At 43.6% G+C, this 144179-nt stretch overlaps 1 protein-coding gene across 5 annotated transcripts; it reads right to left on the reverse strand.

The window, feature by feature from the left end:
* Positions 1 to 5375: 5375 nt before the first annotated feature.
* Positions 5376 to 84479, reverse strand: ZFP64 (ZFP64 zinc finger protein). Of its 5 annotated transcripts, XM_021685906.2 has the most exons (9): positions 84309 to 84467; positions 80654 to 80893; positions 68107 to 68268; positions 66838 to 66900; positions 63271 to 63522; positions 17630 to 17779; positions 17331 to 17393; positions 8891 to 9142; positions 5376 to 6085 (listed from the first exon to the last, which is right to left on the reverse strand). In XM_021685906.2, the coding sequence occupies exons 1-9, from the start codon at positions 84352 to 84354 to the stop codon at positions 5376 to 5378; spliced, it is 1938 nt and encodes a 645-aa protein (XP_021541581.1). In that variant the 5' UTR covers positions 84355 to 84467. The 5 variants fall into 5 exon arrangements, with proteins under 5 accessions (XP_021541581.1, XP_021541582.1, XP_021541580.1 ...); XM_021685905.1 differs by lacking the exons at positions 5376 to 6085; positions 8891 to 9142; positions 17331 to 17393; positions 17630 to 17779 and adding an exon at positions 56889 to 58340 and having other exon boundaries at positions 84309 to 84479; XM_044918592.1 differs by lacking the exons at positions 5376 to 6085; positions 8891 to 9142; positions 17331 to 17393; positions 17630 to 17779 and adding an exon at positions 56889 to 58340 and having other exon boundaries at positions 80654 to 80887.
* Positions 84480 to 144179: the final 59700 nt, after the last annotated feature.

Below are 144179 nucleotides of genomic sequence, written 5' to 3' on the forward strand. Positions count from 1 at the left end.
TTCAATATAATTGTTTCCCTTGCAAACAGATGCATTGTTTTCTTCTTTTAAACATCACTCAGGGGGCCTGGGCGGCTCGGTCAGTTAAGCGTCTGCCTTCGGCTCAGGTCATGATCCCAGGGTCCTGGGATCGAGCCCCACTTCGGGCTCCATGCTCAGCAGGGAGTCTGCTTCTCCCTCTCCCTGCTCTTGGGTTCTCGCTTGCTCTCTCCCCCTCCCGCAAATAAATAAAATCTTTAAACATCACTCAGAAGGGAGTCATAGATTTCACTGGACTGAAAGAGGTCCAGGCCTCAAAAAAATGAACTCAGGCCTTAAGGCAGATCTCCCAAGCCGGCAGTATTGGGTATTAGAAGGACTTCCACCGGCAAGCCTCACACACGGGTTCAAATCCTAACACTCTCGACTTCAGACACTACAATTATGTAGTGTATGTTGAGAGAAAGTCATGTCGGTCCTTCCTGCAATACTTGCCCCAGCATGTGGTCGGACAGCCTAGGGACACTTCTGCAATCATCCGCTACCCATAACTGAAGTGTTTTTTTTTTTTCCCAATCCCACCATAGACCTCCCCATTCTTGCAGAAAGAGCTTATCCTTTTTCTGCCTTAACATTTGGAACTCAAATGGTTCCACCTGATTCCCTCACCTCTGCCAGGGGAAGACACCCCATACTTGAGTGGAGACCCAAACTGCAGATACCATGTGGGAATGTGAGCCCGGTACACCTGGGCTTGGCTATCCTGCACTAGCTGTATTATTAACCTTTCTGAAGATAGGTTCCCTTATTAGGACAAATGCAAATGCCATTCCTCGTGAGGTCTGAATGGAATGGTGCAGAGGAATGCTTGAACACCGTGGTTCCCCGTGCCTGTTCCTCCCACGCAGAGCCCTGGCTGGCCAACCACGGTTACGACAGCTTCTGGACCAGCAACACAGGCAGGTTTCCTTCATAGGCAGATTCTTTTTCTTCCTTCACAGGACCAGCTACATAATTTGCAGGGTCTGATGCCAAATGAAAACACAGGGCTCTTTGTTTAAAGATTAATTTCAGGATGGCAAGAGCAGAGCACGCAATTAAGTGTAGGGCCCTTTGTGACAGCAAGGTGGCAGGTCCATGAGGACAGCCCTGCTCCTTCAGTGGGAGCATCTGTCCCCCTATTGCACATCAGAATCACCTGCAGAATTCCAGAAAATACCACCCCCCCTCCCAGGGCGGTCTCTCAAGATAGGTTCCATATACCTAAGAGCTTCCCAGGTGACTGTGGCCACTGTTAAGCTCACTGGACTAGGGGGACAGAAAACCGTGGACAAATGCCACGGACCAATATCCATCAAGAGCAGGCAAAGACAGCCCCAGTAAAACCCTGATAAAAGCGAAGTGTTCATGTATAGAACACCCCGGGTGTTCAGGATCTGAGCCAGGTGTTTCCTAGGAAAGTCGTCTCCAACTTTTAGGAGGCTGCACTGTTGCTCAGGGGCAGAGAACACTCATGACCTAGCGTCTCTTTCCAGGTTTTAACTTGGCAAAGGCTACTCCAGAGCCACCATGTCCCAGCTCCCTTCACCATAGCAATGCCGTAGGACGAGCCAGGTAGCCAGGGGAGGTGAGCAAGAGTTTACGTACAACTTCCTGGCCGTGTTAAGGGGAAGGGGCATGGCCTTTTCCACCTGGTTGGAGCTTAAGGCGGCACCATCTTGGACCACATGTGGAAGATCCAGAGTGGGGGAGAAGACAGAAGCCATGTTCCCCAACATCAGAAGGTCACAGGACTAGTTCTTGGTTATTTTCTAATCTGCCTCCCCCCTCCCCCAACTGAAGAAACAAGAAACGGGCAAACAGGTAAGCCAACCTTAGTTTCGTTTTACACCAGTTGATTTTAGCATTAAGCCAAATGCCTGAAGCGGCACATTTAGAGGAGCAAACAGAGAATCCGAGTCTCTGGTTGGATGCTGGACAGATAGTACTGCCAGAGGCTGGGGCTTCCTCACATCCTGCCTCCTCAACCCCATTAACTTACGTCAAAAGGCTTCTTCGGGATTGTCCACATCACCCTGCTCAATTTACTACTTTAATAAAATTTTTGTCTGAGACCCAGCCTAGCATTTTGTTCACATGGACTCTGGAGCTACCCTGCCAGGGGCTGAAACCTAAGTCTGTTCTAGAAGTTTCTTCACCTTTATGCTTCCGGTTTTTGCATTTGGACCAGAGGCAGGGATCAGGGTGGGGTGGGTGAGGCAGTCCCCTCAGGTGCCAAAAGAAAGTGGTACCCCAAATCTCACTGATCAAGGTCAATATTTTAATGCAATTTTACATGAGACTAGGATCTAATTCTGCCCCTGCATAACTGGCCTCAATTCCCAGGCCAACTTTTAATACTGCTTCACAACAACAAAGTGGCTGACCTGGGGGCCATAGTTTGCCAATTCAAGTATTTCTTGGTTATGGAGTTTTTGGAGCCCTAGGCAAAGGCCTCCCTTCCCTTGCCCTAGTCCCAGCTCTGGACGGCACTGGGAGAAATCAGTGAACACAGATAAAGTTCTTAGCACAATGTCTGGCTCAGAGTAGGGACTCATGTTGCCATGGCAACAGAAACAGGTTTTTTTTTTTTTTAAAGATTTTATTTATTTATTTGAGAGAGAGAATGAGATAGAGAGAGCATGAGAGGGGGGAGGGTCAGCGGGAGAAGCAGACTCCCTGCCGAGCAGGGAGCCCGATGCGGGACTCGATCCAGGGACTCCAGGATCATGACCTGAGCCGAAGGCAGTCGCCTAACCAACTGAGCCACCCAGGCGCCCCAGGATCATCCTTTTTAAGAAAAACTAAATGGGACAAAAAGATCCACGTACTATATAGTGCTTAGAAGGCAGCAAGAAACCATAAGCAGAAAAGAACACGAGGTCATCTTGATTTCTGGACTCTTTCCTGGAGATTTTATAGCCAATCTGAATAAGGATCAGAAGGACCCCATTTTTCCCAATGCCTAAACTTGAACTCATCTGTTGCATGAAGTAGCCCCCTCCTTGAAGGGACCCCAGGACATTTAGCATTCTCAGTATCTCTTTCCCATGTTTTTAACCCATGATCATTTACCCCATTGCTTGTACTCATCAATAGTCCAGCTCAGGGGTCAGCAAACTAGGCCTTCCAAATCATGGCCTTTTTTTTGTAAAGTTTTATCGGCACACGGCTATGCCCATTTGCTTACCTATTATTTCCGGCTACTTTAGTGACAATGGCAGAGTTGAGTAATTGTGCTAAAACAGCAGAGATGAACAGAGTTGAATAGACAAAGGCCAGCAAAGCCCAGAATATTTACTATCTGGCCCTTGATTGAAAAAGTCCATCAACTTCTGGTCTGGGCGAAGTCAGACCGCAAACATACTCCGTTTCCCCTTTCAGACCCATATTGATCTTTCAAACAGAGGCACAGAAACTTGGCTGTTCTGGTCTGCACCAGGTCAGCAGCCCCTTAGCCATCACGGCTCTTTCCAACAGTTCTGTCCTTATCTATATATTTGAAGTCTCATCCTAGAAGGGTTTACTCTTGTACTTCCTCAATTGTTTTATAAAGTTTTATTGGAACACAGACACGTTCATTCTTTCTCTTATAGCCTATGGCTGCTTTTGTGCTAAAGCCAGAGTTTCCTCACAAGAGAGACCTTACGGCCCTACAATGCCTCCAATATTTACAATGTGGTCTGGCACTCTTCGCGAACCTCTGCTCTATGGGGAATCCAAATTCACGGGTTATACCCAGGGTGGACCTCAGACCCCTGAAGTCCATACAACTGGGGGAAAAAAATACCTTTTAAAAAGGCCTTCCTGTTTATCTGAAGAGCTGTGATATGAAAAGTTCAAGGAACGTTTATATGATTTCGATCTACGGGCTCCCACTTGAAAGGTCAACAGCCCTCTTGCTACTAGAACAGAAACACAGATAAGACTCATGACAAACAGAGGTGACAACAGAATCTGTACAATGCATGGGCATTCAGTCACCAGACACTCTCCTGGACAATCGAAAAGCAAAGCAATCCAAAGCAAGCAAAGCAAAGATTAATTCTATCATGGGTCTCAGACATCATTTTCTCCTTACAACAAAGAGATCCAACAGCGTATCATTCACCTGCTGCCACACTTAAATCAGGTATGTTCAAACAGAATTCATAATGAAATAAGCTACAGATCTTCCATAAGTGAACTATTTATTCCCTTGTGTATAATCTATAAGTCTTCACGTCCTTTTTCTCCTAGTTTACAAAAAACGATGGATCTATTTAATCGGTTTTAAAAGCACCGATGTTTAACTTGAGGAGGGCACATAAGAATTTGTATTAAACAAAAACTGTACTTGAAGATGCCAAACAACGAAACAACTCTGGATAAGTTATAGATCCATTGGCATTCCAGAGCCTCCTAAGATTTGGCCAAAGTAAAATGTCCATCTACAAGAAGTCTGGATTTTCATTTGTTGGTTCCGCGAACACCAAGTGCTTATTGGGATGAAAGACCCTAAGCTCCGCCTGCCGCATGCATCACATGTCCCAGAACCAAGCCCGGGGCCCAAGTCTTTTCTCTAAGAAGTATGTAAATGCAGTTTCACAATGCACACGTGCGGGCTCAGCCAGTGTTAGCTTGATCTCTGGCGCCACCTACAGGTCAAGCTGCATTTCACGTCACTGCAGCATTAACACCTCGAGAAATCTGTGTGCGCCCCGAACGCATTACCGAATGGGGTGGGGATGGAGAACCCCACACCCTAACCAGTCTAATGGAAGAATGTAAAGAAAAACGGAGCGTCCCTCTTACGTCATTCTACAGCTGAGTCTGCCTTTTTATTATAAGACAATGATAAAAGGAACCACACGGATGCATAAGGCAAACACTCATAACCACCACCCAGGTTAAGAAATAGAACTTTCCCAGATGCCCCAGGTCCTCCACGTAACGCACCCCCGCCACCATCTTAGCCTTCCCCACTATACACATCAGTTTAGTTCTCCACGTGGTCTGAACAGTTTCATAATTCCATTGGAGGTGGATCAGTTTTAGGATCGGAATCCATCACGAAACTATCCCTGTGGGATAAAGCGGTGCGCAGTGGACCCCCCCCCCCCAACCTTGGAACGACTGGGTCGACTTGCGGAGCCGATGTTTGGAGGAAAGACAGCAACGTGGAGGGGTGTCTCCACGCTGTTGCTTTGGCGTCGGTTCTCACGCCAGTGACCCGCAGCCATGGCCTTGAGGGCCTATAAAGTTGGAGCATCCGTCCCCAGAGCTGGTGACAAGTCTGGCTTGGCGGCCTCCACTCGGAGGGCGGGACCGCAGCATCTGTCTGGCGTTCGGACAGCCGACCACCGTCTGTGGCTCAACTAGATGAACTGGCTGGGCTCCAGGGACGTCTCCAGCTGCCCTGCGGAGACCAGGGTGCCCAGCTGCCCCGGGGCACTGCTTTCGGGCGGGAAGGTGACCAAGTCTGAGTTCTTGCTCTCGCTCTGGTCGTTGTGCTGCTTCTTGTGGCATCTCAGAGAGTCGTCCCTGACGAAGGAGGCACCGCAGGTCTCGCAGCGGAAGGCCCGCTGGGTCACTATTTTGGCCACGTGCTGGGAGCTGCTCCCTCGGGGCCCTTCCTTGCCGTGCGGGGCCTGGTTCTCCGTTTTGGCCTCGTCCCTGTGCACCTTGTCAATGTGCTTGGCCAGGCTGCTGGGCCGCTTGGTGTCGAAGCTGCAGAAGTCACACTTGAACGGGCGGTCGGTGCAGTGCACTCGGCTGTGCACGCGCAGGGCCGCAGTGCTGGAGCACGAGTAGCTGCACTCGGGACACTTCTCGGGGTGGTCGGCCTGGTGCAGCCGGCTGTGCTCCAGGAGGTCGGCCCGGTCCCGGCCCTGGAAGGAGCAGTGCAGGCACTTGAACGTGTGCTTGATGCGGATGTGCGACTTGAGATTTGCCTTCATCGTGCAGCGGACGTCACAGAACTCGCACTTGAAAGGCTTCTCTCCCGAGTGCACGATCATGTGCCTTTTCAAGTCCGAGCTGATTTTGAACTTGGCGCTACAGAGCCAGCACTGGAAGGGGGTGTCCCCTAGCAACGGAAGGTGTGTTTCCATTAGAGCAAGCAGGCAAAAGAACTCCCCCCCTACCCCCTCCGAACATGCGTCAGAACACGTGGTGCAGAGAGAGTTGGGTCTTTGAACTCCAACGATGGGTAACTCCCTGACACGGCCACTTACCATGTGCCTTAACTTCTTTTATCCTCACAACAATCTTATGAGTGGGTACTATTGCCCCCATTGAACAGATGGGATAATGGAGGCTTCGAGGTCAAATAGCAGGGATTTGAACTCAGGCACCAGGGCGTCCAAGTCCACACTCTTCATGAGGCCACTTTACTTTCCAATCTAGCTCTCATTTAATCTAACACCCCAAAACTGGGCATGGGAGAGGTGCAATTTATGTTACAACTGTGCCAAATCAAACTAGGACTTATTGCTGACTCTGATGTTTCAGCTGTATTACATCGATCGATTGGCTTGTATTACTAAAGTCTCATAGTTACACAACGAGACTGAATTTTATTTATAAAATTAATACAGGAATATGGCAGCAGGGGACAAATTCCTGAAAATCCATAGCCTCCTTTGTACTCTGGAGGCACTGCTAAGGATTTTTAGTGCTTCTGGAGGTTGCTACTTTAACGATTATCATCAGTTGAACATAAGCAGAGATGAGGATCTCACTTACCCTACACGTCCACCCTACCCCCCCCCCCCCCAGCCTCTCCTCCATTGTTGGGTGTGTATTTTACCCCTCTGGCATTATCTTCTATATTAGGTAATAGCATCCTAACTTTTAGTCCATCAGCTTGAGAGGTTTCTTGAGGATTCCCTTGTCTTTACCATACTACCTCTTCCTACTTGTCAGGATTTTCACATTTAAGTTCAAGAACATTTGCATTCTGGCCAGTGAATTCCCATGCTTTAACTAGTTGTTTTCAGTGTTCGAATCAAACTGTAATTTATGACTGGGTATATGTCATTCACCGGGGCCAAAGACTGCACCAGAATTCCGCTCACCTCCTTAGAGGGTCACTGTCACACCTGGGCCATTGGATAATGTTGTTAGCATTAAGGTCACACTGATTCTCTTTTCTTACATGCTCATTTTGGGTCACAGTTTAGCTTAATTCTTGACTGGACTATGCATTCAGGAAAAAAGAATCTTGCCATAATCTCAAAAGTAACCCAGTCCCTTAATTATGGAATATTTTAGATAAAATTTCTTGTGGATTTTGAGTTTCTGATTTACTGAATTTTCTTTTAAACCTTCAACATAGGAATCATCCTGATACTTCCCTTTACTGCAACCTCTGTTTGCTATATTCAAATATACATCAAATATGCCAAATTTTGTTTTCTCCCTGGAGAAGACTTTATCTTCCAGTAATTTCCACTAGCATGATGGCTGGTAGTTTGATTTCTTGCCTAATTTTGTCTACTTTCTACCTGTATACTTCAGATAGTTTAGCTGGGTATAGAATTCTTCATTCAAAATCACTTCCCAACTTTGAGGGCATTATTCCACTATCCCCCTAGAAGCTACTACTACTGAGAAGTTTTTCTAGGTTTGACTCTGCCCATCCACTCTGTACTGCTTGGCATCTTGTGAATCCTTTCGACTCTCATGGCTCCTTAGAATTGGGAAATTCTTTCTCATTTGATTTTCTCACTTCTATTTTTTTTTTCCTAGACCTAGTCAGTAACCAAACTTCCAATTTCTTATTCTTTCTCAGTTATCCAAATCAGTTTTTTTTTTCTTTCTTCTAATGTCTGGGAAATTTCTTTGCCTTTGTAGTCAACAATTCCAGTTTTAATTCTTACTTTGTTCTCACTACATTTTCATAGAACTCTTCTTGGATGCAACATTTCTGCTAGTGGGTAGATACCAATTAGAATTGAAGAATTCTTGTCTGTGACCCAAGTACTCTGTTAACTCCAGGATTTGTTAGATTTGGGGCATTTTAGATCACTCATCTCCTGCCAATGATTCATAATCCATAGTTGACATTTAGTTTAGGAAGAACAGATTGGTTTAAGGATTAGATATAGGTGGTCATTGGTTTTACCTGCTACTGGGCAGTATGGACCATGTTGCCAATAGGCTTTAGCTTCTCCTCTGAGCTCTGTGGCCTTGGCAGTCTACATGCCAGTTCCAAGTCCAGAGCTCTCAGGGCAGTAAAACATTGGTTAGAAAGACTGGGAGGCAGCCATAGAGTTGGGAGCCATTTGTCTGCTGGACGAGTTTTTTTTTTTTTTTTTTAAACTTAGTTTCAGATGTCAGCATATTCTATCTGCTCGCCATCTTCCATGAATTCATTGAAAAGCCTCATTTTCTGAGCCTTCTTATGAGCCTCTCAATCCCCACTTTTCTGTGCCATGATGAACTGGTTGATTCTATCTATTGTTATTCAATGGGGTCTCACAAAGGGAAGATAAAGCTCTTTGCCAAGTCTAATTTCCAGCACTAGAAGTCTGTGATTTGCAGTTCCAGTCAACTAATTTTGCAACGCATCTGAATTCAGCCATGCGATCAGTTTATGTGAAATGACTGAAACACCTAGTTTATACGCCAGACTTTTGAGAGACATCCCTTGCTTCCCTGCTGTAGCGGGTACTCATCCCCAGCTGTGGCCTATGTAATGGAGTTGGAAAAAACCCAGCTGTCAGACTTCCACGTTTTACTGAAAATTGCCATCTAAGTGAAAAACCACAGAGATTCCAATTCCTTTACTTTTGACCACCAAGTCCTCTTGGTTGCTTGTGTTTTGGCGAGGTGAAGGTTAAGAAACTGGACGACAGGTAAGGCACAGGTCTCTGGGCCAGGGACCTACCTGTGTGGGACCGCAGGTGGACGGTGAGCTGGCTCGAGTTGCGGCTGGCGTACGGGCAGAGCTGACATTTGTAGGGCCGCTCGTCCGAGTGGATCCGCAGGTGCTTCTTGAGGCTGCTGCTGTCCACAGCGGCGTAGTCACAGAGGTGACACTTGTGGGGCTTTACGCTGGTGTGGCAGCGCATGTGCATGGTCAGGTTGTCCTTCCGGCTGAAGCACTTGTCGCAGAACTCACACTTGTGGGGTTTGTCTCCTTCAAACACATAAGGAAGATTTGAGGGTTTAAGGGTTTCTCTATTAAGGTGACCGCAGAGAGATCTCACCAAGACGGTAGCCTGGGCCTAGGGGTCTGCCTCTTCCTTCTGTCCCAGCGCTCAGACAGGAAGACACTGAAGTACGTAGTTCAGCATGCTGGGAAATGAGAAGGTGTGCTAGGCGTGGATGGCTCACAAATTTTAAAGAACCCTAAGGAACCGGCAAGATCAGATTGAAGGAGAAAAATCATAGACCAAACTCTGTTTGGGAAAAAGGGAGTGGTCATAGAAGTATTCAAGATCAGGTGTAGGGACCTTGGAACAGCTTTCATGGCTCATATTGAATGGTCTGCTGGCCTCCTCCTTTACTTGTGCCAAACCATAGCAGCAATGGTGTGTCTACCCCAGGCTGTTAGAAAATGAGGGCGCTTACACCACAGAAACAGCGCAAAGGCCTCAAGTAGTTAGAAATAATCTGGAGAACAGAACCCCACGGCCAGAGCGTTTCCTCCAGTGTTCCATCCCTCCCCTACAACCACTCCAGACTGATCATTTACAAATAAAAAAATCTACCCAATAACCAAATGCTTCGGGGAAAGCCAGAACCCAGGAAGACACACCCATCTCAAGAAGTTGAGGTTCTAAGAGCAAATAGTTTTCATTTCCGTAATAATTCCGATTCTCCCAGGTCTCTCAAGACGCCAAGTTCACGAGTGGAAAAGATGTTAAAAAAAAGCACTTCGAAGATGGAGCTCCAGAATCTCCCAGAAGGCTGCCCGAAAGGACAAGAGGGAAAGTGCAAGACATGAAAGCCAGTTCTAGATGGTCCAGGACGAAACAAATAGTTATTTCTCAACACTAACGACAGTCCCAGGTCTTAATATGGCTTATCTGGAGGCAGGGTGATAGTTTCAGAAGCCCAAGGAGCTCTTACAGCTTTCAGACAGAAATGCTCAGATCAGCATGTAACTCCTCAGACAATGGGAGCAGTGTCTGCAAAGTTCTATGGAAATTATTTAAATAGAGTCCTATACTTGAACTAGCATTCAGTAGGAAGAGAAAATAAGGCCAGATGATGACTCAGAGTATCACACTTGAACTGTGTACCTAAGAAAAAAGGAAGTGGATAAGATGTGGGTTCTAATAAAATGGAAAGTATTGCTTCCAAACCACGAGAGAACCATACAAAAAGGCAAAAGAACACAAGTCAAACTACATATAAGTAAAAACAGGTTAAGTTTCCCTGTTAAAAGTTTTAACACATTTTAAAAATCAGCTTAATGCTCCTAAGGTACATAAGTATTTTAGGAAAATGCTAGAAGATAGGAGTATCAAATATTGGGCAAAACAGAAATCTTGGTGAAAGCCGCTAAAAAAAAATTCATACTGAAAAGATAAAACCAAATAGATGTGACTCAAACTTATGAATCTGACATGGTTTCCCAGAAGGTTTTTCAAAAGTCAGGGCATATTTTAAAACAATTTTTAAGAATCAAAATCCGATTACAAACTCCCTAGAGACGGGCAGGGAAAGCTCTGTCAAAACCTATAGCCTAGCCCTGTTTTCAGGATGTTTGTAGACAAGTTCATTTTTAACAAACGGCTGGAAGTGAACTATGCAATTCTATGAACTAGAAGAAATCAAGATATACAGCAGTTAATCCATACAAACAAAAATGGTCAAGAAGGGAGGTTTGCTCAAGATACCAATACCCCAGGGTCTTCAAGCTCAGCATCACTGCCTTTTTGGCCAAGTAATCCTTTGCTGTAGGCTGTCCTAAGCAGCATCTCTCACCACTTCCCACTAGATGCCAGCAGCACCTCCATCCCTAGTTTTAAGGGTCAAAAAGGTCTTCTGATTGTCCAATGTCCCCAGGGCTGGGGGGGCGGCGGGGGGGGGGGGGGTTGGCGCGAGACTACCTGGTTGAGAACCATCCCAACACACTGGAAAAGAGAAAGGGGACTGCAGATTAAGTCCATCATGGCTTAAGTAGAACTTTACCCTAATAAATTAAGACTTGATAAAACGGATAATGATTTAGGAATATTTCAAATTACAAAGCCTGAACCAGGAGAAAACTGATCAATGACAGAGTTGCTAGGTGAGAGATGAACCCCAAGGTGAACTATGTACCGTTTGACTATTCACTAGTGGTGCCCTGCCCAGGAGAATTCCACCTCCTAGTTCGTGATCACAGGCTTGGGACTGTGACTCGTTCTGCCCAAAGAAATAGGATCGAAACGGAGGGATCACTCTCAGGCAAATGCTTTTAAGAGCCAGGGTGGTTCACCACATGTTTCTCTTAGATGACCTGTAACGTTACAGATCAGGGTTTTGTTTTTTGTTTTAAAGATTTATTTTTATTTGACAGAGTGAGTGTGTGGGTGCAAAAGCAGGGGGAGTGGCAGGCAGGAGAGGGAGAAGCAGGCTTCCCACTGAGCAGGGAGCCCGATGTGGGGTTTGATCTCAGGATCCTAGGATCATGACCTGAGCCCAAGGCAGACACTTAACCAGTTGAACCACCCAGGCACACCCACCCTTTTTTTATAGAAGATTTTGAGACTGTGTGAGCATGGGGGGTGGGGGGTTGGGGAGAAGGGCAGAGGGAGAAGCAGGCTCCTGGGTGAGCAGGATCCCTCATGCTGGCCCGATCCCAGAATCCTACGATCATGACCTGAGCCAAAGGCAGATGCTTAACCGACTGAGCCACCCAAGCACCAGCCTCCGCCAGATCAGGGGGTTAAAATAGGGCTTGTGGATAAGATTTAGGAGGTCCAAGACCTTGTATGAGAAACTACTACATTTTTATTTCTACTACCTGTAACTGGAATTTAGCATTTCTACCCATTATGCAATCAACAACCCAATAATGGTACCAGAGACCCTGGTCAATAGACAGGAGCCATGCTCATACCATATTATGCTTGTTGCATTTCTGAAGGATTATTTATGCTCATCACGACTTCACAATTAAGAGGAGGATCTGGTAGCTGGTCTGCTAACAAACTCAAGGTTTTCTTAGTGTTCCTGCACATACTAATCATCTGGGGGCTGAGGAGGGGCTCATTAAAATGGGTTTCCCCCCCAAGCTTTGGGACGTAATTGACGTGACATTAAGGTATACAGTGTGATGATTCGATACAAGTGTATATTGAAAAAGGATTACCACCCTAAGGTTAACACCTTCACCTCAGAAAATTACCGTTTCTTTGTGGTGAGACCATTTAAAGTCTACTCAATATATTAAGAGTTGCTAACTGAACAGTCGCCACGCTGTACATTAGCTTCCTAGAACTCCATCTTAGAACTGGAAGTTGGTACCCTTTAACCAACATTTCCCATTTCTCAAGTTAAACTTACAGAGTAAAATGTAGTTTGTGTCAGCGTGCCCAGGTTGGTCTGGAGATTCAGGGTTTCTAACAAGCTCCCAGCTGAGGCTGACACACCTGGTCTTTACCACACTTAAGAGGGGGGGCTATGTATTAAAATACCACACGTTTAACACTGATCAAACAGGTACAGAAATACTGAAATTTAATTTAAAAACCTTCTGGGAAGGGTCCATAAGCTTCACAAAATTGCCAGGTGTCCATGACAGGAAAAAAAAAAAAGGTCAAGACTGCCTTTATCTGGCATGTTCCAGACAGAGGCCAGGCCGCTCCACGGGCCGATTCCCAGACAGAAGACAGCACAAGGCACAGAGGGGTGACTGACTCTGGGGGACACTGGGAGGGACATGAGCGGTCTTCATTTGTCCTGGAGATGGACACTGTCCTCACAACCTAATCTACACTCTCTCCATCCACTGAGAAAGTCCGAAGCGGAGAGCATTGTGGGCATGTTCTATCAAGTCTTCCAGGAACAGTGTTTCCACTGTTTCTAGCACAGGGAAAGAAAAAATGCCCCCACTCATTTCATGACCAATTAATCCTGATTCCAGTACTAAAAGAATAGGATAAAAATAGAAATATTGTAAGTCAATCTCCTTTACTAAGCTAAACGCTACATGAGCATCTTAAAACATTTACAATTCAACTATTATTTCTGATTAAAAATTTTTATCCAGGATAAACTGGCATTTGGGGTATAAAGAGGAAATGTAACTTTAGAATGAAGTTAAAAACCCCAAAATCCAGGCCTTTTTCTCCAGGAGGTCTCTAATGTGAGCACACCCAGCTTTCTAGTTCACTCTCCCGTGGATAAGCCTGCAGCAAGCCCCAGTCCCGGCACAGAGGCCCTTCTCTGAGCCGCTGTGTCCGCTGCGCCTCCCTCCCCTGCATTAGCCTGTCCCGTCAAACTCCACCTCCACGGTTCTCAGAGTGCAGTGCCTGGGGGTCCCCGAGTCTCTTCCGGTCGAGTCTGCAGCCAGAAGTATCTTCATCCTACTACGAAGATGGGACTTTTCCTTTTTCATGGTTGACCTTCACTCTGCTGTGGGGGCACCTGGGCAGAACTGCAGGTACCTGAGCACGGATTGCCAGCCGCCAGCCACCCCCCGCCCTCCCCGCTGGAAGGTGATTCCTCCCAGCCGTGCCCTCCCAGGGAACCCAGTGCCAGTTTCACTTAGGAACAGCCTTCCCAGCAGCAAAACCCAATATATTAAATCTCTCCTTGCTGACAACTTTTTAAACACCGTGTAATGAAATGGGAAGTATGCAGACCAAAGTACACGCTCTTGAGAACAGGCTCTTGCTGGGAGGTAGGAGGGGGCTGCGTTGTGAGGTGCAGACGTCAGTTTCACTCGAAAGAACAGACCCACTGTGGTTTTTTCAAATTTGGGATTTGACGAGTATGTTCTTCAGAATGAACTACATGAGCCTGTCATTTCAAGAAAGATGATCAACAATGCTGCAGTGGTAACATCCCAGCTCTAAACTCAAAGTTGGGATTTCGGAACATCTATCCCCTACCCTGGGCATGCGGCTTCCTGGTTCTTAGATTTTTCTGATGAGATTGGGAATATTAACAAGTGATTTTTTTCCTATTATAAAATGGGTCAATGTTTGGAAGGATTATGAAAGTTGATAAACCAGTATTTTCCAAGTGGCCAATGCAGGATAGGTGTTTAAAAAAAAAATCAAGCATGAGTAAGACATTCAAAAAGTAAACAGAACAATGGATTTTATCAGTTTGAGAAGTTTATGGGTACGGCTCCAGGTTCTATACAGCAACTGATCCTTAAGAAACCCTTGGGGCACCTGGGTGGCTCAGTTTGTGAAGCATCCGATTCTTGGTTTCAGCTTAGGTTGTTCTCTCATGGGTCATGGGAAGGAGTCCTGCATCGGGCTCTGTGCTCACTGGGGAGTCTGCTTGAAGGTTCTCTCCCTTTGCCCCTCCCCCCACTTGCACGCTCTTTCTCTAAATCTTTAACACAGTTAAACTTCCCTCTGATGTGTTTCAGTAGAATATTAAAGATTATCGGAAAAGGCTATCAACAAAATATTCCATTTCCAACCACATATGAGGCACCAGATTTTCTTCAGATACTTCAAAACACGGCAACGGACTAGATGCAGGTGCGAGAATCCAGCTGACTTGAGATTTACGAGGGTATAGATAATACCACTGGTCACATTTTTTGGGGAAAAGTTATTGCTTATAAAAGTGTCAGTATAAGGAGCTTACAGGTTGTTTTTTTTTGTTTGTTTGTTTGTTTTTTTAAGTAATCTCTCCACCCAGTGTGGGGCTCAAACTCACAATCCTGAGATTAAGAGTTGCACGCTCTACCACCCAAGCCAGCCGGCCACCCTGGCTTACTTTTAAGTGGATAAATATTTTAAAGTTTGGTTTTAATTTTTAGTGCAGTAACTATAAAAACACAAACTTGGGGTGGGGGAAAGCTTCAATTCTTAGATGTAAAAAGATCACAACAGTGTTTTGAGAACCACTGTTGAATCCATTAGGCAAAGGTCCAGCCTAAGCCTTAAAAGATCACCTGCACATAGCACCCTCCCCGCCTCTCACAGCTTGGTCAGGGATGCCCTTCAGCCCACACGTCCATTTTCTTTTAAGTAGAACTTTTCTCTATAAGCTGGGCACGTGGCCAGAGTCAAGACTTTTCTCCCAGCCTTCATTTCCACAGCCTGGAGTGACCCATGTGACTACGTTCTGGCCCAACAGGAATGAACCCAAGTGACAGGTAACTTCTAATATATACCTTAAATGGGTGTGTGTGTGTGTGTGTGGCGGGGGGGGTGTCAGCCAGCTTAGACCATGCCAACATGGGCTACACACTCGGGATGTTAAAGCAACAACCTAAGAGCCCGAATCCCCGAAACCATGGGGCTGTCTACCATACCTAACTTGGACTGTCATAAGACAGAAATAGCTTGGTTTTAAGCCACCATTAGTTGGGTCTCACTATTAATCACAAGGGACCCTACTTCTGGGTCATGCCCTGAGAGATGCTGTAAGTCCCCCAGACTCCTCTCTTTCACCAGTTAAGATATTCAGAGAACTAGAGCATTTGCTTTGAACACAGAAATAGCCTAAGAATCTGCTAGAGAAGCCATCTATCTTGCCCCTGCTTCTGTTATCAAGGAGTCTGTCTGAACCCCACCAAGGACAGGGCCTTGCCTACTTTCTGTAATCCCCATCATGCTCTGTATTATTCCAATAAAACATTATTAATCCACCCCTGACTATCTTTCTAGGTCTACCTTGGCACTATTCACATTTGGGGGTCTGGGAATTTTTTGTCGCAGGGCCTGACCTGTGGTCCTAGGAATTTGGGGGCACTTCTGGCCCCATCCACTAGGTGGCAGTAGCACTGCCCCAGCTGTGAGCGACCAACTGGCTTTGAAGCTGCCTTAGCCAGTCCTTTTGGTGGGGTCTCCTTTGTTCAGATGGCTTCTGCAATCTGCATGCTCCTGCTGACCTCATCCTGGCAGCCCGGTCTCTCAAGGAGGATCAACATTCCCTTCACTAATAGGCCTTTCATGACCTACCCCTTCCTGGCAAAAAGGACCCTTCATTCTCTTATTTGCACAGCACGATACCCATTTCTAGCTGAGACCACTAATTGCCCAGAAAGTGGTCCTCCTATTGGAGCTCCCGAGTTTAGTGGTTTCTGGAAACCACTTCCCAGCCCCCCTTGATGCCCGAGGTGGGTCATATCCCACCAGTCACCAGGGATGTTGCTGGGGGGTGGGGCAGGGCATGGCCCAAGGGAGGGATGCTGTGAGACCCTCCCCCGCTTCTGCTTGCCACTAGTTAACAGAGCAGTTGCCTTGTACCTGGAGATGAAGCTATAGGTTAAGGATGACAGAGCCATTCAACCAGCTGTGGAGTACTCCTTTAGTTGTATTTGAAACTTGATTATGTTTAAGCCACTTGGTTTGGTTTCTGTAAGAGCCAACAGACCAATATCTTAATTTTTATTTTATTATTTTTTTAAAGATTTTATTTGACAGAGAGCACAAGCAGGGGGAGCTGCAGGAAGAGGGGGAAGCAGGCTCCCGCTGAGCAGAGAGCCTGACGTGGGGCTCGATCCCAGGACCCTGGGATCATGACCTGAGCCAAAGGCAGATGCTTAACCGACTGAGCTACCCAGGTGCCCCCCCCACTTTTTTTTTACAGATTTTATTTTAGAGGGGAAGAGCATGTGTGCATGAGGTGGAGGAGCGAGCGAGAGAGCGAGCATGCTCAAATGGGGGTAGGGGGCTAAGGGAGAGGGAGAAGCAGACTCCCCATTGGGCAGGGAGCCCAACCCGGAGCTTGATCCCAGGACCCTGGGATCATGACCTGAGTCAAGGCAGACGCTTAACCGACGGAGCCACCCAGACGGCCACGACCTTATCTGAGGTTTACTAGGGCCACAAGGCCTCTTTGTAGCCCGTCCTCACCAACCTCTCCAACTAGCTCACCTCTTCCAAGCCTTTGCACCTGCTGTTCCCTCTGCTGGAATGTTCCTGGTCTTGTCTGGTTACTTAGCCACCTTTTATAGTTTAAGGCAAGAATCTTCTTCAGAAAGCCTTTCAGAAATAGCCTCGATCCCATCTACGACCGGTTCTCCCAGGACAGGCCCCCCCCCCCCATGACTTTTTAGGTCCCAGCCCACCCCACCAGACCATTTCATGAGGCAGAGACCGTTTCTGTCCTGCCCACCACTACGTGTCAGCACTTAAATTCTTATCCATTTCCTTCTTTTCAACATTAAAGTTTCGCACAAACAAACGGACACCTACCCGTGTGGATTCTCAGATGGCGGTCCAAATCTTTCATGCCATGAACAGTTTTGAAGTGGCAACCTAGAAGAAAAAAAAATCCAGCTTTTCTTAAAATAGCGCCTCAAAAAGGAAGCTCCTATAAACCTGAAGTTCTGGGAAGCCTGGCCGAGCTCAGACGCCACAGGATGCTTAGAACGCACGGAATGTGCCTGCGCGGTGTCTGCGCGGGGCGGGGCCAGGACTCAGCAGGTGAAACAGGCAGAGCTTGCCCGCCAGCGCCCGGTACAGAGACGGGGCTCCGCGCGTTCAAGTTTCACCTGGATAGCAACAGTTGAAGGTCCTTTCTCCAAGCGTCACCGTTTGTTCCTTGGACGCTGAGGGAAGCGCCAAGGCAGGGGCTTTCTGGGCATCACTGCTGTCCGTGGAGGGACACGTTGGTTTGGGAACATTATCTTCTAATTCTGAAGCTGAAATGGAGACAAAAAAGAAGTGTTAATTTCTCGAAAACCACAACCATGGTAAGTCTTACAATATAAGCAGGATTGTTTTACCTCCCTTCATCACCTCTCCCAAAACAAAAAAAACAAGAAACAAAACAAAAACATTAAAAATGGAAAGCCACGTACACTTTGGCCTTACAGAAGTCCTTTCTTGAACTACCAACTTCCAGAAAATACAGGGGACAAGGGACGTGGAAACAGGACAGACTCAACTGGCAAGACCCAGGCTGCAAAACTTTGTAATGGGGGCTTCTCAAATGACCTACTGAAAACTTAGTTTGTAAAAGATTTTCCGATCCATCACAGGCTATTTTTATAAAATATAATGCAAATTACAAATGAAATACGAAAAAAAAAAAAAAAGACCCAACATTAGAGATGAAAGAAGGCTGGTCCAGCAATGTCAAGCTATTTTTCAAAGCTTACTCGATTTCTGAATTTGTTTTGTCTCCATTCAGTAGGACACAGACCATATTTCAAGCACCAATGGTCTCCTGGACAAAATGCCACTGTTTCAGCAAATCACTTAAAGATGAAGGGGAAAAAACCAGACTCAAAGATACGACTTGCGGTATCAGGAGGTTACTTGGATCCCGATTTAAACATATCGTAAGCCATTTAAGACCATGACAAGCATGAACGCTAAAGTTTTTTTTTGGGGGGGGGGGTGTGAAGATGAAATTAAGAGTTTTTAAAGCGCATTCTCATAATTTAGGGATGGATATTTACAAGTTGTATAGATATCGGATGCTCCGAAATACTTCAGGGCAGGGGAATAGCTGGACAGAAGAAACAAGCCTGGCCCTGTGTCATTAATTGTCGAAGCCCAGCTCCAGGTACATGGGAGTTCGTGGCATCATGTTCTGTTATTAGGGTAGAACCATGTGAAACTGATGTTTTTGTGGGCCAAAATGGTCAGATAGTTTCATGTGGTCCAATCTAATGTGGAGGTTTAAACATTTCTGTAACAAAACCCAAGCGTTCCCAGAAGATTATAAAGTGATTTCTCTCCAAACAGATTTAAATCCAAGGAATAAAGAGGTGCTGTCAATGCCTGAAGTCTTAAAAAGATACTGATAAATTATGGGCCAAAGGCTGGGACTGTTTTCGCTCCAGGTAGAGAAGGTGGATTCCGTTTTCAGTGAGAGGTTTGTCAGGGTAAACCTCTTACCATGAGAAGCGAATGAACACATTGGTGTGGGCTTTAGCTCTTAAGCACAGTGCTTGCTTAGCTACTTGCTAACTGAAACTGAGCCTCCGTTTACTCCTTTGAAAAAGGATCACCGACCTGCCGCAGAGCTGCAGGGTTAAGAGAACAATGTAAATTCTCAGTACATCACCCAGCCTGTGCTTGTAAACACAATTCAGGAATAAAGGATCGCAGAGGTCCCATCTGAATAGTGGTGGTGCTCAAAGCCCCTTAACAGGGTCTGAACAAGTGACCGAATCTTGTGGCTCTCCACTAAGGGTAATTTTGCCCCCAGGGGTTATCTGGGAATGCTTGGGGATTTTTTTTTTTTTTTTTTTTAGATTTATTTGACAGAGACACAGCGAGAGAGGGAACACAAGCAGGGGGAGTGGGAGAGGGAGAAGCAGGCTTCCCGCGGAGCAAGGAGCCCGATGCGGGGCTCGATCCCAGGACCCTGGGATCATGATCCAAGCTGAAGGCGGACGTTTAATGACTGAGCCACCCAGGCACCCCTCTGGATAGTTTTTAAAGCCTCATTCTTTTTAAGGTACTCTTTTTTTTTGAGAGAGAGGGGACGAGAGGGCGAGCAGTGAGAAGGGCAGAGGGAGAGAATCTTAAGCAGACTCAGGGCTGAGCACGGAGCCCAATGTGATCCTCGATCTCACAATCCTGAGATCATGACCTGAGCCGAAATCAAGAGTCGGACGGACGCTCAACCGACTGAGCCACCCAGGCACTTTTTTTTTTTTTTTTTTTTTAAGATTTTTATTTATTTGACAGAGACACAGCGAGAGAGGAAACACAAGCAGGGGGAGTGGGAAAGGGAGAAGCAGGCTTCCCGCCGAGCAGGGAGCCCGATGTGGGGCTCAATCCCAGGACCCCGGGATCACGACCTGAGCAGAAGGCAGACGCTTAACGACTGAGCCACCCAGGCGCCCCTTTGGGGATATTTTTGATGGTCATATGTGCACACACAGGTGACTGTGGCATCTAGCGGGTAGAGGCCAGGGATGTTGCTAAACATCCTACAACGTACAGGAGAGCCCCCACACCTGTATCTGAGTCACATGAATTGTGGGTTTTAAATGTAGCTTCCCAGGGCTCACCCCAGATAACCTGGGGTGAGGGTGGTTACGGGTAAATCCCAGGAACTTGCACTTTTGAAGCCCTGCCCAGCGATTCCATCATATACTCCAAGCCCTTGCTACTTGAAGGGTGATCCCCAGAGCTCTAACATCAGCATAACATGGAAGCTTGTTAGAAATGCAGAACCTCAGGTCCCAGCCGACAGAATCAATCTGCACTTTAACAAGATCCCCAGGTGATTCCTGTGCACATTAAAAATAGGAGTAGCCCACCACTAAGACACTGCTTCTCAAACAGGTGCATTAGCATTACCTGGAGGGCTTGTTAAGGCTCAGGTGGCTTGGGCTCCACCTTTAGAAATTGATTCAGTGGATCTGGGGTAGAGCTGGTCATTTTTCATTTCTAACAAGTTCCAGATGATGATGATCTAGCAACCACACTTTTGAAACCTTCTCTGTGAGAAGGGAAACTGGTTCAGAGATGCTGAAGGTTGCAGGGCTAGAAGTGTTCAGCTGATCAGAACCCCCACTGGCCAGATCTGAATGAAGCCCATCATTATGCTCCTCAGAGGAAAACCCAAAACCCTGCACTACTTAGCAATTCGTATTAAAGAAAACCATCAAACTCTTAAGGATTTTTAATCCCAGAGAAACCAAGAAAGATTGAAAAGTGAAATCTAAGTGAGAGGTTGTAAGGCACAGTGGTTTGGGGAGCTGACTGCAAAGCCCGGGCTAAGTTTCAAATTTCAGTTCTATCATTTATTAGCTGTGTGACCCCAGAGAAGTTACTCAACTTCCCTGTTCCTCAATTTCTACATCTAAAATGGGGATCATGGCTCTTCTCTCCTAGGTTTAGGTGAAGATTAAATCCTTTAGTATACGTAAGAGGACCTGGTACATAACACTATATAAACATGGATTTTGTTCATTGATGGGTACACGTGAGCCACCAGATTCTGCAAGGGAGGGAAATGCATTGTGCCATGAAAACTTGGAAACAGGCAGAAGAAATTGCTGTGTTAAAGCCAAAAAAAAAAAAAAAAAAAGGCTATCCAGGGGCACCTGGGTAGCTCAGTTGGTTAAGCATCTGCCTTCAGCTCAGGTCATGATCTCCCTGCTCAGGGAGGAATCTGCTTCTTCCTCTCCCTCTGCCGCCCCCCCCCCCCAAGTCTTAAAACAGAACTATCTAATACTAGAAAGGGTCACCCAGGTAGAATGTGGAGTGGCATGAAGGGCCTCCCAAGGAGACTTCCTTACTTTTAAACATCCAGGAAACCAAGCCAGTCTGGAAGCCCACTCTCTCCTGAAAATGGTACAGCTGGGACAGAGACCCTTCTAGTCTGAAAGTGGGGGTGAGCCACATGATAGAACCCAATTTAGTACAGTGGGCATTTTAACCCTATGAAAAACCACTGTTCCTTTTATAAGGTTACCCTCAGGTGTTTTGTTTTGTTTTTTTTTTTAAACTGGTCATGACTGAAGTCTACCAATTGACCGGCTCCATTTTATTTCTTCCAAAACCTATTTGAGTTGCAAAGCCATTTGCAAATTAATAGTGGCCCACCTCTGCTAACTGTGGGATGGGGGAAGCCTAAACGAACCTCAAAAAGAAGGTGGGCCTTTGTTCAGCTGGACAGACCCAAAATGCAGGAGGAAAAACCACATCAGTTGGAAGGTTGCTTTTTCTCTACAGAGTGGCTGACACTTAATTCTGATTGTGCCCTGCTCCCACAGGGGGCACCCCGAGTACCTCACAATGCAGAACACCCTAAGCCTTCTAAACAGAGGGCGTCTCCAAAGGAGGCATATTCACAGCAGCTATGCAAGAACAAAAGGAGCCCAGGGCCCTCACGCAACAGCCAGGGGTCATTCAGGTTACTGTCTTTTATAGTTGCTTTCCGCCCAAGATTCAACACCCCCAATAACACTCTCCAGTTCCTCCTTTATGAAGGATCAGCAGGGGCCCTGCGGTTCCCCCCCCCCCCCCCGGGAGACCCTCCCGTTGCAACCTGTGTCCATTATAGTCTTTGGGCACAAAGGCTGTTATGGTCTTTCGGTTAAAAGGTAGTTCCATCCAGCCCAATTTTAGTTTTAGGTACTATTATTTCCAAAGTAGCTTCGTTACACTTCTCCCCTCCACTACCCTCCTTGGGCGGGTGGTCATCAAAGCCCAGCGGACCGACCTGGCACTGCTGGAAGTCTGAGGCTTATTCGCAGAGACCCCCGAGATCCCCCAGCTCCCTTTCTGGGCCGAAGGAACGCAGGGGAGAGGGAGAAAAAAGTTCACTGGGAACTAGGAGGTTATCAGTTAACTGCGGCGGTGGAGTGGGAGGGGGGTGGAGAGGAGATCGAGTGGGATTTAGGTTATCTTAATCTGAGGGCAAGATAATCAGAAGGGAAGCGCCTTAGAGATGCAGATTCCCCAACCCCACCTCGCCCCAGAGATTCCAATGGGGGCGGTGCCTAAGGGTAGACTGAGGAATTTAGCGAGTTAGCAAAGCTGCCCACCTGCAGGCTCGTCAGAAACGGAGGCTCCACTGACCACAGGGTGAGAAATACTGCCCTGAGGACTTAGGGTAGTCCGGGGCCTCTGCGCGTCACCCGGACCCCCTCCACCAGCCACTTGGCGGCCAAGTCAGCCCGCAAAGTCCGACCGTGGCAGTGGTTTGCTCGACACACCCTTCCCTCCAAAGCCTCATTTAAAGTAAAGGGGTCCTAAAGTAAAAGGCAAAGTCCTTACTGGAGTCCCTAGGGCACCCATCATCTGTCCGACCTCATGTGCGGCCCCCCCCCCCCCCCCCCATGCTGCCGCCTTGCTGACGTCCCCGGCCTCTGCACTTGCTGTTCCTTCTGCTTGGAATGCTCTCCCCCCAGGCATCTCCAAGCCTCTCACAACCTTCGGGTTTTTACTCGATGATACCCACCTCCGCGAGGCCCTCCCTGGACAACGCATTTGAAATGCCCCCTCCCCCTCACATCTCTCCTTTCCCAGCTTCGTGAGGTCTGCTTCCGCCGCTCACCCCTAACGCACCTTACACCTCCCCATTCTGTCTCGAGGGCCGTCTTTCTCGACCCCACTCAGCCATAAACTGGAGAAGGACTAGAATCCTGTCCGCTTGTTCATCGCCGTTGCCCTCGCCATCACCTAGCTCCAGAGCCAGGCGGAAACTCAGACATCCCCCCTAGTCCCAGACGCGGGTCTCTCAGAACGCCCACCCTCCAGGCGCGCCACCCCAGGCCAGCACCAAGGAGGTCGGGGACCCGGGTGCCGGCGCGCCCCGAAGAGGGCCCTCCGAAGGGGTCTCGGAGCATCTTCCCAGCGTGTTTGGGAGAGGAACCGCGATTTACTAGCGCTTGCGGCAGCCGCATAGTTTACCCGCAGAGAGGGAATTTACAAATAGGTGTAACTTACAAAGGCGTAGGGCCGGGGCGCTGAGGTCCCAGCCCCAGCCCTCGCGTTGGAGGCTTCACCCCGCCCTTCCACGCCCGGAGCCCCGCACCCGCGCGGGTCCCGGGACAGTCCGAGAAACTGCCGGCAGCCCCCAGACGGGGCGTCCAGCAGCGCTACTCACCCGGACCCCCCGCCGTCCCCGGGCCAGCCTCGGCGAACTCGCAGCGCGCGGGCGGCGGCTCCTTGGAGTTGAGGTGCTGAGGCTTGGCCTGCTTGCGCCGCGACATGGCGAGAGGAGCGCGGCCCCCGGCGAGTCGCGGCGAGTGGCCTGCCTCCCACAACCGCTTCCCGGAGTTCGGAAATTACCCCCCCGCTTCCCCGGCTGGAGCGCGCATGTCCTGGCAATCCTGCTCCTCAACCGAGCAGGACGATTTATCAAGAACCCTGACAGCTGATTGGCCCGGAGCCAAGACCTCGGGGTTCGGGGGAAAGCGTAGTCCGCGCCCCTGCAGCCCACACCACCTGAGAGCTCGTTAGAATGCAGACTCTCGGGCTCCACCCCAGACCCGCTGAATCAGAATCTGCATTTTAACAAGCTCCCCAGGTGATTCGCATGCACATTCAAGTTTGAGAAACCGTGTCTGCATTTTAACGAGATCCCCAGGTGATTCGTTTGCCCATTAAAATTTCAGAAGCACAGCTCTCCTCCAACTTTCATGTGCGCTCGAATCACTGGGGATCTCGTTAAAATGCAGATTCTGACTCAGTGGGTCTGGGGTGGGACCTGAGCTTCGGTATTTCTAACGAGCTCCCAGGTGATGTCGCTGCGGCCGCACAGGCTGTGTTTTTAGATTCTGACTCAATTAGTCTGGGCGGAAACCTCGGCATTGGTTTTTTTTTTTTTTAAGCTCCTCAGGTTATTCTGATGTGCAGCCAAGGTTGAGAAGAACGACCTCCAGCATCTTCGCATTTAAAATTTAAATGAGCCCAGAGAGTCTCCGACTGCAGATGAACCGCTCTACTGAGGAGCCCATTAAAAATGCAGATTCCGAAAGTTTTGGCTTCAGGCGGCAGGGCCCAGTAATCTGTATTTCTATACGGCGCCCCCAAGCCCCACCCCATCCCTCGCGCGGTGACTCGGGCGCTCCAGGTCTAAGACCACACGCGCGGGAAGCCTCCGGGCCAACAGGGGCGTGGGCCCGCCCAGCAGGTGACTGGGGCGTGGTCGGGGGGGGGGTGAGCTAATTGGCTTTCATGCTCAGACTGGCTGGAACCTTGATGAGACCCGGGGGAGGGGGGAAACCCCTCCTTGCACCAGGTGAACGACATCCAACAGGGAGCAAGGAAGCCACCTACATCCCTCAGGTGTTTACTTTCTACAAATTGGGGAATTGCTTAAGGCGGGGCTATGCCCAAAGCTTGCCCAAACCTGCGAATCACGTGGGGGCCCTTGCTAGAAAAGACCCAGGTTCGGCTCTAAATCCGTGGGGGCAGAGGCCTGGGCGTCCGTGTATATAACAGCGCCCTGCTGACAGTTGGCGCTGTGGCTTGGGCTGCCCCTTGGGGTTCAACAGCCGCCTGTAACTCGCCTTTTGTGGGGTTACCGTTAGCAAATCCTAGGGCAGGGCCTGCAAGAAGACGAGTTTTACATTTCTCAAAAACTTGAGTTGTTTTTCTCCAACTTCCCGCTGATTTTCACATGGTGAATGGATTTTAGGGATGGTTGTGTAATGCCAGGTGATGTCACTCAAGGTTAATTTATATATTTACTTACGACTTTTTAGAAAAGTAATTCCTACCCCCAACGTGGGGCTTGAACTCACTGCCCGGAGATCAAGAGTCGCAGGCTCTCCCCACTGAGCCAGCCAAGCGATCCAAGGTTAAATCTTAGAGCACTTTTTTTTTTTAAAACAACTTTTAAACTTTTCTCCAGGATGTGCATGTAGCTACATATATACAGAAAGCCATTTGAAAACCTATGTCTGTGCTTATGTTTATCGTGTCTCCTGGAAAGTCTCAGGAGGATACTGGATAAGCAGGCGGGGACAGTGGTTGCCTCTGGGGAAGCAAACCCAGCCAGAAGGATGGGAGATATCTGATACCCCTTTAGATTGCCTGAGGTGTGTACAGGTGTTTATATATTTAATATTTAGATAGCATTTTGTCAGCTCAGGTGCACACAATTGGATTAATCCTTGGTACATGACACCTGGTCATTACTGATCCATTGCTGGCTTATGTTTGTTTGGTTGCTTGTTTGTTCCCAGGCTTCTTAGGATATAATAAATACCAGGGAACCCACCACTCAAAACTGGGAGCATAACCATAACCTACATCTCTCTGATACAGCCATCAACCTAAACCCCACATACTTCATTCCTTTGCTTTATCTTTTCAGCAAGCTCTTTTGCATCTACATGTAATCTTAAAAAACACAATTTTAATTTTTAAAGAACTTAAAAAGGGTATGTAATTTTCTAGGAATCCCCCTTCATTTATTATATTGCTAAAGTCATCCAAATTGCTGTCACTGTCGTTCGTCTGACTGATGTGTAATATTCTATGGTGTGAAAATAGCACAGTTTATACATCTGCCCTCTTGTTGGGCACTTGGGTTGTATCGTCTTTCTGAATTGTGTGGGTATGATCTATGATCCTTCTAAAAAGTGTCAGAGGTTAAGTGAATGTACACATTTTTGGATTGTAGGTGACTGTTTAAGAGATTATGCCAAGATGGTGGCACCAATTTACATTTCTGCCAGCAAAGTAAGAAATACTGCGGAGCCACATCCTTTCCTATACCCAGTATTATCAGATGTCGAATTAATATACAATGATATTTCACTATGGTCTTGATTTGCATTTTCCCTGCATGTACTGTTTCAACAAAAAACAAAGCAAAATTTATTTTTCACAAAAGGACAGCAACTGATTAAATTTGTTTCATTTTTTGGAGGCGTTGTAATACTCTTTAATACATCTGTTCAAAGTTATGGCTGTAAATTAAATTCATTACCACGTTTGGTTTTAATGGCTTGACTTCAAGGGTCGTAACTGAAAAATTGAAAAAAAATATAGGGGCGCCTGGCTGGCTCAGTCGGTAGAGCATGCGCCTCTTGATCTACGGGCTGTGAGTTCAAGCCCCATGTTAGGCATAGAGCTTACTTTTTAAAAAATTACAATTATAACTCATAGATTAGAGATCTAAGTGAAAGCAGGGTATCATTCATTGGCTATGATAAGTCACAATTCTCCTCCAATCCCATTCACCAATTATACAAGTTGACTGTTTTTTGAAATCCAGCTTGTAAATTTTCATCTTCCCTGATAATCAACTTGGGGCTTTTGCCAATTAAACTGAAGAGGGCGCATCACTACATCTTTAACAGATGGATTTCAAACCCACCGTTTGGACAATGTTTAAACAGATCAGAAAATTCTGTTGCTAAGTTTAAACACGCAGAATGAGGTGACACCTTTTCATCGTCCTTCAGCAACACAATCACAGAACACGGAAACCGTGGCCAAACATGCATTTCAAAATATTTTCAACACAGGATGTTTCTCTAGAAATGAGTTACTTTCTCATTCTTTATATATCATCTTCATCCTGATTTTTTTTTTTTTAATGATTGTTAGGTAGTCCCCTTCAAGAGAAAGTCAAATTTTCAATGCTTGTCACTTTTTAAAGGAAAAATGGAAAATCTCTGTGATTTTGATAACTTAAGTCTTTTGCCAAGAGATAAACAGTGCACCTCTAAATTATAAAAGATTCTCCTCATCCCTCTAGATCTCTTTATAAAGCATTATAAAGATTGAGAAGCAGTAAAATGTAAATAACATTACTCTAGAGCCAATGTGAGTTGGAATCCTGGCTTTGTGACCGTGTGGCCTTGGGAAAGCTGCTGTGCACTCCAGTTTTCTCATCAATAAAATGGCAATGCTAATATAACTAGGGCGGTTACAGGGATGAATAGATTTCTCTATGCAAAGGACAAAGTACAATGTCTAGTGGTGAGCCGTACTCCCTACGTGTTCACCATGACTATAATAACAGAGTAAACGTATTAGTTTACTATAATAGTTATCATGTATAATAATAGCTCACACTAATCCAGAATTGGTGGTTCCAATTAACTAGGCACAGATATTGTTGTCCATGGAAATAAATTGGAAGCAAACCAACCTGTGTTGACTTCACCCAACCCTTCTGAGTTGCAGATTTTCTATGCTTTCATACCAGTTTCAATATATGTGTATTATTTTTTTAGAGAGAGAGCATGAGGTGGGGGGGGTTGGGGAGGGGCGAGGGAGAGCAAGAATCTTAGGCAGGCTCCACGCTCAGTGCAGAGCCCGACATGGGGCTCGATCTCACAACCCTGAGCTCATGACCTGAGCAGAACTCAAGAGTTGGATGCTTAACTGACTGGGCCACCCAGGCACCCCAATATATGAATATTAAATGAGGAATTCAAAGGGACTCATTTCATACTGCTCAAGTAATTGCTTTCTTTTTTTTTTTTAAGATTTTATTTATTTGACAGAGAGAGATACAGCGAGAGAGGGAACACAAGCAGTGGGAGCAGGAGAGGGAGAAGCAGGCTTCCCGCGGAGCAGGGAGCCCGATGCGGGGCTCGATCCCAGGACCCCGGGATCACGACCTGAGCCGAAGGCAGATGCTTAACGACTGAGCCACCCAGGCGCCCCAAGTAATTGCTTTCTTAAGAGAAAAAGGCATTGCTCATCTGACTTCTGTCCTTTCCACTACCTTTCTCCACTATGGATATAGGAATGAATGAATGAATAAATGTTTATCCAGGTATAAATGATTCCCAAAGAGGGTGTAAAGGCAGACAGGAGCAAATCTGACTTCTTTCTCTGCCAGGAATTTATTTGTTCAACTGATAATTTTTTGAGCTCACACTATTGCCTGGCTCTGTTCCAGGTGTGGGGTACAGAGTGATATGCAAGACAAACAAGACCCAGCAGGGCAGCCAGAGAATGAATGAATGAATGAATGAGTGCATGAGGTCATTTCAGATAAGGATGAGTGCCACAATCAAGATGACATGGGGTGGCGTGAACCAAGAGTGACTGGGTGGTATGGGGGAGGGTAGCTGAGTTTGGCTAGAAGTGACCTTTGGGCTAAAACCTGATGTAATAGGCAGCCATGGGAAGAACCAGAGAGAGAGCATTTCTGAGGGAGGTAACAAGCAAAGGTTCTAAGAAGATTAGCTTTGGCACGTTTGAAGCAAAGTAAGAAGCATCAGTGACTAGTTTGTTCGAAGAAAAAAAAATATGTCTTGTAAAAAGTTGACAAAAAAGTCTGAGCTCACTTATGATGAAAGAAATGCAAATTAAAATAACTTGAAATACCATTTTTATCTTGTCTGAACAGGGGAGATTAAATGCACACATATTAGCAAAGGTGCACATATGTCATGATCCAGCTGTCCTCCCCCACGCTGCACGTCTCACACTTACTGCTCATGAGAATCACTTGGGGACCTGGTTAAATGCAGATTCTGACTCCAGTGTATCTCAAAATTTAACATGAGTGCAGATCACCTGGGGACCTTGTTAAGGAGCGGATTGTGATTTCAGTGCTTCTCAGACCTTAATGTGCAGAAGAATGATCTGGTGATGTTGTTAAAAGCAGATTCTGGGCAACCAACCTGTGAAGAGGTATTCAGCCTCACTAGTTATGAAGGAATGAATATTAAATAACCATAAATTCCTCTCTTTTTTCTCCCTATCAGATCAATAAAAATTAAGAATGCTGGTAACATCTATCGTTAGCAAGAGCACAGGGAGGTTGGTCTTCTATTGCATTGCTGGTGAGAGTGTGAATGTTTATCACTGCTTCGGAGAGCAGTTTGGCAATAAAGTGCCAGTGATCTATCAATTCTGCTTTCCATCTATTCTCCAGAGAAGTGTCTGCCCGTGCACACAAGGGAGCGTGTCCAAGGATGTTTGTGGCAACACCACCGTCATAGTAAAAAAAAAAAAAAAAGCCATTGAGAAATAACCTAACTGCCCAACAACAGGGGACTCGCTAGGTTAAACTAAGGTTTAGCCATACCACGGACTACCAGGCAGCAAATAAAAGTAGTCACCAGATTTATGAACACACACATGGCTAGAGTTCCAGATACACTGCGCTGAAGAAAAAGCAAGTTCCACACAGATAGAATTAAACATCTATTCAAATCCATATATGCTTTCAATGGAAAGTAAAAGGTACTGGAAGGGTACACACTGGCTATGTGTTAAGCAAGATGGTGGCCGGGTAGTAGCTTGAGGGAGGAAGGACTGGAGAGCCTGTGTTCCGTGTCTGTTTAAGAAGACGTGATCCCTTCAGGGTCCTGGGATCGAGCCCCGCATCGGGCTCCCCGCTCATTGGGGAGCCTGCTTCTCCATCTGCCTCTGCCCCTCCACTCCCCACTCTGCTCATGCTCTCTCTCTCAAATAAATGACATTTTAAAAAAACTAAAAAAAAAAAAAAAGACGTGATCCTTAGTATTATCTCCTTTTAAAAAAAATAGGGAATGGATTACCACACTGCTTGACCGTGAAAAAGTTAGAGTTAAAAAGCAATAGTTAAAATAATTAACTAAATTATGCTTCTGTCATACAATGGAATACGTTCTGTATGACCATAATGGAGAATGATGTATTTCCTTGTGCACTGATATGCAATATTCTTCAAGATATGTTAAGTGAAATATTCAAAGGACAGAACAGTATACAAATTATGCTACTGTGTGTATGTGTTTTACATACATACATACATACACACAATAGCATAGTAAAAACATAATATATAACAGCATCTCTCTATTAAATTTAACACACAGACATACAGACACACGTGAGTGCAGATGAGACAGGGGAACTGGTAACATGAATTATTCCTGGGGACAGAACAACAGTTGTCTGAATGACATCTTGATATACACTTTTTGGCAATCTTTTAAGTTAAAAATCTCTTAAGTTAAAAAATTTTAAATCATAAAATCTGGCGCACTCACAAGAGTGTATAAAACACAAATGTGCAATTAATTTATGGACTAAAACACCCTTGCAGCCACCAACAACTTAAGGTCTAGAACATTCTTAGTACCAAAGCAACTCTTCACATGTTCCCATCCATTAGCTTCTCCTGCCTTCTGCCACCTTCTTCCACTAGCTCCAATTTTGTGTAATTCTTATTTAAAAATAGTTTTGTCACTGTGCATCAGTGATGCTTCAATTAAAAAAAACAACAGTGGTTTTGTCACCTAAATAATGGTGTTTAGTGTTGCGGCTTTTGGAACTGCATGGCTAATATTCCTTCCATTGCTTCTTTAAGTTTGTGAGATGCGCCGTGGAGTTGCAGGCAGCTGCGCTGGATTTTCTTTCCTTTTTTTTTTTTTTTTGTTTTAATTTTTTTTTTATTCTTCTGTTAATCCCCATACATTACATCATTAGTTTTAGATGTAGTGTTCCATGATTCATTGTTTGTGCATAACACCCAGTGCTCCATGCAGAACGTGCCCTCCTCAATACCCATCACCAGGCTAACCCACCCTCCCACCCCCCTCCCCTCTAGAACCCTCAGTTTGTTTTTCAGAGTCCATCGTCTCTCATGGTTCGTCTACCCCTCCGATTTCCCCCGCTTCATTCTTCCCCTCCCGCTACCTTCTTCTTCTTTTTTTTTCTTAACATATATTGCATTATTTGTTTCAGAGGTACAGATCTGAGATTTTCCTTTTTTTTTTCAAAGGTCCAACTTCTATTTATTTATTTATTTATTTAAAGACTTTCAGAGAGAGAGCGTGCACGCACGTGCGTAGGAGTTGGGGGGAGGGGCAGAGGGAGAAGCAGGCTCCACACTGAGCAAAGAGCCTGATGCAGGGCTCGATCCCAGGACTCTGGGATCATGATCTGAGCCGAAGGCAGAGGCTTTACCGACCGAGCCACCCAGGTGTCCCTGCACTGGATTTTCACTCTTGCATAAGCTCCACACGAATTTTCCACATTTTACACCTTCGCTGCCAAAGGGTGGTTTCCACTTTGGTAATTATGAGCAACATGGCTGGGAACATTCTTACACAGCTTTCGTGGTTCTTGTGTGTAAGCTGCTCCACGCCCAGAATCTGCATTTTAACAAGATCCCCCCGTGACCCTCATGTGCGGTAAGTGTGAGACGTGCAGCGTGGGGGAGGCCAGCTGGATCATAGCATAAGTTCACCCTCAACGTTCCGAGGAACTGCCAGACTTTTTCTGACGTGACCGTATCAATTTACGGTCCCGTCAGCATATGTGACTTTTAAAATGAAAATGAAAAAAAAAAAAAAAAGGGAACTCGTTAAAGTCACTAGGGCACGGTTTTCGTTGAAAATGTTAATAACCACTACCCCGATCTTCACTTCCTCTTCTTTCCTTTCTGCTCCCACACCCAGCCCCTCCCCTTCACGGATTAGAATATAAACCGATGAGATGACTTCCTGGAGGAGGATACCCTGTGGGTGACACAGTGGATCACGGCCCTTTATTTATAGAGAAAACAGCCTCCAGTCCACCTGCTGGCTCCTACAGGTTTGGTGGTTCCTGAACTCTAAAGAAATGTGGTCCCCGACGAAGAATCTAAGCTTCTAGACCTGGGGCAGGATGTAGCAGACCAGGGCTTGTCAGTTGTCTTACCTGGTCCTGAAAAACGTGAATTTCCAATCCCTTTCTGGCAACACTGGAATCACCTGGACCAAGGGTCACCTGCAGATCCTTTGAGTGTTTCCATGTCTTGGGCTGTACAGTCTCCCTGACTCTGACACTGTCTACTAGGGCTTTTGCTCTGGAGCCATTCATCTGTTTAGCGAACATTAATTGGGTTCCACCTGGTTGTGAGGTTGCTCACCTCTAGGAATGCAACAGCAAGCCTAGAAGGAAGTCGCAGGGTAATGAGGAGGGAACCTAAGTCAACAGGCAGGTACAATATGCCGTGTGAGGAAGGTTCGCACGGTGGTCGGGGAAAGCTTCCTGCAACAGGCGGGTTTGTAACCCCAGGTGTATAGGATGAGTAGGTCTTGGGCAGGTGGAGAAGTGAGGTGGAGAGGCTTAAGAGGCTTTCAGGCCGAAGGGACAGCTTGTGCCAAGACCAGGAGGTAAAGGGACGGCCCTGTTGAGGAACCTCCGTCTGGCTGGAGGTGGGCAGAATGCTGGCAGGCAGGCAGAGGAGGGTGGGAAGGAGACGCAAGGGCCGCGTATGGCAAGCGGGACACGTTCAGAGGCAGTTTCCAGGCTCGGTCTGACGAAGGTCAAGGTTACTTACTGCACCTTTCCTCACCTGAGAGGCAGCAATGCTGGCAAGGTACTGACTCTGACAAGGATAACAGCGAACACTCACAGACGCTCACTGCGTGCCAGGGGCTGGGTTCCAGCACATTCTACATGGAGTATCTCACCCGAGTCCAGCTCTCCACAGTTGTGTGCTTTGAGCAAGTCTCTTAACCTCTTGAACCTCAGACTCATCTGTAAAATGAGGATTATAAATCTACCTACCTCAAATGGTTTTCCTGAGTATTAAAAGGGACTGTGGGGCACTTGGGTGGCTCGGCTGGTTAAGCGACCGACTCTTGGTTTTGGCTCAGATCTTGATCTCAGGGTTGTGAGATCGAGCCGGTGTTGGGCTCTGTGCTGAGTGTGGAGTCTGCTTAAGATTCTCCCTCCCTCTCCCTCTGCCCCTCCACCCACTGCTCGCAAGCTCCTTCTCTCTAAAAAAATAAAATAAAATAAAATAAAACAAAACGACCCGCCTACAAGAAGGTCTATTCACTGCAGCACTCTCTGACAGCGTTTGTCCACAGGTCACTTGCTGAATAAACTGTGGTAAAGCCACACAATGGCATACTTCGCCTCCGTAAAAAAAAAAAAAAAAAAAGAATGAGGAATCTCTTTATGTACTCATTTGGTAAGATTTTCTGAATATATTAAATGGAAAAAGCAAGGGAAGCAAAAGGGAAGGGGATAATGGAAGACTATATTCATATTTGCTTATGCTTGTATAAAGAGACACTGGAAGCCTACAGAGTTGGCAATTGCTGTTGGCGCCCACCCATATCCCTTCGCCCTTGTCACCTTGGTGCGTGCCAGACTGACCTCCAGCGGTCAGTACCTGCATCATTTTTCCGGAGGGTTTTCTCTATTTGCCAGCGTCCCCTTTGCCCACCTGTGCAGCAGTCTGAAAGACATGGGCTATTCATCTCTTCTTGCCACCTCAGGAGTGGCTCTCAATCAGCAAATGCTTGGAGCTGGTGGATAAATACCTCAGCGCCCTTGCCCCACAAATGGATAATTCTGAGGCATCAGTTCCTTCCTGCCTCCCAGGGGTACCCCGCAGGAGTAAGTGCCAGATGCCCGCCCTGACAACTTGCCGCTCTGTATCAGCTCTTTCCCTCCTCTGTCTCACTTCTCCACCCACTGTCGGTGTTTCCCGGGATCACCTCCCAAATAAGCTACTTGCTCTCTAATCCTTGTCTCGGGCCTGCTATTGGGGAAACCCCAATAAGACCAAAAGAAAACAAAAAAGAAAGAAGAAAAAGAAAAGAAAGAAAGAAGGAAAGAAAGAAAGAAAAGCAGTTATCTGTACGGACCAGGAAGGGAACACAGGCTGGGAAAGAGACATCTCAATGTATAGCATCCTATATTGTTTTGTTTTGCTATGTGGACATCGTGAATGTATGAATTATTCATGAAAGAGCTCACAAAAACATCAGTGATGCTAGTCCTAAAAAAGAACACATTGGCTGTTGGGGTACAGTGAACAGTTTTTGACAGAGCTCTATTCGGGCTATGCTCATTTCTGCTTGATGCCAAACCAATTGCCATATTGCAAAGGTGTGAGTCCCCCCAACTCCTCTCCCCCTGTTCTGTTAGGGGCACGAGTCCTAGGCTGCAAATGGAATGGGGAAGTTGAATGTGATGGTGAATCTTGGCATCACCTGTCCAACAGTGTGCATTGTGGATTGGGGGTGAATCCACGACTTCTGGGCCTCAGTTTTATCACCTGAGAAGTGGACACAATAAATATCCATGCTACCCTCCTCTCAAAGTTGTAAGGAAAGTCCTGGATCTAGTAAAGTTCACCTAAAAGAAGTGTGCATGCCTGACAAGCTTATGGACTGTTAAATCAATCAATAAATCAAGCAATCAATATGGTAAATGTATTTAATTTGAGGTGCTGGGCTTATAAAGAGTCTACAAGAAACTAAAATGTATGATCTTTTCACCAGAGACACTCATTGAGGAATGATGTAGCCTAAAGAATATTCAAAAATATAAACTTTTATATAAGACAGAACTGGCCAAGTCATAGGTCTATAGCTTGGAACAAATGGTTTAATATATATTTTGTATATATATGTATATATATATATATAATTTTTTTTCTAGAATTTTTTTTTAGATTTTATTTATATAAGAGAGAGAGCATGTGCACAAGTCAGGGGAGTGGCAGAGGGAGAGGGACAAACAGACTCCCCACTGAGTGGGGAGCCCCACACAAGGCTTGATTCCAGGACCCCAAGATCATCACCTGAGCCGAAGTCAGATGCTTAACTGATTGAGCCATCCAGTTGCCCCCAAGTGATTTATTGTTTCTGGGCCTTGGTTTTCTTAAAAGAGCATTATTGCATTGTCTACTGTTTAGGGCTGCCATAAGGGTTGACGAGACATTAGTTGTGCTCAGGGCATTACTTGGCAGAGTGGGAGCAGTCAATGAAAATGCCTTTTTCTATCAATTACTAGAGATACCCAAGGCTTCCTTTGATTCAATTTCTGTAATGGAGGGTCTATTAATCAGGACTGTATGCTTGCAAGTAACAAAACACCCTTCCTTTTTTTTCCTTAGGAAAAAAACAATAATTTGTGCCAAAGAACTGAAGGTTGGTAGGACATTTTTATTTCAGCTCTGGCTTCATCCGGGGGCTCAAATATCATGCCAGCTTGGTCTTCCTCCGCTCCTCTCAGCACATCTTTGCTGTGTGCTGGTTTGCTCTCAGGCACTTCTCTCATGGGCCAGGTAGCTTCTGACATGGCTCCTAAAAAGTCCCACCTCCCAATGTGCTTGCTCTTGGCTAATCCTCTCCCCTTGGCTGGACCTGGAGACTTCTGCCCTGGTTAGGCGTGGCAGGCGATCATATGCCCATCTTTTCGACCAGGAGATGACAAACTATGGTCTATGGGCCAAATCGGGCCACTGCCTGTTTCTGTAAATAGGTTTTGTGGGAACACAGGTTCATTTGTTGATGTTTATAGTCTAGGACTGTTTTTGTGCTAGAACTATAACAGAGACTGGATGACCCCCTACATCTGAAGTATTTATTATCGAAGATTTCTGTTGAAATTGGCAACCATTTCTGTTGCTTTAGAAAGAATTTGCTGCCCCTTGTTTTAGCCCAGTATCTTTGATCAAGGTCATGGAGTACTTTGATTGGCCAAGCATGGGACCATGCCCTCCCCTCGTGCAGGGAGTGTGTCAGCCCCATTTGGAGCATATGGGCTGGAGGTGGGGGTGGAGTGGATCCCCAAGGATCATCTAGGAAATGCTCAGGGAAGGAGGTAGTTAGCAGAGGGATGAGGCTCAAGGCCTCAGCAGTGAACCTTCATGGTTTTGTATAACCACACTATCCTCCTTCCTTTGGGGAGCTAGTCGTGGTGGGACTGGCAGTGTTGGGAGAGGTCATTGAGAGTATGTGACCACTGGTTGACCTGTGAGCTGGACCCCAGCAATTGGAGGCTCCTCAATCTCTCCCCAATCCTTGAAATATGGGTTCTGCTTGCCTTTCCGGCTCCCAGAAGCTGCTCCAAGGACATAACCTTGAGATAGTGATGTGGTGCTTAGACCATCTGGATGGGACATGACTGAACCAGTTAAGGCCTCCATGTAGATTTTTAAGGGGCACCTGGATGGTGCAGTTGGTTAAGTGTCTGATTCTTGGTTTCGTCTCAGGTTGTGATCTCAGGGTCAGGAGATCAAGCCCCACGGCAGGCTCCATGCTAAGTGCGGAGTCAGCTTAAGACTGTCCTCTCCCTCTGCCCCTCCCCACCTCTAATAAATAAATAAATCTTCAAAAAATTTTTAAAAATTAAGCTTTAAAGATTTGGCGGGAGGGTGCGGAGATCTATTCATCTTGTAACTGCCCAAGACAAGCGTCATGTGTAAGTTCCCTTGCTTATGAAACCTACCACCTACCAATCTGGAGTGGCCTGACTCTTTCTTCCAGTATGCAGCCGGTTTCAGATGACTCCCAGGAAGCTCCCCAAGAGGTCTTGAACTGACAGCTAGTTCTAGAAAGCTACCGATGGCCAGCAGGCAGGATGGACTCGTCCTAGCTCACTGTATCCCCCAGACCACTGAGCCGCTCTAGCACTGGGCATGTGCCTCAGTGGAGAACCATTCCTGGGCTATTTATATACAGAGCAAAGAGAGAGAAGGACTGCCGTCTGCGTTGGCTGAATTGGGGTGGCGTTAAGCTGGAGTTGCCTGTGATCATATCCTTCTGCCATGTACAGAAAACCCGTCTGCAGGAGGAAAGAATAAAGCCAAGCAAAGGCCTGCTGTGATGGGCATGATCGTGAAAGAAGACACACACAAGACCACAGCCCTGGGATAGGTCCCCAGGTCCCCAGGTCCCCAGGTCCCTGGAGCAGCTCTGACCCCTGTGTTTCTTTCTCAGATTCTGGAAACTACCTAGTGTCTGTCCAGGAAGTGTTCTTACTTCTGCTAGTTTTTATATGTTTCCTGTTACTTGTAACCAAAAGAGTGTTGACAATATCTGATCGAGCTGTAGAGAAAGACCAGAGAGGGGCTCCCCTCACCCGAAATCAGGAAAAAGCAAAAACCCTAGGTAGAAGCTATGGTGTATGTGAAAGATATAGAATAGAGGGCGAGGTGCAGAGTCTAGAAAAGACAATGAAACAAACAGATAAATGTGGAATATCTGAGTCTCATCTATGGCAGAGAAAATACCTAAGAATTCCCAGAACTAATAAACTGCAGTTCCAGCTTCTGATCTCCTGATGTCTGGTGACCTAGCTCTCACTGCATATACCTTCCCACATTTTTGCTGTCACCAGGGTCTTACAAGCATTTAAGCCTTGGATTAAAAAGTCCCTCTAAGAAGGAACTAGTTTTGGGGCACCTGGGTGGCTCAGTTAGTTAAGCGTCTGCCTTCGGCTCAGGTCATGATCTCAGGGTCCTGGGATCCAGCCCTGTGTCAGGCTCCTTGCAGAGTCTGCTTGAGATTCTCTCTCTCCCTCTCTCTCTGTGCCTCCCCCTACTCGCGCATGCACGTTCTCTCTCTAAATAAATAAATCTTAAAAAAAAAAAAAAAAAAGAACGAACTAGTTTAGAGGTGCCTGGCTGGCTCAGTTGGTAGAGCCTACGACTCCTGATCTCAGGGCTGTGGGTTCCAGCCCCACACTGGGCATAGAGATGACTTAAAAAACAAAATCTTAGGAAAAAAAAAAAAAAAAGAAGAATGAACTAGTTTCACATGAGCTGATATGGAATGATTTCTGAATCTTTAGCCCCAGATGGTGGCATGAAACTATTCCAACCTGTCAGGGTGCTTGCTGTGTAGAAAAAGTGCCTGGCACATAGTAGGTGCTTAATAAAATTTATGGAAAAAATCCTGAAAGATATATTGTTAAATGCAAGGAAAAGAGAAAAGGGAAGACCCGCTACAAGACACTATGTAGATTAAAGGCCCATCTTAGTTAATTAAGAAAGAAAAGAAACAAAATCTATACACACAGGCATGTTTAAGCACATAATTGCTTTTGGGGAAGGGAGTTGAAAATCTGGTGTGGGAAGGAAATAATTTTCCATTAGACCACATTGAAATGTTTGAATTTTTCCACTCTGTGCATGTATTACTTTTTCAATGAAAAATTTACTATAATGGAAAGATCTTCGATAAAGCAAATATAGTAACATGGTGATTGAATCTTCAGGCAAAGGATATGGGTGTTCACCAGAAAATTCTTTCAACTTCGCTGTATGTTTGAAACTTTTTTGCAAAAAAAAAAAAAAAAATTATTGGGACATGTTTACTTTAAAAAGTTCCCCTTCTATGATGAAATCAAGGGCCAGCCCTGAAGCTGGTTCCCATGCAGCTCTCAGAAGGGAGGAGAGTTCCCATGGCAATGGTGGGGGGCCTCTTTCTGCATAAAAGTGCCAGGGTTTACACTGTTAGAGTGAAAACATCTGAGCTGGCTTAGTGCAAGATTTTTATGTTGGTATGGCCTCAAATTCTGTCCACTGGAGCCCTCAGTTTTGGTCAGTGACAAGGGATCCAATCAAAGCTTCTCTCTTTGGGAACGTATCAATTGGGGTTTGTTGATGATACGTAAGAGAAACTGTTGGCCATTTGAATCAGAACAGAAACTTATGGGCAGCATGTGAGTCAGCCAAGTGCCTTGAGGGGCGCGGAGAGCCCGGCTCAGGTGACGGGCAGAGAGGGAGGCCGGCCAGACAGGTGTAACCATGAAGGACATCCCCTGTGGGGGACTATCTGCTTTGGATGCTGCAGGCAGACAACTCTGGTACTGATGCTGGGAACCCCTAAGCTGCAGCCCACTGCCCCCAGAGCGAGCCCCTGCTGCCACCATCAGGCACTGTTCAGGCCTCTGCTGAAATGCTGTCACTGTGAATGAACTTGGATCCGTCCCTGTGGTTTGTGCTGCTTGCTCGGTCTTGGGCCGGAGCATCTGACTGGCCAAGCCTAGGTCACGTGCTTGTCCTCCAGCTGCAAGGAAATGGTGAAGTGGTGGGAGTATTATTTTATCTAATCCTACTTTATAAGACTCTAGGTTGGGTACTGTTATTGTTCTCACTATACAGAAAAAGAAACTGAGGTTCAGAGAGGTGAGGTTAACCTGTTGGGTCTTACTGCTGAGAAGATGTGGAACTGGGATTTGAACCCAATTCTTTCTGACTCCAGGGCCCTTGTTCTTAACCAGTACCCTCTACTGCCAACTGATGCAGGCCTCCATGGGCCTGCTGTGCCAGCCAGGCAGGAGAGGTCTCTGAATGACTTCCTTACTCACCTGCTCATAGGTAATTTGGGTGTGTCCATGCTGTTTGCACTGGATTAGGTAGAAAGGCACTCTCTGTAAAGACGACTGCAGGTTTGCTAACTTATAAGAAATTTAATACTAAAAAAAATTTAAATTCTCATTGAGCCTCCAACATACCCATCTTTTAAATCAATCTGAACTCTGTCTTTCTGAAGACACTGGTAACTGAGAGTTAGCTCAAAATGAACAGAGGGATGAGGGGAATTTTTAATTATTATTTAATTATTAGTTAATTTTTTTCCAAAAGCTTTCCTTTTTGTATTTTTTTATTCTTTATTTAAATTCAGTTTAGGGCGCCTGGGTGGCTCAGTCGATTAGGCGTCTGCCTTCAGCTCTGTGGGAAGGTCTAAAGTCTTATAAAACTGGAGACCACTCCAGCACTCATTCCTTTTGTGTATCTTCTCCTGGGAGGCGCCGAGTCTCAGAGCCACCTGGGAAAATGCTGCCTCTAACAAAAGATGTCCTATGGAGACCAACAGGTGCTATGTAGATTGGGTGGGAAGTCCTATGGGCAGGTTGTCCTTTCCCATGAAAGGAAACTGACCAGAAATTTAAAAAAAAAAAAAAGAGGGAAGGAAGGGAGGGAGGGAGGGAGGGAGGGAGGGAGGAAAAAAGGGGCAAGACAAGATGGGAGGAGAGACCTGTTGTATTTGCATCCGAATTGTACTTTCTCATCACACTTGTGTTGAAAGTGATTTTTAAGTAGTATTGTAGGGAAAACATCATTTCATTCATTCAAATAAACACCGAATACTGGATATGGCAATTCCATAGGCAATCGCAAGCTGAAGGTTTCACTCATAGTCTCCCGTGTTAGTCAGCTTTTGCTGTGTAACAAGCAGCCTCAAAATCTCAGTGGCTTTCTACAATGAATATTATTTGCTTTTTTATAGGTCTGTGAGTTCACTGGGGCTCTGCTGGCTTTGGCTCTAGGCTGAGGGTTGGCTTGAGGTCAGTTCCATTGGTCTGCTCATTTCTCCTTGGGCCATCAGCCACATGGGGCATGTTCTTCTCATGACAGGTCCCTTGAGAACAAGAGGATAAGCTACATTGTACACGTACAATGAAAGCCCCTTTTCCCGTCAGGTCCATGAGTATTCAATTAGCCAAAGCAAATCGCATGGCTTTGCCCAGAATCAGTGGGACAGGGAAGCACATTCTACCCACCATGACGCCAATGGGCAAGGGCAGATACCTGTAATTCTGGACCAGGGAGGGAGTGTCGAGTTGGAAACAATAATCTAGCATAGCTGTTAACACTGAAAATAGGAATACAGTCACAAGGTGAAGTATAAACAGATTGATAAAGACTGTTTCTTGGAAAACTAATTGGTGGGATGTGGCCCTCTCATCTTTGCCTTGGGTTGTAATGCTGCATTCCACCACTAGGGTGAAGCTCTAGTCATTATTTTACAGCTTCTGGCTTCCATCCATCATTAATCACAGCAGGCTGGAAGCTGATTCACACCTGCTCTCCCAGCATTATTATCAATAGTGCCTCTTCACTCCCAGAGGTGTCCCAGTTTGGATGAGGAACTAGATGATCATTATATATATATATATATAATAAATGGGGCACTTTTTTCTCCCGAAATAAACAACCTTCCCAGGAGGCTTACATACCATGAGGAACACCAATCTTTTTTCTTTCCCCCCCCGCTCCTTTTCCTTCTGGAAAAATGCTCCAATTACAAATGACCTCTCTCTTTCCAGACCTTTATATGTTCCTGTCCACCTTAGAACACTCATCCCCCATTTCTTGGTTCCTGCTTTGCTGCTGTGATGCCTATTCATCACTTTGACTTTCCACAGGCAGCCTCCCCTGGCGGTCCAAATCTGGGTCACACGGCTTCCTTGTCGTGCTTCCAGGGCCCCTGCTAGAGCACTGATGTGCTGTGGCAAATGTGTATTTGCTTGTCTGCCTTACTAGACCGTGAACTCCCAGAGGGCAAGGATCCTGCCCGCATCGCAACCCCAACATCTTATGTATGCCCCTGTGGCAACTGGTATTTGCTGAATGAATGCAACTGCTATTATTGTTTTAATGAGTATTATAATATACAGCAGATACGCATTAAACATAGAGAATAATTCTCTCACCAACCCCATGGTCTACCTGCTCCTCTTTCCTGCTCTCTCTTCTCCAGCCACATCAACCTCAAAAACCACAGGCACATTTCTCATTTAGGGTTTTCCACCGGCTTTTCCCCTTGGAATTCTCTTCCTCTTAATATCCACATGGCTCCCTCCCTCCCTCATTCCAGGCTTTGTTCAATCTTAACTTCTCAGGGAGGCTTTCCCTGACCATCTATTTAAAACCTCAAGCTCTGGTATCCAAGATTTATAAAGAACTTATCAAACTCAACACCCCAAAACCAAAAAATCCAGTCAAGAAATGGGCAGAAGACATGAACAGACATTTCTCCCAAGAAGACATACAAATGGCCAACAGACACATGAAAAAAATGTTCAACATCACTTGGCGTCAGGGAAATACAAGTCAAAATTACAATGAGATCCCACCTCACATTGGTCAGAATGGCTAAAATTAACAACTCAGGAAACAAAAGATGTTGGCAAGGATGGGGAGAAAGTGTAACCCTCTTACACTGTTGGTGGGAATGCAAGCTGGTGCAGCCGCTCTGGAAAACAGTATGGAGGTTCCTCAAAAAGTTAAAAATAGAGCTACCCTACGACCCAGCAATTGCACTACTAGGTATTTATCCAAAAGATACAAGCATAGTGATTTGAAAGGGCACCTGCACCCCAATGTTTATAGCAGCAATGTCCACAGTAGCCAAACTATGGAAAAAGCCCAGATGTCCATCAACAGATGAATGGATAAAAAAGAAGTAAAATGGAATATTATTATATATCATATTATATATAAGAAGTGATATATATATATATATATATATATATATATATAATGGAATATTACTCAGCCATCAAAAAGAATGAAATCTTGCCATTTGCAAGGATGTGGATGGAACTAGAGGGTATCATGCCAAGTGAAGTAAGTCAGTCAGAGAAAGACAAATACCATAGGATTTCACCCGTATGTGGAATTTAAGAGATAAATCAGAACATAGGGCAAGGGAAGGATAAATAAGATGAAAACAGAGAGGGAGGCAAACCATAAGAGACACTGAACTCTAGGAAACAAACTGAGGGTTGCTGGAGGGGAGGTAGGTGGGGGGAGGGGTAACTGGGGGATGGGCATTGAGGAGGGCACTTGATATAATGAGCACTGGGTGTTGTATGCAACTGATGAATTACTGAATTCTACCTCTGAAGCTAATAATACAGTATATATTAACTAAAGTTAATTAATTTATTTTTATTTACTTATTTATTTGTTTAAAAGATTTTATTTATTTGAGAGAGAAAGAGAGAGAGTGAACACGAGCAGTGGGGAGTGAGGGGCAGAGGGAGAGGGAGAAGCAGGCTCCCCGCTGAGTAGGGAGCCCAATGCAGGGCTCGATCCCAGGACTTTGGGATCATGACCTGAGCTGAAGGCAGACGCCTAATCGACTGAGCCACCCAGGCGCCCTAAACTGAATTTAAATAAAGAATAAAAAAATACAAAAAGGAAAGCTTTTGGAAAAAAAGAAACTAGGGCAAAACAAAGATAAGCAAATATCTATCTGCCCAACCTATCTCTTCTCCCTGTAGAATGAATCTTCTCTTGCATTCCTCATGTTGATTATAATCTCCCAGTCCCATTTTCCATTAGGCTCAGTGGGCATCATGCTCAGAGTCCAGGAAAGTGCTTGCATTTCTTTTGAAATCAAAAGAAAAAAAATGTAATATGATCCAGCCTGGATTACCCATCTTTGTACCCACATGGTTGTAAGATATAATTTTAAATGTGTGTGTGTGTGTGTGTGTGTGTGTGTGTGTGTGTGTGTGTAGGAAGGGGGGCTTATGCAGGGAAAAGTACCCACAGCCCAGGACAACAGCAATGTGACCCTGTTGGCTCCCAATAATTTAATATTAAACTGTAACCTTCCTTGAAGCTTATGTTCTCTCATTTGGGGACTTATGGGGGGGGGCCCTGTTTTGCTTTCATGACAGGATGAAGTCAGAGGCACCAAGCAAAATTAGAAAGCTAAACCAGAGTGCAAAAGGTATTCTTGCCTCTGTGCGTTACCCACTAGTGAGACACTCAATGCTGGGGAAGGAAGTAACGAGGTATGGACGGAGCTGGCTGGGCTCAAGTGCCATCAGGGCAGTCACCAGCAGAGTGACCGTGCATAGGTCACGTGACCTCTGTCTCCCCAGCCTGCCAAAAGCACAGAACTAGGTAGTGAAGGAGCATTTTAAAGAGTGAAGGGTCAGTTTAAACAAGAGGCCACCCTCTGCAGCCTGAGCTCCTTGAACCTGCAGTTCACGTGTAAGATCGGGAAGTCCCCTGGTGGATAGCGCCAGGGGGCTGAATCTGGTTCCTCTGACCTCCTCAGATAACCTCTGACCTCGAGAAAGGACAGCAGTGCAGCGGTGAACCGGGAGTGGTGGAGGAGAAAATGACTGTAGTTTTTATTGCAGTTTTTATTCTCTACTGAAATCTTTCCAGAAGATCCAATGCCGGCTAATGAATCAAAGAGAAATTTCAGTTGCAAGCACTTCGTTTTTATGGCTCAGAGGAGAATTATTCTGAAGCCCAAACAAAAAAGGATGAATTAAAAAAAAAAAAAAAGCATCAGTAGCTAGGATTCTGGCAGTGACCAGGTTTCAGGACACAACCCTTGGGTTCTTGGGTCTCCTCAAGAGAACCCATGTAAAAGTAAATGCTAGCCGGCTTGTGCACAGCAGCTCTGCTGGATTGAGCTCGGCAGAATGATGGTGAACACAAAACGGAAGCATTTTGGGGTGCCCAGGCTCACAGCAAAGATACTATGAATTCCCAAAATTATACTGTAAACTAAGGTGCCACAAAATTAGATTTGTCATTCACATGTGGGGGCAGGTTCGGCAGGCACCCCAGGAAAGCCTACCCAGTTCCACTTAGTAGCCCACAAAGATCTGTGGGCAGAAGGGAAATGAACTCCTGCAAACAAGCCCTTTAGCAAGTTGGCCGAAAGTCATGACTCATGAAAACATGCTGGTTAGAACAAGGGCGGGGAGGGGGGGGGCACCTGGTTGGCTCAGTCGGTTAAGCGTCTGCCTTTGGCTCAGGTCATGATCCCGGGGTCCTGGGATCGAGTCCCTCATTGGGCTCCCTGCTCAGCTCCCTGCTTCTCCCTCTCCCTCCCCCCTCCTCCCCCCTCGTGCTCTCTGTCTCTATCAAATAAATAAATAAACTCTTAAAAAAAAAAGAACAAGGGCAGGTGATTTGATGCTGGCTCTAGGTTTAAACCTCTTACGGCTAATAGCTGTGTGACCTTGGGCAGGTCTCTTACCTTCTCTGAGCCTCTGGTTCTATACCTTAATATTTCTTAACTTACTAGGGCACCTGGGTGGCTCAGTTGGTTAAGCATCTGCCTTGGGCTGAGGTCATGATCCTGGAGTTCTGGGACTGATTCCCGCATCGGGCTCTCTGCTCGGCGGGGAGTCTACTTCTCCCTCTGACACTCCCCCATCTTGTGCTTTCTCTCTCTCCCTCTCCCTCTCTAATAAATAAATAAACAAAATCTTAAAAAAAAAAATTTCTTAACTGACTGGATCAGAAAAATCTCCAGAGGTGCTAGATTTCAAATACAAATTATCAGGCTCCCGCCCAGATGCACTGTATTGGAATTTCCAGAGCTGGGCTGTGGCTGTGGGCATTTTAACACATTTTCAAGGTGGTTCTTACACCAGGCAAGTTGGGAAACACATCCTTCTCAGCACAATGTGAGTGATAATAGTACCTCCCTCATGGGCCGTTGGGGGCGTTAAATGAGATTACTGTGTACAGCATTCAGCACTATGTTGGCACATTGCAAGTCAGTAAATATCAGCTTTTATCACTGAAAATCATGACTGCCATTTATTTACTAAATACTTATTGTGCACCAACTATGTGCAGGGTCCAGATCAAGGGTTGGCAAACTATGGACCAGCACCTGTTTTTATATGATCTGTGAGCTAAGAATGGTTTTCACTTTTTTTTTTTGAATGGTTAAAAAAAAAACAAAAGAAAAATAATATTTCCTGACATGTGAACATTTTATGAGATTCAGATTTTGATGCCCATAAATAAAGTCTTATTGGAACACAGCCACACCCACTCCTTTACATACTGTCTATGGCTTCCATGCTCCATCGCGGAGTTGCATAGTTGCAACAAAGACCATGTGGCCCGCAGAGCTGAACGTATTTACTATCTGGCTCTTTACACTGAAAACTTAACCACTGCTCTAAGGCAAGGGTCTTCAATTAAAGTTCCTGTATTTTGGCCATATACAAAGATTTTTTTTTTTAAAAGATTTTATTTATTTATTTGAGAGAGAGAGAATGAGAGAGAGAACACATGAGAGGGGATAGGGTCAGAGGACAAAGCAGACTCCCTGCCGAGCAGGGAGCCCGATGCGGGACTCGATCCAGGGACTCCAGGATCATGACCTGAGCCGAAGGCAGTCGCTTAACCAACTGAGCCACCCAGGCGCCCTACAAAGATTTTTCAAGGGCATGATTAAAGAATCAGTTCTCAGATTTTCAATTTTTGTGAGTACCTTTTCCTAAAATTGATCATTTAAGAACACACCAGAAGGTGGGTCCCCTTGAATAATCTGCGCCGAATCAATACATGGAGCTATACAATCTCTGGGACACCAAAAGAAAAAAAAAAAGGACAAAATGTTGGAAATCATGGTATCAATGCTGAGAAAGCGTTCCCTGCCTGGGAGAGAAATCCCAGGCGGTTTTCGGTTCTTTGCTTTTAACAAAATTGACCCACTTAGTTATGATTGATCATTACGTGATTTTCTAGCATATAATTCAGAAAGAATTAAAATAATTGAGAAGCATCATTAAAACAATACAATTTCTCTTTCCATATCCTTATTTATATGAAAGACACTTCTCAGAGTTTATATCAATAAAAAAATAACTGAAAATTACCTGTATCTTATTCTAGCAGTTGGTAAAAAAAATTTGTTTGTAGAAAGGTAATATTCATCAAGGATATATAAGCTGATTAAAAAGTAGGCCTATCTATCTCATCAAGATATATATTGCCAGTAAAATTTTCCTTATATTTAATAATTATCAAGATGTATAATATATTTATGTTACTTATAGCATACCAACAAAAAAATGTGTTTCTTTTTTTTTGTTTTTATTATTATTATTTTATTTTATTTTGTTTTGTTTCCTTCTTTTTTAAAAAGTTTATTTATTTAACTAATCTCTATACCCGATGTGGGGCTCAAACTCATGACCCCGAGATCAAGAGTCACATGCTTCTCTGACTGAGCCAGCCAGGCGCCCCTAGAAAAAATGTTTAAAGCTTGGAGCTCTATGTACATTCTTGCAGCCACTATGGAAAACACTGCGGAGTTTCCTTAAAAAAAAACTGAAAACAGAACTACCACATGATCTAGCAATTCCACTTCTGGGTATTTACCCAAAGAAAATGAAAACACTAGTTCAAAAAGACATTGGCATCCCTGTGTTCACTACAGCATTATTTACAACAGCCAAAATATGGAAGCAACCTAAGTGTCCATCAATAGATGAATGGATAAAGATTTGGTATAATATATATGTAACGTATATATATTACTCCACCATAAAAAAATGAAATCTTGCTTTTTGTGTCATCATGGATGGACCTAGAGGGTATTATGCTAAATGAAATGAGTCAGAGAGGGAAAGGCAAATATCATATGATCACTTACATATGAAGTCTGAAAATTTCAGCAAAACAAATGAACAAACAAAATAGACTCATAAATACAGACAACAAACCGATGGTTGCCAGATGGAAGCGGCATGGGGGCTGGACAAACTAGGTGGAGGGGATTAAGAGGTACACCCTTCTGGTGTACCTTCTGGTTATAAAATAATTAAGACATGGGGATCTAATGTGCAGCACAGAGAATATAGTCAATAATATTGTAAAAACTTTGTATAGTGACAGATGGTAATTAAACTTATGGTGGTAACCGTTTTGTAATACATATACATAACGAATCACTATGTTGTACACCTGAAACTAATATAATATTCTATGTCAATTATACTCTAATTAGAAAAAAAAAGCTTGGAGTTTTTTAAGGAATAAAAAATGTAAATTTCAAATTACAGAATCATAATTTTTTGCTGAGAAGTAGGAGGAGATGAGCAACAAAAAATTTTCTGCATTAAAACATTCAAGCCCCACATTCTAGGCCCTCCCCCTATTCTGGAAGCTTCAGAGTCTGGTTCTCTCAATCTGGCTGAGGTGAGGTGAGTCCCCACCTATTTTCTAGCAACACTGACATTCTGTCTCAACTTGGCTGGTCACTGGATCTAAGGGATCTGAGAATTGGATGAGATTGTGTATTACACCTTTCATCTCCACTAGAACAGAATTTGAAGATTACTGAAGAGAAAAGCATCCTATGTCCAAAGGTATCATTCATCTGCCAGGACAAAAGAAATGCCAACCGAGGTGCCCATTCTAAGGGATATACTCAAGAACACAGTCTAACAGAATAAAGGTAAGATCAGAGTAAAGATGTGAAATAGGGAAGAGGAAGAATATATAAGAAACGATGGCAAACAATGACCATTGTCATCTTTGGCCAAATCTAAGTGGATGAAGGTAACACAGGAATTATGAGACCAACCACAGGACAAAACTTAGCAAAAGCTTGGAAATAAGCTCGTGAACCGTCTCAGCAAAATTTGGGATTTGGGGAAGGGGGTTGCAGGAAGAGATGAAGTCCAAAGGCCTCCTGTCATGGGGGAGGAGATTTTTAGTGGGAGGTTGGGGCAAGGTTAATATTTATATTCGAGACAACAATAGAGAAATGTAAATTTAAAAATAATTGGTAAAGCTTTGAAAGTAACTGTTAGCAGAATGGAGACATAGGCAGGAACTTTCAAGAGAAGAGGGAAAAGCTAGAAAGGAAAAGGGAGAAAAAAATCACAACGTTTAATAAACAGTAAATATTCAATAAGACAGAAGTGAACGTATGAAGTCTATGTGACTATGATAAATGCAAACAGTGTGAATTCTCCTATCAAAGACAAAGGGAAGCTGCTAAAAGAAAGATCTTAAATTACAGAGTAGGCGAAGGTAAGCCAGGCCCATGTAAATAAATATAAAATAGGGCTTAGAATATTATTGAGATAAAGTATAATTTAAGGTCAAAAGTTACTGAATGGAAAGAACAGGTGGAGACAAAAGGAAAAAAGGTAAAATAGATGAAGAACATATAACAACCACGAACTCTTATGCCTCAAACAACATAGGGCAAGGTATAATAAAATAAAACACCCCAGGGGCGCCTGGGTGGCTCAGTCAGTTAAGCGGCTGCCTTCGGCTCAGGTCATGATCCCAGGGTCCTGGGATCGAGCCCCACATCGGGCTCCCTGCTCAGTGGGGAGTCTGCTTCTCCCTCTCCCTCTGCCTGCCTCTCTGCCTACTTGTTCTCTCTCTCTGTGAAATAAATAAATAAAATCTTTAAAAAAAAATAAAACACCCTAGTAGTTATAAGAAAACCTTAGTTAAAAAAATAACCATGCTGAGAGGTTTACAAATACTTCTTTCAGTTTATCAAATAGACAAAAACAGAGAAGATTAGAACTGAATAATTAAGTCAATGTGCTTCTTTTTTTTTTTTTTTAAAAGATTTTATTTATTTATTTGGGAGAGAGAGAGTGCATGCACATGAGTGGTGTGGGGGGTAAGAGCAAAGGGAGAAAGAGAAACAGACTCCCTGCTGAGCAGGGAGCCTGATGGATGATGGATGATGCTAATGGCGGGCTCGCTCCCAGAACCCTGAGATCATGACCTAAGCTGAAGACAGACGCTTAACCGACTGAGCCACCCAGGTGCCCCTCTAATTTATTAGTTCTTTTTATGGCCATGCACGTTACCAGTTTTTGCTCTGATTGGCAGCTATCTATGAAATAAGCGCACTGAAAAAAAAATTAACATTCTAAATAAAATCTTTAAGGGCACCTGAGTGGCTCAGTCGGTTAAGCTCAGGTCATGATCCCAGGGTCCTGGGATGGAGCCCCACATTGGACTTCCCTGCTCAGTGGGAGTCTGTTTCTCCCTCTCCCTCTGCCCCTCCTCTGCTCGTTCTCTCTCTCTCAAATAAATAAAATCTTTTAAAAAAAACTAATAAATTACAAAAAGCATGTATTTTCACAGGTCACATCCTCAGGCCCGTGAATATCAGAAACTATAATCCCAAATACAGTTTCCCAAATTGTAACTACTTGAAAAATAAGAAACGTTCCTTTCTATAACCCTTGGATTCTGTCCCGACAACCCACCAAACCAAGCAACCCACCCTGAAACTGAAATAACAAAGCATCTAGAAACTTATAAAAGAAGGATACTTCATATAAAAATCTACAGGGCTATGGATATCACGAACATTTTTGAAAGACCCCCAAATAGGCATAAAAGAGGGACTGTGTGTCCTGTCTCTTCTCTGCTCTGGGTTATCCAATTCTCTGGACGTTCATGCCTTTCATTGTTTTTGAGATATTTTACAACCTTGTGAGGCACAGAAACATATAATAATGCAAACAACTCATCCACAGGAATGTGAACACACTTTATCTGGCAGAGGGCAGCGGATGTTGCCATAGAGACACTGAGCCATTCTGCATGTATGTGAATTCAGTGTAGCATTTCTTTTCTTTTTTTTTTTTTAAAGATTTTATTTATTTGACAGAGAGAGAGAGCGCACACAAGCAGGGGGAGTGGCAGGCAGAGGGAGAAGCAGGCTCCCACTGAGCAGGGAGCCTGACTGGGGACTTGATCCCAGAACTCCGGGATCATGACCTGAGCCGAAGGCAGCCACTCAACCGACTGAGCCACCCAGGCGCCTCAGTGTAGCATTTCTGATTACCTGTGTAACTTATACATGCACTGAATTCTCCTGTGAGCCCGTTGGAGCCTGTTGAAACCAATGCCCTCATTAATACTTTCAATACAGTTTATCCATTGATATTTTATATTTGTATGACAATCATGATTTTAACTTTAAAAAAAATGATCTTTTAACATAGGTGAGGTCACAATGGAAAATACATAGCTTTAAATGCTTTCATTATGAAAGGCTGAAAATAAGTGAACTTACAGGAAATTAGAATAACAAAACAAACGGAAAGAAAAGCAGGAAAAATAATTAATATAAAGAGAAAAGCCAAAATGAATAAAATGGAGGAGGGCAAAGAAAGTGACTAACAGTAAAAGCTTTCACACTAATATTTTTACGAAAAATAGATAAACTCTTTGGCAGACTAAGGAGAAGACTGAAAATACAAAAAAACAAAAGCAGAAACCCTCCCCTCCTCCGAAACCAATAGCAATAGGAAAGGTGACAAACTCCCCAAGATGCCAAAGATTTAAAATTCATTTTAAGAGGATGGTAAATGGAATGTGAAATCCAGAGCAAAGTGAATAATTTTTTATTCTGCAAAATATAAATGATCAAAACTGAGCCACCCAGGCTGTAAAACCCAGACTTGTCACTGTGGAAAAAGCAGGGAAGTTTCATTAAGGATGTGCCACGAGAAAGGGCAGCAGCCTACGTCATAAGCGGATCACTCCCGAATAGCAAAGCTATTGCTAAATTGCTGAAAAGAAGGAGAGAGGCCCAAATCAGACAGACCACAAAAAAGAATCCCAGAGATCAACTACACTTATGGATAGAGTTGGACAACTTTTAAGCGAAATGTCATAATTGCAACCCAAGCAATGTGTTTGTTAGAAGAATAAGCCAACATGACCCAGGGTTTGTTCAGGAATACCAGGCTATACGAATTCACTACATCAACAGACTTAAGTGCAAAACCCAAGGAGTTATGTCAAAAAACGCTGAAAAGATATTTGCTAAAATTCAGCAACCTACCCTGATACAAACTCTAAGTGAAAATTGCAGTAGAAGAAAATGACCCAAGTACTAGAAAAACCACCCCTCAGAGGAACAGTGTATATTATGTGAACCAGGAAAATTCTGAAGCCATTCACATTAAAATTGGAGACACAAAAGGATGTCAGCTGTATCAGCTTTGTTTGGAGGCTGAGGCTAATTACAGTGGGGCAAGGAAACAAAGTAGTATAAATATTACAAGATAAAACCACCTGGAGGGGCGCCTGGGTGGCTCAATTGGTTGGGCGACTGCCTTCGGCTCAGGTCATGATCCTGGAGTCCCGGGATCGAGTCCCACATCGGGCTCCCTGCTCGGCAGGGAGTCTGCTTCTCCCTCTGACCCTCCTCCCTCTCATGCTCTCTGTCTCTCATTCTCTCTCGCAAATAAATAAAATCTTAAAAAAAAAACAAAAACAAAAAAAACCCACCCACCTGGAAATGAGATGACTGTATCATAACCATTATAAGTTATATTTATCAGAGACCAAGAGTTTCTTTTTTTTTTTTTTAAAGATTTTATTTACTTATTTGACAGAGAGACCAGCGAGAGAGGGAACACAAGCAGGGGGAGGGGGAGAGGGAGAAGCAGGCTCTCCGCAGAGCAGGGAGCCCGATGCGGGGCTCTATCCCAGGACCCTGGGATCATGACCTGAGCCGAAGGCAGATGCTTAACGACTGAGCCACCCAGGTGCCCCAGAGACCAAGAGTTTCTAATAAATACTTACTGTCAATTAATAAGAATTGTTTTAAAAGATTTTGTTTTTAAATAATCGTTCCACCTGACATGGGGCTCGAACTTAAAACCGCAAGATCAAGAGTCTCACGCTCTACCGACTGAGCCAGCCAGGTGCCCCAATTAATAAGAATTTTTGCTAAGGGAGCTCAATATAGACAAATATACCAAATGTAGCTATTCTTTATATGTTTGCAACAAACAATTATTTTAACAAGGAAAAATCCTATTTATTTATTTATTTATTTTTTAAAGATTTATTTATTTGACAGAGAGACATAGCGAGAAAGGGAACACAAGCAGGAGGGTGGGAAAGGGAGAAGCAGGCTTCCTGCGGAGCAGGGAGCCCGATGCGGGGCTCGATCCCAGGACCCTGGGACCACGACCTGAGCCGGAGGCAGACGCTTAACGACTGAGCCACCCAGGTGCCCCCCTATTTATAATTATAATAAAATTATACAATAATAAGGAAATATAGGCCTCATATCATAAGAACAGATTGTGTATGAAGAAAACCATATGAATAATGGTTAACCCAGGAGCTGAATAAAGGTTTTTGCGTGTAAGATTTAACATATTTTAATAAGTCATTCTTTGTATAAGTTCAATATCACATGGATCCATTTCTAATAAAAATTCTCAAAAGGATTTTTTTTGGGGGGGGGGCTTGAGAAGTACTGGATAAAATGATAGTTCATTTGGAAGAATGAATATCTAGGAATTGCTAAGAAAATTTTGGAAAAGAATAGCTAGAGGGAGGCTTTGTGATCCTAAAAGACAGTAAGGCTCACCTTAATGCTACTATAATAAAATGTGTGTTGCTGGCAAACCAGAGAAGATATAAAGATCAGTGAGACAAAGCAGAGCTTCCAGAAACAGATCCAAGTGTATTTGAGAACTTCCATTTACAGGTGAAATTAGGATTTCAGTAGCAAGGAAAATAATATTGTATTTAACAAATGGTCCTGGCATATGTGGGCTGCCAAATTTCCATGTCAAATGTGTATAAATAGGAATTTTTGCTGCGGTAAGTTGCTAACTAAAAACAAACAACAAATATATTAAAGGAAAAAAAAAAAACACCCTTTTCTCATCTCAGGGGAAGAGATGACAGTCCTAGAAAAAACAGAAGCCCCAAGTGAAGCAATAGAAGGCTGACTATAGGAAAAGAGAGTTCTTTTTGTGAGGTGTCAGAAGACAAAGGACAGGAGGGGAGAAAATGTGACGGACATGGGGTTCGTGTCCCCAGTGCCCAACAACTCAAGGAGAAACATGAGGGAGAATGTGTTTTAGGTTCACAGACAAGGAAATGGCCAATGATCAACAAGTCTATATAGAGATGTCACAGAAATGCAGATCAAAACACCAGCTGGGGAAATGCACAGAGCCCAGATGGCTCATTTCACTTATCAGACTGACAAAACTTTGAAAGATTGCTAATAGCCAGGACTGGTGATCATTGGGGCCTGCACCACGGATGAGGCTACCATTTCGAAAAAAGTAATCTGAATCTATATGCAAGTACAAACTACAGACACTCGTTGTAACTCCAAAAGCACAATCGAATGTGAGCAATTGTGCAGGAGGTTGATTGCTACTGTTTTTAATGGCAAATAAAAACAAAACAACCTGAATATCCATGAGTAGGGAGATGGCTGAATAACGCATGGTATGTTCACACTACCTTTTGCTTAAAAAAAACAGTAGAGATCGCCGTATTCACCTGTAATCCTGTTCATACATAGTAATAGTAAGAGCAAATGCAGAGAAATATACATAGTATGATACAATTACTAGAAAAATAGGAAAAAACCTTTTCTACATTATTGTTTTGAGTCTGTGTATGTCAGTATGAACAGAGAAAACTTAGCATTACTAACCCTAGATAGGAGGAGAATAGGAAGGGCGCTGGAGATGATTGGCTTGGTTTTTGTACAATTCTGTATGTAGTTTATTACAAGGAACAAGTTTTGCTGTTGTGGTTTGTTAAAAAAAATCCAATTATGCATGTGTGTGTGTGTGTGTGTGTGTGTATGCATGTGTAGGTGTGTATGGGGGCAGCAGATAGCTGGAGATATAAATATATAAAAGGAAATATATAAACAGAAAACAGTATGCTTGATTCAAACCCAACTCTATAACTAGAATGGAAACCATACATACATAAACATAGAAACAAAGGAAGTCCATCAAAAAAGGAAGTCCATCAAAATGGTCACAGTTTTTATGTCTGGGTAGAAGATTACCAGTAACTTTGATTTTAATTTTTTAAAATTTTTATTTTTTAAAAGATTTTATTTATTTATTTAGAGTGTGCACGAGCAGGAGGTGGGGGGCAAAGGGCGGGGGGGGGGGGAGAGAGAATCTCAAGCAGACTCGACGCTGAGTGCAGAGCCCGAGGTTGGCTTGATGGCATGACCCCAAGATCCTGACCTGAGCAGAAACCAAGAGTCAGATGCTTAACTAAGCACCCAAGTGCCCCAATGTTAATTTTTAAAAATAATATCATGTGTTTTGTATCTTTTCTACCTTGAATGCACATTACATTTCTAATCAGGGAAAAAAATCCTTTAAAAGTTGAAGAAAGGGGCATTCTGGGAAAGAAAGATGTGGAAAACAGGTTCATGACAATAGAAATTTGCCAGCTAAAACTGAATAGCTAAATAGTTTCTTAAAGAGCTGTAGGCGGGACACCTGGGTGGCGCAGTCAGTTAGCATCTGACTTGATTTAGGCTCAGGTCATGATCTCAGGGTCCTGAAATAGAGCCTGGTGTCAGGCTCTGTGCTGGTGGTGGAGCCTGCTTAAGATTCTCTCTCTCCCTCACCCTCTGCCCCTCCATGCCTCCCCTCCCCCACCTAGTGCTCTCCCTCTTAGTTAAAAAAAAAAAAAAAAGGCTGTAAGCAATAATTCTAAAGCAGTGAAATTATTAAAATATTAACATAGTACGCTGCAAGCTTTTTCATTTTCTTGCCAAACCACAGTTAATGACTCATTACCACCATTGCTTATATGAAAATAAATTGCCCCCCCCCACCCCGCGAATTCTCAGAATTGTGTTCAGATATTAAGGATCAAAGAAAGGAAGGAGACAACTCAAACTTTACAGCTATTTCCTAAGAGAAGTTGATTTTCCTATTCCAACAGGCAAACCCCGAAGGTTTCCGCATCACTATTTTGTGTATTTCCTTAGTTTGTTGTTACCAAAGAAAAGGGGGGGGGTGGGTAATATTTTTATGTAAAAGTGAGCTGATCTGCATGAAAATTTTAGTAAGTTTGTGTGCTAGGAAAATGAAAGTGATGAGGGCTCTGGTAAAAATGTAAGGGTTCTCCGGGTTCCTGGGTGGTTCAATCAGTTAAGCGACTGCCTTTGGCTCAGGTCATGATCCTAGGGTCCTGGGATCAAGCCCCGCACTGGTGCTCCTGGCTCATTGGGAGAGTCTGCTTTTCCCTCTCCCCCTGCCCGCCGCTCCCTCTGCTTGTGCTCTCTCCTCCTGTGTCAAATAAATAAAACCTTTTAAAAAATGTAAGGGTTCTCGTAACATTTTAAATATGCTTTCCTCACCAATCCTTGCCGACACTCTGTGAGAGCATGTTTCAGTCATCCAATATGTGTTAAGAACCCATGATGAGTTGAAGATCGCGCTAGAGGCTGGAAATTACGGCTTTGGTTACAAGCATGGGTAATTCTAGCTTGCTCTCTGGCGCCACCTACTGATAAAACAGCATTTTAATTCTAAAACAGTAACATTTGAATTTCCCTTTCCTCAGTAGAGCCTACCCTTCTGAAAAATGTAGGTGCTTTTCCAATACCACTCGTCTGGTCCCCGAGATTGCACAATACTGATATTTCAAACAATGGTATCCTAGAAAGCCATTCTAAATGTTAGTAGGAACTCACATCATATTTGCATCTAAACAGAAATGTCAGGTTTGTCAATCTCGTTCCAAAATGGAAATGGTATCATTGGGTCATTTTAGGCATCAGTAATACTTAAGTTGACTGTGAAGGTTGTAAGACATCTGTATAATATTGATCGGAGGACTAAAAACCTTTGCTTCTTCAAATTCTCTTTAGTTATAGGATAATTCACACCCCATTATGCCCCAGTCATACTGTGACTTTAAAGAATCATTAACATTCAGTATATTTTACTCACGTATCAATTTATTAGGAAACCATTTCTTTTTTCTCATTAGCACTAAACATTTTTTTTGGGGGGGGGGGTCAAGTATCCATGTAACATTATATAGAAAATGGTCCTCATGCCAATAGATTTGTATCCATGTACTAAAACAGTAATAGCCCAGACCTGGAAGGGGGGTATTTCAGAATGGTGACTTCAGAGAGGTTGGGAAGTCTCCCATCTCCCACACAAATTTAATAAGATTGGAAAAAACCCTTCTCAGAATTGGGAAATCAAGCCGGACAAAACAAATGTATTCACTACTCACTGCATTGAATTCCAAGCCCTAATTGGAATCATCTTGGCAACATTCTACAACAGTTAGAACACGGCGATTCCGAGGTGGTCACAAGCATTAAAAAATTATAGTAAGCAGTATAAAATTACGATTTATTACGAGGGGAGGGGTTTCACATCAATCCTTAAAAACATTAAGAGCAAACCTCTTACAGAATTCTTTTTAGGACTTCCTGTTTTTGTCACTCCTTTTCCCCCCCTTTCTTTTGGTTTTTAGGTACTAATCTGGTATGGAATCCGCGGGACAGAGCAAGGCTGGGTGGGCTCCCCCTTGAATGATGGAGTAAGTCTGTTTGGGCAGTTCTTGTTGGGAGGAGGAGGAGAATATAGGCGGGGCCGTGGTGTCCATGGCGATGTTCTGACCTCCATCGCTCACCACTGTCACTTCAGCTGTCCCCTCCTGAATCAAAGCATTAAGGCCTTCAAAGTCCGTGCATGTAATACCCGAACTGGTGATGAAAGTCTGGTTGCCGGAGCCTTCCTGGGGGCTGCCGGGCGTCGTGGGGATGAGAGTCTGGTGCAGAGTGGCCCCATCGGCCTGGTCGTGAGTGGTCAGCAGGACAGCGGGCTGGGTCATCGTGCCCGCCTCGCTCGGACACCCTGAGGGCTGAGGGGGGGCGATCAGATTGACCTGGCGCAAAATCTGCAGCCGGCTGTTCGCGGGGAGTTCCTCCGGGTTCTGCGCCACCAAGGCGGGGGGTACGATGTTCACCGCGGCGGCCGCCGCCTGGATGATGGTGTTGGCCTGTGGCACTTGATGCCCAACGATGATTTTGACTCGCCCCTCGCTGAACTGGGGCACTTGGCTGGGCTGGAGGGGCACCTGCAGGTGGCCCACAGTGAGGGGCGGGGCCGGCTGCTTGCTGGGGTCTATCTGGAACTGCAGGACCGTCACATCCGAGTTCTTATTCTCACTGTACTCACTGTGCTGCCTTTTGTGGCTGCGGAGCGAGTCCTCGCGCATGAACGAGGCGTCGCATGTATCACAGTGGAAAGTCTTCTTGGCGTCCAGCTTGGCCACCTGCCGGCTGCTCTGTCGGCCCGCGTCTTTCCTCTCCAAGGCCTCGGTCTTCACCATGTCCCCGTGGAACTTCTTCATGTGCTTGCTTAGGTTGCTGGGCTGCTTGGTGTCGAAGCTGCAGTAATGACACTTGAAGGGGCGGTCGGTGCAGTGGATGCGCTCGTGGATGCGCAGCGCCGCCTTGCTGGAGCACGAGTAGCTGCACTCGGAGCACTTCTCCGGGTGCTCCGACTGGTGCACCCGGCTGTGCTTACGGAGGGTGGCTTTGCTGTCACCCAGGAAGTCGCAATGCGGACACTTGAAGTTATTCCCGCTGTGCTTGATGCGGATGTGCGACTTGAGGTTGCCCTTCATGGTGCAGCGGACATTGCAGAACTCACACTTGAAAGGCTTCTCCCCCGAGTGCACGCGCATGTGCCTTTTCAAGTCCGAGCTGATTTTGAACTTGGCGCTACAGAGCCAGCACTGGAAGGGGGCGTCCCCTGTCAACACAAGGTGAGTTTCGATAAGAACAGGCAGGCAACAACCACAGCGGATCCCCCCGAAGCACACACCAGAAAATCGCTTATACCAAGGCAGGCGGATGGAGACCTTCCTACTGCAGCTGCTAGCAGCCCCTGGGGGGGGGGGGGGGGGGGGGAAAAGGGGGGGGGGGGGGGTTTTTTTCCTTACCCCTAAACCACCAGCACCATTAAAAAAAAAACCCACAAGAAAAACGGGAGACTGAAAAGAGCTATTCAATTGTCCCAAATAAAATGGAATTTGTGAATATACTTATGTTCTTTAAAACGATCAAGCTATGGTTCATTTTGCTCATGTGCCCACTCTGCTAGTTAATGGTTCACAGTTGTGTAAATTTTGCATAATCCGTTGATTTTGATTGAGTTACATGTCGTAACAGATTCGAGGACACATTTGGAATCAGTCAGCTCCATGCTCACTCATCAGAATAGTCTTTATAAAGCGCTTGAAATGCCCAGCTTACGCTTCATGCAGATTTTTATTAATAAAGACGTGTTTATTGCGCAAAATTTATTTATCCCACATTGCCAGCTGCGTTCTTTACTCGTGAAGTTACGAAATCCAGCTGCTTGGTTTGTTTGTTTTTTTTTTAAATTCATGGTCGCTGAAAGATGAGCAGGGAAAGTGAAATTGCAAACATCTGAATGCACATGGTACTCCAAATTTGTTTCCTCAATGAATGGCAAGTCCGAATTATCTAAGGTACAGATAGTTCAAGCAAATTGGTGACCCCGCCCATTTCAATATTGTTGAAGCAAGCCAAGTAGCAGCTAACATTCTTCGGTTGCTTCCAAGATGGCAGGCACTCTGCTGAGCACTCCACAAGAATGGTCTCATTTGATGCTCCCAACATTCCCACGACGTGGGTACTATTATATTATTCTTAACACTACTGTACAAATGAGGCCTAGATAGACTGCAATAACTTGTTCACGGTCCCCCAGTAGTACGTAGCAGGGCTTGGATTCCAACCCAGGCTGGCTCCAAAGCTGGTATTCTTAGATGCTGGGTAATTATCTGTGCATGGGGCTCGAACTCACGACCCCAAGATCAAGAGTTGTATGCTCCACCAACTGAGCCAGCCAGGTGCCCCTATGTGTGCTTTATTAATGCATTAAATAAGAAGATCTAGTGGCGGATCTGTAACTATAATTTCTAAATAGAAAACAGCATAAATGATATATTGATCGATCTCCAGGGACTGTTATGAAAAGATTTGTGATTTCCACTGGCAGCAATATGCACTATTCTCAGATCAGTTGCCAATTTTCAAATGGAAGGACACGCCTAATTTCAATACAGTTTGGTTAGTGAAAATGAAGATGTAATTTTTTTCCCCATCCAAATTCATGGACCATCTAAAGTCTATTCATGGATCTCTGAGTGGAGGTATCTGTGGATCCAGAAGGAAGAATCCCTGCTCCAGAATTTTCTACTAGGTTTTCCTGTTACATCCCTCCCCAAATTAGTTACAGTCTTTTTGCCTTTTTTTTTTTTTTTAAGCTGTCAGCAGAGGTGAAACCCAGAAATACCAGATAACCAAATCTCACAGCTGAGTTGCAGAGTTAACAACATTTTTTGATATGAAAGCAAAGGTTTCCAATCCCTTTGTCATCTTTTTTTTTTTTTTATACCACAGATTTCTCAACTGAGGCGTAATGGTCAGTCATGGTTCCATGGGGCCATGAGCTCTCCAAAGCTAATGACTACGTTTGTTCTTGCCCCCCACGTGATCCTCACAGTGTCTAGTACCTCACGGGGACTTTATGAATGTTGTTGAATGAATAAGCAACTGATATATGTAAGCTGACAGATCTTTCTTGAGTTTAGCTTGCTATGAAAACCACTGATGATGAATGAAGTCAGTCCTAGCGATGAAAGGATACAAACAAAATCCTATTAATTTTACAATTTGTAAAATTTTCTAAGTGCCACGGATTTATAAAAGGGAAATGAACAGTCCATGGAGACACTGCATAAACAGCATACATTTAAAGTTTTAGAAAATTCACCTTTCCTAGACCAAATTGAAGATGCTACTGTCAATGGTAAGTTTATCCTTCTAAGTCAAAATGATTCAGAACCACTTTCGTAAACGAGTCCTTCAGGTCCTCTAACATAGGTGTGGGAGATTTCTGAAGAAACTCAGTTGGCCATTGGTTATGCCTATGTCTGGAACTTGCTTTAGTAGACCACAAAAACGTTCCCAAATCTCACCACCTCTCCTCCCTTCCCGTAGCCATGGCCTCTGCCACGCGTGCCATTATGCATGGTCTCCAGACAGAGGCAGGATGACCTGCCATGTCCCTCAACAATCATGTGGCTAGATTTGGCTGATGGTATCTTCAGTAGACTTGATATGAGTAATGGCTTGAAATGGGCTTGTACACTGGGGTTTGCTTGCTTGCACCTCTGTCAGCCATCGCCATGAGATGATCAAGGCTGGCTTGGCGTGCTGGTCCCAGGAGGAGGGTGACAGAAATGTGGAGAAGCGCTGGATTCCCGCCGCCAAGACCAGTGGACAGAGAGCTCACAGCCAGCAGATTCTCAGACATGTGAGTCCAGCCAAGATCAGAACTGCCGAAGTGACCCCCAGCTGATCCCCAGCATGCCACCAGAAAAGGTACATCGTTGTGTCCAATGAGGTTTTGTGGGAGTATTTGTTACACTGCATTTAGTGTGACAACGGATAACTAATACAGAGATTGATATTTAGAAACAAGAGTGCTGCCATACCAGAAAATTAGAATATGTAGCATTGGCTTTGGGGACCGGACGGCAAGAAAAGACTGGAGAAGTGGCAGGGCACACTATTTAATGGCAAACATTTGGTCCCATTGTCACCTGCAGTAAGTGAGAAGATAGAGAATATAATATACCTGTTGAATTTGGGACTTGAGCAAAGAGATTAATTCTGGGCAGAACAGTGAAAGTGCCTTACGGGCTGCATATGATGAGGTCCTATAAGGAAGAGACAAACTCACACAAGAACTGGCCATTTTCTAAATGGAATTTCGAGAGAATAGAGCAAACCGAAGATGTGCTGAGTTAGATAACATTTCTCACCTCCAACCAGCAAAGGGTTTCCAAAGTAAGACAGAAGCCGGGGGACAAAGGTCATACCCAGGGATGTGATCTCAGGGGGAGGACCGAATGAGAAATGAGGGGTGTGAATGTAGGGTTCTTCGTTAAAATCTCCGAAAGAATTAAGTTGGCGCCACGTAGGTTCTCCAGCTGGACAAGGATTCCTAGGGACGTCAAGGGATTCAGCCACAGAAGGTTATATGCCAAAAGTGCCTACAATGGGGTTCAGAGGAAAGGAGAGTCTCTGAAAGAATTGTGGGTGTGGCTTTCGGCACACAGACTCACAAAATTTTGCACACGGCTCTACCAGCAAACCTGTCATCCCCCTCGACTAAAAAGAGCCCTACTTTTGGTAGGCGGGAAGCAGGCTGAGAAAATTTCACAAAAGTACCTTTTCCACTACTTTTTGGAAGGGGCTCAGGCAGCTGATGGGAAGGATGCTGCAGTGGGCAGAGTCAGGAGCCAGGAAGCTGAGCCGAGGCCTAATCAGGGAACATTCTCTGTCCCCAGAGTGAGGGGACCTGGGGACATGTGCCCAGAGGGATTCTGGAAACCCGTGGAGCTATGAATGCCAAGTGCCTCCCATTCTTCTCTTTTCGAACAGCAGGGTAACTGGAAATGCCCTGGTTCCATGTCACCGCTGTACATTGGGAATGTAGGAACAGACGACTTGTCTTTTTACTTCAAAGGAACTCTAGGTCAAGAGAAGCCATATCCAGACCCAGGGGAGATCATGGGATCCTGGGTGTTTGAGCCTGATCCTGTGATGGGGTGTGACTTATGTGGGTCTTAGGAAGGCATTATTAAATCCACATGTCAGAGTTGTGTGTGACAGCGTGGTGGACTGTGGTGGTTTGCAAAAATGGTCCCAATTCTTCACCCTTCCTCCTATCTCTGGCCTTTGCCCTGTAACCTCGTGGTGACCTCCCAGCGTGGGTGAGGCCAGCCCCATCCCTGACGTCAGGCCCCACCACATAGCCTGCTTCAACCAATGGGATGCAAGCAGAGGCCTGAAATGGGCTTACCCACTGGGATGTGCTTGCTTGTACTCCTGCCACTGTCATGAGAAGGACAAGCCTGGGGTAGCCCACTGTTCCAAAAGGAGGATGAGAGGCACGTGGAGCAGAGCCGGACCAGCCCCAGCTAAGGCAAGTGGACAGCCAGCTAACCCCCAGGCAGCCGATCCCCAGCCAAGGTCAGGGGACACCCAGCCTTTCACCGCCACAGGTGATTGAGCCTAGTCAAGATCAACAGAGCGTCTAGCCAACTGGCTAGACATGAAGTATGTGAGCAGTAATTGATTATAATCTGCCACTGAGCTTTTGTAGGGCTTATTACACAGCATCACTGCATCCATAGCTAACTGATACACTTGCCAAAAGGAAACGTCCATGCTTTGTTAAGTGACCTACCCTGCCGAGTTTTTCCATGAAGCTATCCCATGCTGACCTAATCTGAGTATACTTCAAAAATGACTGGAATGCAGAAACTATGCAGACATTTATTAAAAACGCATTGTTTATAGTTATCTCTCGATTTCATTTAGCTCACCTCCTCATTCAATACTTTACTAGTGACTAAGTTATAAAGTTGCCTAAAGATAGAGATGAGGTTATAAGTGCCGTGTTTTTTTTTTCCCTCATCGACCGAGAAAGGCTCTTCTGGGTGGACGCAAAGCGAACCTGCACACCGTGCAGTGAGCAGACGTCCCCCGTTCGTCTACTTGGGTTGTGACTCAGTGCTTTAAGGTGCTTTTCAGTAGCTGGTGGTGAGGAGCCCAGCACGAGGGCAGCAGGAGGGACCTACCTGTGTGGGACCGCAGGTGGACGGTGAGCTGGCTCGAGTTGCGGCTGGCGTAGGGGCAGATCTGGCATTTGAAGGGCCGCTCGTCCGAGTGGATCCGCAGGTGCTTGTTAAGGCTGCTGCTGTCAGCCGCGGCGTAGTCACACGTCTTACACTTATACGGCTTCACCCCCGTGTGGCAGCGCATGTGTGTCTTCAGCTTATCCTTCCGGCTGAAGCACTTGCCACAGACCTCACACTTGTGGGGCTTGTCTCCTTCAAACACACACACAGATGGCATCAGAAAACAACCCTGAAGGAGAAAGAGGCTTACTCCCCACCCCCCCTCCACCTTGCCTTATGATAAGAGGAATACGCGGTCACCCAAGAATATGCAGGAAACCCCAAAAGCTAGATAGAAAAATCTGCCAAGACCTGAGCTCTTGGGAGAGGGAGGGAGTTTCTTCTATTTTGCCTCTTGCCATTTTCTAGTTTTTCCTACATCGAATGGGAATTCCTTATTAATTAAAAATAGAAGGTGACTCAAATGTCTCAAGGAGAGCTAAGGAAAATAAGGAACTGTTCATTGTCTCCTTCCATTCTCTCCTTTTCCCGTTTTTTTTCCCCCACAGACACACCCTAAAGCTCAGAGGCTCTAAGTTTTCGGAGAGCTCCGGGCTGAGCAGCTCAAGGCTTCCTTCCCCAGCCTGGCCTGCAGCCAGGAGTCATCCTGCGACGGCGCGGTCCCCGCCAATGCAATGGCAGAGAGGGTCAGTGTGTCCCTTTTGCAAAGTGATGTTGCTTGCCTTTTACTTTCCTCTTTCCGCCCTTCCTGCCAGCCGTCTCCAAGACAAGGGGTGTCCGAACTGGCAGGTGAGGGTGGCTTGCCTGCAGATGGAGGAGCCCTTACCATGATGTGCTTCAATGACACAGAAGGAACTTAAGTCCCTGGCTGATCTCATAGGACAGAGCTGCCTACCTGCTCTAGACCACCTGCTTAGCTCCGGACAGTTATGTGAGAGACACATAAACCCCTACCGCGTGTGAGCTGGGGTGGGGGGTCTCTTTGTCACAGCAGTTTCATCTATACTCACTCATGTACTTACTGCCCCCGAATGACTGCTGATTTTTTGATGGATAGCTCTCCAATTATTTGTGCGGGTGTGTGTGTATTTTTGGTACAAAAAAACTTCTTGGCTAACATCAATTTAAATACTTTCTGAAAGGCACGGTGCCTCTCAATGATTCTCCTTAATCCTCTCAACAACTGGGATTAGAACCCATGACTGTCTTGCTTTCTGAGCCCAAATGCAACAATGCCTCCCCATTGACTACTTTCTTGCACATAAAATAACTCCAATCGTCTTGTCACATCATTAAATCTCTACAGCATGGTTTTTAAAGCTGAAGTATTTCACTGGATAAATAATTGAACCAGTTCCCTACTGGGCCACCAAAAAGAATGAAGCAGACATGTACTACTGATGTGGAAAGATGACCAATATTAAGTGGAAAACAGCAATTTGCAGTGACAATATATATAATATTAATTTAGTAAGAGATGGAAAAAGTAGATTTCTGTGTGTTTTTAGGCCCAGGATAGGTATGCTAAAATTTCAGAATGAGACACTATTAAGACTGGTGATTTTGGGCTTATATTGAATAAGGAAGGGGGCTCTGAATCAGGATTTCCCCTTTTTACTTTATATATTAAATATGTCTTTTGGCTAAATCCTGAACAGCCAGGTGCTAAAATCAATTGTCAGCCAAAGCTGATCACTACCGTTGTAGAGCAAACGTCTGGGATTTAAGAATACACCTAAAAGTGTATGAAAGATTATGATTTTATTAATAAAAAATGTTAGTCAAATTTAAAAATCCACGAACAGGAATTTCTCCTGACTGTCAGCGGCTGATTAGCTCCTGTGGTCGCCGGGCTGTGTATCTGCCCCCCTGGGCAGCCGCCGGATGCTGGGGAAGAAGGATGGTTTCCGGCTAGCTCTGCGGGTGAAGAGCCCCCTAGGGCTCCTCCTGGCCATGGCCTCCTCTCCGAAAGTAACTAAGGTGAGGACACCTTGTCAACTCTCCGCCTTGATATTATTGGAGTTGCTGCAGTCACAGAGAAACCACCCTACGACCCTAAGCTGGGCTACCTGTGTGTATAAGGTGCTTCCTGAAGATCTGCAGAAACGGACTTAAGGTCACTGCTTCACTTATGTGTTTAGATTGTTTTCTTAATCCTCGTGAATAATGACAGCACTTTACTCTGGCAAGGATGAATATGCTGTGCTTGACTCGACTGACGGGATTCATGTTGAACCCACAGGGAGAGATTCATTGTTACGTCGAGAATGCTTACCAATACTTGAAACTTAATATTCTGATAACTGGAATAAATCCAAATGACGTGACACAGTGAGGTTGGTTAGAACAGGACGGTGACCCCAGTACGGCAAGGCAATCACTAGCCATGGCCGACAAATGTCAGAAATCACTGCTGGAGATTTCATCTTCCAAAGGTGGAGGCAGACTTTGGGCAATGAGTGACGCCCCCGCCAAATGTCAGTGGACCCCGACCTTATACACATTTATACACTCCGCAGTCACTCTCTCTCATTTGAATTATGAGTACCTAATACTTTGTTAAAAATAATCTAAATGTAGTTCCTTCTCCATTCAGAAAATCTGGGAGACATAAAAATAATATATTAAAGAAAATTAAAATCACCAGAAATAAGTACATTTTTCTTTTCCATGCATCAATCTTTCCTCTCCTTTTACTTTTTTTTTTTTTTAAGTAATCTCTACACCCCACCTGGGGCTTGAACCTATAACCCCAAGATCAAGAGTCACACGCTCCACCACCTGAGCCACCCAGGTGCCTCATCAATCTTTCCCTCTCCTTTTATTATTTATTTATTTATTTATTTTTAAAGACTTTATTTATTTGAGAGAGAGAGAGAGAGCAGGAGCAGGGGGGAAGGGCAGAGGGAGAGGGAGAAGCAGACTCCCCAGTGAGCAGGGAGCCCGACGTGGGGCTCGTTCCCAGGACCCTGAGATCATGACCTGAGCTGAAGGCCGACGCTTAACTGAGCCACCCAAGCGCCCCTTTCCCTCTCCTTTAAAAAAAATATTTACTAAATTTCACCTTCAAAATGGCAAAAATAACACACACACACTCTGTATCCAGTGATACAGTAGAGATACATAAAAAAAATTTACTATTCTTCACCTTTATTCCTTTCTTTATCAATCATTACAAATATACACATTTATAGGACCATCGCTTCAAAATAAGAATATGTACATTTAAATTTTAATTAATTCTGGCAGATTAATTGTCAAAATGGTTGCAGCCGTTCACACTTCCACTAGCTAAATTTGCTCATATCTGCTCCAGCACTGGATTTTATTGCTTTACACAGTTTCTGCCAAAATCATGTACAGATACAGCATCTTATTTTTACTGAATTTGTGTTTGTGACAACCAGCGAGATTCCATGTCCTATCACATGTCTGACCTGTCCGGATCCCTGGCTCCTAGCACAGAGCACATGCTCCGGGCTTATATGCCACAGAAATGTCACTTACCAGTGTGAATTTTTAAATGACGCTCCATGTCCTTCATGCCATAGGCAGTCTTGAATTGGCAACCTTAAAAAGGCAAGAAAAGATCAATTACAAAGGGAAACACAGTAACCTAAGGGTGGAGAAACCTGGCAGAAACTTCCTTAACCAAGTGATGAGCGTAAAGCCTGCAGTAAGCAGGACAGACGGGTATCACGTGCCTCCTGATACGATGCACCAAGAAGGACATACATCACGTCTGTGCTTCCTGCCCAAACTGCAGAGCCTAAATGTCATCGTGAGGAAACATGAGACAAATCCAAACTGAGGAACATTTTACAAAATAACTGGCCTGTACTTTGCAAAAATGTCTAGGTCATGAAAGACAAAAATTTAGGATTCAAGGAAACTAAAGAGACGGGAAAAGTCAAAGCAATGTGTGATCATGAATTGGATCCCAAACCAGGGGAAAATGTTTTTCTTTTGCTATTGAGAACATGAGTGAGAAGTTAATAAAATCTTAATAAGGTCAGTGGTTTGATAATAGTGTGTATAAATGCTAATTTCCTTTTTTTTTTTTTTTAAGTAAACTCTCTGCCCAACGTGGGGCTCGAACTCACGACCCCGAGACTGAGTCCCATGCTCCTCCAAATGAGCCAGCCAGGCGCCCCTAAATGTTAATTTCCTGATTTTGATGATTGTGCTGTGGTTTATAAAAGAACTTCCTTGGTTCTAGGAAATATACATTGAGGTATTTAGGGGTAAAGGGACATCGGGTCTGCAACTTACTCCAAAATGGCTTTGGGGGAAGAGTATGTATATATAGAAAGAATGATAAAGCAAATACAGTATGTTAACATTTGGGAAATCCAGAAGAAGGGCATACATAAATTTTTGTGCTCTTTTTGCAGCTTTTCTGTGAGTCTGAATTTATTTCCAAATCAAAAGTTATTACTATTTTTTAAAGGAAACAACAATCTTTCTGGATGTCTTCCTAAGCCATAGCACAGAAAGAAAAATTCACAGTAACCTGGATCCTCATGAATCCCATTTCAAAGGCCCGTGTCTGTAAAAGTCTTACAGTCCACGTGCACGGTGACCAGGGACAGCGAGAGATAGATCATATGTGATGATGTAAATGCTGGGGGGGGGGGGGGGGGGGGGGGCTCTGATTTTTAAGCCAGGCAGTTTAGAACACGTCTATATCCAGTTGTCAGGAATTCACGAGCTAGAGCCCTGGAATCTGTTACATGTTACATCCTCTATATAAGCAGGACACAATGCTGTCTTTACCTGGATAGCAACAGTTAAGCCTTTTCTGAGCAGGTGGTGCTGTGGGCTTTTTGGCACGGGACTTGGCAGGGAGAGAGATGACAGTGGCTGTCTGGTTTTCATTGCTTTCCGTGGGCAGATAAGTTTGATAGCCATGTTCAAAAACAAATTCTGGAGCTGAAACTAAAAGACAGGATGATTATTAGATTTCATAATATGAATACCCAACAGCTGTTCCCTTTGCCTACCTTCCTTTCTAGAGAACGAACAGGCTAAATTGCTTCCCCAGTCTCCTTTGCTGCTTAAGGGTAATCCTGTGACCCCATTCTAGTCAGTGAGACACTAGAGAACATCTTGGGGGGCTTCTGGAAAAGATTTTCTCCCTGATTAAAAAAAAAAAAAAGAGGCGGTTGAGGAAAAGCTCATTCTTGCTGTCCTGGTTGCCCATTTCCTATCTTTGCTGGAGTGAGGACGTGATGCTTAGATCTGTGGCAGCTATTCTGTAACCATAAGGGGAGAGGAAGAAACTCTGATGTTGAGCCAGAGTTCTGAAAGTATCCAAATCTAGACTTATTAAATAAACAAGAAAGGCCCCTGTCATTTATATCAGGCAAGCTTTCTACTATCTCCAGCCAAATTCATTTGGTACTTTCATAAGCTTTATCACAAAATCCTAACAAACAGCTGGAAAGAAACTGATCAAAGGAATTCTGGCCCAAACTACAAGCACTCTCTAAAAACACAAATATTCCTAAAAGAAATTCTTGTATTCTTACTGAAGTTTTCAGAGGGACAAAAAGAAAGACCAAACATCTTTATCATCTTTATATTTATCATCATAAAAGATAAAATAGGTAGTCTCAAATTTCTTTTTCTGCTTATAGATTTTTGTGACTACTTTGTTAACTAAATTTATGGTTTTGGGTTTGGAAATGTTTTCTTCCCTTATTATGTATAATTTGTCCCATGCAGATCTGGTTTCACAGGAGGAGTCAATATGACTGGGGGGGTCCTGTTCGTTGGGTGAGTTTGTCAGGTTGAGAGGTCCTAACAATGACTTTGAAAGCCACTGTCATATTCTGTTTCCCAAACCTCAGGCACCGAGGCACCACTTCTGGCACTGTATTTACAGAATATCCTTATTGAAATCGGCACAGGCCTAACACTTTGCCTCGAGCAGTAATATCCATGTCACAGGTCTGCGGTGCTAGTTATATTTTCTCTTAAAACAAACATCATCTTTCTTTGAATCTTAGATCATATAGATTGTTAGATGCACCGTTATTTTATGTACAATTAAAAAGCTGATTATTATGAAGCAATGCTTTCATATTCCTTATTTTATATTTAATGAAATTCCTTAGAAATTATGTGTTTATGCAACAAATTATTTTCAATTTCTTTGGGCATCTGTTAAGGAACCCATGCTCCTCCAAATGAGCCAGCCAGGCGCCCCTAAATGTTATTTATGTTAACAACTTATTTTCAATTTCTTTGGGCATCTGATAAGGAACCCAGGTTCCTTATCTCCCCCTCTTGAGCACCTCCGGCAATGACAGCATCACTGATGTGGGTCCAAGAGCACCTGGGTTCGACCAGCATTTCCTATTGAAGTAAATGGTCTCAGGGTTTCAATTGCAACATGCACGGGGAAGTTAAGTGGCTTTTGTTTAAAGTTGGCCAGAAGATTCTGACAAATGGATGTTCTGTCTTCACGCCAAGTCCCTTGGATGCCTGGATGAACCACACCTCCCTCTTGTTGAAATGTTTCATCTACTCTGTGGGGTTTGGCTTTTGTTCCTGCTTCCACTGCTCTGCTCAGTTCTCAAAACGGGGTTCCTAGACATCAGCACTGGACCTATGGAGGAACCTGCTACAAAGGTAGATCCTCAGGCCCTGCCCCAGCACACTGAATCGGAACCTCTGGGGTGGACCCAGCCCAGCAACCCTGTGTTCTAACAAGCCACCCAGGTTGTTCTGATATGTAGTCAAGTTTGAGAACCACCGGTGTACACCGTCCTTTTCCATGTACCTCATCAGTGAAACTTAACCCAACTCTGTCTAATGGAGGGAATCCTTCTTTCCCAGTTGCTGCTTTGCAAGAAGCGCAGCTGTTTCTCCAACAACCATTTGCTTCATTAATATCAAGTGGATGCCCCCGCTACTGTTTGCAAGTATTTCTAGGTACATGGTTACTTCTCATCTGTAACCACAATCATCACCCAATGTCTTGGAAGATGTTTCAACGATGAAGCTCAATACACAGAGTTCCAAAAAATGCACACCGCTCTGCCGAAGTGACAGAATGTGTTCAATGATGTTCAAGTTTGTTCACGGGCTCCCAAAGACATGTTTCTTCTTTTCTTTTGGTGACTGCCTCTTGGTTGACAGCAATCTCATTGATTCTGATGTGCACTTCCATTTCAGATATGCTAAAATCTATCTTTGAATTGATATGAGTCCAGGTCTGGCCACTTACTGGGTGTGTGACCTTAGGCCAGGTACATACCTCTCTTTTTTTAAAAAAAAAAATTATTTATTTTAGAGAGAGAGCAAGAGAGAAGGCACGAGTGAGTGGGGGAGGGGGAGGGGGAGAGAGAGAGAGAGGATCTCAAGGAGATTCCGAACTGTGCAGGGAGCCCAACGCAGGGCTTGATCTCAAGACCCTGAGACCATGACCTGAGCCAAAACCAAGAGTCAGATGCCTAACAGACTGAGCCACCCAGGTGTCCCTACATAATCTTTTTGAGCCTCACTTTCCTCACCTGGGGAATGGGGGCAATTTCTATTCCTACCTCTTAGGGCTGCTGTGAAGATTAAAAATCAGGCACATAACACGGCTGGTGCTGTCGTCATTATTCACAGACTTATCCAGCAAATATTGATGAAGCACCTGCTGTGTGCCAGGCACTGCTCTAAGCACTAGAAACACATCAGTGAGCCAAAGGGACAATAATCCCTGCCTTCGTGGAGCTGACGCTCTAGCTGGGAGTGGTGCAAGCAATAGATAATTCAAACATTCGCTATATAGCTTATACAGATATAGAGCTAAATGCTATGGAGAGAAATAAAGCAGAGAAAGGGCACAGGGAGTGCTGGGGGGCATGCAATTTTAAGTAGGGTGATCCATGAAGGCCTCAGTGAGAAGGTGACGTTTTGGAATGTGGAAGCACCTAATTATTAATCGTTTCTGTTGCAGGTGGCTGGAAATCAACAGCCAACAAAGGGGCCTTGGGGCATCTGGTTACTAAGCCTTGCTGGAGCCTCTTGGCTGGCTTTGTAGAGGGTCATCCTCTCCCATCTATCTCCCACACCTGGCTTCTTTCCAGGATACCCTGGGAACAGCAGAGCCTACAGACACCCCAGGGAAAGGCTTCAAGTGGCCTTGGTCACTGGAGGGCTGCCTCAGGCCCTTTAGGTATGATCTGAGGTTAGAGTTGCACTCATTCCCAGATGTGTAGAGTCCCACTGACCTGAGGCCAACTCTTTGCAAGAGCTCAGAGCCTCATCTCCTCTGGCTTGGCTATTAAAGTCAAGTCCCACGTTTACTGAGATGAGCCCCCCATGCCCTCCACTAGCTCACGGCCTCACACACCTGCTGCGGGCTTTCGCTTTGTTCTTTTTGCCTCCCGGGGATTTCCCTTGCTGTGCTGTGTGTCCGGGTGTGCACCCGAGAGCCTGTTTGTTGCAGTTAGTCCTGGTCTGTAGCAGGAGCCCCTAAGGTGTCCAGTGATGCAGTTATGATGCTGCTTAAAATCTAAGACTGTTAGGGGCGCCTGGGTGGCTCAGACGTTAAGCATCTGCCTTCGGCTCAGGTCATGATCCCAGGATCCTGGGATCGAGCCCCACATCGGGCTCCCTGCTCGGCGGGAAGCCTGCTTCTCCCTCTCCCACTCCCCCTGCTTGTGTTCCCTCTCTCGCTGCCTCTCTCTCTGTCAAATAAATAAATAAAATCTTAAAAATAAATAAATAAAATGTAAGACGGTTATATGAATGTCACAGAGAACCAAAATCTTTCTCTCTGAGGTCGTACCCACTGGTGTCTGAACCTGCTGGGCTCATGTGGACCACTGGTGTGGCTCCTTTTCCAAAAAGCTGCCCTTCAGATAGCTGAAGACAGTTTTCACATCTTTCAGCCCATTTTGCTTCTACCTTCTCTTCTTCAATTTAAAAACTCCACTTTTTCTTTTCTTTTTAAATTAAAAACATATATATATTTTTTAAGATTTTATTTTTAGGTCATCTCTACACCCAACGTGGGGCTCGAACTTACAACCCCGAGATCAAGAGTTGCATGCTCTATCGACTGAGTCAGCCAGGCACCCCTGTATTGTTTTTTTTTTGAATAAAAGTAAACACTAATTGTAGAAAATCTAGGGAGTACAGATTAAGTGTAGAGAAGAAAATAAAAGCTGCCCAAAGCGGCCATGGCAATATATCACATGACTATATATACCCCTTCATTATATGCTCATTATATACTGTACTTTTTCTCTAAACACTTATCTCTACTGTGATTAAATAATTACTTGGGAAATTATTTAATGGCCATCCCCCTCCCTTTGGTTGGATGAACCACCTGAGGACATGCCTGTCCTCTCCATCACTGTTCCCCAGCACCTAACGCAGAACTTGACAAAGGACAGGGGCTTAAAGGACATTTGTGAATTAATGACCAACTTAATGGCTAAGACATTCTTTGTATAGAGATTTTAAAAGTATAAAACTGGCATCATGGCTTAAATCATTTATAGTCTCCTTTTTTGTTAAAAAATTTTGCCATGTGAAGCTGTTTGGCACACTGTCGTCCATCCAAAACACGATTTCAAATGGCTACATACTATTCCTTCATTTTGGTTGTGGCATGGCTAAATGATCTATTCCCCTGTCTTTGACATTGAGTTGGTTTCTAGGTATTATTTTTATAAATAACACCTGCCCCTAATTTTTAATTGACCTCTAGATTTTTTGGCTACATTCCTCTAAAAGTTGAAGAATTGGTCAGAATGGTATGGTCAGTTAATTGCTTGCTGACACTTAATTATAAGATCCTTACCAAAAATCTAAATCAATTTACATTCTCCCTTTACTTTCACTAGCTCTCGCGGGCTATTTGATAGGACAAAATGAGATCAGTTTAGTGTCATGTGCATTTCCTTTATAATTGGTGAGGATGAATCCCTTTCAACATTTTTTATCCATCCCCATTCCTTCTATACTGAACTCCCTGTTTATGCTATTAGTTTTTCCCTATATTGAATTTCACTTTTTTTCTCATTGACTTGTACATGAACATTACAGATGAAGGATATTACTACATTGTCATGTATTCAAATCTATTGCTCTTTTCTTCCTATGTTGTCCGGGCCTACGATTCACATTTAGCGTTCTGGATCCAACTGCAAACTCAGAATTCATCTCCTGAGAGAAAAGGGTTTTCACCCACGGGGTGCACAGAGACCCCACCAGCCAAGAGCCCCTGGGTGAGCCCTCCTCCAGGCTCCCATCCCTGATTCTACCCCCCTCTCTCTGCCGCAGCTGATTGGTCCAGCAGCAGATACCTGACAGGAGCCGAGCCAATCAGATCCGCTTGCTCTGAAGCTAGGAATTGGGACTAAGATACTACGGTTTGGTGTGAGCTTTCCTCTGGGGCAGGGTGGGAGACAGCCTTAATCAGGTGGGGCAATCAGGTGGACAAGCTTCTTGGGATCTGGGGATCTCTTTATAACGCAGATTCGATTCAGTTCTTTAAACCAAGCCCTCACTGGCCTGCTTAAATTCCGGACCCTGCTCAGAGCCACGGACATGTTACCCCGAGGGGACGGGGGTCTGGGTATCTGCACGGTTCACTGGAGCTTCGGGGGGTTCTGAGGCAAGAACAAGTCTGAGAAACACTGTCATGAGGACTCTTCCACGGGGTGGTCAAGAGCGCAGATTCTGCAGCCAGTTAGCTTGGATTTGCCACTTTCTGGCTCTGTCATCTTGGACAAGCTTTTTACCCTTTTGTGCCTCAGTTGGTTATTGGTAAAATGGGGATAATAATTCTTAGTACCTGATTTGTGGTTCATATGGAGTGCTTAGAAAAGAGACGGCAAATAAGCACTACATCAGAATCGGCTGTTATTATTATTGTCAGATCCTCCTAGCAAACCATTAGTTTGTCTTACTAAATTGCTCACCTGCTCAACAACCTTCAAAGGCTCCCCAGCTCCTTCAGAATGAAGGCCAGAGCTGAAGCATGGCTCCTACCACATATACTCTTTGTCATTTTTGTCATCTCTAGCCACTGTTACCAGATCTTGCCTTGAGCTTCCCCACTTCTCAACCACCATTAGGAAATGTCCCCTTCCCACCGTCTTCCTCCCAAAGGCCAGGGAGTCTTTCAAGGCCTATTATACCTTTGATCTCACTCAGTTTTCCCTCTGGCTTTCCCCATTGGGACCAATCTACTCCACTAACTCTCTGCACAAGACTATGCTTTGTCACAGACGGGTGGGCTTGTATGTCTTACTACTAAATTCTCCCCCATGGGCTCGGAATTCTCCCAGGGCGAGCATCTCCACTATCTCGGCTCCAGCATCTGGCACACAACAGTCCCAACGCTGCCCTCGCTGGACCCTCCTGATGGGTCAGACACCATGCCACAGGCCACATGCACACTCATTTAATGCTCACAGCTGCCCTTTCCTGTGCTCATTCCATTAACTGGTGTACTGAATGCCTATGGTGTCCCAGGCCTGGTGCAGGGGAGTGGGGGGCGCAGGAAAACAAGACGGATTAGGTCCCTCCTGGCAGGGAGATTTACAATCCAGTAAACTAGAAATTAAACCATTCATTTGGGGCCCACAGGCCAAAAGCAGCCTTCAGATTCCCTTTCAAGGTTTTCAAAATCAGCTAGGTGGGCTGGGTCTTCCCCATGTCAACGTCCTCTGGCCAGAGACCACCAGGGACACGGCTGTGGTTGAAGTTTGTCACTCAGTGCGCAAGGGAAACCTTAAACCACGGGAGTCATGGGGTATCTCAGTAACAGGGCTGCTACGAAGGACTCATTCCTGGTTGGGGGCTCACGTTAGGTGAGCTGCGGGGAGGCTGGAGGAAGCCCACCTGGGAGCTGTCAGGAAGTGGGGAAAAGCCTAGGGTTTGGTATCAAGAATCCTGAGCAGAGAAGGCTCATCTGGCGTAGGCAAAGAAGCAACTGCCCCTGACATCAGCAGGGGAGGGGATGTTTGGTATCTTGTGCCTTAGACAGGGAAGGGAGGGGTCTTGTTTGGTCTTGCTCCACCACAGTCCCAGAGTGGCCCAGCTCATGCTGATGTTCTGTGAACTGTCTATGTTCGCCGGGAGAACAGCACAGCCGACCTGTGAGAGCCAGCCCAGCTCCTAGCCCCACCAAGACGTAGCTGCTGGTGGTTCCTGGCTGTCGGGCTCTTTCCTTCCCGGCTGGTTGTTCACAGGTCCTCCCACTTGCCATAGCGGCGTATCTGTTGCTGCCTGGCCTCTGACAGCACCTGAACCCACTTCTCTAGCAAACCAAAGATTGCGGGCCACCAAATTACTAGTTGATTACAACTGAGATAAATAAGTGCTGGTTGGGAAGTGGTAAAACACCTAAGCTGCGGGCGGGGGGGGGAGGGGCACGGAGAAATCATGGCTAGCTTCTAGGTGGAGGTGACTTCTAGCATGGGTCCAAAAGAGTGGGAGTTAGCCAGAAGGGGAGAGAAAGACCCTTCTAGGCCAAGAGATCAATTCAACTACTATTGGTTGGGGGCTTGTCATGAGCCAGGTTCTGCACCAACATTTTCCATGAGCTGTCTCCTTTCGTTTACACAGACCCCTGATTTGGTAAGTCAGGAGAGCTAACCCTGACAGCTCTAAGTGTCTGGCATTTAGGAGCCCTGGCTAGAACCCCCTGAGGTGAGTACTGTCATGTTACAGTTGGGGCAACAGACACTGAGATCCTGTTACGTGCCCAAGGTTACCTGGTCAGCAAGCGCTGCCGCTGGGAATTGAGCTCAGGCAACCCGGCCCGACCCTTTAACTACCAAGCCCTGTGGTCTCTTTATTCTTGTCACCACTTGAAAAACGGGACACCAGGAGCTCTTGTAACCGGCCACGGTCATGAGGCTCCTAAGACCCTATGTGGCCAAGACGCCAACTCAGGGGCCTAACTCCTAAACCCCAAGATTTACAGAACTCAGAAAATGCAAGTGGGATGCTAATTGTTTCCACCAGCATCAACATCGAATGTTACCACACCTGTAGGAAAGTTCTTAAACCAAATGCCAAACAAAAGGCAGCTTTCAAAGCTAGCAGGCAGAGAATACATTTTACTTTACATCCAACTGTTATTGGACAGAGAAGGGACAGAGATGAGCTGAGTGAGGAAGGGTCTGGCTTTAATCACGACCTGAGAGGCACAAACAAGTTTGGGCAATGTCTGGGTGAGAATATCTGGAGAAATCTGCCCGAGTCGGGGGTCAGACTCTGGCCTTGGGCAGTGAGTGACTCTCCACAGTGGCTGGGACCTGGAATCCCCCAGGAGCTTGTTAGAAATACAGATGCCTAAGCCTCAGCCCCAGAGCTTCGAATTCAGGAGGCGGAGCCCGGGCACCAGTAGCTTCAACAAGCTCCCCGGGGATTTGGGTCCACAGGTGGCCAGGGAATAGCCACTAAGTGGAGCATAGGAGCCCGTGCAGGTGGGGAGTTGGGCCCAGAAAACCAAATGAAACAGTGTAAAGGAGGGGAAAAAAGCAGGCTTCTGCTTGTTTTGTGGCAGAGAAGCCAGAACGATAAGGAAGAGCCGCTGAGTCAGCCAGAGACGGAACATACTGCAAATCTTGCCACCTGTTCATTAATCTCGACATTAATAAAAGCAGTTGTTTACTGAGCCCAATTATTCTATCCCAGACCATTTATGTGGATTATTACAGAGTCCTCCAATAACACAATGATTACTAGGTAATAGGCACCTAATTCTATTACCTAATAGTATTAGGTGCCACTCGAACCCCTTTTTACAGATGAGAACTATTAAGGAGAGAGCAGAGGGCGACTTGCCTGCAGTCTCGGGCTGGTGGGTGGCAGACAGGGATGCAAGCCCAGCCGTCTGTCTCTGGAACGTGTAGCTCCCCACAGCACCGTGCGGTGGGTGCCACCGTGAGCTGGGCGCACCGAGGTCTCCAGGCTCAGCCTGAGCGTACAGGGCGGCCAGCAAACCCCAGGCATGCCCCCCAGTGAGTGGTCCCAGGGCAGTGGAAATGCCAAGGGGAGGGTGAGCATCTCTGAGCAAAGAACTAGGACAGAAGAAGAAGCAGGTATGTGGGTGTGGGGTCAGCTTTACCGATGGATGGGAGATTGGGGCAGCCGCTCACTCCCTCAACAAAGACCGGTGCTGGGGATCTAGTGATGGACAGGAGGGGTGCAGCCCCTGGCCTCGTGGTGCTTACAGCTCAGGGATGGTTTAATGACAGGGACCTGACCTGGGCCGGGGGAACAGTGTGTGTGTGTGTGGTGTCAGGGAAGGCTCTCTGAGGAGATGCCTTTAAGCTCAGCTCGGACGTACGCCTAAGAGTCAGTTCCAGGCAGATGGTACAAACACATACTCAGGTTCTGAGGCAAAGAAACGTGGCTCATTTGGAAAAGAGAGGACTTCATCTTGGCTGTTGCCATACAGAGTGAAGGGGAGTGTCCTGAGATGAAACAAGGTCCTCTGTTGGGAAAAGTATTTCAGGCAGAGGGAACAGCACAAGCAAAACCTCAGAACCTGAAAAGGTGCAATGGCCAAAAATAAAGTGTGGGCCTTGAAGCCTCCTGACGTTTTATAGGTTTCACACCCAGTGTGCGGAGTTACTGGGAGTTTGATTTTGAGGACGGTGAACAGGGAGAAGACCACTAGCGTAAAGGCCAAAATGCCCAAGTCCCAGGACTGTCTTGAACTCGTGGTGGCCCATTGGCTGTGTCTTCTCCCCATTTGCAGCTTCCCTTTGTCCAGTGGGAAAATAAGGAGGTTGTACCCAGGCCCACTGCTAAGGTGGTTTTTAGTTTTAACACTTTCTTGGGGACTTCCTCTGGGATGATAATTAAGATAAACTCAGAAGAAAGTGGGAGAACCTCAAGGTGCTTTTTTTAAGGCTTGTGAGGGGCTCAGGTAATTATATTTCAGTGTTTTAAAAACTCAGCAGACACATTATTTTGGATGCATTAAGGAGACAACCCCAAAACTTTGCTTACTGCCAAAAAAAATTCAAACACCACACCAATACAAAATCAAGGAGGTGAAAGTCGGTACCCCCCCTTTAGATGTTCTTTCCATCTCTCAGCTCTAGGTTAACTATCTGCTTAACACTGTCGGAGAAAAGTCTAGAAAAAGCCTATGGGCTCAGTCAGGCTTATCGATGTATTTCATTTGGCTGACAAAGTTTTAAAATTTGGGAAATTTCACATTTTTCAGCTTCTCTGAAAAACCTAAATATCTAACTGACTGGATCCAAAGGGCAGCTGTCCCTTCGGACGAGTCATGTATACTTACTCTACTTAACCACAGTCTCCACCAGTCCCCATACTCTACTTGACCAAGTCCCCACGAGCCCCCATTACCTTAGGCATAGCTTGCTTCTTTCATTAACATCACCTGCCTCATTCCTGTTCTAGAAGCTTGCCTTGAATATAATACTATGTAAGCATGCACATGTGTGTTTTTTTTTACACTTCCCGAGAACCTTTCTGTGTCTCTACAAAGCTGTAGCTCCCCTTTTCAAGGTTAAGTCATATTTCATTGTCTGAATCTCTGATGTTTATTTATCTAATTTTCTCTTGATGTATACATACAAAGATTCCACTTTCTTTATAGCATATACTGTAAATGAGTACTCTTATACATCTGTTTATAAAATTTTACAGGATAAAAAGATAAGTGGACTTACTAGGTAAATGTGTTTATGTACATTTTAAAATTTGAAAGATTTTAAATTTAAGATGTTAAATTTAAAAGATACCACAAAATTGCCCAGGTTATATGAATTTACATCCCCAGAAAATGAAAGCAGTATCCTGTCCCAGGCCTTCTTCTCACTTGCATTAATTACTAAGGTGATGGAGCATCCTTCTATGTTCCGTGGTCTCTTGTATATCATCTGTTGCCCTTTGCTGACTTTTTCATTTGGTTCTTTTTCTCTACCTTTATTGATTTTTAGGAGTTCTTTAGCCTTGGTCATCTGTGCTGCAGTTTTTTTTTTTTTTTTCCCCCAGTTGTTGGTCTTCAGTTTTATACATTGTTTTTACTTTGGGAAATTTGTAACTTTATTTGTAGCCACATACACGATGCTTTTTCTTTCGCCAGAGGGGGCCAGCCTGTCTTCTTTGGTAGGATAGTATTGGTATATATATTATATATATTTTATTATTATATTTATAATGATATATATAATTATTTTTTTAAAGACTTCATTTTTAAATAATCTCTACACCCAATGTGGGGCTCGAACTCACAACCCCAAGATCAAGAGTCACATATTCTACCAACTGAGTCAGCCAGGAGCCCCATATATATATATATTTTAAAGATTTTATTTATTTATTGGACAGAGAGAGAGACAGCTAGAGAGGGAACACAAGCAGGGGGGAGTGGGAGACAGAGAAGCAGGCTTCCTGCTGAGCAGGGAGCCCGGTGCGGGGCTTGATCCCAGGACCCTGGAATCATGACCTGAGCCGAAGGCAGGCGCTTAACGACTGAGCCACCCAGGCACCCCAAGCCCCATATATTTTAATTTAAAAATCTGAATGCCTTTAGCTAAGGAATACATAGTCTGTTTCTCCACAGGACCCAGCAGCGTCTGCACTATCTATTTCATAAATGGGTGACTTCACATTTTTAAAGTTGTCTGTCTAGTCCCTTGAGACAGATCATAGAGGTGTAAGTATAGGTACATGTTAGTGTGAGTACATGTCTGTGTGTGTATATTTACTCTAGAACTTTTATGGTTTCACTGTGCACATTTAAATTCTGGATCCATCTGCAATTTATTTTTGGTGGGGTAAGTGAAAACAACCAAGAATTAGGATGAACTTTTCTATTTTCCTAGCTGGCAGCAGGGGGCGGGGTGGTGGGGAGGCATCAAAGCCCATTGGTAAATTAAAAAAAAAAAACAAAAACAAAAACAAAATCAACCCCATGTTTTTGGTCCCTTTATAAAAATAATGCAAATTCTGGGATCATACCCATACTCCCACCACCCAAAACAACTACTTTTTTTTTTCATGCAATGTATTTCCTGCAAGTATTTTTTTTCCCCTTAGTATATACAGGTTTTTGTTTTAGAAATCTGCTTTTTGTCTGTTTTAACATGTGAGAACATCTATAACTGCTAACAGTTAATGTTTCCACCCAGCAGTTATCGAACCTGGCTGGGCAGCTGGCTTCCCAGTGGAGCTTGTTAAAAATAATGAATCAGCAACCCTACAGGGTGGACCCTGGGAATCGATATTTTTATTAAGTTCCACGGAGGTGTTTGGGACATAACCAGGCCAACTCTAACAGTACCCCCCCCCCCCAACCCTCTGCCGGCTGTACCTGTGATCGTCTGGGTCTCGGAGGTGATGGTTCTGGTGGTGGTCTGAGTTTGGGTGGCAGGCACTGTTTCTTCAGATACAAACTGGACCGTGCTGGGGGCTGCCCCGGATGTGCTGGTCAGCTGGCAGCCACTTTGCTTGTGAGCCACAAAGGCATCCAGGTTGTTAAATTGCTGCTTGCAGATGCCACAGATGTGGATGTCTGGAGTGAGCTCAACCAGCACCGTTGTGCCACCTGGAACTCCATGGGACAAAGGGAAAGCCACAGGTTAATGAATTAATTTCAAACAGCTTGAAATTACAGCACAAACCCAGATTCATGGTAGAAAAAGGACATAGTGGCAGAGACGGCTGGTGGCTGGACCGATGTCCATTCTACTCCCCTCTTCTCCCTTAGCAGCAATGTTTCCAGACCCCAGGGATTGCTGCCCGAATGGGCAGTACTGGCATTTTATGCAAGAAAGTTCTTTGAGGGGCACCTGGGTGGCTTAGTCGTTAAGCATCTGCCTTCGGCTCAGGTCATGATCCCAGGGTCCTGGGATCGAGTCCCACATCGGGCTCCTTGCTCAGCGGGGAGCCTGCTTTTCCCTCTGCCTGCCGCTCCCCCTGCTTGTGCATGCGCTCTCTCTCTCTCTGACAAATAAATAAATAAAATCTTTAAAAAAAAAAAAAAAGAAACTTCTTGATGTGCAGGGCTGCTTGCACTTTGAAGGACCAGTAGCCATGTCCTATCCCAACGAAAGGTAGTTTTACTCCCCAGTCATTATGAAAACCAATCCCTCCACTTTTATACTCCCCCTCCCCCAACTCTGCCATGAGAACTACTAAATAATCTTGGTTCCTTACATGCATGAGAACTTTTGGGAAGTTTGGCTTTCGTGATAAAAAGGGATAAGACATGACTGGCACTGGTTCCCTCTTCTTTTGGCTTTGAACGCAGATGTGATGCCAGGAGCTTCTGCAACCATATTGTTATTATGAGGAAAATGCTAAGATCCCTACATCTGCTGATCTCTACTTCTTTGATTCCCTGAATCAACTAATTCATGACTTCTCATTAGGCTGGTATAGTTCAGTTTGTTACCTGTAGCTAAAATTCATTCCTAACTGATAGGGACATTGTCTTTCAATAGTAACGATGCCAAGAGTTAATACTGTGTTAACATTTGCAAAGAACTTACCACAATATCTGGCACTATTTTAGAAAGTGCTATGTAAATGTTGGTTAAATGAAGAAATACAATCAATTAATGTCTCTAATATGACTACCTTAATTTTTATTTTTAAAATTTTCTTTGTCTTATTATAAGGAAACTCATGTTTATAACAGAAAATTTGGAAGAGAAGAAGCAGGGGGAAAATCACTCACAATCTTTCCACCCATGTGTACCATGAACATTACAAAATATTTTCTTCCATTTATTTTCTTTATGCTTAAAAATTAAGATCATAATGTACTGTAAAATTAGTCTTTTCCCCACATAACATTGCATAAGCATTGTGGCTAGATCACTAAAATTTTTATAAGTATAATTATTTAAAGGGTGCCTGCGTGACTCAGTAGGTTAAGCACCCGACTCTTGGTTTCGGCTCAGATCATGATGTCATGGGTGGTGGGATGGAGCCCTGCGGCGGGCTCCGTGCTCAGTGGGGAGTCTGCTTGAGATTCTCTCCCTCGGCCCCTCTCCCCACTCTCTCTCTCTCCCCTTCTCTCAAATAAATCAATCTTTAAAAATATATATAATTATCTAATAATACACTATTCTATGTTATCTATGCATCATTATCTCAGTACTTATAAAGTCTTTATATTATTTCTAATTTTCCTCAAATCTAAATCATATGAGAACTACCTTTGTGCATATATGGTTGGTATATATGAATCATAACTTTCTGAAAATTTATAAATATTTATATTATGTTCAATTTTCCCCAAGTCAAGCTAAGACAAAAAAATCTGTGTGGAAATACAATTTGGTTGACTTGCTAAGGAGAGCTAGCGTGGGCTGTTGTAATGCTTTATAAGCCATTCTGCAGAGCGCCCTGTGCACTTAAGTACATCGAAATCAGTGGATGGAAGGAATGAAGCTTTTTCTATTCATCTGGAACACTACCTCCCTGCAGCCGAGGTGCCCATGAGACTAACAGAAAAACAAGGAACTGGAAGATGAGGTGACTGGCATTGATGAGGATTCCTTAACGATCCAACAAGAATGATACCCCGCATGAAAGGGATTTAATGACAGTGTCTCCCGTATGTGGCAAGCGCATACGCAATGACCTAGTCTTTCCTTAGAATCCCGACACTACAATTTACGAACAGTGACTTGGGCTTGGTCTCTCGCATCTGTAAAATGGGTATAAGTTTCTGTTCCATAGGACGGGTAAGAGGATTAAATAAGATGGTGCTTGTAAAAAGGGCCAGCACAGGGGTCTCCATGCCCTGGCAGGACACCTGGTGGGGTTATTACTGAGAAACCTTATTTGAACGCGACAGTATCCCCCTCTGAAAATTTGGAATGATAAAATATCCCTAACCTCCTGCATTTGTAGTGCCAATTAATAGACCAAACAGAAAACACTGGGTACAGATACGAGCTCAACAGGAACAAGAAAGAATTCCTTTATCTTCACTATGTTCTCCAAACCTGTAACGGCATCAGAACAATTGGTGTGTGTGTGTGTGTGTGTGTGTGTGTGTTAAACATGGACATATCTGAGCCCCACTTCGGAGATACTGAGTCCTAACGGAGGTAGGGTGCAGGAGGGGCTGGTGTTTTGAGAAATCTGCGCTTTTCACAAGTTATGCAAGGAATACCCAGCCAAGTTTGGGAGGCAATGTCTCCACAGCAGCTAACAAGCTAAGCGCTTACTACGTGCTAGGTGTCTGCAAACCCCTGTGCCACGGGGTCGTTTTCAAACTGTGTGTAACCGAACCGCTCAGCGTCTGGCCACAGATCCCCTCCCCCACGTCCCCCATCTAATGGGTGGGGCCCAAGGAGCTTTTTTTCTCTTTTTAAATAAGCGCTCGCGCTCCCAGGTGGCTGGTTTGCGCTCAGTCTCTGGACCACACTTTGGGAAACAATGCAGCGGGTGAAATCAGGTACTTGAATAAGGCTGCTGTCCTCATCAGGAAAATTAAAATGAATTCCAAACTCAAAGAAAGGGACCACCGCCCCATTCCCCATTCAGATCTCCACCTTTAATGTGTAAAAGGCTTTCCAGTGCGCCGGCAAGCCCAGCCCGCCAGACCTCATGCAACCCTCGGATCCCCAGACTTCAAGGATTTTGAGCCACCGAGGCAGAAGTTTTCCCATCAGCGTAATCGCAGTTACCCCCAAATCCCCCCAAACTCTGCCTGGGGGGGGCGGGGAATGCCGGGAGGGGGTGGCGATTGTCTGAACCGCACGCCCTCCCCCACCGTTCCCTTACAAGGGGTCTTGCGAGGCTGGAGAGCGCCCCCCGCCTTGCATTGGGTTGCGTGCCCCCATCCTAAGCCCACTCCGGCGCCCCCTTCACGGCGCGCCCGCCGCGGTACCCGAGACGCCGGCTCGGGGCCGTCACCCCGATTTCGGGGCCCCGGGCCTGCTCGCTGCGTCGCAGACGTGCTTGGGCCCGGGCCCCGGAGCGCGCACTGCGCCCGGAAAAGCACTTACTTTGCACCGAGCCCGGGAAGCTCTCGCTCTCGCTGCTCGCGTTCATGGCCACAGACTGGGAGGTCCCCCGCCGGCCGGGGTGCCAGGGTGGGGGGCGCTGATCTACATGGTGCAAGGACTTTTCCTTTTATTTTTCCACACCCCCCCAGCCTTCCTTCTTTCAACTCCGCCAGGCGGGGAGGACGGATGTAAAGCAAGCTCCACTTCCGCTGCCTAGAGGGCGCTGGCCGGGCCCGGCCGCCCCAGCCTGGCTTTGCATCAGCGGCTCCCCGGGGAAGCAGCGGGCCAATCCCGATGCCCGGGCCACGCGGCCCGGGACCGCGGAATCACCCGGGATCTGGACCGCGCACAAACGTCCCGGCGGGTTGGGCAACCGCTGGCGGCTCGGGATGCGCCCCCACCTCCGGCCGCTGCAGCCGGCGTCCCGCCCGCACCCCTGCGGTCGTGGCCGACGCGTTTGGCCTCCCCGGCTCGGGCGCCTTTGCACCTGCCGCCCTGGGCGTCTGGTCCCCAAGGCGTCGCTCCCGGGTCGCCGGGATGCTCTGCGGAGGGGACCGCGTCGAGCTGCGGTTGGGGGGTGGGTGTGCCGGGCGCCGCGGGCTTGGGAGAAACCCCAGCTGAGCATCAGTGGCGGGCAAATCAGCAGAGCGCTGGGCGGGTACCCTGCCCAGCTTGTGAAATAAAGAGGACAGTGATCACGTGGACCCTAAGAGTAACAACTAGGATCAATCGCCAAAGGCGCCCTGCTCCAGGGTTCTGCCCACTTGATCGTGCACTGTCACCTAGAGGGCTCGCTAGAACACAGACTGCTGGGTCCGTCCCAGAGTTTCTGACTCAGTAAGTCTGGGGCGAGGCCCGAGAACGAGCATTTCCAAGTTTCCAGCAGTTGAAGTCCCAGTGATGACTGACACTGTCCTCTCTGATCTGTGTCCGCTTGGCCGACCCCATCTCCTATAACGCTCTCCTTTACTCAGACTTCAGCGCCAAGCACTCTCCTGCCTCAAGTCTCCTACGCTGCTGTTCCTTCTGTATCCACCTGCCACGCTCCCTACTATCTTTGGGTCTTGATTCAAACTCCCATTCTTGGAGAGGCCAGTCTTGGCTAGCCCATTTTAATATTGACGCTCCCTCTTCCCCCACCCAACCGCTCCCTGTCTCTCTCTGGTCTGCCTTTTCTTTCTTCTTAGAACTTATTACATTTAACATTATGTATCTGGAGTATGTCTATCTATCAACAGGTGTTTTACCTGTCCCCCCCTTACAAATTCAAAAGTTCCCAAGAAAGTGGGATTTAAAAAAAAAAAAAAAATCTCTGCTTCGCTGATCTATCTATCCCCAGCGACTTGGCCTAGTACGTGGCAATAGCAGGCTCTCACTAAATATGACTGTATAACTAATGGAATCTTCCCTGCTGCTTCCTTTAAGGGTTTGTTCATTCCTCCACCAATTATTTTTATATATAAGTGTTGCAATGGACCAGACACTGTGCTAGTCCCTGGAGGTACAAGGGTGATCCAAATGATTTGGTGCCTGTTCTAATAGAACTTGGCTAGTGGCTAGTGATTCAGTCGACATCAAATAGTCAAATCAGCAGTGTGATTTCTTTCTTTTTCTTTAAAGATTTTCTTTATTTGAAAGAGAGAGAGAGAGCGTGTGCACAAGCAGGAGGAGGGGCAGAGGAAGAAAGATAAGCAGACTCCCTGCTGAGCGGGGAGCCCGATGGGGAATCCATCCCAGGACCCTGAGATCATGACCTGAGCCAAAGGCAGATGCTTAACAGCCTGAGCCATCCAAGTGCCCCGCAGTGTGATTTCTTAATAGTGATAAGGTCTCAGAAGACGTAAAACAAGGTCGTGATAAGGACCACAGGAATGGTCAAGGAAGGCCTCTGAGTAGGTAATAATCGAGAGCAGGCAATATTTGAAGGTGGGGGGTAGGGGTGGCAATTCCAACCTGAGGGATTGGCAGGAATGAGCTAGATGTGAACTGGCCGTTGCCCACCAGTCCCATTGCCCACCTACAGCTCTCCTCTTGCTTTGCTCAGGCCAGCATGACCTGCCTTCTTGCTGTCACACCAGGGGCTCTGCATCTGCTCCTCCCTCTGCCTGGATTGCTTTTCCCTGGTCTTCTGCAGGCCTGGCTTCTTTCTCACCCAAGGCCAAATGGAATGTCACTTTCCCCTGGGCAATTTTTCCTGTCCCATATCTAAAGCACCTACTCCTCTTGGCACTCTACCACATCACCTTCATTATACCTATCCCTAGCTAACATGATCCAGAGAGGCACTGCAGCTTAGGGCCATGTTTATTTTTGAATGCTTGATAAATGTTCACATATGTGCACACCTGGGTAAGCTCCACCTGGATCAAGGTACAGAACGTTTCCAGCCTCATGACCCTTCCCAGTCAGTGCTACTCCAGCTCCCCAAGCCCAGAGAGGTAAGCCCCACTCTGACTTCCTTGTGCTGAGAGCAGTATTCTTCATATTAGCCTGAAGAGAAGAGACATCTAGAGGGCTTGGGAACAACCAAATTCTCAAGTCCCCGTCTAGACCTACTGCAGAATTTCCTAGGGCAAGACCTGGTAATTTACATATATTTCCCAAGTGCCTCAGGTAATTCTTATTGAGTATAAGCCTGGACCTTACCAATTGATTCTTGAGTCTGCTTATCACACCACCATATATATCCTCGAGCTACTTGGGTGACTTTGGGCAACTGCCTTGTGTCTCAATTTTCTGTAAGTTGAGTTAAGGTCATTAAATTTTTTTTCAGAGGAAATCAGTCAATATGTATAATGTGCTTACAATAGTGCCTACCTCATATAACTAGGCAACAAATCCCTGCTATTCTTCTTATTTATTTATTTTTTATTTAACTTACTTGGTTATTATCTATTTTCCCACCCAACTGTGAGCTCCAGGAGAGCATAGATCTGGCTTGTTTTATTAACCCTGTATCCCCAGAGCCTAGGATAGGGTCTGGTACACAGGGGCCTCAATACAGTTTTTGTTGTTGAATGAATTTATGTATGTTTCCATCAGCTCCATTTTGAACATTTGCTACTATGCCCAGCCATACTTTCTCTTGTATGTGTAGATCATTGCACTGGTTTTTTTTTCTGGCTTCAAAATTTCCTCTTTTCTTGTTTTTTTTTTTTTTTTTTCCTATATTTGCTTTTCTTATTGTACAAGTATTGCAAGTTCACTGTTAGAAATTTGGAAAAAATACAGAAAAATATAAGAAAGAAAATAAGACCCATTTATAATCCCCTACCCAGAAATAACATCTAAAAAAAAAAAATAAGCTCTACCCCCAATGTGCAACTTGAACTTACAACCCTAAGATCAAGAATTGCATACTCTACTGACTGAGCCAGGCACGCACCCCCAGAAATAATATTTTGATTGATATATATACTGAAACTCTTTCTTTTCTCTGTGTCTGTGTATGTATATATATTCATAAACACACAAGTTGTGTTCATATATTTTATAAAAATATGATTTTAATTAACATGCTGTTTTTAATCTCCCTTTTTGTGTACATATTATGATCCTTATTTTTAAAGATTACACAAATAATACATGGCTACCTGAGATCTCACCGTCCAGAGACAACCAGTATTCACATATGTACTATATATCTTTTTAGATTTTTCCATAGAAATATAATAGAATGACTCAAATGAATTGCTGATATTTGTCTATTTTAACTTAAAAATGTTAATTTCATATGGTTCAAATCAATATGACTCACCATATAAATATTATACTTCTGGTAGAGATTGCTGTTCATGTACCCAACATTGGTTGCCTTAAATTCTCTTAGTAGCAGAATTTCTGATTTGCAGCTGAGTGCATGGCCTCCTGGAAGAAGGCTTTTTCCAGCCTCCTTTGTTGCTAGACATGGCTATATGATTACATTCTCGCGATGTAAATGAAATGTTGTGATGTAACTTCCGGGAAATCTCCTAAACATAACAGGGGACATAGCCATTTGCCACTTCTTTTTCACTCCCTGCCTCCCTTACTTAGAAAGAAGATGTGATGGGTGGAGCTCCAGCTGCCATTTTGGACTATGAGAATGAAGTTATACTCTAGGTATGGTCAGGTGGTGAGTTGGAAGTAGCCCAGGTCCCATTTCCTTACACCACACACAAAAATAGACTCCAAATGATTGAAAGAACTAAATGTGAGACAGGAGTCCATCAAAATCCTAAAGGAGAACACAGGCAGCAACCTCTTCGACCTCAGCTGCGGCAACTTCTTCCTAGAAACATCGCCAAAGGCAAGGGAAGCAAGGTCAAAAATGAACTATTGGGACTTCATCAAGATAAAAAGCTTTTGCACAGCAAAAGAAACAGTCGACAAAACCGAAAGACAACCGACAGAATGGGAGAAGATATTTGCAAATGACATATCAGATAAAGGGCTAGTATCCAAAATCTATAAAGAACTTATCAAACTCAACACCCAAAGAACAAAGAATCCAATCAAGAAATGGGCAGAAGACATGAACAGACATTTTTCCAAAGAAGACATCCAAATGGCCAACAGACACATGAAAAAGTGTTCATCAGGGAAATCCAAATCAAAACCTCAATGAGATACCACCTCACACCAGTCAGAATGGCTAAAATTAACAAGTCAGGAAATGACAGATGTTGGCGGGGATGCAGAGAAAGGGGAACCCTCCTACACTGTTGGTGGGAATGCAAGCTGGTGCAACCACTCTGGAAAAGAGTATGGAGGTCCCTCAAAAAGTTGCCACTTTTCCAGCAATTGCACTACTAGGTATTTACCCCAAAGATACAAATGTAGGGATCCGAAGGGGTACGTGCACCCCGATGTTTATAGCAGCAATGTCCACAATAGCCAAACTGTGGAAAGAGCCAAGATGTCCATCGACATCTTGGATAAAGAAGATGTGGTATATATATACAATGGGATATTATGCAGCCATCAAAAGAAATGAGATCTTGCCATTTGCAACGACATGAATGGAACTGGAGGGTATTATGCTGAGCGAAATAAGTCAAACAGAGAAAGACATGTATCATATGACCTCACTGATATGAGGAATTCTTAATCTCAGGAAACAAACTGAGGGTTGCTGGAGTGGGGGGTGGGGTGGGAGGGATGGGGTGGCTGGGTGATAGACACTGGGGAGGGTATGTGCTATGGTGAGCGCTGTGAATTGTGCAAGACTGTTGAATCACAGATCTGTATCTCTGAAACAAATAATGCAATATATGTTAAGGAAAAAAAAAAAAAAAGAAGAAGGAAGTAGCCCAGGTCCCTAACTTCTTTGTGGACCTGTCAACTGGACTTCCTACTTCTGGGCTTCATTTACATGAGAAATGGACTTTTATTTTGTTTCAGCTACTGTTACTTGTATGTGTGTTCGTGCATGGGGGTGGGGTGTTTCTTTCACATGCAGTGGAGTCGAATCCTCATCAAACACAATACTACGCATACTGTTTCATAATTGGCTTTTGAAGAGTTTTCCCAGTTCGGTTGGTGATTAGAATCACCTGGGATGTTGTCCCAACTCCATGTGTGGAAGCTTTGCTTCAGATGCACTAGTATGAAGCCTAGGCATCTGAACATTTGATAAACTCCTTGGGTGACTGTGATGCTCTTGGTGTTTGCAAGCTTCTGCTCCTGTTAGTTTTAATGGTTGTATAATATTTTATTATAGGATTGCATCATAATTTATTTGATAGGCTATTGAATGTTAATTTTTTTTTAGATACCATAAGTAATATACCCTTGGCTTTTTTTATTGGCCCATATGAACCCCTTATCTCTCTATGCCAGCCATCCTGAACAGAGCTCCTAGGTTAACTTGTCTCAACACCATTTGGAAGGGTTTTTCCTCTCCTTTTCTTTTCAGATCATTTCCTCAATATGGGCTCCTTCCAGATGAAGTTCTCAGTAAGAATTACATTTCTTAAAAAGCCTTTGCCTGCTCATGGTTCCTTCTGTTCTTAAAGTTTTGACTACTTCTCAGTTAATAGAATACAATTTAGCAAAGGCCAACCTCCTGTAGGTTGTAGGTTGTAGGTTGTAGATATAATCCTGCTACATGTTGGAAATCTAGACTGTAGAATAAATATAAATCTGTTGCCAATGCTTAAAAGATGCTAAACTTCTCGTAAAAATTGGGATTTTTAAAAAATTTTAATATTTTTTATGTATCCTATATATCCAAATTATTAACATTTCAACATGTAATCAATATTAAAACATTATCAATATTTTATTTTATTTATTTTTTAAAGATTTTATTTATTTATTTGAGAGAGAGCGAGAGAGCGAGAGAGAGAGAGAGCACGAGCAGGGGGGAGGGGTAGAGAGAGAGGGAGAAATTGACTCCCTGCCGAGCAGGGAGCCCGACACGGGGCTCAATCCCAGGGCCCTGGGATCATGACCTGAGCCAAAGGCACACACTTAACTGACTGAGCCACCTAGGCACCTCTAAAAAATGATCAATATTTTAATATTATTATTAACAGTTTACAATCCAAAGCTAAGTCTTCGGATCTGGTGTGTATCCGGTACAAGACATTTTCACTGAAACCCAGGCACATTTCAGGGGCACAGAAGCCACATGTTAATTAGTTGCTATTGTCTTGGGCAGCACAGTTTTATACCAGTGTTGGGACATTATTCCAAAAAAGCTCTATTTCAGTGAGTAACCCACTTCTACATTTCTATATTTGATAAAAATTGGGATTTAAAGCCTTTTTTTTTTTAATGGAAAGATCTGGCAAATCCAGGCCTGGATTATCATTTGTGTATGGTAACACTTGCCTGGATCTGAGAAGCTTCTTCAGATCTGATGAAACTTCTCCTAGCTTCTCTAGTTTACCCTAGTCCCCACTCCTCTCTGTTGCTTCTTGGTATCAAGATTGAGTTTTGGGGCGCCAGGGTGGCTCAGTCAGTTAAGCATCTGCCTTCAGCTCAGGTCATGATCCTGGGGTCATGGGATCGAGCCCCACATCGGGCTCCCTGCTCGGCGGGGAGTCTGTTTCTCCTTCTCCTCCTACCTTTCTCCCACTTGTGCTCTCTCTTTCTTAAATAAATGAAATCTTAGAAAAAAAAAAGATTGAGTCAGTTCCCTAGATCATTGCCCTTGTGTTGCATGTGTTTGAATTTATCCAAATTTCCCATGTTTCTTTTTTTTTAATATTTTATTTATTCATTCAGGAGAGAGAGAGAGAGAGAGGAGAGAGAGCACGAGCACCCCTCCAATATGTTTCTGATAGAAAAAGGGATTTGTCCTTTCCTATGGTTTAAATATTTCTTTTGACTAAAAATCTCTGCCAAGGAATTACCTGTGTTACCTGTACTTTGCCATTCAATCCCCAGAACAACAGAAGGATAGGCACTATTATCACTATTTTATAGATGTAGAAACTGAGTCTCATGAAAGTTAAATAGATTTCCTCCGGTCAGAAGGCCAATGAAAGATGATCTCAGGTAAGAATCTTTGAGGGCAGGTAGCATAAACTGTAGAAGAACAGAGATTTGCATAGTGCTTCAAAATCAATCTATCAGAATTATTTTCTTACTTAAATAATTTCTGGAAGGAGATTTTCAGATACTTTCTTAAATTATTAAGAGAATACACATCTTTAAATTCTGGTAATATAAATCATAACAAGAATCACAAGATCATAATCACTGGATTCATTGTCATAAGTTTTGTGAGCAAAGATGCCCTTCTCTTAACAAGATAGTTCATAATTTCAAGTAATCAATTTTTTCCCCATAGTAAACTTTTTTTTTTTATGTAGGCCCCATGCCCAAGGTGGAGCCCAATGTGGGGCTCGAACTCACAACCCTGAGATCAAGGCCTGAGCCAAAATCGAGTCAGACGCTTAATCGACTGAGACACCCAGGTGCCCCTTCCATAGTAAACATTTTAACAAATGTAGTTTCCTATAGCGATCATGCATAGTGCACTAAAAAGTAAGTTCTCAGGGCAGGAACTTTTGTTTATTTTCTTCCTTGTTGTAACCAGCATCTATAACGGGGCCTGATTTATGAAAAGTGACAGATAGATAGATAGTATCAAAGTTCCTTTGGAAGATCGCTGTTAAAGCAAACCTTTGGGAAGCACTTTTCCCTTTTTAGTTAAACATACAGACAGAAGTGTGATATGATGACCAAATCCAGAAAAATTATTCCTTCCATTGAAATTGTATGGTAACTGGTGTGCAAATATTTTTAGACCTCTCTTAGTTTTCAGACAAAGGCTAACAGGAACAGCTAACTCAGAGCTTTGCATTTCCAAAGGCACTCCTATCAACTACATCTCCACTCAAAGTTTGTCAAAATTACCCAGAAAATTGCGGCGCAAGGTTTCCACTGTGTATTTAACCAAAGCAGGGGGGTGGGGCCCTGAGTCTGTTGGTCTCTGATCCATTCCCTGCCTCCCCTGCTAGGCTCTCCTTGGCAGGGCAGCTGACCCCTATCTGTGTTTCCAGGCTTTGGGAGCTTTTGGCTTCCTGCCAGGTTTGGTTAACAGGAGGAAGGGAAAAGCCAGCCTGTTTCTTCCTATCCTGCGTGTATCAAATTCCCTGCATTAAATTTACACTTAAATCCTCAGAGTTGCTTCTCTTTTTCTGATTGGACCATGCCTGACATAGTTGCAGTAAGTTTGTGGGGCTTACAGTTTTAGTCTCGCTCTTCTGGATGCTGCAGGTGATTCTTAACTGGAGAGCACCTCGGACTCTCCACGGTACTTGCGGGGAAAACACATGCTCGGGCACCACCCAGATGTACTGGAACAGAATATCAGGGCGTGTGGTCCCAGCACGCAGCATGGAGACACGCCTTGGGTAACTCTAGCGGGCACCTCCTGGCTTCATCAGTGAAAGCTGATCCAGAATCTTTGAAGGGGACCGGGGAAAAATTTATTCCAAAGCTGATTCACTAACAATATTCAAAAACTACCTGCAATCCTTATATAAACATAAAAGTCAACAAAGAAAAACTTGAAAGCTAAAAGAAGCGCAAAACCCCTCTGTAATAGGATATGATCAAGACTCAACCCGTTGTGCATTAAGTGGTGATTACACAACCAATTATTTTGATGAGAGTTGGCTTTGAGTCTTGCCTGGCACCTGAGGGTGGCACACCTGTGTTTTAATAGTTACATTGACTTAGGTGATTTCATAGGAGCAAGCAGACACAGGCCTTGCTTTTTTTCACTCTTTTATATAGTTAATGCAGGAACATGAAAATACTCCAACAGTATAAAAGGGTATACAGGGAAAAGCTGGTACCCTTCAACTCCCCCCCGGGCCCCCCACCTTCCTTTTTAGGAAGCAACTGCTATATTACCAGTTTCTTGGGTGTTCTTCAGAGGTTTCCTACATCTGTAAAAAAAGGCTATGTATACTCATCCATTTCTTTCGTCCAAATTACACTATAATGCAAACAACATTCTATACCCCACTTTTTGGGCATAACAATGTATCTTGGAAAATATTGGTTAGAGGTGGTCTAGCTCTGCCTCTTTGCTTTAGGAAGGGTTCAATTTTCCATTGTACACATACATATACTAAAATGTACTTACACACAATTCCTGTTAATGAACATTTAGTTTGTTTCCAGTTCTTTGTTACTACCAACAAAGCTGCAACAAATATCTATGTCTGTTTTATATCTGTAAGGGAGAGAGTATATCTGTAGAATAATTTCCAAAAATAGAACTGCTAGGTCAAAGGGCATTTAAAGGTTTGATGCATTCCAATGGGGTTGTGCTACTTAGAGCTCCCATCAGTAACTTAGAGCACGGGTTTCATACTCACTCCCACAGTGTTATCGCATTTCTGATCTTTGTCAATCTGATGGGTAAAAAATGCTAAGTTGTAGACTTAATTTGCATTTTTCTAATTATGATACAGGCCTAAATTTGAGCAAACTAAAGCAAATTCTTAATGCCCATCTCCAAGAAACCAAAACAATGTAGTTACAATCTATGTAATTATTGACTCAGAGGAGGTTCAAATATAATGCATAGATGGTAAAGGAGACACTTTGTTCCAAAGTTTGAATGTCAAAGAGGGAATCTGAAAGTGAACCTCCTGGGGTCCTCAGTGTGTTAAAAGTTAGCATGTAACACTTTTGGGTGTGTATTTTCAAATGGTATTAATTATATGTTAAAGATGAAATTCAAATCAGATATTTGCTGAGCTGTTGGAACACTGTTAGCGACACTATGCTTTGAACACTACTGATCTAGTTCTCTTTTTACAGAAGGGGAAACTGAGACCCTTCCCTTCTTGTGGGAATCCAGAGCTGTTGGCGAAAGTTTGAAAAAAATATTTTTTTAACCTTTTTTGGGTATCTTTTATTTTGGATGCCCTTTTATTTTGATATAGTTTGACCCACAAGAAGTTGCAAAAATAGTACGGAGAATTCTCATGTACCCTTCACCCAGATCCCGCCAAAGATAACATCATACTCTTTCCGAGTTGCAAAAAATCTTGAAATGTGGGCTACTTTTAAATGCTCTTCCATCCGCATTCACGGCCAATGCAAAAGGTAGTCATATCACAATTGTATTGATAATCCAGATTTCATTATAATGTCCTGGAAAGTATTTTAGTTAGGGCCACATTTGCTCCTGAAATCAATAATCCCCCAAATACAAAGCTTTGAAGTCATAGAAACTGCTTATTCTCAGGTCTGAGATGGAAGGTCTCCTTTGAAGGCCTGGACCCCCTCCATCTTGTGACTCTGTCATCCCCCACAGCTGCACCCGGAGAAGTTCCACTCATGTCCTAAAATCCTTTGGCCTAAAAGACTCTACACACCTACTTCCGACAAATGTGCCATTGGCAGAGCCTAGTCACATGGTCTCAAGTGGCTACCAGGGGGCCAGCCTGGGAAGTGTAGTCCCTGGATGGGCAACCCCTTGTAAACTACAACTCTAGGCTGCAGGTGGAGCAAGTTTTGATGGACAGACAGCTGTCTGCCACAGAAAATTCTGTACTTTGGCTCAGATGATACATCACCAAGGAGATCTAGGAACCTAGGCTTTACTTGAGCTTATTATTATTTAGCTAATTCTAGTGGAGTTTGGTAGTTTTGTTTTGGAATCCGCCTGGTATCCCCTTCTTACTTCTGATAACAGGATAACTTCTTTCCACGTCTTCCTTTTGGCAAAGGTTCTCCCCATTCCACATAATGTTAATCCCAGCCCCCAATCCCAGGGGTCACAAAGGTGTCCTGGGACCCAGACGCAGCCAATATCTTCTACCGTACCGACTTAACTGCAGCTCCTCCAAGCTTTTGTACCAGGTGCATTCTGTTCTTTTTCCCACTTGAAATTCTGTTTCCCACCGTATGTTCAGGAGTGGACCTGGTTTGCGGAGCTACGGTAGCCGCCTTGTGGACCTCAGCTGGCGAGCTTGGGTGTGGAAGCCGGGGTGCTAAGAGCAAAAATAAAAGGAGCCTGGGTTCTTGCTGATGGTACTGAGCCATTGAAACTGCTTTGACACTGCCTCCCTTCTGATTTTTTGTTACTATAATAATAAATGTCCTTCTGATTTCAGCCAGTTCTTTCCAACTTTTTTTGCATCAGAGTACATGATTGAAATGCTAATAATTATCTAGCACACTGGGGTAAACTGGTAGAAATTTTGAGGCATTGGTATGGAAGCTTAAAATCTTTTTTTAAAGATTTTATTTATTTATTTGAGATAAAGAGAGAGAGCATGCACACAAGCGGGAGTGGGGAGCGGCAGAGGGAGAGGGAAGAAGCAGGTTTTCCGCTGAGCAGGAAGCCGGATGTGGGGCTGGATCCTAGGACTTCAGGATCATGACCTGAGCCGAAGGCAGATGTTTAAGCGACTGAGCCAACCAGGCGCCCCTGAAAATGAATCATATTTCTTTATGTTATTCCCTTAAAATGTAAAAAATAAAACAGGAAATTTTCGGAAGTAATTAAGTATTAGAATTTTACAAAAGTTCCTGTTGTAAAGTGTCAGATTTTTATTTTTTATTTTTTAAAAAGGTTTTATTTATTTATTTGAGAGAGAGAGAGAGGGCATGAGCAGGGGAGATGCAGAGGGAAAGGGAGAAGCAGGCTCCCTGCTGAGCAAGGAGCCCAAAGTGGGACTCGATCCCAGGACCCTGGGATCATGACCTGAGCAAAGGCAGATACTCAATGGACTGAGCCCCCCAGGCGTCCCAAGTGTCTGGTTTTTATACAAGAAACTTAAGTTTGTTCCAAAGACATGACTTTTGTGTGTCAGACTTCATGATTCACGTGGGTATACGCAATTCCTATTCAAATATTTTTAGTGATGATCTTGTCACATATTTGATAGGTACCATCAATGAAAAGCATTGTTAGCACAAGGAGGTTTTATAAAAATAGAAAACTGTTTTTTTAAAACAACCTTTCAGAAATTTCCAATACTAATATATATTTTTTAAGGCTCTAATAGCAAACATCTTCTTTCCTCTCATTGATAAATGTTGTGATAATGCAAATGGCCTTCCAGTCCAATCAGACACATAGATGAAATATCCTGTTTCACAATAGTGGGGAAGATTCCATGTGCAGATCTCACAGGCATGGTTGGAGCAATCCCCTGTGGCTCGCCTAAATTCACCAAAAAGGAACAGCTGGGAAAGCAGAGCAGTAACCAAGTTATAAAAAGAGAGCGGAACCACTACTGGGAAATGGACCAACGGTTGTTCTGGCCAGACCCCCCCATCCTGCCAACCAACTCCATGTTGGTTGGCTTGGCCAACATATTCCTTGGGCATCTGGAACACCCAACTCCTCCAGGAGCTCCATGGCGCCTAGGCTGGCTGCTGGAGTGGATCTCCAGCTCGTGGACAACCTTCTCGGCCACCTTCAGCACGTCAAACACCATCAGCGCTTTTCAAGGGAGGACCTAAATGAAGACTGAAGGTGCTTTCTGGGGTGGACGGTCCGCCGCTTTGGTAGTTGTCAGTTTTCTATTGGTTGCTAATGACAGAGATCCAAATGTGAATTGGCTTTAAACAAAGAAGAGAATTTATGACTCTAGCTTCAAGGCTGATTTTATCAGAAAGGGCTTTCTCTTTCTCTTGGCCCTGATTTAGGAAAAAAAATAGATTTATTCATGTGAGGTTTTAAAATTTAGTTTTAATTTTTATCTATGTGATACAGGCATGCAGTTTAAAGAGTTAAGTTATTCTCCAAGGCTCGTTATGGAGAAGAGTGATCTCCCCGCCACTATTTCCCAGGCCCCAAAGGAATTACAGTGTAATTATGTTTAGACAAATATTCAATGTTTACATTGTGTAAATACTAGTTGCAGATGAGCCATAGTATATTCTGATTATTTCCTGTTCTGCACAACTTTTTGTTTTCATTAGAGTTAAAAAAAAATGTCCTTTTCTGTTTGCTTACTCTTTGGTGCATTAACTCATCTGAATTAGTCCTTACCCATTGTGTAAATCTCTTCTCAAGGTATTCAAACACGTGCCCATTTCTATGGATTTCATCTTTTGAAGAAGATTCTTCAATTTGGAGAAAAGCAGCTGAGCACCGATGGTCTTGAGATGGTATCTTCCTCATCCTCCCAGGATTTCTTATGCTTCTTCTTCATGCCAGACCATCTTGTTCTATATCTCTTCCATCTTCACCTTCTTGGTTTTCCCCCTTTTTTGGTGTGCTAGATTCTTGTGATGAAGTACAAGGGAGGTACATTTTAAGATTTAACACATATATCCTACTTTATGATGATTAGTGTTGAAAATTCCAGGCTAGGTAGAATATTACTCAGCAATAAAAAGAAATAAACTACTGATAGATGTAAAAACTTAGAAGAATCCCAAAGACATTGAGTTGGGTGAGAGAAGCCAGTGTCAAAATATTAGCTATTGTGACCCCATTTATGTGGCATTCTCTAAAAGACAAAATGATAGTGATGGAGAATAGATCAGTGCTTACCAGGGTTTAAAAGGAGAGGGGAGGGTTTGACTACATGGGGACAACATGAGGGGATATTTTAGGGTGCTGGAAATGTTCTGTTTCCTGATTGTGCTGGTGGTCATCCAAATCTATGCATGTGTTAAAATTCATAGAACTATACACTGCAAGAAAAAAAAATCTCACTATATTGTACTATATGAAAACCTATTCTAGGGGTGCCCGGGCAGCTCAGTTAAGCATCCTACTCTGGATTTCGGCTCAGGTCATGATCTCGGGGTCCTGGGACTGAGCCCCAAGTCAGACTCCCCACTTAGCAGAAGTCTGCTTGCCTCGCTCTCCCTCTGCTCCTTCCCCTGCTCGCTCTCTCTGAAATAAATAAATAAATCTTAAAAACCCCCGCCTCATTCCACGTTAAAATTATAGTTGCTTCTTCTTATTTGCTACCTTTGTGTTCTACAGTTACCATGATGCTGACTTAGGGAACAGTGTTACTAGGTGAAATACAGACTTGGGTCCCTTTGAGCCTCTGGTCATGATATTTTCATCAATCTATCAGTGCATAACCTTATGCATGTTACTGTTTAAAGACACTCATTTAATATATATTGTTGATTCATTAGGACTGAACTCTGCCAATAGCACTGTTATTTATGCCTGAACAAACCTGATCTAACACACCAACATTTTCTGTAAGCACATCCCAGCCTTCCTGGATGTAGGAGCTCTAGACAGCACTTCATCATTATGCTTGGGACCATTTTATTATTATTATTTTAATTAAGTAATCTCTACGCCCAACATGGGGCTCGAACTCACGACCCCAAGATCAAGAGTCACGTGTTCCACTGACTGGGCCAGCCAGGTGCCCAGCTTGGGGCCATTTTAAACACTTTGAAACAAAAAACCCACAAAAAATGCATAGAATGTGGCACCAAGCAGACTGAAGAGGACTCTGGCTCAGCTGACATGAGGAGGCAGATCGTTACCTTGGTTGACCTCAGCTGGGTGTCCCTCTTGCCCCTCTCTGCACATGTCCCTGAACAACCAGGAAAACATTTCCATGATTGATTTCAGTGTTAAAAGAAATTTGAGCCAGTAGGTAAATTCCAAATACTGAATCTGGGCATAATGAGGATCAACTGGAATTGTCCCTGAGAAATTTGAAGGCTTTGTTCCATTGTTTCTGTGTTTCGCAAGTCCCAGATGACTTAAGTCTGATGCCATTCTGACTGTTGGGTTTTTAGATGAAAACTTGTTTTTTCACTAGCTTTTAGCTGTATTTCCTTGTCCCTTAGGAACCTGGAATTTCATGACGTTTACTGGGGGTGCCGATTTGCACCCATTGCACGGGGACCCAGAGGAGCCCTGTCATCTAATAGTGTCCTCTGCTGTGAGTTCTGGGACATTGCATCGAGTTTTTTTTCTTCCTCTGTTTTCTCTGTTCTCTTGCTAGAACTCCTGGCATTTGGAACTGGAGCTCCTGCCCCGGTCCTATCATTATGTATCATTTCTCTCTAATTTCATGTCTTGGTCTTTTTGCTTTACCTTCTGGGACGTTTTCTCTACTGTATCTTTCAGGCTTTCTAGGTAGTTTTCTAGGTAGATAACAAGCCACTTAGTGTTTTAAGCCACGACATTTGTGGTAATTTGTTACAATAGCAGTAGGAAACTGCCCCACACCTCATTTTGCATGTTCATTCCAATATTCCTCATCTGGGAATATGTCTGTTCTTTGGATTCTCCTTTGAATGGGTTCTAACACCTCCCAAAGGAAACCTGCCCTGCTAACACCTTGAACTTAGCCCAGTGAGGCTGAGTTTGGACTTCTGGGCACCTGGACTATAAGATACTGAATCTGTATTGTTTCAAGCCACGAAGTTTGTGGTGATGTGGTTGAGCAGAGGACACTGAGACACTTCCCTCTGCTGACTGATTTTAGGAGTGAGAGGACACTCAGCTTTGGCACACAGGGCCGTTTAGAACCAGTGTCCGAGACGGACATGTTGATGTACAGAAGTGCCTGAATGACTCACTAACTTAAGAAATAACTCAAAAGGAAGCCTGCAGCCTAAAATAAAGTCGGCTTTTATTGTATCAGGATCACTTACATGGTTTTTGAAAGGCATGCAAGTCCCCAAATTCCTATTCACGTAGCAGAAATTGAACTAAAAGTGTGAGAAACAGAGATCCTGTTGGGTCAGCATGAATGTCTGCCCGACCTCCCATCATCCTAGGACAGAAAGTCAGTGTTAAAAACCATGTCCAGGTGTCAAAGGTAGAAGGAAGGTGTGCTGTGATAGTCACTGACTTTAATCTCCTTGCCCACATCGTAAAGAGGACTTCATGGTTGAAACATCACAACTGACTTCCTTTTTGATTTTTACCAGAGCTTTCGCCTTTCTCTTCATTTTTTTTTTTTTTTTTTTTTTTGCTGGCAGGTGTATGACATATTTTTTCCCAAAAAAACTTACTCAGCACTTCAAAGTGTCATTACTCTTTAGCCCTGTGTCCTAGCATATTTAGCTCAAGTTAAAAAGAAAAAGAAAAAAGGTTGGCTTTGGTCTCTGCACTTGGCTGACCAGGCCTAGAATGAAGAAGAAAAAAAAAATGAGCAGAATTGACTAAGAAGATTCAGGCAGGTCTCATAGCAGCTCATTTTTGACATAAGTTCCACATATTTATTCCTTGTTTTTTTTTTTTTTTTTCTTAGTGGCCTCCTACCTGGAAACTGCTTAAAAGACACATGAATAACTTAGTTTAGGCCCTGGCTTCTCTTGTGGGTTGAATTGAATCCCCCCCCCCCAAAAAAATATGTTGAAGACTACCCCTCACCTTATTTGGAAACAGGGTCCTTGGGGATGTAAGTAAGGGTGAGATCCTGCTGGAGAAGGTTGGGCCCTAAAACCAATAGGACTGGCGTCCTCAGCAGAAGGGAAGAGACACGGACAGACAGACAGACACACAGGAGAATGCCGTGTAAGGACAGCGGCAGAGACTGGAGAGATGCAACTACAAGCCAAGGCATGCCAAGGATTGCCAGCAGCACCAGCAGCCGAGAAAAAGACATGGGACAGATTCTCCCCTATAACCTTCAGAGAGAACATGGCCCGGCTGCCATCTTGATTTTGGACTTCTGGCCTCCAGAGCGGTGAGAGATACATTTCTATTGTTTTAAGTCACCCATTTGGTGGGGCTTTGTTACAGTGGCCACAGGAAATGAATATAGCTTATCAATCACGGCACTATTGACATCTGGGTCTGGAGAATTCTTTGTCATGGGGGCTGCCCTGTGTATCGTAGGTTATTTAACAGAATCCCTGGCCTCCACCCACTAGATGCCAATAGGACCTGCCCACTTGTGACAACGAACAGTATCTGCAGATACGGTCAAGTGTCCCCTGGGGACAAAATCACCCCTGTGATTGTGGTTGAGAGCCACTGGTTTATAGTTTAGGAATCTTCTGTCATTGCAATTATAGGGGTGTAGCCAGAAGCACTGATTAGAATGAACCTTGTTCATGCTTTTGACCAATAAACCACTTCTAGTTGCTGACTACCCTTGGTGGAGTGCTTCTTTCCCAAACAGCACCCTCAAGTTCTGCCCTCGATCCTGGTGTGTCTCTCTTCTCTGGGCAGTTGGTGGACTTGGGTTTTCTGTGTTTCCCTCCCTGGGCCACGCCTGAATGCTTAGAACAACACCCACCTCCGCGCGGCGGCAGACCACCAGCCTCACACCATCTCAGGGGGCACAGCTTGGTACAAGTGCAGATTTCTGGGCAGAGAATATTGACTCTGAATATATGGGGGTGGGAGCCCAGAACAGATATTTTCAGCAGCCTCCCCATGTGAGTGCTACGGAAGCCAGACTAAGTTCGCCTTAGGAAACAGAAAACACCATGAATCGAAACGTGCTTGGTTTCTGCCCTTCATGTATATTTAAGGGAAGCTTCTGGGTAACAGTTATACTGTAAAGTCCCTTCAAACAGACTGTGTGTAGACGTTTGCTCAGGATTTATGTCCAGGGAGGCTCGGGGCTGGAGTGGAGGAACACTGAGGACAGCAGTTGGTCCCTCTGAAAGGATTCAAAGCTGTGTGTTCCCTTGGATTGCAGGGGCTATGTGAGTCATGGTGGACAGAAGTGGGAAGGTAGCTGTGGATGATTACAAAGAAGCTGGGTGCAGGGAGCCTGTTCTAGGCATCTGCTGCTTCCTGTGTCCTCAGAGACCAGGCTGGACCCACCCTTCTGCCCCAGCTCGCTCAGCACATGGCTATTGCCTGTAGGTTTGACATATCATTCTTCTCCAAATGGCCTGCGTTCCCTCCTTCACTTGTTGGTAGGACTGTATCCACAGATGAGAAACAGAGAGGTGACTAAAGGGAAGGAGAGAAATGTCCTAATGGGCTCTCTGCTCTTACATGGGAGAGGGATGCCCTTTCTTAGAAATTTCTCAGCTGGGGCGCCTGGGTGGCTCAGATGGTTAAGCGTCTGCCTTCGGCTCAGGTCATGATCCCAGGGTCCTGGGATTGAGCCCCGCATCGGGCTCCCTGCTCTGGGCGGGAAGCCTGCTTCTCCCTCTCCCACTCCCCCTGTTTGTGTTCCCTCTCTCGCTGTGTCTCTCTCTGTCATATAGATAAATAAATAAAATCTTTTTTTTAAAGAAAGAAATATAGTGGGCGCCTGGGTGGCTCAGTTGGTTAAGCGACTGCCTTCGGCTCAGGTCATGATCCCAGGGTCCTGGGATCGAGTCCCGCATCGGGCTCCCTGCTCGGCAGGGGGCCTGCCTCTCTCTCTCTCTCTCTGTCTCTTATGAATAAATAAATAAAATCTTTAAAAAAAAATTTCTCAGCTGACCCCTTCTCATATCTTACTGCATGGGGGTCCCCTGGCCCCTCCCAGCTGGAGGGCAGGTGGGGGAATTATTTGGTCCCAGTCTCTTTGGTGGGAGGTGATCAGCGGAGGAGAGGGAAGGTAAGGACTATGAGATCATTCAGCAAGGCTACCACAGCTCCCTGCTTCCCTCTTGCTCACTAACCACAGCATCCCTTCCAGGAGACAGCATGGTGCAGCTTCTCCTCTCCTCACATTTCCAGTGATGGCTGAGCTCCCATTACAGATGGGCACCCAGATCCTTGCTCCTCTAGCTGATCCCACTTGAAGTGTTTCTGGTGAAATACGAGATAAAAGAGATGTAAGTGCAAAGAAATAATTTTGAACTTCTTGGTAAAAAAAATTTTGGAAAAGCCTAGATTTTATGCCAGTGAAGACTTATCTACTATTTATTTTCCATCTTCCCGTAGTATCTAACATTGTGTTCTGAGCTGAAATGGAATGGAAAACGGAGGCCTGACAGAAACAAGGCAAAACAAAGCACAATCCACCAACTAGTACCCTTAAAGAGTACATGAAAACTGCCCTAGTAACTAAGGACATAAACATAAAGACAACTAAATAATTGTAAAGCTTAAAGGAACCTAGGGATCCTTTAATTATTTTATTTATTTATTTTTAAAGATTTATTTATTTATTTTAGAGAGAGAGAGAGAGTGTGCACAAGTTGGGGGGAGGGGCAGAGGGAGAGGGAGAGAGAATCTCAAGCTGACTCTGCACTGAGCGCAGAGCCCCATTCCCAGCTCAATACAGGGCTGGATCTCATGACCCTGAGATCGTGGCCAGAGCTGAAATCAAGGGTCGGATGCTCAACTGACTGAGCCACCCAGGCACCCCCTTAGGGATCTTTTATTTTATTTTTTAAAGATTTTATTTATTTATTTGAGAGATAGAGAATGAGAGAGAGAGAGAGAGAGTGTGAGCGTATGAGAGGGGGGAAGGTCAGGGGGAGAAGAAGACTCCCTGCTGAGCAGGGAGCCCGATGCGGGGACTCAATCCTGAGACTCCAGATCATCACCTGAGCCGAAGGCAGTCGCTTAACCAAGGCGCCCAGGCGCCCCACTAATCCCATTCTTGAGAGCTCCCCCTCATAACCTAATGACCTCCCGAAGACCCTGCCTCCAAACACTATCATACTGGGAATTAGGATTTCAACATATAAGTTTTGGTGGTGGTGGTGGTGGTGGGGAGACATGAACATTCAGTCTGTAACAGCCGTCTAGAACTGCTGTGTTTAAGATGGCAGCCCCTAGCCACGTGTGGCCACTGAGCCCTTGAAATGTGGCTAGTCCAAACTGAAATATTCTCTAAGTGTGAAATAACACACCAGGTTTTGAAAACTCAGTACCAAAAAAAAAAAATGTGAAAGAACTCATTAGTAATTTTTAATATTGATTACATGTCAAAATGGTATATTTTGACTGTAACGGGTTAAATGAAATGTATAATCAAAACTATTTCATGTGTTTATTTTTGCTTTTGTAGAAAGGTAGCTACTAGAAAACTTCAAATGACACAGATGGATGGCATTCCATTTTGATTGGACAGAACTGGTTTATACCCTTGCACTCATGAGTTAAGGACATCGGTCAAGGCTTTTCCAGCTCTACCTGATCCCAGGCAAAACTGGCATCAGAAGCTTGGGGTGGACAAAGAACCCAAGTGCTTGGCTGGAGGGAGTAGGAGCGTCCTGGGACCCTGTGTGCAGGTACACGGGAAAGGGACCCACAAGGGTCGTATACTGATGTCTGCTCTAATCTGTGTAATACTTGTCCCAGGAGTTAGTTATTTTCTCATTTATGTAAACTTTATTTACTTATTTACTTACTTATTTATGTATGTATTTATTTACTTAGTAGGCTCCACACCCAGCATGGAGCCCAACGCAGGGCTTGAACTCATGACCCTGAAATCAAGACCTGAGCCAAAATCGAGTCTGATGCTCAACTGACAGAGCCCCCAGACTCTTCTGTATAAGCTTCTTTTAAAACAAAAGTTCATTGTAAGCAATACCTATTGTGACATCTCAGGCTTGGAACACGAGTAATATTTATTTCTAAGACATTAAAATAAACACAAAACTATTAACATAGAATCATATTTATCTCCTGTCCCACCTATGGTGCACATTTTGGAACATTCTGGCAACAATCAATGTTTGTTAATCTTCAGCAAAGGAATTCTCTCAAAAGAATAGTCAGTCATTCTCTGATATGTGTAATTATGACTTTCCTTTTCTTCGATTTTACGAAGCCATTTGAATTTCTCCAATGTGTTCCTTTGACACTTAATGCAATGTTTATGCAACAATCATAAAAATTAATTGTCTTCCTTCTTGAAACTATTTAAAATCCTCATCCTTGGCCCTGCCTTATTGACATGTGCACATTAAAATATGACTATGTGACAATAATAATTTTACAGCAATGAATAACTGTCAAATTAATTATGTTAAAATAGTAATTTGTCTGCTTCCTTTCAGATATATATATATATATATATATATATAATTATTAACTTGGGGGAAGTGTGCAGAAAATGTTAAGTATATTAGAGCTGTGGTTCAATCTCAGAAGTGATGTTTATTTTTTCTTCTGGAATGTATTATTTGGGAGTTTCCTTTTTGTCAGAATCTGTCACTTGGTGGTCAGTGAGTTTTAGGGAAATTCCGCACTTTTACTTTTCAAACCAGGGGCTAGGAGGTGTTAATGGCCATATCACCAGAACTTTCTGTTCATGAAAACTTTGTGGATTTTCTTTGGGAGGGGACAGTTTTTCCTGTCAGGATAAGGATCATACCATCTTCTAGTTTTGTTTGTTTGCCAGAATATCTATGCCGCTAAAAATAGGAAGCATGTATGCTTCTTTTGGTTCTTCACATATTGTCTTAAATATACATCTGTGGAGAATCCCTCCCAATTTAGGAGTCGCATTTTTGGTAGTATTCTCTGTCTTCATCTCAGATGGTGTAAAGAGATGAACTGAATCTCTATTTTTTATTTTTGTAATTATCCTTAGTTTATACCTTTTACACAAATTCTGTTTCATGTATGTATTTTCACAGTACTCGGTAAATGGATTTGGTGAAAAGCACGGTGGATATTGTGGGGTTTGTGGACATAAATGGGGGCTCTGGCAGGTTGAGGTTTAGCTCCCAAATGCCTCTCTATTGTAATATGGTCATATTGCAAAATTTCTTACTAGAAATGATAGGGTTCAGCGTTCTGCATGATTTTCCTAAAGGCCTGGGAAACATGAGAGATAATTAGAGCAGTTAAATGTGGCTGTTGGCAGAGCCTAGAGACACCAGTCTGTTCCCGGGGCCCCTCACTAATCCCTGGATAGCTGGCAGCCTCCCTCTCTCCTGTGGGGCCAGCTCATCTCCAATCCTCTGGGTCTGTTTTGGGCAAACAGCTCCTCTCTCCCCTAGGCTAGGACTTGCCTCTGAGCAACGAGCTCTCCCTCTCTCCTTCCCCTTTCCCTTCTTTTCTTCTGCCCACATTTCCCCTTTTAGAAGGCGGGCTTGGGACTAGGGTGAATCCTGCAAGGGTGGGGGAGGGGTCCTGTCCTTCCTTAAATTTTTGATAGGTGTTCATCATGATTTTTTGCATTGACTTTGATTTAAAAAATGTTGTGTTAAAATATTATTTATCTTGATGATGGAGCTTTTTGGTGCCACCTTAAATTTTGTACCTGAGAGGAGGGTCTCACTTGCCTCACCTTAATCCCCTGCCCTGCCTCTGAACTCTTTCCTGAGAAACTGAAGTATTTGCCTCCCGAAAATCCTTGATAATTACTGAATCTGGGTAATGAGTATATGGGGAGTCATACTGTCTGTGTTTGTATTTTTCCAATAAAAAACACAACTTTACAAATACAATACAAATACATATATATTTATATATAGTAGAGAAAGCTTTGTTGTATTGCTTCACATATATATTAAGTGTAAACATAAGTATTAATAATAACTTTTTTCTTATATTAAAAGTTTCATATTTACATTGTAAAAATTTGGAAAATGTTTTTTCAGGTATAATGAAAAAGATTAAAGTTACTCTTAAATCCCACATTCAGAGGATTATCGATAATATTTTTATATATCTCTGTCTTGTGTTTTGCTTGTGTGTGTCTTTGCTTCTCCCTCTCCCACTCCCCCTGCTTGTGTTCCCTCTCTCACTGTCTCTCTCTCTGTCAAGTAAATAAATAAAAAATCTTAAAAAAAAAAAAAGGAAAGGCCCATTAGCATGGTGATTTAGGACTCCAAAATTTGAGATCACTATTTTATAATATATGCAATTGGCACCTTTCACTCTTGCTTACTATATTATGTCATTAACCATTCATAGAAGGATTAAAAATAAGTTCTTTTATGTCTAATTCTGATTACAAAAGGAATATATGTTAATTTTAGAAAATTCTATGTTTTTATATGAATGTGCACTACCAAAGTATCATTATACTATACAGACTATGTTGCATTATATATTCTTTTTTTTTTTTTTTTTTTTTTAATTTTTTTTTTTTAAATTTTTTTTTTTTTTTTTTTTTTTTTTTAAGATTTTATTTATTTATTTGAGACAGAGAGAATGAGAGACAGAGAGCATGAGAGGGAGGAGGGTCAGAGGGAGAAGCAGACTCCCTGCCGAGCAGTGAGCCCGATGCGGGACTCGATCCCGGGACTCCAGGATCATGACCTGAGCCGAAGGCAGTCACTTAACCAACTGAGCCACCCAGGCGCCCGCATTATATATTCTTATGCAACAAGAAATCACGAATATTTTTCCATGTCAGTAATATTCCATGATCTTTAACGGCTATCTTATATTCCATCAAATTAATACAGATTAGTGTGTTGGTTAAGATTATGGGCTTTGTCAATGTCCACAATAGCCAAACTATGGAAAGACCCAAGATGTCCATCGACAGATGAATGGATAAAGAAGATGTGGTATGTATATACAATGGAATATTATGCAGCCATCAAAAGGAATGAGATCTTGCCATTTGCAACGATGTGGATAAAACTGGAGGGTGTTATGCTGAGTGAAATAAGTCAAACAGAGAAAGACATGTATCATATGACCTCACTGATATGAGGAATTCTTAATCTCAGGAAACAAACTGAAGGTTGCTGGAGTGGGGGGTGGGGTGGGAGGGTTGGGGTGACTGGGTGATGGACATTGGGGAGGGTATGTACTATGGTGAGTGCTGTGAATTGTGCAAGACTGTTGAATCATAGACCTGTACCTCTGAAACAAATAATACATTTTATGTTAAAAAAATAAAAGAAGAAGAAGATAGAAGGAAGGGGAAAATGAAGGGGGGGAAATTGGAGGGGGGAGACGAACCATGAGACACTATGGACTCTGAGAAACAAACTGAGGGTTCTAGAAGGGAGGGGGGTGGGGGGATGGGTTAGCCTGGTGATGGATATTAAAAAGGGCACGTACTGAATGGAGCATTGGGTGTTATACGCAAATAATGAATCAGGGAACACTACATCAAAAACTAATGACATAATGTATGGTGATTAACATAATATAATAAAAAAAGATTGTGGGCTTTGTCTTCCTTTTTAAAATTTTTTTTAAAAAGATTTTATTATTTGTCAGAAAGAGAGAATGGCAGGCTGAGGGAGAAGCAGGCTCCATGTTGAGCAGAGAACCTGACATGGGACTCTACCCCAGGACCCTGAGATCGTGACCTAAGCTGAAGGCAGACACTTAACCGACTGAGCCACCCTGGTGTCCTGTGGGCTTTATCTTCTTGATTGTCTGGGTCTGTTCCCTGCTCTACTTCTCCTTTTTTTTTTTTTTAGAGAGGGCAGGGAGGGGCAGAGGGAGAGGGAGAGACAGAATCTTAAGTAGGCTCTATGAGCAGCATGGGGTGCCTGATGTGGGGCTCAATCTCACAACCCTGAGATCATGACCTGAGAGGAAATTAAGAGTTGGAGGCTTAACTGACTGAGCCACCCAGGTGCCTCCCTGCTCTACTTCTCACTAGCTGTGCATCTGGGACAAGTTACTGGAATGACTCATGTCTCTGTCTCCTTACCCGTAATGGTAGAAAGTTACAGTACATACCTCACGGGTAAAGAAGAGTGCATGAACCAATGTCTGTTAAGCCCTTGGAACAATGCCTAGCATATTGTAAGTAAATAATCAATGAAGGTTTAAAAATAATTTAATTACTTAATCCTCTCTGACTAGATGTTTAGGTTGTTTCCCACTTTTTGTTTTTTAAAGTAGTGCTGTGAGCATCATCTTTTTCTTAGGCTAAGTTCTCAGAAGTGGAAATACTAGACTATAGAACACAGATGTTTGTAAAGCTCATGATAGACAATACAGATGTGCCCTCTGGAAAGGGTTGTGCCAACTTCTGTTCCTGTCATCAGCTGAAATATTTTCAATACCCTTTTGCCAAGTTAGATATTATTATTATTATTTTACATTTCTTTCGCTAGATAATCTGTCTTTTTCCTTTCCTAGTCCCTGATATGCACACCTGTGTTAGAATTATCCCTCTATACCTCAAGTAAATGACATTTTTTTCATTCATTGCTGAACCAGTGCATAAAGTGAGTACTGTTTAAAGTGATAGTGTCTTCATGAAAAAGTGTTCAACATCACTTGGCATCAGGGAAATCCAAATCAAAACCTCAGTGAGATGCCACCTCACACCAGTCAGAATGGCTAAAATTAACAAGTCAGGAAATGACAGATGTTGGTGAGGATGTGGAGAAAGGGGAACCCTCCTACACTGTTGGTGGGAATGCAAGCTGGTGCAACCACTCTGGAAAACAGTATGGAGGTTCCTCAAAAAGTTGAAAATAGAGCTACCCTATGACCCAGCAATTGCACTACTGGGTATTTACTCCAAAGATACAAATGTAGGGATCCAAAGGGGTATGTGCACCCAGTGTTTATAGCAGCAATGTCCATAATAGCCAAACTATGGAAAGAGCCAAGATGTCTATCAACAGATGAATGGATAAAGAAGAAGTGGTATATATATACAATGGAATATTATGCAGCCATAAAAAGGAATGAAATCTTGCCATTTGCAATGACGTGGATGGATCTAGAGGGTATTATGCTAGGCGAAATAAGTCAATCAGAGAAAGACAAGTATCATATGATCTCACTGATATGAGGAATTCTTAATCTTAGGAAACAAACTGAGGGTTGCTGGAGTGGAGGGGGGTAGGAGGGATGGGGTGGCTGGGTGATAGACATTGGGGAGGGTATGTGCTATGGTGAGCACTGTGAATTGTGTAAGACTGATGAATCACAGACCTGTAACTCTGAAACAAATAATACATTATGTTAAAAGAAAAAAAAGAAGAAGATAGTAGGAAGGGAAAAATGAAGGGGGGGTATCAGAGGGGGAGATGAACCATGACAGACTATGGACTCTGAGAAACAAACTGAGGGTTTTAGAGGGGAGGGGGGTGGAGGGATGGGTTAGCCTGGTGGTGGGTATTGAGGAGGGCACGTATTGAATGGAGCACTGGGTTTTATACGCCAACAATGAATTATGGAACACTACATCAAAAACTAATGATGTAATGTATGGTGACTAACATAACATAATAAAATAAAATTAAAAAAATAAAAAAATAGAAATAAAATGTTAAAAAAATAAAGTGATAGTGTCTTTTCTTTAAGTAGACACAGGTAAGAGTGAATGTTCTTTCCCTCATATCCTGCTCACCACAATAACCATTAACAGGTTGTTTGGTATTCTTCTGGACCGTTCAAATAATCATTTAAAAATAATACAGTGACAGGAGCATCTGGGTGGCTCAGTCGGTTAAGCATCTGCCTTCAGCTCAGGTCATGATCCCAGGGTGCTGGGATCAGAGTCCTGCGTCGGGCTCCCTGCTCAGCGGGGAGTCTGCTACTCCCTCTGTCTGCCACTCCCCCAGCTTGTGCTCTTTCACTCTCTCTCAAATAAATAAAATCTTTTAAAAAATAATAGTACAGTGACTCATATATTCTTGTAAAAATGCAAACAATGTTCAAATATATCTATGAGTACTTATTTCTAGATGACATCTTAGGATTCTTACTGAATGCAGAATGCTTTCTGTGTTTACCACCATGTCATGGATGTGTCCACACAGGTATATGTGGATCTGCTACATTTTTCAAAATGTCTGCAAAGCATTCTATATCCTGCTTACGTGACTCTAATCAAAACTGATTAGCTATTCCCTATTGATGGACAATTGCCTCCAATTTGTTAATACTATAATTTGGTATATTCGACATCTTTGTACCTATGTTTTTGCTTATTTGTATGTGGATAAATATCTCAATGTTCACTTGTTGGGGTGATTCTTTTAAAAATACGAATGCAGTCAGTAAACAAAGACAGATAAAGTTAAGATTTGAGACAATACGGTTATAATCTCTCTTCTTCCCCCAGTGGTTGTGTGAGGTATTCCAGCATCAATAATAAATGTGCTTAATTAAAAATGAAAATTAGCCAAACAAAAGAAGCCAGATTTCAGTTTTAAATTCTTATTTACAAGCATTAATTGTGGGTTTTTTTTCCCTTGCCTTCACTGTGAACTTTAATTTTTAACTGTAACCTAAACCACCTTTAAAACAAATCATTTATTCCAAAGGTTTACAATGTCATAATTGCCTGGTTATTTGGATGATGGATGTGTTATATCTTGTGAAATTTATGTCAACATGCATTATCTGAACCACCAAAGATGAGAACACTGCATGGATAAATATGATAAAAACTATGATGGATTTAGAAGCCTGGTGCTCAGGTTTGCTATTTTGTCATTTTTATTGTATTGTTGGGTCAAAAATGTAAAAGAAGGCCAGCAAAGGAACTGTTAATGTGCCTTGTGGAGTTTTTTTTTGCCTGGGAAGCAGGTAATTCTAGCCTAGGAGCTCTTGAATGCTTTACAAGTAATAGGAACCAAGTGGGAAAAGCATGTTTTATATTTTAATGCCGACATCTTCATAGAAAAAAAAAATTAAAGATTCAGAATACTCGGCTGTGATTCAGTACCTAAACACTTCCTGGGGTGTTTCAGAATCCCCCGGAGACCCATAAATGCTTCTGTGCTGGAGGTTCCCGAAGTCGCTGCACACTTAGGCCAGTTTATCAAACTAACGAGCTCAAGAGTGATGCTATTTCAGGTTCAACTCCACGAGGGAGGGACAGAGAGAAAACAAAACCAAAATTCAGACAGGAGAGTAATCCTAAGGGCCAACCTGACAAAATATTTATTAACTCATACATACCAAATCTTACCCAGAGTGATACTCTTTGCGGAGATTTGACTCTACAAATCTTATGCTAGTTCCTCATCAAAGCCTCACAGATGAAGCATGATGGTTTTCACACTGGGTGATGTGTGTGGGTCTAGACTTAAAAAACAGTACTGTATGGCTTTCTCCACGGACAGAATCCTTGCAAATAGCTGGGGAAGAGATAGAATGTATTTTTCTCTTGTCAAGTGCCTAATGCTTCATCTCTCAAATAACAGAAGGGGGAGGAGGTTTTAAAATTCATTTAGAGGACTTTTCCTTTACTTTGGAATTTGAATGATGGGTTGGGTTGGGGGGAAATAGTGAGTTTTTGTGTTATTTGTGTCATCAAAATAACCATTATATTAGAACATGAGATAATCCATAGATAATGAGAGAAGAATACGGAGTTTATATAATTGTGTATTTCTGGGGCACTTGGGTGGCTCAGTCGGTTAAGCATCTGCCTCCGGCTCAGGTCATGATCCTGGAGTCTCGGGATTGAGTCCCGCGTCGGGCTCCCTGCTCAGCGGGGAGCCTGCTTCTCCCTTTCTCTCTGCTGTTCCCCCTGCTTGTGCTCTCTCTCTCTCTCTCTGTGTCAAATAAATTGAAAAAAAATGTGTATTTCTTAAAAGCTTTGTTACCATTACTCTCTAGGTGAAATTAGGCACATGCTGGGTACACTTGTGTAGACAGAAAATATCGTGTGATCTGAAATGGAAAGGCGATCTTAATAGGCTTACCTCATGCAATGCTGAATGTTTTGAGATTCAGCTCGTGTTTAAATGGATTCTTCCAACATTGTCAAATGAACGTGGAAACATTTTCTCGGAGGTGACTTACTACAGTATGGTTTTACCATTGACAATATAACCACATTAGAATTTTTGAGCTGTAAATGTGTTATGTTAGTGCTACAAATTTGGGTTCTTTTTCCTTTGTTTTCACGTTTTTTTCTTCTTTTTCTCCCCCCTGCCTCCTCCAGCAAATTCATGGAAGTAGGAGGCCTTCTGTATTAATTACATTATCTGCTTCTTTTTAAACTTTTCTTTGGGACACATTTTCCACATAGAATTAGAATGAGGCATGAAACAATTTTAATTAGTCCTCTACTTTTTTCTTGTTTGGTGGTAGAAAAACTAAAGAAATACAAACAAATAAAATCTGCTAATATTTCTTACCCTTTATATCTGTGCTCAAGAGAAGACATTTTTCCTGGAATGGCATTTAAGAAAAAAAAAAAAAAAAGAATGCCAAGTATAATGTACATAACTCTCGCTTTCTTGGTTACATCTCTTTAAACTTTAAGACATTATTATTTACATTAATGTTTGAAGTCTTTCCTCTTGAGGAACTACCTATGTGGTTTTTTTTGTTTGTTTTTGTTTTTTTTGCATACTGGCCTTGGCTTCAATAGTCATATTTTGTAAATGATGATGGCAAAATTTATGTTCTTAGAACTTCAGGCCATGATTCATTCTATTTTGAACCTAAACAAGAACATTTCTTTCCCAACGGAATGGCCATGCCTCACATTTATCCTAGCTGCACGATCGACGATTTTTGCCTTAAAAAGGCATGATTGTCTGATCATGTTTTTATCATCAGTATTTTCATACACAAGTCATGAAGCCCAAGGATTTCCTCATGCTCAGCATACACTTACTTATTTATCTTTTTGCTGTATGTGCTTGATACTTTTGGGAAGAAGACTTTGGATTTAGGATAAACTTAAAGCCTAGGTTGGCAATGAAGTATATGTTTCTTTGCTATAATGCTGGAAGCCAAAAGAGTGTGAAAAGGCCCTTCAGGGAAGCAAATGCTGCTCACTTGAAATGTGTAGAGCAGGGCTTCTGGCTAAGGGATAAGAAAAATGGTCATATTACCACCACTTTACATTCGTGTGACCTTTTATATTGTGGTCACATTTGTCTCCCTTCCCCACCCCTCAACATTCACCTTCCCCCTCCTCACACTGTATCCTGATTTCTTTTTTGAAATTATCTTTCCTCCATGAGCATGGTCAGAGTGTTCTGACTTCCCACTATAGAGGCCAAGGAGGCCCCTTCCCGGAACTTCTTGTTCCAGTGCAGCCCAGCGTGGACAGGTGGCTCAAGGCCAGCCAACCAGATTCTCTCTCCCGGGACTTTGAATCGTGAGCGTGACTCACAGATGGAAAGATGCTCCAAAGGCAGTGGCCGCCGATCGGTGAGATGCGTTAGGTCCTGCCTTGTTCCTGATCTTTGTTCGTGCCTGATTTTGCAGCTTTCCCATAAATTCTGGAGGCTTCTAAATATCCCTCTGGTGAATTTACTTTTTGCCTTTGCTAGCCAAACAACAGTGGCCAAACAGTTTCTGTTTCTTGCCACCAAAGAACTCTGAGTGATAGAGCGTGGGTCTCTCATTCACCAGATCAGAGTGGTGAGCATGTGTCACCATCCCATTTTACATATTGGGAACTGTGGGTTCAGAGAGGCTGAACGACGTGCCCCAAATCTCACAGCGAGTAAATGACAGAGCCGTGATCTATTCTCATGGTTTTGACCTCTGCTTTGGAGGTACGTCTGCAAAGGTAATTTCGATTTCCTTTAGTGGCAAAGCTTTACTTCAATACCAAACAGCCTCATGTTTGCATCTTGGCCAATGGCTGAAACTCTGAGCTTTATGACTGGGGGATAATAATACCTATGAATGGGGGACAATAATATCTACTCCAAAGGACTGTTGTGAGGACCATGTAAGATAATGATCTTGGGCAGCATGTAGTGTTGGTCTTGGCATGCAATATGTGCTCAATAAACATAACTCCCAAATGAGTAGTTACAACATTAAGATTCAGGCTCTCTGGATGTTGTATGGGCAAGTCTAATAGAAATAAAGTTCCTTAGTAGTAGGAAAGCTTGTATGATGGAGAAGAATCCTTAAAACAATGGCCCTAGCTGGGTTTGACTGGGATGTATGGCCCAACCTTCCTGGGCCTTTCCTATATCAGGTGCCCACTTCTCCTGACCCAGTTTGGGAGCCACTGGGCATACACATCTCTCCCGCCTTCCTGTGGGGACCAAGGACAACCTGGCATAGCTCTTCCCCCTTGAAGATTTTTGCAAGACTTCGTTGAGCCATGTCCTTAAGCAAGGAGATTTATTGCACTGCCAAGCACATGAGGCAATGGACTGGGGTGGACAGAAGTCTCAGAGTTAAATCCTGGTTCCACCCCTCACTGGCTCTGTGACTTTAGGCCAGCAGCTTAAACTTCTGAGCCACAATTTCCTCTAGTACCAGGGTTTGTGGGTGTCCAGCTTCCCCTTCAATACTTTTGTGAATTTCTGGGAGACTTTGATCCAGACCCCATCTGCTAGACGAGGAGGGAGAAGTCTTGGAAAAATGAAGTTTTCTCAAAAGGTTCTTTCGAATGGCAAGAGATTATCTTAAAACTAGGAGACTGAGATACCTTAATGGATGAGTTTGTTTGCTTTTCCCTACTGTGGGTTCCAGAACTGGGCTGTCCAATGGAACCATCTGTGATGGAGGGCATGGTCTATATCTGCACTGTCCAATATCATAGCCACTAACCACATGGGCTGTTGGGTGGTTGAAATGTGAGTAAGTGTGACTGAGAAACTGAATTTGTAATGTTACCTGAATTCACTTAAGTACAATTAAATTGAATTAGTCACATGTGGCTCATGGCTATTGTATTGGAAAGCTAAGCTTTAGAGGGAAAATAAGGCAGTTCTAGAAAACAAGGACGCTCTGCTGACTTTGAGTGGGAGAGTTTACATTAGTGACCCTGGAACATATGAGAATGACCTTATTTTTGAGACTCTGGCAGAAGGGCATACATTCAGACCATGGACCAGGAGCCTGGGACAGAAATGGTGAATAGAGAAAGATGGAGGGCAGTCCCCAGAAGCAAGAAATGAAGGGCCATGCAGAATGATCATTAAAGTCTGCTCTGGATGGAGGGTTTGTGTCCTCCTACAATTCATACATTGGAACCCTCTTCCCCAATATGATGGTATTTGGAGATGGTGGCTTTGGGAGGTCATTAGGTCATGAGGTGGAGCTCTCAGGATGGGATTAGTGCTCTTCTAAGAAGACACAGGAGAGAGCTTGCTTCTCTTCTCTCTCGTAGCCACATGAGGACACATGGAGAAGGCAGTAGGCCAGGAAGCATTTTTTCCCAGACACCAGATCTACTGGCACCTTGATCTTGGCTATCCCATCCTCCAGAACTGTGAGAAATAAACGTTTCTTGTTTAAGCTCCCCAACCTATGGTTATTTGTTATAGCAGCCTGGAGAGATTAACACAGGCTTCCTTCTTGGGTTGTTAATTTCTTAAAGAACCAAACTCCTTTACAGAGAGGAAATTGATCTTCGAGAGCAGGTGGGGGAAACATCCAGAAGAACGCAACATTTAGCCAAAAGAGATGGAAAGCTACTGTTTTAAACCAAAAGAGGCTGGATTTAAATCAGAAAGGACTGAAATGCCATAGTTAGCTAGTTTTAAGTTTTATTCCTGCACGTCTTCCTTACCTGCCGGCAGGATTGACTCAGGTTGGAGAGTAGGACTCAATCAGTTGCAGAAAATAAAGGTATATTTTCCCTGCATGTCTGAACATAACGTGCTAAAATATATGTTTTACCTCACTTACAGTAACTGCATATTTATTTTTGTAATTATTCAATTCCTGTCTATCTTGCCTTCTTGACTCTAAGCCCCCAAGGGCAGGAGTTGTGTTTGCATTTCTCACTGTTGGATTAAGCCCCGGGTGGTGCACTTGGCACAATTCTCCAATTGTTCAGTGGCCGGCACCCAGCAGTGACACGGGAATTTAATATTTTCATCCCCATGTAGTAAGGGCCTCCTAAATAGGGTAGTTGCAATGTGCTTTTTGTTATATGCCACCTAATGGAGATTCTTGGATCCATTTGTCTGCTATCCCGACAAATAGGAATTCTTACCTTTAATAGGTTAAGAGGAATAGTTACTGAAGGACAGTTGGTTAGAGATCTACTTAACAGATTAAATCATTGCATTTAATTTACCTAAAAACCCGGAAATATATGATTTCTAGTATTGTCCATATAGCTCAGTTTCCCCAAAGTTACAAGATGTTGCTATGGATATGTAAAATGTGTGCTATCATTTATTTATTTTTATTAAATGAACTCATTTAAGAAAATAAACTGAAATGCCTTAGCATCCTCTTGGACTCGAACGTCTAGAAAAGCACAGATTTGCTGTGCTAAATTTTCCCTAATACACAGTAAAGTAAATGTATAACTAGTGGGGGTAGAGACTTGTCCTTTATACCCCTTGACTATGTAGCACAGTTTAGGGAACCTCAGATGCTTCAGTATTAAAGTGGTGTCTTATAAAGTCTACCTATTTGTTACACATGGGAGGCTGGGGTCTCTGTTCTCAGAGCTGTTTGACCTCCTCCACAGAGGAAAGATGGTAGCTGGCTTGGATGGCCAACTGGTCCCACTTTGCTCAAGACTTTTCTCTACAATTCCCACCTCCTGGGAACCCCCTTAGTCCTGGGCAAACCAAAATGATTGGTCATCCTTTAGCTGGTACACTCTCATAACTTCAAGCCACTATCTTTTTAGAGACAGCTCCCTTGCTCCTAAGACCTTGGGACTAGATAACCTTGGGGAGGAGGAGACAAATAAAAACCATCCGAGACGTGGAGGTAGGAAAATTGGGTTTGAGAAACTGACTCAATGGCTCATTTGCCACTTAATTGTCTTAATTTGGGTTTCTTCAAGTAGCAGATCCTTAGATACAGATTTGAGTACAGGTAGATTATTGGAGAGGCAACCCCAGGAAATACCCATAAAGGAATGGAGCACTGAGATTAGGATTGAGAACAGTCATCCAAAGATGTGCTATCAAGCAAGTTACTGTTGTGAGCAACAGGACCCTCAGCCCTTGTGGGAACCCCAGGACCCAGGATGGACGTGGGCCTCCTCAACGGGGTGGGGGAGAGGGAGCCGAGGTATTTATACACCAATTCCCGTCTGTCATTGGTTGAGAACTGCTCCCAGGGATGTGAATTCTCCAGGATCTGGCCTGCTCTGAGTGCATGAGTTGAGTGGGCTCCCACCACCAGAAAGAGCCTTCAGGCCAAGAGATGGGAGCTGCCCACAGCAGTGGAAACATCTGAGGGGCTGAGGACAGGCACCAGCCAGGTCAGCTACAATAGCCCTGGGCAAGGCACTTTCCCTTCTCGAGTTTTACTTTCTCCAATCCTGTGAGAAGCTGGGGTTTGGTGAGGACTTTCTAAACTGTGAACATGGACCACTAGCACTATGGGAGGTGATTTTGGTGCTACATGGACACTAGATTTCTTTCTTTTTTCTTTCTTGAAAGCATCTGTAAAAATTTTTTTAATTTAAATTCAATTTAGTTAACACATAGAGTATTATTAGTTCCAGGGGTAGAATTTAGTGATTCATCAGTTGCGTATAACACCCAGTGCTCATTCCCTCAAGTGCCCTCCTTAATGCCCATCACCCAGTTACCCCATACCCCCACCCACCTCCCCTCCAGCAACCCTCAATTTTTTCCCTAGAGTTAAGAGTCTGTTATGGTTTGCCTCCCTCTCTGTTTTTGTCTTACTACATTTTTCCTTCCCTTCCCCTATGTTCATCTGATTTGTTTCTTAAATTCCACATATGAGTGAAATCATATGATAATTGTCTTTCTCTGACTGGCATATTTTGCTTAGCATAATATCCTCTAGTTCCATCCACGTTGTTGCAAATGGCAAGATTTCATTCTTTTTGATGGTTGAGTAATATTCCATTGTAAATATATACACCACATCTTCTTTATCTACTCATCTGTCAGTGGACATCTGGGGTCTTTCCATAGTTTGGCTACTGTGGACATTGCTGCTATAAACATTGGGGTGCAGTGCCCCTTCGAATCACTATGTTTGTATCCTTTGGGTAAATACCTAGTAGTGCAATTGCTGTGTTGTGGGGTAATCCTATGTTTAACTTTTTGAGGAACCTCCATACTGTTTTCCTGAGTGACTTGCACCAGTTTACATTTCCACCAACAGTGTAGGAGGGTTCCCCTTTTTCTGCATCCTTGCCAACATCTGTTGTTTCCCGAGTTGTTAATTTTAGCCATTCTGGAAACTAGCCATTGGACACTAGTTTCAAAGGACACTGAATCACAGTGAGAAAGTGATTCCTGATTCTTGTCCAGTCCTTCCAGAAACATGGACAAGAAAGTCTCCCCTGGGTGTAACTTTCTCCTGATCACCTCTGATACTTTGCAATCTTTCCTTTTTAAACAAAATGAGCAGGTCTCAGCCTGACTACAAACTCCAGCTCCTAGAATGTAATAATACTGGGGCCCCTGGGTGGCTCAGTCGTTAAGCGTCTGCCTTCGGCTCAGGTCATGGTCCCAGGGTCCTGGGATCGAGCCCCGCATCGGGCTCCCTGCTCAGCGGGAAGCCTGCTTCTCCCTCTCCCACTCCCCCTGCCTGTGTTCCCTCTCTCGCTGTGTCCTCTCTGTCAAAAAAAAAAAAAAAAAAAAAAAGGAATGTAATAAAACTGTTTTTTATTTTTTAAATTTATTTTAAAAGATTTTATTTATTTATTTGAGAGAGAGAGAAAGAGTGACACAAGACTGGATCCCAGGACTCTGAGATCATGACCTGAGCCGAAGGCAGACGCTTAACCGACTGAGGCACCCAGGAGTCCTGATAATACTCTTTTAAAAATTTTTATTTGTTTTTGTGGTTAGTTTCTAACTGTAGTATGTGATTTTCATCCTCCTTTAAACAAAAGTCAAGCTCCTAAAAGACAAACCCTTAAGTAAAGGACAGATGGGATGTTAATACGGTAAAAATTAAGGTGAGATTTTGTGTAAAATAACCTCGAAATTCTCTCTTGCTTCACAAGTTCATTGTTTCTGTATTTCTTTGAGAACCTTGTTATTTTAGGGAAACTCCTATTGTAGACTTTTTTGATTGTTAAACTGCTTAGTGTGCTAGGCTTTTAAAGTCTTTGCCCTTTCACTTGAGTGGTACCAAATAGGGATGAACTATGATTAATGGCTGTATAGAGATCGCTGGTCCTGGGCACTTTTCTGAAATATGCTGTGGCAGGTTTCCTCAGCACCTCTCACTTCTGCCTTCAGAGGGATTTTAATTTAGTCTTTATCATTGTCTGCATCAGACCACAAGGAGGCATCAGCGGATTTGTGCTGGAGGCCAAAGAAGAGAAGTTTTTAAAAGCGACAGACGTGTCCCCATCTCATAGTCATTCGCAGTCATGTTTGCATTCAAAGATTCCTAAACAAAGAAGGGCATTTTAATAAGAAAAATTGATTGCCGTTGCAAGCCTTGATACGCTGCGAGAAGAAAAAGCTATTTTCAAGACTAACCAACTGCGTTTAATTTAATAGTTGGAAAGGAGAAACATAAAAAAATGCAGTGGCTCCAACAAAGAATGCTGTGATTCGAAGCCGTATATTCGAAGCAGTCTATTTTAATCCATAGCAACTCTGAGAGGCAACATTTTCTGGAACTAGGTCAAATTCTGAGTCCTTTGTATAAACACTACATCCCACTAGAGGGCGCTCTTTAGTCGTATATTTTACATTGTCCTCCTTTTTGTAAAAATAAAAAAATGACTACAGGGCTATGAATTCTGATACAATTCTTGTTGAGCATGTTATGAAATTTTCTCCCAGACATTGTTTTATTTTTGGCTTATAGTGTGAAATTCCACTTTAAGAAGTATAACATGATTCTGAATCTTCCAGTATGTATAAAATCCCCACGGTATTATGGTACAATAGAAGCAAAAGACATCAGTTTAAATTATTGTAATCCCATAGGTCTTTTGGCTATTGTTTCTCTCTGTATATTACTGCACAAAGAAAATTTATTGTAAATATTAATACAGTCTGCTTAGATCTTTTGTGGAATGACTAAGGGAGGCAGTGTGGTCTAAGTGGGGGGATTCTCCTGGCTTTTCCAGAGTGATTTTTGCTATCTACCAGGATGTTCTTTTAATTTGTTTTTCGGGATTTCAGCCTATTTAGATTGTATTGTCTTAGATCCATGAAAATCATGGCCTGCTTTTCTTTGATTCCTGTTCCTACAGATTCTTTACCTTTCTCTTTAGATTTGGGCTTCTCACACTACACTGTACGAAATGCTGGTGCTCTTGTAATGAAGGGATGTCACCTTTAAAAATAAATTATGACTGTCCCCCTGTTTTCAGAAAAGAAAAACCAATCAATCAATTGGAGTTTCTCAATTTATTTCACCGCATTACATTTTCCTTAAACTGCTACAGTTTAAGGCTATAGTTTAGTAAGATATTGACATAAAGCAGACATGCAAAATTTCATTATTTAAAGTTTAATAAATGGATTTCCATGGTGTTCTACAAAAGTCTTCATCTAAACCATGTTTGTGAATTCTAATGTTGCCCTGAAATTATAATTATTTTTAAAAATATTTATAATGACATACGTAACATAGGCACGTACGCTTTGATAATAATTCAAACAACAAATATTTCATAATTTAATTTGTAACGTAGAGGTAAACATTATAATCCCTTTTTATCCCTTCCAGAAAATCCTCTTCCTTGTCCAGAAGTCATCACTGTTCACATGTAAATAGGTATACTTTAGACATTTCCCACGTACATGTGAAATTTGAAAATGTTAGTTTTTATTACTTTTACCTAATGGAATCATATCCTATGTATTGATATATTGCTTTTTCTAATTAGCAATTGCCTTGGTGATCTTTCTGTTTCAATACCTATAGATCTACCTCTTTCTTTATAACCACTGGAGAAAGTTCCATCGTCTATATGGATGTCTTTTCATTTATTTATCCAGAGAATGAGGTTGTATCCAGTTTTTAAAGTATTTGAAACAACCTTGCAGAAGACACCTTTGCTTATGTATATCCTTGGTGCCCATGTGGACAGGTGGGTAGAACGGATCTCTAGGGGGTCTCTGGGTCACAGAGAAAGTTTACATTTTTTATGGTCAGGGTTTCTACTGTCAGAATCATATTCTCCCACTTCTCACCCCCAGGAATCACCTAATAAAACTCCGATCTGGAAGAGGGTCACAGAAGTTTCTTCGAGGATCCCCTGAAGCTTGTGAGATTGGGGGCCTCCAGGTGTGGATTTCGTGAAAAATTTCAGCCTCCAGTTCCTCAAGGATATGCCAACTCCAAACTGGTTTAATTTCTTAGAGATAAGTGGTATTTGAGACCATTATTCTGATAAGGCAAACCTTCCTTGGTTAAAGAAAAAAAAAATAAGAATTCAATTCTGTGAACATTAGTTGAGCCTAATCTGGGTGAGCTACAGGCCAGTCATGGCTTGAAATAAAAGAGTTAAATAGAGGATGTGCTCACAGTGATGGGTGGTGGTAGCAGCAGGGTGGAATAAGATGACATTAACTAAATGTAATCCCAGGTGAGACAAGTGAGGGACAGAAAAGTTTTAAAAACACAAAACACATAATCCCATGAATCCAACCTCCCAAAGGCAACCACTGCTGTAATTTTGACATATTTCTTTTGGGTATTTTTTCCAATGCATATTTTGTAATGGAGGGGTCCACTTGTGCCAACTTTGGGAGTTTTCAGCGTGATTGGCTCAACTGAGAAGAGTGGATGCAGAAGCCCCTCCCTGCCTGCCTTGAGAGTTGTGTAGGCAGGGCCTGACTGCCCGTTAGAAGGAGTTCCAATTCCTAACACTAGGAAATTACATCCTCCTCCCTCAAGCTCAGTTCTTGGGATAGACAACTGGCTGATCACCATTTCTGGGAGGCACCATCGAGCGTAGCAAAGACAAAGTCAAACAAGTTGAGTGTACCTATCAAAACATGTTCACATCCTTCTACACTTGTCAAGATATCAATCAACACCATTAGGCGATTCTTCTCCACAGGGCTCCATCATTCAGGTACAGGAAAAGTAGCAAGGGATGGCTGGAAGAATTCTCGGTTAAGGAAGAAGTTTCTATTCATTAACGAAGCAAACATTTTCTTAAGATTCTAAGCACCAGGAAGACAGCGATCGTGTCTGTCTTAGGACATTTGTCTTCAAGCCCAGAGAAAGTCATCCTTTCTAGAAGAATGGGCCAAATGTCTCCTTCTAAATCTAGCGAGAAAGAAGCAGAAGGCAAGTTGAGTTTTTCTTATCAAAGACAGTTTGAAACTTCAGATTCTGCAATATATTTTAAGCATGATTTTTAATGGGGCATAGCCTGGACCAGCAGGGTTATTACACGCAGAAGAGAGAGAGCATCCCAGAGGGAAGTATTGCATGTATCCCATAACAGTGGGATAATAGGTATAGTGGGGGGTGAAGAGGGACTCAGTTGTCTGAGCGGATGGAACAGATGAAAGTTTCGGAAGATCCAAAGGTACCATAATATGTGGTTCCGGTCCCCAAGTGTCATGGTGGACACTTGCCATTTCTTCTGGCTCCTCAAACTCTTTTCCTATCCTTTCTAGACATGAGAGATTCTCCATGTTGTCATCTACCATAGAAGGCTCATCCTCCCAGCCTCTCTGGCAGCTCGAGGACAGCCATAGTCCGGCACCGACTGCAGAGCCTAAGATTCTTCCTGGTGAGGTGAGCAGGCACCGCATGGATCCACTCCAGAGAGTGAAGTGGGAGCCCCATCCAGGCTCCGGGGGCAGCACCTGCAGGGGCTTTAGGACAGTGTCCTAAGCCTGCACGGCAATGCAGGTGCCGTAAGCTGCTGTGTCCAAAGGGGGACAGTGGTGGTCCCCGGAGCAGGTCTGCAGCATCACTGTGGATGTTCTTCCTGGCTGAGCTGCCTCCAAGTCTAAGTTCTCTGTCCTTCGTGAGGATCCTCTGACTATGAAATGCCCTTTATTAAATTCCTTTTCTACCCCAAATAGCCAGAGATAGTTTCTATTGCAACTCCGAGTCCTGATTTTAGGAGGAGTCCATGTGAGGAATGTTGGGAGAAGAGGCGGGGTGAGGTATTTGTGACGTAACTTGACATTGAACACGTGTCTATCGGAACATTGGCTATAATACAATCTAATTTCTCAGACAATTCATAAAAGAATATATTAAGCATCTGAAAAATGATGTATCTTCAGGAATAACAAAATGGCAAATAAAATCAGATATTTTTATTTCAGAGAGAGATGGAAAACAGTAAAAAGGAAATGTTACATGCAGATACACCTGTGGGAAAGTGGGCACTTGAGGCTCCGTGACATAGACTTTCTGGAATGATAGCTGGCATTAAATATATATATATGTACATATATATATATATTTAATATATTACATTAAATATGTATATTTAATACATTAAATAAATATATATATATTTAATAACTTCATATATCCATGTGCCTTGATCTAATAGTTTCAGGTCTAGGAATTTATCTGGGGAAATAATTAGATAGGCAGAAAGTCAGACAGATGGAGATAAAAACAGCTTTATTGCTGAAGGATGTAGCTTAGAAGTGCGTCCACCTGGGTACAGCCCACCCGGGGAAAAGTTACACTCATCAGAGACTGCTGACTCAGAGATTGCGTGGTTCTGAGGCAGAGAAGAAAGGGAGCAAATTGCAAGTAGCTTTTTAATATGTTACCTCATCCATCTGAGCGATGTGGACCAATGGCTGTCACCCATCCATCAACGAATGTGCTCCTCTGTGGGTGGGAGCAAGAGTATCACAGTGATAGTGACTCCTCTACAGGGAAACATGGCAAGTAGAGAATAAATGTTCCCCTGCCCCGGACGTTATCATGCGATTCCATGTTTGTTTTAAAAATATGTGTATGCTTGCGTAAATAGATAGAAAAATAAGCCTGAGATGGATGTGTGATAAGTAGTTTTCCCCATAGGTTGAGGCTATGAGAGACAGTTTCAGTTTTTCTTCACTGACTTTCGAAAATAAACTATAATTATTTTTTGTGAGACAAAAACCTGAAATATATTTCTATTAGAAAATGAAGTATCTGTTCATATTGTGTGTAATTTATACTTTATGTAAATGACATTTAATCATGCAGCAAGTGTCTTTTCTAGTTAGCTGAACGCTGACAATCAAAAGACACAGGTTCCGTGATAGAGTAATTGCTGAGATTCTTCATGTGTTCCCCGTGTCCTTTCAATGTTCCGATGTGAACTGAGTGCCTCTCTGTGCTCCCTCGGATCCCCTTTCAAACCCTGTTTATTAAAACCCATTTCTCATGTTTTCATTGTACCTTGAGTGAGAAGTCATTCTCAGTGCGTTAATTTATAGGCAAACTCATGAGTTACAGGTAGGTACCAGGATTGAAAAATAAAGCCGTTTACAAACAATTATCCTTTAGGGGGGACTTGAAGGCAGTAAATCCGAAATCTGGAAAGCCCGAATCCCAGATTTTGCTAGAGTAAGGGGCTGTTTCAAATGCAGTCCAGCTACAGTAAAATGAAAACTAAAACGAAACAAAACAAAAACAAGACAAACAAAAAACCCGAAAACATAAGCAAAAAGGCAAGTGATTGCCGTCAGATTACTGGTCTCTTTCACTTTTCTTTTTATTTCTCCCCTGTTGAATCACTTTGCATTTAAGAGTAAGACCAACCCGATTTAAACCCACACCTGAAACATCAGTGAGCTTTAGGATGTAAGGACAAGGAGGGCTGTATCTTTTGTTTTCAGAATTTCCACATCAAAACCTTCTTCTTCTACCTCCACTGCCACCCATTGAGGTCCTACCTTGTTGAGGGGACACGGGGGACAGTGCTAGTTGTTCATCCAATACCTGCTCTCTTTTCTTCCTTGCTAGCAGAACCCCAAATCTGTGTGATCTGAGCAATGTGACAGCATGCATGGCTCCATCGTGGGCGTGTGAAGAACCATCACTGATTTAGGGATGGATTTAGGGATGAGCACCTGACACAGTTTTTGCCATTGTTCACATGGCTGGGAGGGGTGTTCCATTTTTCATTAGAGAAATACATAAGGCAGGAACAACTGGCCACCACCCTGCCATCGTCTGGAGCCGGTCATCCTGAGAGAGCAGCTGACATAGGGGGTGGTCAGAGCCAAGAAACACAGCTACCAGGGCCTGAGGAGACGTTTGAGCCCCCAAATCAGGCTGGGGTAGAAGTTAGCTCGATCTTCAATATTTTCAAGTATTTGAGTCAATTAATGTCTTATTTCTTTCTTAAGTCTCTTTGAATTAAATTTTCTGTCACTTACAGTCAAAAGAGTACTACTTCTCATAGTAGTAATAGTATCTTGTCCCCAGTTTATAGATGTGGGATCTGAGCTCCAGGATGATGTGATTTCCCCAAGCCACCCAGCTTTGAACTCAGGTCAGTATCCCTCCAAGGCTGGTCAGTATTACCACTAAGAAATCACTTACCTGTTTTTATTCCATGCTGACCATGTCCAAAGTGGGGAGCCAAGCTCCACCATCTTGATACTGAAGGTGAATCTGTAATTCTCTTGGGTCCCAGGCTGGAAACATTGGTTGAATGGAGGCAAGAAGAAAAGGAACATTTCCTCAAACAGATTAATTTTTGGACTTGGTATTTACAATTAGCTATTTTTGAGTTAGTTACAGCAACCTCTGTGGGTTATTTATTTGATTGCACATGACTCTGAAGATAAACAGCTTTGATTTGGTTTCCCGGTGACCCAGATGAACTGCATCATTAGGCAGTTGGTAGAGGTCTTCCTAATTACAAGAAATAAAAAGAAAAATCTGAACACTCCTACTTTCCCCTCCAACATTCTTTGCAAAACACGCCTTGCTAGGCCCCGGACTAGTTCATGAAAATGTGTCACTAACAAAATATCGAAGAGGCAGAAGAGCCTGATGGAGAAACAGTTTTATTGAGTGCCTCTGTGACAAAAATATCTTCAAAGGGAGTTCTATCAATTTTATTAAGCTACATTGTGCACTTGTACATGACAAGCATATCAAGCACAATAGCATTTGAATTAGCAATCAAGTTTTAATAGTATTTGACACTTCCCCACCTTGTACTGGCAGAAACTGTCTCTCTGAGGAGAGATGCCATGAGAGGAAAAATCAGCCTCAAACAGAGAAATGGGTGGCGTCCAAAAGTTCATTTGTGAATTTGTTGGTTGTTGCTCAGGGCATGGTCAGAATGGCGTTTCATGTCTTGTGTGGACACATAAAAGCTGATTTAACCTGTTTTTATCATTTAAGAGGCTTAGGTGGCTAATGATAGAAAATGAACTGTAGTTTATTTAAGCCAACAGGAGTGTCCTGGAAGAATATTGGGAGGCCTGAATCGGTGGGAAGGTTGAGGGAACAGACTTTCCCCAGAGTGCTACAAAGTAGGACCCACAGTGATGACTGCCATCTTAATGTCCTTCTTAGGATTCTCCACCTTGGCAAACAGGACCTACATTTGCCCAGTTCCTCAGACCCAATATGTTGGAATTATCTCTGACTCTCTTATTCCTCTCTCACTCCACATCCAGGCCTTTGGTAAATCTGGTTATCTCTACCTTCTTAATGTATCTGGAATCGGACTATTTTCCACAAGCCCCACAGTTATACCCTGGTCTAGGTGTATCATTTCTCACATAAAACATTGCCATCACTTCCTCAGTGGTTTTACTGCCTCCCTCCTCCTCCCTGATGGTCTAGAGGGGTAATGTTGAAACCGAAGCCAGATCACATCATTCCTTTTAAAAGTTTCTCATGTTTTAGTAAATGGCTTGCTCTGACTGATCCAGTCCCTCTCACCTCTCCAGCTTTCTCATCCATCATCTTTCCCTTCCATCCTTCTGTTCCAGCCACACTGACTTCCTCCTCATTGTTCCTTCAATACACCAAGCATGTTCTTGCCTCAGGGCCTTTGCATGTGCTCTACCGTCTGCTTGGAACACTCTTGCCAGAGCCTCTCTGCTTAAATACAGCTTCATTAGTGAAGACTTCTCCGGTCACCCTCCAAGATAGGGTGACCCACCTTTGCCCCCATTCCTGTCACTAGCTATCCCTTTCATCCCGCTTGATTTTTCTTTGTGGCCCCATCCCCACCTGATATTATACAAGACACTGACCTGTTTACAGTCTAACTCCCTTTCCTTGGACATAAATTACTTGAATTTGTCTCTTTTCTTCAATTCCACGTCCTCACATCTGCATATATTAGTGCCTCCCTAAATATTTTTTGGAGTAAAGGAATGAATGCATGCATGGGTGAATATGGGGACAGCCCTGGTGTAACTAGTCAGCCCTCTCCTACCGGAAGGAATGAACTTCAGTAACTTTCCATTTCAATAATCAAATTCCAGGGTGGGGTTTCTGATGAGAATAGGTTGGCTAACATGCCCATATCTTGACTAAAAGGGAAAAGACACTAGTCCCATGAGCTTACACCCAAAGGAAAGAAACACTCCTAAAAGGAAACTGCTGTCTATGTTCAATCATGGTAAGGGATTCTTGGTTCATAGGTGAGGGAGCTCTACCCACCAACACATGAACTAATGCATAGAAATGAAATAACTTTCTGTCTCAGTCAGGGACAGGTACTTGGGTTTTGGTGCTTCAAGTAACCAAAACCCAAGTAGTAATAGCTCAGACACACAAAGCCTTGATTTTTGGGCATACCAATCTGTGAGAAGGCAGGTGCTGTGAGAAGGCAGTAGCTCAACAGTGTCAGAATTTGGGCTGGTATTTCTGTGATCCTCTTGGCCTTTCCCTCATGGTCACAATATGGCAGCCATGTGTCCAAGGTTCCTGCCTTCACACATTCTTCAAGGGAAGAAAGGGGTGGAGGACAAGGGGCAGAGTGTTTTCTTCAAGCACCTCTCTGTGATCACAGAAAGAAATACCTTTCCTAGGAGCTGTCTGAGACTTTCCATTTTCTCTTTTTAGCAAAACTGTGGGCCTAGGACAATGCCCATTTAGCCTTTTCAGGCTCTGTGTATAAGATTTGGGCAGTGGGTAGGTTGCTGGGGATGCTTTTGGGTGTCTGCTCCAGATCATCCAGCTAGAGGGTACAGGAATTAATTTGGATGGAATTTTGTTTGATGCCAAAATCTCTTAGGCACCAAGTTTCATTGCCTCTTGGGAGGATGGCTGTTTTCATTCTTATTTTGCTTTGTTTTGTTTTTAGATGCTGTCTAGGTAGTAAAACGCAAGGGCCCTATATTGCAGAATCCTATTGGTAGGAAATGTCCAGAATGGGCAAACCTATAGAGGCGAAAAGCTTATTATTGGTTTCCAGGGGCTGGGGCTTGCAAGAATGGGGAGGGGCGTGACTGCTAATAGGTGGGGGTTTCTTTTTGGGGTGATGAAGATATTCTGAAATTTGACAGTGGTGATGATAGCACAACTCTGAACATACTCAAAATCACTGGATTGTATACTTTGAAATGGTGGATTTTTATGGTATGAATTATAATAAAGTTGTTATTTAAATAAAGGTAAATGCTAAACACACACGGTAATTTTGTAACCCCTTACATTTAAAAATATGCCAGGAGCTTTAAAAAATCAAAGTGCCCCAGGCCTCTCGTGTCCTCTCAGAGGTGTGGGGCACATTCACCCCCGCTGGGCTCCCTGGGCTCCCATCTGTCCATTAACTTCCCTTGCTCTCCTTTCCCAGATCAGCACTCATTTCCTCTTACTCCTTTTAAGTCTCCTTTCTAGGTATTTTCCCACATGTCCTCACATATGAAAAACAATTTATTTCTCTTGCACTCTCATGACCTCATTAAATTGCAAATTCCACGAGACGGTACTCGACATGATAACTAATATTGTTTCTACATGGTAGTTGCTCATGTGTTGCTAAGTGGAGGGCCGGATTATGAAAGTATTTGAGAAGGACTTGAAGAAGCGCCATAGCTAGCTGCGTGAGGATGGAGATTCTCAACCTAGGCTGTGCTTGAGAATCTCTGAGCAGCTTTTCCAGGGCTGGTGCCTGGGTTCCAGGGCAGAGATTCTGAGTCCACTGGGATCGGGGGTCAAGGCATTGAGCTCTCTAGGTGATTCTAATAGGGAGCGAGGGCTGGGACATTACTTTTCAGCTGGGAGTGATGTTGCTGTGTGGGTGTATTTGGCAACGGCTGGAGACAATTTTGGTTGTCACAACTTGGGGGGAGGCGTGTGTGCTACTGGCATCTTGGGAAGAGACATCAGGGATGCTGCCAAACATCTTCCAGTGCCTAGGGGCAGCCCCCCACAACAAAGAATTATCTAGCCCCAAATGTCAGTAGAGCCAAGGTGGGAAACCCTGGGTTCTAGGAGTCAGAAAAGACAGATCAACTGCATCATCAGATTTTGAGTCTGGGGCAGGTGGTGGCAGGCTGGTACCCAGGTAGCCACATGGGTAATCACCAGGAATCATAGCTGTGGTTCAACATGACTTTGAGTTTGATCTCCCCATGCATTCCATAGATCCAGACCTCCTTTTGTTGATAATCTCATCTGAAAGCAAGACAGAAGTTAGGTTGTTAAAATTCTTGTTATTTTAACAGATATTCTACAGCTGAAAGCCATCAACTGTCAACCACGATGAGCAAATGCCTCTTTGCCTTCAAAACGAGGAACTTTTGACAATTACCATGCATCTTTATTCCTTCGGCATGCTCTCAGAATTATTGCTTTCATTATGGAGCAAAACTTGGGCTACCGCATCACATTCCAGAAAACAGCACACCATTATTTATGATAAGGAGGGAACAGTAGATAAGAACAAACATCCATAGATTCAGGAGAGAAGTCTTTGTGGGCTGGGGCGAACACTCGAATCGGATGCATATCATGTGCAAGCCATGGAAGGAACGAGCTGCCTCTACACCTTGGGACAAATGTTGACTGGGTGGATTTTTGTTTGTTTGTTTAAAACCAATCACTTGATATGTTCTCATAAGCTATGCGAGAGATTGCTATCATGGATAATGAAAACAAAATGACAGGCAGATAAATTTAGTTGCCGTTTAAGAAATCTTGTAAGGTATTCTCAGTAGTATAAAGATAAGGAAATCGCATAATTGAAAGAGCTGAAAACAGCATTAGCACTAGAGCATATAAGGAGAGCAAGGAAATCAATTGTGGAATGCAGGAAAGGAGGGCGTTCAGATAAAGCCAAGCTCCCTTAGATGAGTAAAATTGCCCACTGTGGAAGCCAGATGAGCTAGCCCACGGTTTTCGACCTAGGCTGCACAATAAAAGCCCCTGGACACCTTTAAAAGCTCCTGATGGCCAGCCTATCAATCTGAGCCTCTGGGGGAATGGGTGGGACCAGGAAGCTGCATGTTTTAAAGCTCCGGAGGGGATTGCAATGGGCAGCCATGTCTGAGACCTACCGGTAAGTATTCCCTCTCCCTTCCTGCTGTGGTACAAGTGTGGCCTCTTGGCTCAGGTCCCATCATGCTCTGCTATACTCAAACCTTGAGCCCATAGAAAGACTTCATTTAGAAAGAATTTGTGGCAAAGGCGTTGGACAGAGAAGCCAGTAGAAGCGAAGTCTAGTAGCGGCCATGGCCGTGGCACTTGGGGGATGTCTCTCTGATTCCTCTGACACACTTCCCTTGCCTCCTGCTTGTTTTTTTTTCCAGCCCTTTTCTCTAGATTTTCCCTCAGTCTGGGGGACTTCCTGATTTCCTGCCAAGAAATTGCATGGATCCTAAGTTAACCAGATTTGGTTTCCGTTGCTTGCCGCCAACAGTTATTGAGTGTTTTTCTTGAAATTGACAGATTGAAAAAAAAAATACCTGTTTTAGCTTCATCTCAAGTAGTGATATCCACGAAATCCCTTTAGATGTGTTAGTTACATTTTTCTGAATATAGGTGAAAATAAATACATAATAGTTAGAAGTAAAACATTCCTATGCTACCTAAAACTGTCTTGACTCCCACTAGCTCATGTGTTACCCTTTGGGAAAGTCTCAGTTACGATTCTTTTAGTACAGTGAATAGAAGGCGGATCTGAATAACTTAAGGCAAAATAAGGCATTTGTTGGGGTTTTTCATAAAATCAAGGAAGCAGCCGTGGGCACAGCAGCCATTGGGTAGCTAGGGACTTAGTGAGGATTATGGCTCTTCTCTCTCAAGTGCTCCCAATAATGTGGCTTAACTCCAAACTCTCCAGTTGAAACTTGCAAATGTAGGGGAGGATGAGGTTTAGCTGTGACGAGGAGGGGCATGGAGTCTATGCAGCTGCTGGGGACCCTGGTCCATGTCTAGAGGCAGTCCCCAAGGCAGGGTCACTGATTTGAGCGAGGTAATCATCCGAAGAAGTGCCTTCCACATTACAGGAAAATACTCATGAACTGGGTGGGACAGGCTATAAGGCAGGATACGTCCAATTGTAAGTGACAATAAAACAACAGGGATGCCTGGGTGGCTTAGTCGGTTAGGCTCACTTCCATGATCCCACGGTCCTGGGATCGAGTCCTGCATCGGGTTCCTTGCTGAGCAGGGAGCCTGCTTCTCCCTCTGCCTGCCGCTCCCTCTGCTTAAATAAAATAAAATAAAATAAAACAATACAAATAGACCTAAGCAAAAAAGGGGCATTATTGACTCAGAAAACTGGAATGTCTAGGAATGAGAACCAATGAGTCATTGCTGGATCCAGGACTTAGTTTTAGTGACCACTTCTCTCTCCCCCGCCCTCTCTCTCTGTTGGCTTCATTTTCAAAGGGTTTTCTCCACCTGCAGCCCAGCAGTTCTGGAGTTCTTTGTCATCTTTGGAGACAGGCATCTCAGGGCTGGGAGCACCTCCCTTCAGTGGTTTTTGGCAACAGTTCTAGGAGAGATTCTCTTTGGTTAGGCAAAAGTAGCGTGCTCACCTATGAACCAATCACTGTGGCCCTGGAAGGCTTGGACTACCCTGAGTGGCCAGGCTGAGCTGAGTGCCCACCCTGGGTGGGGGGTCAACTTCTGTCAAACCACATGGGCTGAGACTGTGGGTGAGCTGATAAATACTTAACAACTGGCTCTGGGGGTGGGGTCAGGGGACATTTGTGTGTGTAAATACTCCCACCATGGTTGATTTCAAACTATCTGCATAATCTCACACAGCTTAGAAAGTTGCTAACAATTTAACAGTCAACCTTCATGAGCTGGAGAGGTAATTTCCTCAAGGAAAATCATCATATTACAGTACCCGCACCGGAGTAACGGGGAATAGATGTGGGGCAGGCAAATCGAGCAGATGTCTCCTACAGAATGTAAAGAACCTTCTGTTTATCTTGTTAAATACCTATTGAGGTCTATTTTCACAACAGCACTAGGAATTAGGGTCTAGAAGAGAATTCATTGATCCTTCAGCAAATATTTATTATCTACTAAGGACGGAGCCTACCTTAATTTTGGGATACAGAAATAATCTCATCACTTTGTGTGGGAAGCTGGCACGTTAACAAGAGGTTGCAAAACATATAGGAAATGCTCTGACAGAGGAGAGGTATTAGTGGAGGAACAGGCAGCATAAATGGGTGGGCAAGTTTCACAGAGCAGGACTTATTTGTGCTGATTCTAGAAGGATGAATGGGAATTTGTCAGACTAATAGAACAAGGTGGGGTGGGACGTGCCAGGCTGAGGGTACAGCTTTTGCAAAGTCGTGGGGGTGTGAAATAGCTCTAAGTGGTTTCAGGTGGATTCAGGTGGGAGAGGGGAGGGAGATAGTCAGGGCTGAATCTTGTGTGATATGTTAAGGACTTTGGATTTTATCCTGCTGGTGTTGAGAGAGAAATGAAGGTATTTCAAGCAGGCAAAAGGGTCATGATCAGATTGGCATTTTAGAATGGTCTCTCAGGCAGCTGTGTGGAGAACTGATTCCAGAGAAAGGAAACTGAACAAGTGAGAGAAGGTGGGAGGAGCAAGGAGGTGGAATGGAATCAACATGTGCAAGAAAAAAATTGTCAAAAGGAGAAAGGAGGCCAATGGGGTGTGAGGGAGAGTTGAATCCACAAGAATGCTTACTGTTTTGGTTCAAGAGTAGTTTTAACCCATTGGGAAACATAGGAGAGAAATGTAAAACCTACATGCCAAAGAAGCAAGGGCTTAGAAATAAAAAGTTCCTCATAGATTTAATATTATAAACTAAAACAATTAGTGGTCAGGAAAGAGAAAGATCAATATTGGTTGGCACAACTAAAAAAAACTTCAAGAAGCAGAGTGGGATGGGCTTTAACTAGTAGAGGTTGCATTTGCCAGAGTGAACCAAAGACAGTGGTGCAGACTTGAATTCTGACTTCTGGGTCCTGGACTCAAATGGTGATGTCAGGACGCCATCTTCCCTCCCCCTGCTCTCTCTGTTTGTCTCTGAGTTGGTGTCATGCCCAGACAGGGGAAAAAAAAAGAAAAAGCTCCCCCTTTTCTGGATAAAGGGGATCTGAGATGTCAATTTTTGACATATTGCAAGTTTGAAAATACATTTATTCTATTGTTTACAACGAAATAATAATTTGGCTGGTTATGGAATTCTTGGTTCGAAAGAAATACCCTTGCATTAGCATTTTGAAGAAATGTGTGGTTTTTCAGTTTGTAGCATAGCTCCTGTGATGTGTGATGATGCTTTTCTTATACCTTCTAAAAAATCTCTCTCTGAAAAATTGTTGGGATTTGAAATTTTATAATGGTATAACTTGATGTGGGACTTTTCTCACTTACAGAGGTGGGTAACTGATGGGTCCTTGAAACTGGTGTTCTTCAATTTGGGGAAATTTTCTTGAATAATTTCTTATGTTATTTCTATCTTCTTAATTTTTGTTATTATTGTTTTCTAAAACTCCTATTATTTGGATGTTATATCTTTAATTTTCTTAATATTTTCTCTCTCCATTGTCTATCTCTTTTTTAGAAATTCTCTTTTCTGGGAGCTTTCTCATCATCATCTTCTAAACGATCTTCTCAATTTTTCATTGCTGCATTGTATCTTCTAATTTTCAGAACTATTTATTGTCCTCTGGCTTTTCCTTTTTAGGCATTTTAGTCATGCATGCCATATCTTTCTGAAGATATTTCAGTATTTTTGACATTTTTAAAGAAGATTTTATTTATTTATTTATTTGAGTGTGTGCACGCGCATGAGAGAGAGACAACAGAGGGGGATCAGACGGAGGGGACAAGCAGACTCTGTGCTGAGCGCAGAGCCTGACTCTGGGCTTGATCTCATGACCCTGAGATCACGACCTGAGATGAAATCAAGAGCCGGACTCTCAACTGACTGAACCACGTAAGGGCCCCTATTTTTGACAATTTTTTTCTTGCACATTATATAGTCTTTGTTTTCTCACATTTCCTTTTTTCCTCTATTTGTTTTCATCTCTGAATTTCATTTTAGAGATTTTGATCAAATATATGGTGATGCTTGGATGTCCCTTTTGTTTCAAAGTAAGGCACTAAAAGCAGACTCTGTGCTTTATATCTGGGATTGATCATGTTGACTGGTGAGGCTCTGAGTGAGGACAATGGGCAATGATTTGCCTCTGTCACTGAAAGACCCCAAAATATCAGTATCTGTAATTTTTTTTTCCTCTTGGACAGACCAGTTTTGTTTTTGTTTTTTTATTTTTTCCCCAAAATGGAAACAGTGAATCGCTCACTTGGGAGGGAGATGAGTATTGACCAGGAGCCCAGACTGGGAACTGAGCAGAGAAAGGACTTGTCAGTGTGTCTGCCTGTATCATAAAGGGACCTCACTCTCACTTTCTTTTGTGCCTGGTTTTGTCCAGTCCAGAGCCTTTAAACTTGTGCCCGTAGTCTTTCCCTTCTGCAGGAGGAAGGTGGTGAGGGAGGAACGCCTTAGAGTTTTCCTGATTTCGCTCCAAGTCTGTCTGGTGCCTCGGTCTTGAAGCTCTCCAGGATCCTGGAGCTTGAATTGGCTTCGTGTTGACATCCCACCGCCTAGTCTTTGGCTGATAGGATAGTGCTGGAACCTCAGCCACTTGTCACTTGTTCATCCAATTCCCTTCCATTTCTCAAAATTTGGCTGACATTTCCCTCCTGTCATTGTCTATTCTCCCACTCTCTTTGTCCTTGTGAGTTTGTAATTCTTTAATCCCTGTACTGTCATTTCAGTGGGGTTTTGAAGAGAGAAGACAAACGGTGAATTCAACCCACCATTTTAAACCGGAAGTGCCTTAATATACTTTCTATTTATTTATTTATTTATTTTATTTTTTATTTTTTATTTTTTTAAAGATTTTATTTATTTATTTGACAGAGAGACACACAGCGAGAGAGGGAACACAAGCAGGGGGAGTGGGAGAGGGAGAAGCAGGCTTCCTGCAGAGCAGGGAGCCCAACGCGAGGCTCGATCCCAGGACCCTGAGATCATGACCTGAGCCGAAGGCAGACGCTTAACGACTGAGCCACCCAGGCGCCCCGACTTTCTATTTATTTTTAATGTGTCCATCCATCCCACCTCACTCTTCACTGCTACTTTAGACTGTTTGGACACCTTGATTGAGTTGTCCTTGATGACTTCTTGCGAGTCTTTTCCTGTTGAGGATTTCACAAGGTCAGAATTCAGGAGTGTTCAGGTCAGCCCCCCAAGTGCGCAGGAACACGAGCTTTGGAAGAGCAGCTCATTCTTTGTAACTGCAGCCCAGCTCAGCCTCACCCCTCTCTTTTCCAACAGGAGCTGGGAGAAGGGGGAAATGGGGCAGGATGGGAGAGGCTATGTAGATCTTTGTTACAATTCTACAGTCTTAAAACAAATGCAAATGGGAGCCACAGCATGGCTTTCCGTTTTGCAGTTTTATTATAATATTTTATTTTTTTTCCTGATAAAACCTTTTGAAAAATACGCATTCTAAAAATACTCCGACATTGTAGAGGATCAATGTACATTTTCCTAGTCTCTTTGTCCTCTACTCCTATGTCTGACCTGTTATGAATTTGGTGTGTATCCTTCCATACCTTTTAAATTACATTTGTACTAACATATGATCATTCATTCATTCATTCATTCATTCATTCATTCATTCATCGAATGGCTTTTGAGTCTCTATTATGTGCTAGGCACTGATGTGGAGATGTAGCAGCATGTTGGTGAATGGGACAGGCCAAATTCCTTCTCTCACGAGGATGTACATTCTAGCGGATGTATTAAACTTTAAACATTCAACACATGCACACCTCATTTCCACAAGGAAACACACACACACACACAGACACACACAGAGGCCATATTATACACAATGTTCTGTAAGCTCCTCCCAACCCCCCCCCCCCCCCGCATTTGTCATCTGGTACATCTTTCCATATTAGCATCATAGATCTTCTCTATTATTTTTAATGGTTGTGTGACATTTCATTATATGAATGCATCATTCACTACTCTCCTAATAAAGATCATTTAGATTATTTCCAATATTCTGCTATTACAAACAATGGATCAAGCATGATTTGTTCAAATATTCTCCTATTGATTGACCTTGAAGTGTTTCCAGCTTTCTATTAAAAATTTTTTATTGTACAGACAACTTTGCAAAATTGATTTTGTACATTTAGCTTTGTACCTATGTGCAAGAATATTTAGACTGTATATATTCCTATAAGGAGAACATTGGGGTCAAATGGAAAGGCATACATTTTGAAGTTATTGCCATATTAACCTAAAAAATTTTGAACTTATTTATACTCCCACCAGTGTGCCTGGTTCTGAAAAAAGGAGCCTTTGACTATGCTGTGATTGTCTCATTTTGCCATGTTACTTTTTTTTTTTTACCATTTCCCTAGTTAATTTAAATGTGACTATTGCAGGACTGTATGCTTCCAGACTCTGCTGGATTCATGCCATCTGAGATTTCTTATCAGACTCCACAGCACCTACGACTCTCTCAAAGCAATGTGTGCATTGATATCTTATCATTTTCCTTCTGCCAGATCCTGAACAAACAAGCTAAAGAATCTTTGTCTCAGACCTCTCTTTGAGGAAGTCATTTAATGAAAAAAAAAACAAAAACCTAAGAAAATCCTCAAACTGTATATCTACATATCATCCTAAATCACTTTTCATCTGTAACAAAATGTTATCCTTCACTCCATATTTAGAAAAGCAAAGAAAATTTTATGTATAAGGTCATCTCTATCCACCATCTCAATAGTAAGTCTTTTCAAAAAATTTTATGCAGGTTGTGGCATGATTTGATTGTAAATGAATATGCATTACTAGACATGAGAACTAAAGATCCGAGTCTGGTGACGAGAAGAGATAATGTTAGACAAACTGATATTAATGGTGGTCCCTCAAGACAACTTCCAGAAGTTATCTCCAATAACCTACCTTCATTTGGATAAGATCTTTAGGGTTCCTCAAATTGGATCCTTGCTCCTTTAATCTATTTTTCTCTAAGCACATCCAAACTGTGCTTGACTTAACCAAGCAGCTCTACTTTAATTTGTCGGCATGATGTGATGCGTAACCCAAATGGATTTTTGGGCTCATCAAACGCCGATGCTATTTGGTTCAAAAGCAGAGTGACCTTTATGACTTGCACCGTGCATTGCGAATCTAAAATTTGAGACCAGGATTGGAAATTCTCACACTATTTTCATTTCATTAGAGGAGAAAACAGAATTCGGCTGGACACATGCACTAAAATTAGACTCTTAAATAAACAGCCCGGGTCTTAATAATTCATGCGAAGACGCCGGGGAAAAATGGGGAAAATAATTGAGCAATGGCAGGCAAATACCAAGTCGTTTTGTACTGCCGCAAACTAATCATCAGTACTGTATATCTCTGATATACAGGTTTATTAATGAAACAAAAAGGCATCTAATACGGATAAATAATACATCATACGGAATTCACACATTCTATGTATAATAGAGATCAGTGACACCTATCAATTCATTTTTAAATCAGGTCATGCATATTTCGCTCAGTCTGCAGTTTGTCAGTCTCTGCTTTCTATTTAATAGACGTCAAGGTTTGCTCTGCTTAAAAAAAAAAAAAAAGCAATGTAGTGAGGAATCAGGTGAAATATAAAAGAAATTCCAAAAAAATTAGCAAGACTCACTCGGCCCTCATAAAGGGAGCCTAAACAGTGATATATTTGTACATTTATCATAACTAACATGAACTTGGCTTAGAGATTTAGTGAAAGAATTCAGCAGTGCCATTAAGGAATGAAGATATTTTGCAAACTTCTTTTTTTTTTTTTCTTCTGCAAACCTATTAGGATATTTATAGCTGAGGATGAAGAAAAATTAGTATCATCAAGAGGAAGGAGTTGTCAAGGAGGTTTCAGGGAAGCCAGGGTCAGCAGGTGGGGGCAGGGAAGAAGGGCATCCTCCAAACTGTGAAACTCGATGGAATAGAGGTTTCTAAAAAAAAAACAAAAACAAAAACAAACAAACAAACAAAAAAACCCCAGAAAAATAATTAGTGGATTCACATAAATAGACGTCATTAGCTGTAGTAATGTCTATGAAAATAAATAACCGTTGAAAACAATGTAACTCCTGGTAATGTACTGTGTTGTAATATTGATGGCCGCCTGTGGGAAGCCTCTGACAGCTGTTAAGCCAATGTGACAATTAGCAAACCTTATGGTCATGCCGGTAAGATTATTATGCAACACGCTCCCCAGCAAAATCAGACGACTTCCTTCTTTGTGTGGCTCTATCCACGTGGAGAGTCAGTGAGTCCGACGCTCCGTTTAAGCAAAGTCGTGAGCTGGGATCGCCTGAGCCACATACACATGTGTGCGCGTGCATATATATATATTTCTTGATGTCTTCTGAAAGATTTAGAGAAACTCACAATTTAAACAAGAACAATATCAACTCAGCTGTGTAGCAGATACTTCAATTATAATCGCTAATGGACAAATTGAGAGATAAAAAGACTTTTCTATCACGTTGAAATTCAATGAACAGTTTTCAATTAGGCTTAGGATATAAAAGGGAAAAGAAAAGCGACTTTTCCTTGATGTTAACATTGCCGAGAAAGATGAGAGGAACTTTGCTTTTTCATTATACTGAAGAGATGCATATAATGCCGCATATTTAAATTATAAATCAGGTCGCTATCTGCCAACTGAAAGCAATATCAATTAGAACTTAGGTGGATTAAGCTTTAAAATGCCTTATATTTAATGACAAAAGCATGACTGTTAATCTCCGCAGCCATCAAAGGGATAATTTAAGGCAGCAAGAAATCAGAGAATGATGTCACAAATATAGGCCCTTGCAGCTTTTTGGATAGTATTATCGTAATTAATGTACTTCGAATGACTTTTTTGTGGGTTATGGGCTTTCACAAAAGCATTTATTGCGGGCATAAAATATAAAACTCTAAAGAGTGGGTTTGACTAAGGTTGACTGGAGGGTCCTTACCCTTTCTGCTACAGTAATTCCTGTAAAATAATAGTTTCATTTACAGGCGCAATTTATAATGTTGAATTTATGCCAGTTCATCTGATATAAATCATGGTAATAGCATGATCTATTGTATGTCACTTGAGCGAATGCAAATTAAATATCGTTAAATTAAAGAAAAACTGTTAAAATAACATTAGGTTGTAACTAGAGCTGCTGCACTAAAGGAAATGTGGGGTTAAGGATGAAATTTCACTACTGTAGGTCTTGATCTAATCCCGGAATGTGTTGCCAAAAGCAAATACACAGACACAAATAAGTAAATGAGTAAATGGTATCGTGGAATTATGGACAAAGTCATAAATCCATTCCAGAGCGTTCTTTCCTTTTAATTTCTAACAGAACTCTAAAAATAAATAGCTGTTTTTTTTTTTTTCCTGTTGGATTTTGCTTCCTGCAATTCTTTAATGTCTTATTCAGCAATTGGAAATGAAGTTTCTTTTTTAATTACTTGGCGGATTTTTTTTTTTGGACTCAGAGGCTTTTTCTTTTTCTCTCCAGCCCCCCCCCCCGCGGAGCACTTTCAACAAAACTGTTGTTTGTTTACTTCTCCAGACTCCAGCAACCTCCTGTTAACAGGCCCAGAGAGCAGAGTGGGGTTAGCTAGCTAGTTCCCTAGATTCTTTTCATTGCTTCTATAGTGATAGATCGTGAGACTGAATCAAAGAGCCAATCACACCTTCAATTCTTGAATGTGGTTCTAGAAAGCCTGGTCATTAATAAACAGGAGTGATTAAAATGCATCTACCAGACAAATCTACTTCTTCCCACAAATCAGAATTCTCTTCATTCCATTTCAGAAGCTGATTGCAACTCATTTGCAAAGCAGACCAGAGCCACTGGGTTAAGATAAACATGGGGTGGGAGGATGGTCTGGAGAGGGAGAGAGAGACTAAGAAACAGTGGGTACAGGCAATATTATTTTCCTTTTACATAGAAAAAATACATTACAAACGGTATCGTCAATGGATCTACAGTTGGGAAGGAATAAGTTGGGATTTTGGGGGTGTGTGTGTGTGTGTGTGCGTGTGTGTGTTCTGTTTCACATGTAACCCAGTACGTTGTCAGAACTCAATAAATGTTGATGGATGACAGGGTGACATACCCATTACAACATCAATTAATTTGCTGTCAAGAAAAAGTGGGCCCTTCAAATTATCCAGTCATAATTGCCTTGGCTTTGCTAACTTTTTCCCCCTTCCATAACAGGTTATGTGAGGAGTTATCAACACATATGTCTCAGAAATATTCAATAAAAGGCTGCATTTTTTCCCACATGCCATGATAGGAAAAAAAAAGATACAATTTATGGTGGTGACTGCTTACCTGTGAAGATGTGAATGTGGGGTTATCCCGATGGACGAAGGAAGCAGTGTGGGGGGTGTAAAACAGAACACTGGTGATAGTGCGTATAAACTGGGTTTGAAGACGAACTGCAAAGCTAACATTTATTAAATAGTTGGCTGATTATGTGCCAGGCATATACTAACCAGGACTGGGGTGAGGAAAGTGAAGCAGCTACTGTGGGTACAAAATTTGGGGGGAAAGGGCATTTAAAAAATTCAGTAATCAACATAAACCATATTTCAGTGCAATATTTAAAAAAATCAAAATTAACATAAAAGTCCATAATGAACAAAATATCAAAATTTTAAATAAAGGCAGGATCACTAACAGTGCTGTGTGAATCCATACTGGAGCCTGAGGCTAAAGGGAAAATGTGCATTTCCATAGGCATGCCTTTATGTATTTTTTTAATGGTTAGTTTCTTCCCCCAGAACATTAAAGAAGTTGAAAAAAAAAAATACTGACAAACTGACTCGTAGGTACATTAAAACTCATAACATTAAGTTTAAATATTTTATTTTTACCCCACACCGAATAGATCAGAATTTCACTTTTTCTGCCTTTAATGGAAGCAAAATAATCAATAATGTTTTCAAAATCTAATTATGAAAGAAAATTTAACAATTAAATACATATGAGGATGCATATGAAAATGCACATTTTCTCTTTTGTCTCAGACTCCAGTATGGATTCACACAGCACTGTTAGTCATGCTATTTTTATGTAGAATTTTGGTATTTTGTTCATCATGGATCTTTTCTTTTAATTTTGATTTTTTAAAAAATATTGATCAAAATATGATTTATGTTGATTACTCAGCTTTTTGGAATCCCCTGAAATTCTTTGGCTAAGGCAGATGCTTCGCCTGCCTCACCTAGTTCCAGCCTTAACATACTACATAGTATTCATTTAATCTTTCAATACACCCAGAGGAAGGCCTTCTTTTTTTTTTTTAATATTTTATTTATTTATTTGAGAGAGACAGAGATAGTGAGAGAGAGCTCAAGCAGGAAGGAGGGGGAGTAGCAGACACCTCGCGGAGCAGGGAGCCCGATGCGGGGCTCTATCCCAGGACCCTGGAATCATGACCTGAGCCGAAGGCAGAGGCTTAACAATCTGAGCCACCCAGGCGCCCCGAGGAAGGCCTTCTTATCATGTGTATTTTGCAAATGAGGAAGTGGAGTGGTAGCACCTTTGGGTGCCCCAACCCAATCCTTAGGCATTCCCTGGTCTGCCAAAGGCTTATTGCTGGCCTCTGTGACTCTCGGCCCCAGGGCCTTTGCTGGTCCCCAGAGAATGTTCTGTCAACAGAGAGGTTGAAGAAGTACAGCTGTGTGAATGCCCAGGGGGTAGCTCTCCCCCACTGACTGAAGATAAATCTCCCAGCCTCCTTGCTAAGTGGGGCATTACTGCTCCGAGCTGTAATCTTCTGGAGGCCCCCAGCAGGAATGAGTCCCTTTGCCCCTAATGAGTAACAGCTCCTTGGTGCTTTCCATACTGGGCTCCCTCCTTCCCCTGTCTGGCTTCTTACCGCTTAACGGGTGCTTCTTGGGATCATCTCCCAAATAAGCTACTTGCACTCAAAACCTATCTCCGGATCTGTTTTGGGAGAGGCCGACCTGAGACGTGGAGGCACAGAGATGTTGGTTCGGTAACTCATTAAGTCAATACATTTAAAATATTGTGGGAGATCAGAAATTCTCACCAAGGGAGTCAGGCTCTGGAGTGTGTGTTCTTCCCTACATTCTGCCACACACTTTGGCGAACTAGGCCTGTGGGCCAAATTTGGCTCACTGCCTGTTTCCATCTGGCTATGAGCTACGAATTGTTTTTACCTTTTTAAGTGGTCAAAAATAATAATAAAAAAAAGAATTGTATTTTTCGACATGTGAAATTGAAATGTCAGAGTCCACAAATAAAGTTTTATTGGCACACAGCCATGCCCATACATTTACATATGGTCTGGGGTTGCTCTCCAGCTACTGATGGCCGAGTTGAGTCATTACCACAGAGACTGAGTGGC

This window comes from Neomonachus schauinslandi, chromosome 10 (assembly GCF_002201575.2).
Source record: "Neomonachus schauinslandi chromosome 10, ASM220157v2, whole genome shotgun sequence".
Classification (NCBI taxonomy): Eukaryota; Metazoa; Chordata; class Mammalia; order Carnivora; family Phocidae; genus Neomonachus; species Neomonachus schauinslandi.

Coding starts and splice junctions, on each gene's coding strand:
- ZFP64 (XM_021685905.1), bottom strand. CDS start 84,354: ATGAACGCGAGCAGCGAGAGCGAGAGCTTCCCGGGCTCGGTGCAAA. Junction 80,894..84,308: donor CTTCCCGGGCTCGGTGCAAA/GTAAGTGCTTTT, acceptor TGTCCCATGGAG/TTCCAGGTGGCACAACGGTG. Junction 58,341..63,270: donor CCACCTGCGGTCCCACACAG/GTAGGTCCCTCC, acceptor TTGTGTTGACAG/GGGACGCCCCCTTCCAGTGC.